The 144,179-nt window shown below is 44.1% G+C and overlaps 1 long non-coding RNA gene and 1 pseudogene across 1 annotated transcript; one reads left to right on the top strand and one right to left on the bottom strand.

The window, feature by feature from the left end:
* Positions 1 to 14,203: 14,203 nt before the first annotated feature.
* LOC123439811 lies at positions 14,204 to 15,046 on the bottom strand. Its single transcript, XR_006630173.1, has 2 exons — positions 14,841 to 15,046; positions 14,204 to 14,741 (listed from the first exon to the last, which is right to left on the bottom strand). It is a non-coding gene; the product is annotated as an uncharacterized LOC123439811 (long non-coding RNA).
* A 10,009-nt stretch (positions 15,047 to 25,055) lies between these two features.
* Positions 25,056 to 75,751, top strand: LOC123441632 (annotated as a pseudogene).
* Positions 75,752 to 144,179: the final 68,428 nt, after the last annotated feature.

The raw sequence follows: 144,179 nt of genomic DNA, 5'->3' as shown, positions 1-144,179 counted from the left end.
GCATGGTAAGAGAATAGGGAGTAGTGGGAAGTAACTTGTTAAGAATGACACTAGTGGAGACAGGGCCTATAGCCCCGGCCCGTAAGGGGCTTTAGTCCCGGTTCACCAACCGGGACTAAAGGGGCGGGACTAAAGGCCTAACCTTTTCGTCCCGGCCCTGTTACACGCCGGGACTAAAGGTGCTCCACGTGGGCGCCTCGTAGCGTCCCAAGGGCAGACCCTTTAGTCCCGGTTCGTTACACGGACCGAGACTAAAGATTTTCAGATTTTGCTGGTTTTTGGGTTTTTTTTGAATGAAATTATTTTTGGGTTTTAGGGTTTTAGGGTTTAGGTGTTCGGGAGATTAACGTGATGCCTCGTTTGGTGTACGGGAATTAGTTTTCATATAATTTAAATAGAAATAATTATGCATATATATATATATATATATATATATATATATATATATATATATATAAGATTAACTTATCTTACAAGCGATCATATATATACAATTATATGGAGATCTGAATTATCGGTACTAGAGCTCGTCTATTCGATTCCATGGACGAACATCAGTAATGGCCCTTAGCTATACTAAATCGTCCTTTGTCTTCTATAGCTTCCGTCCTCAGAAATCCCGCAAGCTCCTCTGCAACAGCAATCGCGCGTTGCTGTGGTAGGACCTTCGTCCTCATAGCCGTGTGCTATATAAGAAGAGGAGATGAATATGAATATCAATCATGATAACAAAGAATGACGGGTAAAAATAGAGGCGTGAATGTTCATTGCTTACGTCGAATCTGTGATCCTTGAACTCAGAGGTAAACGTGCGAATGGTTTCGCAAACATAGTATCCGCATAGATGCGTTCCCCGTGGCTGCTGGTCGCACTTTACAAGAATAGAATATATATAATCAAAATAATAATCTAGCATCATAAATGTACTGAAAATTAATAGAAGTATATCATACTACTACTTACCTGAGCCGCTCTAAAGGTCAGCTTCTCAGGAAAGTTACCGATAGTCACGCACTTGAACCGCTTCCAAACCCTGCCCGACAAGGATAATGATTTGCTAAGTTTTTCATTAATTGATATATCAGAAAATCATTGAAAGGGACCGATAGAGCGCAAGAATGATTAAAATTACCCTTGGAGCATGTCCTGCAGGCTTTGGAACTGTTCCAAGGGTCTCGATAATGGGTCAAAGGCATCAACTCTTCCCTTGTCAATTTGAATGTCCAACAGAATCCAATGGAAGCTGCACATGTATATATATATGTGTGTGTGTGTGTCAGTAACTTATCAATTACACTTATAAGTGAATGGACACAACAGAGTAAAGACCCTCACCTGAAGTTGTATGGAAATAGTATGTGGTCACAGAAATTTTGATCTGTTAGAAACCTTAGAAGGTTTTCCTCCGTCTCCTTGGGATAATTAGTTAGCGTCGCTATATGTATTTTATCTGGGTCAATAAACCTAATATTTAGGATGCTCTTACTTTTACAATCCAGAATCTTCATTCTACATAATAGAGTACAAGTTATATATAGACAATGAATTGAAATAACTAAACAAGTTATATGTAGACAACGAATTGAAAAACTTACAGACAATAGCAACTCATAAGCGATTTGTCGAGGGCGTCGCCATTGTACATCTGGAAGAGTTCATCAAAGTCGGTATGGATTTGTTCGGGGCGGCCGTAGTACTCCTGTGGGACACTCGGCACGATCATCGTTCTCCCATTCTTTGATTCACTTAAGTACCATTGATGCAAGTAACGCATATTGGTTAGGAGATCATCTTTGCTGACCAAAGGCTCACCCATGACAAACTGTGGCTTAGGGGCTACCACAGCCTTGGGTATCTTGTCGTCTTGGGAAGACAGAAATTCTTCAACCGAGACACCACATGCAGCCGCCAACTCCTTTGCTCTTTCTAAAGCTAGCCCCTGCACCGGAGGGGGAACATTCTCGGTTAACACCTTGAGGGGTGGGATCGACTGTTTGGCCTGTTGTCCAAGCTGAGGAATGTCTGATTTTTTCTTGCTTGTAGTTGAACTTGATTTGCTCCCACTTGCACTTGCACGTGATCTGCTCTTTTTCACTTCCTTCTGCAATGTGCGTGTATAGTCATCAGGCTTATGGTGTAAGTCATAAGGTCTGATAGGAAGATTAGCATGACGTACCTTTGGGAGGGGCGACCGTTTGCGCTTTGGGGTGCTCTGTGGCTTAGGAATCGTCGGCGGAGCGTTCTTGATGGCACGCTCCCGCTTAGTATCCGGAGCGGGCGGTGGCGGAGACGGACGACCCAAGTCCGGCGGCGGTGATCGAGATGGACTCGTGTTGTGCTGGCCGACGTCATGTGGAGGGCTTGCACGTGATCTGCTCTTTTTCACTTCCTTCTGCAATGTGCGTGTATAGTCATCAGGCTTATGGTGTAAGTCATACTGTGATGGAAGGGTCGTGAAGTATTTTGCAAATGCTATTTGCTTCTAGGTGTATTCCGGACGGGGCTCGGGTTCCTTCTTTTTCATCTGCGCATCATGATGTTCCTTTGCTATCCTGGCGTTTTCCTCGGGGATACGATCATAAGGTCCGATAGGAAGATTAGCATGACGTACCTTTGGGAGGGGCGACCGTTTGCGCTTTGGGGTGCTCTGTGGCTTAGGAATCGTCGGCGGAGCGTTCTTGGTGGCACGCTCCCGCTTTGTATCCGTGGCAGGCTCAGGCTTTGTATCCGGAGCGGGCGGCGGCGGAGCGTTCTTGGTGGCACGCTCCCGCTTTGTATCCGTGGCAGGCTCAGGCTTTGTATCCGGAGCGGGCGGCGGCAGAGCGTTCTTGGTGGCACGCTCCCGCTTTGTATCCGTGGCAGGCTCAGGCTTTCTATCTGGAGCGGGCGGCGGCGGAGCGTTCTTGGTGGCACGCTCCCGCTTTGTATCCGTGGCAGGCTCGGGCTTTGTATCCGGAGCGGGCGGCGGCGGAGACGGACGACCCAAGTCCGGCGGCGGTGATCGAGATGGACTCGTGTTGTGCTGGCCGACGTCATCTGGAGGGCTTGGAGGTAATGGAGGTGTAGGTGACCTGCGACGACTCGGAGGCGGTGTTGTCCTTGGGGCCGAGCCTGGAAGCTTGATGTAGTTCTTGTCCCATAGGATGACTCCACCCAGTACTTCTCCGAGTGTCCTCTCATCTTCGGGTCCAGCTATGTCGAGCTCCATATCATTAAACCCCGTCATGATTTCATCCACCCCGACTTTAGCAAAGCCAGCTGGAATCTCACGGCCATGCCAGCGTGCATCAGGGCCAGAAGGTAAAGCTTGTCCGACGGCCACCTTCATGGATATGTTCTTGAATTTCTGATGGAGTTCACATGATGTTGACTCCTTGATTCCATCCACGGGGTAGCCGGGACCGCCCTCTATCATTCTTCGTTCATCGTCGGGCGGGGCCTCAGATTCAGCCACGCTGCTTTTCCGTTTAGATGGGGCGCCGGTAATATCAAGTGCAGGATCTTCCTGGCGCGGTACTCCTCTAAGCTCATCAATCTGCTTATGTTGCTCATTAATCCTGGCAAGCAACTAGTTGAACTTTTCATTCTCCTCATCCTGCTGCCGCTTCTTTGCTCTCTCTCGGCTTCTGTAAGTGTCTTGGTCTATGGCAAACCCAAGCCACCACGGGTAAGATGGACCGAAGCCTCGCGTTCGTCCTCCATGTTCGTCATTGCCGAGGACCAGTGTGAGCAAATCTTTGTACCTTTCGGCGACATAGTCACTATCAGCTGCCCCTTTGCGCTTGTTCCACTCCCGAACGCTGATCGGGATGTGATCCCTAACGAGAACTCCGCATTGCTTCTTGAATGTGTCAGCAACATTCTTAGGAAGCTTGGGTTCGCCCGTAGGCATTATCACCTCAAAGGTGTAATGCGTCCGTGCATCCACCTTTCTAATCAGGCCTCGTTTCGTAGATTTGCTCGATGTGGAGGCCTAAGAGGGAGAAACATTCGTCAAATGAATTTATATGTATACAATATAGAGCTATCTCCAATATTTTTCACATATTACAAGTGATTGTCGAACTTCATATGTATACCTCGCCGGACTTTATTATTTCTTCACCGGCTTCTCCACCGGCTTCTCCATCAGTGGAGCTATCACCTTCTCCGTCATTGGACCTATCTCCTGCCCCATTGGCTTCATCTTCGTGTCGCTCAACCTCCATTCCATATCCGGAGTCGTTTAGATATGACGTCGGAGATTCAGCTGGTTCAACGTCGGGGCCGTCTTTGGTTATATCTTCGAGAAGTTCTTCCTCTTTGAGGTTCCTGATATGTGGATCCATAGTTCTGCAAAAACGGACATTTGATTAACTAATAAACTAACAAACTATATAAGAGGGGTTGGAAACTTCGAAGGCTCATTTTATATAGGAGGACCTTTAGTCCCGGGTCTTGGCTAGAACCTAAACTCTAAAATACCAGCCAGGCGGAGCCCAGTCCCGGACACTTAAGCATATACAATAGCAAAATTAAACTAGTTCTATTAAATTTCTTGCTAAAAATAAACTATTAACACTTAAGCATATACAATAGCAAAATTAAACTATTAACACTTAAGCATATACAATAGCAAAATAAAGCAATAATCTAAGAAACACTATTAACACTTAAGCATATACACTATACAATAGCAAAATTAAATGACAAAAAAATATATTTCTTCTTCTTGTAACCCTAAACTAATTTTTCCTCTTCTTCTATTTCTCCTCTTCTTCTACTTCTTCTTCTACTTCTACTTCTCCTCTTCTTCTACTACTTCTCCTCTCCTCTTCTTCTATTTTTCTTCTTTTCTTCTCCTTTTTCTTCTTTTCTTCTCCTTCCCTTTTTCTTCCTTTCTTCTCCTTTTTCTTCCTTTCTTCTCCTTTTTCTTCTTTTCTTCTCCTTTTTCTTCTTTTCTTCTCCTTTTTCTTCCTTTCTTCTCATTTTTCTTCTTTTCTTCTCCTTTTTCTTCCTTTCTTCTCCTTTTTCTTCTTTTCTTCTCCTTTTTCTTCTTTGCTTGTGCTGGCCGGAGTGTTGGGGAGGAGGGGGCATGGGGTTTACCGGCCGGACGTGTCGACGGCGCGCGGCGGCACGCGGCGAGGAGGACGGGGCGGCGCGCGGCGAGGAGGACGGTGGCGGCGAGCAGGACGACGGTGACGACGAGGAGGACGGCACGCAGCGGCAAGCAGGACGGTGGGCAGCCTGACGGCGTCATCGAGTTCATCGCTTGCCGCTCCGGGCAGGAGAACGAGAGGAAGAAGAAGAGAAATGGACGATTTGGGTTCGAAATTTTCTAACTCCCGCTTATACAGGTGGATCTTTAGTCCCGGTTCGGGGCTCGATCCGGGACTAAAGACCCCTTTAGTCCCGGGTGGAGCCACGACCCGGGACTTAAGGACCTTTTTCGGTAGACCAGAAGGCGGGAAGCAGGGGCCTTTAGTCCCGGGGCGTGGCTCGAACCGGGACTAAAGACACCCCTTTAGTCCCGGGGCGTGGCAAGAACCGGGACTAAAGGGGGTCTTTAGTCCCGGCTGGAGCCACGCCCCGGGACTAAAGGCCCTTTTTCGGCAGACCAGAAGGCGGGAAGCATGGGCCTTTGGTCCCGGGGCGTGGCAAGAACCGGGACTAAAGTGTTGTCTATATAAACCCTCGCCCCTGCCCACCATATCCCCTGTTTTTTGGTTGTTGAAGTGTGACCATGCCATGCTCTTGCCACTCTAGTTCATGCACATGACGTGTTCGATGAAATGCCCGAGCCACTCTACTTAAGCTTTCTCCTCTCCAAGCTCGACCTCCAAGCTCCATTTTCCTTAATATTTGTCTAGGTTTGGCCGTGCACCAACTGCGAGCACCACCGTGGTGAGCCTCTTGTTCTTATCTTCTTTTTAAAATCAAAAAAAATCTTACTTGTATGATTTAGATACATACTTGTATAAATTACTCACTTTCATTATTTTTTGTTATTATATAGTGCGATGGTTTTGGTATCCGCCTCTGTCGGCCCTCGTCCTGTCTATGATTCGGATGTGGTATATATTATCTTTTATAACTATTTGTTTTATTTAGTGTTTATGACAATTATGACGACCAATGTGACATATATTTTTTTAATCTAGGAGGTATGTGAACCGGAAATTCCAACCCACATAAAAATTCTTGTCGAGAAGTTAAATTTGGTTGAAAAATAAAGCAAATACTTGAAGAAAAAATTGAAAATAATTGAGGATAAGAATATGGAACTGGAGTTGCATGTCGCCGATGTCATCGATGATCGCAAGATGAAGATCGATGCGATGCGGTTGAAGATGGATGCAATGCGCTTGAAGATGGATGAAATGCGCTTGAAGATTAGGAATATTAGAAAATATGTCATTGATAAAGAGGCTTGGTATCATTATGCTGTTGGGTCAATTGTTACCTTAGTTGCGATTTTGATCGTGTTTGTTGTTGCATTTAAATGTTTTACATAGTTGTATGTTGTTTTATGAGAGAACTTTATGTATTTATTTTTTGCAATAATAACATTTGATCACTACTGTTCTTTGGCTTTAATGTGATGATGAACTTGTATTAATTTAGTCATATGTTCTCCAATGGTTTTTTGATATATTTAATTTCATAATAGAGATGAATCGCCAATGATAATATTTAATTTCATAATATGGTTTTTTAAACTCCATACTTTTTGTGTGTTCAACAATTTCTGACTTCATTTGGTATATTTCGTGCATTTACTTATTTTTTTTGAGCTAGTTGACCCTGAAATTGAAAAGCACTACAAATAAACTCTGAAAATGTTGAAAGTTGGCATGCTATCATCATTTCACCCACATAGCATGTGTCAAAAAGTTGAGAGGGCTACGACAAAAACTGGATGCACTTCGTGTACAAAACGGACAATCTCTCTCGAAGTATCAGGGTTTCGATCGAGAACTCATCTCTTACAAAGGGATTTCATTTTTTGAACTTATTTGAACTCCATACTTTTTGTGTGTTCAAAATGCACCATTCAAAGGCACATCACAAAATTTCAACAATTTCTGACTTCATTTGGTATATTTCGTGCATTTACTTATTTTTTTTTGAGCTAGTTGACCCTGAAATTGAAAAGCACTACAAATGAACTCTGAAAATGTTGAAAGTTGGCATGCTATCATAATTTCACCCACATAGCATGTGTTAAAAAGTTGAGAGGGCTACGACAAAAACTGGATGCACTTCGTGTACCAAACGGACAATCTCTCTCGAAGTATCAGGGTTTCGAACGAGAACTCATCTCTTACAAAGGGATTTCATTTTTTTGAACTTATTTGAACTCCATACTTTTTGTGTGTGCAAAATGCACCATTCAAAGGCACATCACAAAATTTCAACAATTTCTGACTTCATTTGGTATATTTCGTGCATTTACTTTTTTTTTGAGCTAGTTGACCTTGAAATTGAAAAGCACTACAAATGAACTCTGAAAATGTTGAAAGTTGGCATGCTATCATCATTTCACCCACATAGCATGTGTTAAAAAGTTGAGAGGGCTACGACAAAAACTGGATGCACTTCGTGTCCAAAACGGACAATGCCTTGCCATTGAAATGCTTGCCTTTTTTCTTCAGCACCAGTACGGATGACAGGCTTCCCTCGGGGTTCTGCCTTGCCATTGAAATGCTTGCCTTTTTTCTTCAAGGGATGCTTGGGTGAAAGAAAACGACGATTGTACGGATACACATTCTTCCTACAGTTGTCGAGATATATACTTTCTGTCTGATCCAAACAGTGTGTGCATGCATTGTATACCTTGTTTGACTGTCCTGAAATGTTACTAAGAGGAGGCCAATCATTGATGGTTACGAAAAGCAACGCTCGAAGGTCAAATTCCTCTTGTTTGTGCTCGTCCCACACACGTACACCTGGTTCGGCCCATAGCTGTAAAAGTTCATCAACTAATGGCCTTAGGTACACATCAATATCGTTGTCGGGTTGCTTTGGACCTTGTATAAGCACTGGCATCATAATGAACTTCCGCTTCATGCACAACCAAGGAGGAAGGTTGTAGATACATAGAGTAACGGGCCAGGTGCTGTGACTGCAACTCTGCTCCCCAAAAGGATTCATGCCATCTGTACTCAGACCTAACCATAAGTTCCTTGCGTCAGCTGCAAATCTCGGGAACTCTCTCTCGATTTTTCTCCACTGCCGACCATCAGCGATGTGCCTCAACTTATCGTCTTTCATACGATCTTCCATGTGCCATCACAACAACTTCGCATGATCTTTATTTCTGAACAGACATTTCAACCGTGGTATTATAGGAGCATACCACATCACCTTGGCAGGAACCCTCTTCCTGGGTGGCTCGCCCTCAATATCACCAGGGTCATCTTTTCTGATCTTATACCGCAATGCAGTGCATACCGGGCATTTATCCATATTCTCGTACTTCTCACCGCGGTAGAGGATGCAGTCATTAGGGTATGCATGTATCTTCTGCACGTCTAATCCTAGAGGGCATACAAGCTTCTTTGCTTCGTACGTGCTGGCGGGCAATTTGTTCTTTCCTGGAAGCATCTTCTTCATCAGTACCAGCAACTTTTTGAATGACGAGTCAGTCACACCGGTCTCTGCCTTCCACTTCAGCAATTCCAGTGTGCTACCCAGCTTCTTATGGCCATCTTCACAAGTTGGGTACAACAATTTGTTGTGGTCCTGTAACATCTGCTCGAACTGCAACCTCTCATTTTCTGTGTCGCAACCTCGCCGTGCATCAGAAATGACCCGGCCAAGATCATCAGCGGGCTCATCTGGTTCGTGTTCTTCATCTTGATCTTCTTCTTCATTGTCTTCCATTGCGGTATCAGCATACTCAGGGAACATAGATCGGTAGTTGTCATCATCGTTCTCTTCTTCTTCATCGTCGTCTTCCATCATAACCCCTCTTTCTCCGTGCTTGGTCCAAACATTATAGCCCGACATAAAACCGGACCAAAGCAGGTGGCTCTGAATGACTCTTGAGGAAGTGTAATCCTTCTCATTCCGACATTCAACACATGGACAAAACATATAGCCACCACCATGCTTGTTCGCATCGGCTGCATCTCGAAAAGAATGCACGCCTTCTCTGTAAGCGGTTGTGCGTCGATCACCGTACATCCATGGATGGCTCATCTGTGTTATACGACAGTATATCAAATACAATCACGATCCTAAAAATTAGTACCGCACGGTCTAAACGAGGAAATATAGTTGCTAACCTTTTAGAATAAGTAGAAATAAAGAGGAAGAGGTTTAAGCGTGGCTCAGGCATCTCATATCGTAGTTGTGTTCGGTGAACTGAAGCGGCATCACTCTAACACACATTTCAACAAACACCTCTAGTGCATCAAAAAAAGTGCAGAGCAAGCACCCACCCACAATCCTCCATCCAAGAAAAATGCAAGGAAGAGGGGAGAGGGGGGTTGTGCTATATATGGGCAGAGGACTTTAGTCCCGGTTTGAGACACAAACCGGGACTAAAGGTGGCGCACATGCGGGCTGCCAACCGCGTAGCCCTTTAGTCCCGGTTTGGGACACGAACCGGGACTAAAGGTTCCTTACGGGCCGGGACTAAAGCCTCGAGGGAGGCATTGGGAATTGGGGCGACGTGGTCGGGCCTTTAGTCCCGGCCCAGAGGCAGGCCAGGACTAAAGGGTCCAGGCCAAAGGCCCGTTTTCCACTAGTGTGATAAATAAGTCTTTTTAAAGGTTTCACTAAAAGACTATATTCGGATGCATATAGACATATATTAGAGTGTAGATTCACTTATTTTGTTCCGCGTATAGTCTTTTATTGAAATCTTTAAAAGGAATTATATTTAAGAACGAAGTGAGTACAACCGCATGCACTCTATTCCTCGTTGATGCATGCTCACCTAAACATAGTGTCGGAAATGCATAATCGAGCCATATACTTATTTATTTAGCGTTATAACATGAAATTTAGTTTCACAATACCTTCTTTTATTTGGAATCAACCAGTTATGCGGCCAACAATTTCATTTAGTTAGCACTAATTTAATTGTGTGCATTCATACTTCCCCTCCTTTATTGGACAATTCTTTATCTCTCTCTTACTTATTTGGACACATGCAGCCACAATTTGTGTCATTTGTGTCTTTATTGACTAACAACTTTGTCATGAGTAAACGTATGTGTCATATTTGCAATGAGTTGCAAATATGTGATTCTAAACTTCTAGTTCACATTCTTTGAGTACGTGGATATAAGGATTGAATGTCAATAACAGTTCTAATTTATTTCTCGACATTCTTTGTGGTACTAATCTCCCCCTAATGCAAGAAATGTCCTTATTGCTGATGCAATCAGCATGCGGACTATGAATAATTTTGATTGACAGATAAATTATTATTCCTCACATAGATCCCTAATTTTATGTGAGAGCCCATTGATGTATGCTCGAGTGGTGATATCGGTATGTAACCGGATTATCGCAGATAGGAAATACTTTCCACGTAATTACTACCAGGGGAAAATATTATGCTACGCAAATGGTATGATTTATATCATACTTACGGTGTGTAATGCCGTATTTATCTAGCAAAAGGCTGGCAAATTACAATTCTATAAGTTTGGTCATGTTATTAATTTCACTATCTTTGATAAGATATTTAATTAAACCATTCTCGGTATGCACATAAAATATTAGGTATAATACGACATTGCTTGTGAAATGAGTTCAACGAAGTTGTCCATTCGAATGGATTTATCCCTTGTTTAGGATAATTTGCTCTTACTTTGTAAATTTGAGCAATTAATTTAGTTATACCATTCATGGTTTTGTGTGACAAGTGATACGCTTGAAATCATTTTTAAAAATGTTTCTATAAGTACCATGAAATATTTATATAATACCACATAATGACTAAGTAATCCACATATATCTTTTGAATGTGTTCAAGGAAGAATGGTTGGCTCATTTCGAATTGTAAGGTTAAAGTGACGTAAACTAATTTCTGCTAAGGCACATGTGGTGCACATAAAATCTAATGATTCGGGAAATTTTGCAACTTGTTAAGTTGTGACCAATAGAATTGTCAATACTTTTCTAATCATCCCCAAACCAGGATGGCTAAGGCTATTAAGCCTAATATTTATTTATTAATACTTGGAAAATGATTGTGTAAACAACAATAATGAGTATGAATTGAAACATACATTTAAAATTATCAAATATTCTATGTGAGGGATATGATATTGGATATTTTACTACATGTAGTAGTACAAGTATAGACAAATAATATGCTGGGATAATTAGGAGATTACCCGAGATCTCTGATATTATTGAGTGCATCCTTCATGAAGATCCTGAGAACAATCATCTACCAGAATATTTTTGATTTTTATTTTGAAGTGCTCAAATCCGTCCCATTGAACTTATCAGCCTTTTTCAATAAATTATTGGTGTGGTTTGACCATATGTTTGAGGGTTTGGAAATCATAGGTACTATATTTCTATAACTATACATTTTACAAACTTGAGAGTTATCTTTGTGATCGTTTGGAAACGGTCTATTTCCTATTAAGAGGCAATTTTGACTTTGGTTGTCTTTTAGCCTCTACTTTACATTGAATTCCTCATGGTTCTAATTTTGTGACTCCTAAGTTGCACAAAATACTAAGTACTAGCAAGAATTTCAAAGAATGGAATTGCATCCGTTGGGTAAATCTGATGATTTTAAGAAATTCCAGTTTCCTTCATTATAAAAATGGTAGTACCATCATAAGAGGATCTAAAGTGTATTGAGGGATTTTCAACTGCATATGCATATGAAATTTTTTGATCATGCGATCTCAACTTGAAGTTGACTAAGTGACAAAATTGTGAGTTGCGATAGACTCGAGTTCTTGAAAAACGAATATGTGATCATTCGCGATGTACTCATGGCACCATATTTCTCTAAGGGAAATAATCAAGGTGAATAAATATTTATCCATCATGTACTTAGTTTGAGAACTAAGTGAAGTTGGTGACATGTAAAGTGCATATGAATGTTGCAACTCTAGAGTCACTTCCAAAAAACATAGACATTGCATGTTTGACATTGGTTCATGATTATGAAAGTATAACCACAATATGATGTGGATATTGCAATACTGTTTGAGACATTTGCTATAAATGATAATATCCATCTTGATGGACGGACGACACTACAATTACAAATAGTGACATAGGGTTCACTTCCATGTATTCTACCAATGTAATACAAGGTAATCACTGGAGTATGAAAATATTTGCATAATTCTCTATGACGTATTCAAACAAAATGAGGCTTGAATAATTGATAATGGTACATAATACCATTCAACATGCAATAATCATGCATGAATTTACTATGATAGTAAATCATTTTAGTGAACAACAACAATTGCTTCAGAGGAGAAAATTTAAGAATAGTTGATGCTTTTATAACCATATGTGTAGACCCCAATTTATATAGGATAACGCTTTGAAGATAATCACCAATATGGTGTAGATCTCGTAGTAATAGAAAACATAGTCTAACTGTTGTCACTAGATGTTCATACCTATTACCTTATGTTATGCTATATTTACGAAAATAACTTTGATGGTAGTCATATGTTAGGATGACATGATGTAGATCTCATAGTAGTATTGGATAATCTGCAAGATTTTGTAGAAGATACCAATATTACCTTATAATATCTTGAGGTAGTTACATATTAATATTTGAAAGAGCATTTGAAGGTAGTCATCTTGGTAGTGATAAGATGTAGACCTCACAGTAGTGATGCATAGTGTGCAAATGACGCAGTAGATGCCACCAATACCTTGTGGTTAACAAATAAATTTTGATTAGTCATATTGAATATGACACATTATAATTCTTATTTTGAATTTATAGCAATGTTTGCAAGAAAAATTAATTTCCATTGCAAAGTTATAGTTGTTGTCCTAAAAACGCATGGCATAAGGAATGTTTGTCGTAAAGACATATAATGTCTTAAATTCCGAAGGAATAAATGTACGCTAAACATACTTCGCAATAGTATTACTACGATTATACAATTATGTGGAAAGGTTAATTTACATAGTTATGCAAATATATGGAGACATGATGCCTTCAAATAACCTTTCTTTCACATATATGTTTCTAAAGCGAAGAGCTTAGAAAATATTAATAACTGCAGGGTTAAAGTGCTGAAAACAACAAAGCCGTTGGGAGGCCTGAGGGCTGAACCAAAAAAAAAATTAGGCACTTTTCAGCAGATAACAGAAAGTGGAAGGGTTAAAGGGAAAACAAGGAAGGGATAAGGTTCCTAACGCTTCTTGTTTTTGGATAGGAATCAATCGATTTGTTCGGCCGTTTCCCTTGTGGCTTTTGCGCAGAGGCCATCGCCACCGTGCCGGAGCGCCTAATTCACCGTCGTGCTTTGCACACGTGGCAAGCCTTCGTACCGTTTGTTGGCCGCCGCCGGGAGGGGCCATGCACGGAGGAGCTACGCCATGGTGGTGCTCCCCCGGAGGGAGGAGCAACACATCGGCTGCCGCTGCCGTTCCCAAGGTCCACGTGCCGGGGTCGTGCTCCATCGGAGGGAGGAGTGAGTCGACGGTCGTGCCGCCGTGTTGTGGCTCGACGGCTCGAGCGCCTAAGGGAGCCTTGCCTCCTGCAGGGAGGCGCTTGATATCGTTGTCTTAACATCATGGGCACCATCAAGCTGCATTGGCCGCTTCTTGTATTACAGGATGTTGTTACCTATAGCCGCCTCTGCGTGAAGACCATTAAGTTCTTGGTATCAATTTAATTTTCAATCCATCAATCATGGATGCCAATGCAATGGCCTTTTTCTGTCCGCTTTTTCTTCTCTGATGATGTCTTGGCCCATGAAAAGATGCGAGCATTTTCCCAATTCCCTGGCCATTAAAGATAAAAACAAGGTTCAATCCGCTGTGGTTACTAGATTGAAAAATCATGACTAGTTTCTAGTTTGGAGTATGATCAATCTTTTTGTTTCATCTCTCCGTTCTGATTCGATGATGATCTTTGAATAGATGGAGGTTGACGCCCCCTGTTCATCCTTGTTCTTCTCCTCTCCTGTCCGGCCAAATCGCTCAATCGAAGCGCAAAGTGCGTGATAACGTGTTAGAGTAAAATGAGATTGAACGAAAGTGAATGGACGATTAGTTTTGTTTCTATTCATTCTCAAATATATATACATCTGGGAGAGGTGGGAAGAAGAGGTGTCTGTTCGGAGTCATCTCTCCAGAACAGGTGCTTGTTGACAATAGAGGGAGAAGAGATATGACTGTTGGGGGTTGGACACACCATTTGCTAATTAATTTCTAATAGTTTACAGAGGAGACACCACACGGCGTGACACAACATTAGCCGCGGAGCATACTTGACCTGGAGCCACCGTGGCAGCCAGCCTGTCGTTCATCCATTAGGCCCATCTTGAATCCACATCAGGATCACCAACACCTTCACCTGATAGGCAGTTCATCACAAAAGTAATATCGACAATGACGGCTAGTTCAATCTAGCACCACCAACCCGAGCGTGGAAGGCTGTAGGCAACATCACCTGGACGTGTTGGAGCTTGGAAATCCAAAAGAAACAGCTTCGATCTTATGCCTCGCACATACGTGAGCACCACCGCGTTCGGCGCATGGCATTCGGTAATCAGATCAGCTGGGCGGTAAGTGTGCTGCAAAATTTAGACACGAGGCTATAACGCATACCTCAAAACACATTGAAACTGAAGAAGAAGGCCATGATCTATGGGGGCTGGGGAATTAATCAGGACCCAGAGGAGGTGTCTTCAACGACGAAGGGAAAGTGGCCCGTGAAGAGACCATGGGGAGGGAGGTGGGGGGCATCCCAGAAGAATGCTGACTGTAAATCATGAGGGGTAGTACCACGGGTGATAGTGACGTTGCCTTCAAATCTTCATGAGGGATACTTATACACGTCTTTTGTGTAAGCGAAGGGAATGAAAAAATACTTAAAAGGAGGGCCATCTAGGGGAAGATGAATAGGTTAATAAAGATTCATCGGTTGCAAAATAATTGAGGATATTAAAAGGAAAGACATTTAGTGGAGAAGGTATACACAAACAGTAGAAACCAATCGATTGTAAATAATGAAGGGGACGACAATTATATGTGGAAACGGAGATGGTTCATTGTTTACTATGGTAACTAAACTCCATGTTGTTTACGTGTTAAGGGAAGGCAAACGACTCCTCCATCATGCGGGGGCAGTGGCAAACAAAAGGATGACCGACACGTGGATTAATTACTTTTTGCTGAGTTGGCAGCTTTGTTGAGGTGGATAGATTTGCCGAGGTGAACATTTTATCTATATATAAGATACTAGCACGGGGTGGCGCGGCGACACGCCGCGCCCGTATGTACACTTTCGTTATTTATTTGATTTAAAAAGAAACAGTGGACCAGGTGAAGAAGTTGATGGAGGGTGAGATGGTTTTAACTTTTAAGCCCTTGTATTTTTTTGTTGTTGCATGCATTTTCTCGTCCGTGATGTGGAGTTCTGAGGTATTTGCGTACATAATATTTTTAGAAATGCAGAGAATACATATAAGAGTGCATGCATTGTTAATATTCTAGAGAAAGTGAAGAGATACGGAAGCACATACATAGGCTGAGGGTTATATACTACGGTGACAAATTATTCCCTCGAAAGTCTTGGCATGTTTTTTAGACATAATATGCACCAGCAACATGCGACATTGTCATTGTCTGTGTTCTCTGATGCTAGTTGGTAGGCGCAGCGATGTTTGTCTCTATTGCTTGAAAAGTAACTATTGGCTGAACTGAAAACCCAAGGATAAGCTAGCTTGAGTGACAGCTTCTTGATTCTGAGATGCTTTGGAATATTGGCTACTCTGGTATAACTAACTGAACATTTGTATATACATTTGTATATATAGATGGTGTGTTCATAGAGGCTCTGAACATTGTCAGTGGTTGTGGCATATATATATGTGTGCAGTGCCCTCACTGACTGAATGAGTTGAGAATGTACTCGATTACTTTCGGCACGCATAAACTACAGGGGCATGCATATTATATATGTTGATCTCAGCTGACTGGGTGACAGTGTCTCCAACCGATCCAAACAGGGGAGCTCATGGTTGAATTGTGAGTAGTGCAAACTGTATTTCAGCGTCCACTAACATGGTTATGCTTGAGTGTTAGGAAAATTAAGGCATTAACAAAGTATGGTCTTATGACATAGCAGAGTCATCTTATGACAACGGAGAATAAGGGCGATGCTGGCGCTTCATACCTCAAGGCGACTAAGGTATATGAAAGCAAGCTAGATTTGGCACATATCAACTGTTTTACGCTGAACTTCAGTAATCTGAATCAAAATATCAATGTTCTATTAATTATAAGTGGTATTGCACTGCATTGAATAAGTAAGACAATATAGTATTAAGAGGAGATATACAATCCTTTGATTTGGTACGAAAACAGCAGATAATAGTATAGTAATAATTATAATATTAAGCCGAAAGTTGTAGCAATGTGAGTGTAAAGTTTTTTTCACAACAATATCCGCTCACAATATAAGTCGAAACTAAGAGACAATTTGAACCACTGGAGAGACAATATAATTGCAAGTCCTGGACTATCAATTATAATAGTCCTGGTTAATGTCCTGATCCAATCAAATTCATTAGATAATTAATTGTTTGTCTCAAAAAACTCTAAACTGAAACAATTATCAGGTTGGGTATGATTTTTTATTGTACTCAGCAAGCTATGATGGTTTATAATTCACATAAACTTGAACATCCAAAGCAAGCATCATTGAGCAGATCAACATTACTGAGTTGATAATTCATAAGCTATAATAACAGCAACCGCTGATCCCATTTAGGAAGAAAGGTGAGGAAACAAAACAAATAAGGTATATCAAAACTACAATGAGGATTGTCGTTCCTGCATCCATGTTAGTTGTTATGCAAACTATGGTAATAGAAGTTGAAGGTAGAAGCAGAGAGAACCGCTTTCTGAAATGCAAGCTGACATAGTGTGGAATGGCACAATGAAAAATAACATTATCTACAGTACCATATACAATATTGTAAAAAATGTATAAAATATATGTCTTTCTGTGAAAAAAGACTAAAAGTATGTCACTCTATATGCATCAGCATCATGTTAAAATTAATTGCAGCATTTGAGCAAACAAACTGCACTATTCATGCCTATCAATGAAGTAACTTTAGATGCCTCTAATTTCATATTACTGTTACATCAATAAAAACTTCTGAATAGTAAACTATGTTGTTACACAAATAGGTCATTATTATGTCTTGGCGTTAAGCTATGTCAGAATAAAACATGTAGAAAAATTAGTTGGTTGCAAACAAAGCAAGTAAGAAGCTGGACTTGCCTATGAGGCTATGACTCGACCTCACGACAATGTGAATGTGTTCAGATGGAGATATGCTTGATGCTTTATTACCAACATCCATCGCAAGAGAACACAATGTACAATCCAAAGAAAATCCAAAAGGTTCAGTGGCACTGTACACCATTTTATCACGAAGTGTTTGAACGACTGAACCTCAGAGCCGCATAAACCGAAGAGTGTCTTCTTGATGACCTATAAATCGCAGCTGGCAGTAGTGGACCAAAAATTAGATTCTTTCGATCATATACAATTCATACAGGAGGTTTTGCACCCATAGCATGACCCCCACCCAGCTTATATCTTAATCATCAAACTGTAAGAGATAATAGAAGGAAAAATTACCAGTATAAGCATCCATAGCAAGTTAGCAACACGTTCCATCCAGCATATATTTATATATGTAATTGATAGATCAAAGCGGACTGGGATGTGTGTTACCTGAGTAGTACACATGCTCAGCAAGGTTGTCCCTACGTCTATTCTTCCTCATCGTCCTCCTCTCGGTCCCGGACTTGGTGGTGACGCTGATGTTGCTACAACGGCAATCGCGTATTGTCCTCGTCAACGACCTAGATGGATTCTCTCTTCTCCGCCTCCTTCCTTCGACTGGTTTCTGCCGTTGACACATATGGGCAAAGAGACCAGGAACGTTGACGGTAGGAAATCAGGAAAGAGAGAAGGGGGTCGTTGATTGGGATGATGTTTCCTTACCTTATCTGCAACAACAACAAAATCAAAGGGAAGAACAAAATCAGGAAGAGCAGTGCATCGGCCGGCGGCGCCGACGGCAGCCGCTTTTACATTTGGTGGATATTCCCCTCCCTTCTCCCACGCCCTCTCTCCCTCTTTCTCTCTCTCTCTTTCTCTCTCTCTATCCTGGTCGATCAGTCTCGGTGAGAAAAAGGAGGAGCGGAAGAGGCGAGAAGGTCCCATCTGAAAAGTGGCGAGAAAGATCTCAAGCGGTGTCCCAATGGAGAAACAACCACGTATCTACCAACGTGGATTCAAGCCAATCTAACTTACTATGTACACGTGTCGTATCATTATAGTAGTTCAAAAAAAGTCAAAAACAGGAAAATTCCTGGCTTAGTCAGTTTATACTCGGGACGCTGTTCATTGGATGCCATGTGTCAAATTCATAGAGCCCTTGAAAAAAATTCAAAAAAAGGAAGGGGCTCCTTGCTTAGCCGGTTTAATATAGTAGTATATAGGATGACATGGCAGATTGTTGATGTGGACATTGTGCATGGTAAGAGAATAGGGAGTAGTAGGAAGTAACTTCTTAAAAATGACAAATAAGTTTTTTTAGGTTTTACTAAAAAACTACGTATGAATGCATATAGACATACCTTAGAATGAAGATTCATTTATTATATTCCTTATATAATCTTTAATGAAATCTTTAAAAGAAATTATATTTAAGAACCAAGAAGTACAACCGCATGAATGCTTGCATCGCTCTATTCCTCGTTGATGCATGCCCACCTAAACACAGAAATGCATAACAAGCCATGTACTTATTTGTTTAGCGTTATATCATGAAATTTAGTTTCACAATACCTTCTTTTATTTAGAGTCAACCAGTTATGCGGCCAATAATTTTATTTAGTTAGAGCTAATTTAATTGTGTGCATGCATATTTCCCTTCCTTTATTGGATAATTCTCTATAGGACAGTACTATGCGTCGGCGCGCCGGCGCGAGCGCTAGCGCCGGTCGCAACGTGACTGCCAGATCTGCAGGGGGACTGTCTGATCTCTCAATGCAACATTTTTTTTCTCCATGCAACAAATTTTAACGCTATGCATCATTTTTCGTCAACGGTTGCAACAAAAAAATAATTATAACAAAAAAAATATTGACGTGATTGTAGCAAAAAAAGAAGAAGATGATGCGTCGTAGCAAAAGTCAAACGCCGGTTGTAGCAAAAATCTACGTGACGTGTATGCAACTTTTTTAACGAACGCTTACAGCAAAAAATGATGCCGGTTGTAGCAAAAAACAACACGGTTGTAGTAAAAGTCAAAACGCCGGTTGTAGCAAAAATTCAACGAACTCAAGTTGCAACCAAACGTATATGCAGCTTTTTTACTGGACAAATATAGTAAATAGAAAAGTTTGTAGCAAATATGAACGCTGGTTGTAACAAATTTACACGAAAAAAAATCTGCATACAAAACGTTTGTATAAAAAAACAAGGTTACAGCAAATTTAACGAAGAAATGTTGCATGCCCCTACCAGCGAGCGCGCGGCCAGCGCGCGATCGGCCAAACTATTCGGCAGGTGCGCCGTTTACCTTCTCCATATATGTCGTACTTATTTGGACACATGCAGCCACCGTGACAATTTGTGTGTTTTATTTTCCTAGGAAAATGGCGCATACCTAATTTCTGTCGGAATCTTTTTTCTAAAACAAGCACAAGCACAAGCTAACTCTAGTTGGTCTTGTCGTGGGATAACGGCACAACCTCACATTCTCTTTATTAATTGGAAAAAGTTTACCATCATCCGGTGGATAACATGACTGCATCCGTCACCTTCTTTATGCGACACGCGTTTAAATAAAGGCCGTGTCTTCGTCAAATACGTTACTGCAACTAGGGTTGTGTTTCTGAAACATATGCGATGTTGCAATGATTTACGATCGGTTTATGTTTTACAGCAAAATCTATGTTTCAGAAATTTTTCGCAACAAGACCCTAGTTGCAAAAAAAATGCAACAAAACCCGAGTTGCAAATATTTTTTGCAACAAGCCAACTGTTGCAAAAAAGTTTGCAACAAGACCTGTGGTGCAAAACTAATTCTGCAACTAGGTGTATGTTGCAATGGTGAAAGCAAGCTTGGTCGCTCGATGCGGTTAGATCCAATGGTTCGTGATCCGGCCGATCTTTTAAAAAGATCAGTCGATGGACGCATAGCATGCCCCTTATTAATTTTAAAAATGATTTGTTCATATTTCAAACAACTCACAAATATAAGAAAAATTGATGCGGTTTGTTTTAAAATAGTGAGGTGGGGCCATTTTATCTAGGGGACGCCACGATTTGGTGCCCGACCCAGATGCACCCGAAATCGTGGCGTCTGTTCATGAGCCGGTCTTTCTGTCCCTGCACAAAAGCGTTCAAAGGCTCGGCGATGAGACTGGCAGGGCAGGAGTTGGGGTACGCCCGTCGTCCGTATGCATCTCCAACAAGGCCGGCGCAGTGGACTCACAAAGTCAATCCAAAGAAACCTCGATGGACAAAAAGGTCTGAACTGAAATCCTCCCGTGGTTGGTGTGTAACTTGTTTAACACCGACTGAACGTTCGTCTCCATTGCACATGTTTTGTCAGTACAATGGGATTAGTTTGTAATAATCGCTAGAAAAAAGACCATATTTCTCCCCTAATAATAAAGCGCGCACCGTTTCTGGCGGCCGTCGTCGGTCATTTTGCAAAAAAGCCCTCGCAGTTTCAGATAATTAACCCACAGTCAAATTTTAGGTCAGAACGAACCATTTTTTATCATTTTGCAGAAAAGTCCTCACAATTTTAGATAATCAACCCGCGGTCCATCTTTTAGTCACAGCCGAACCGTTTTTTGCATTTTTCAAAAAAATCCCCCATGTTTTAGGTAATCAACCCGCCGTCCCTATTTAAGTCAGCCAAAACGTTTTTTTGTTTTAACAAAAAAAACCCTGACTTTTTAGTTAATCAATCCATATTTTATCTAAAACAAAATTATCCATATCTTTTAAACCGTAACTCCGATTTTAACATGTTATATATGAAATTTGATTGAAAAAATGTGTAGAATCTAAATAGGATGTTATTTTTAGCTGTTGGATACTTCTCAAATATATTTTTTGATGCAAACTTAATCTGTAGTGCATGGTCCTTTTTTTCCTCTCTTTCCGACGACCATACGAATTGTAATAAATATCCATTAAATTAAAACCAAATTAAGAGGAAAGAAAACATCGTTAACCACACATGCACACCTTTGGAAAATCTCGTGGGGAGAAACAACATATTTCTCATCTTATTCCGAGTGATTGTACATTTAAACACGTTTTCGTTGTGTGAGCACTGAGGCCATTGTCGACAACACAAATGTGATGCCATGTGAAAATATATTGTGTTCAAAACGTGTGTTATTTTCTCTTCCGTTGCAACGCACGGGTTTTTCTCTAGTAAATAGTAATCCGTGGCATTGCACCCAATATGTAGTTGTGCCTAGTTTAACAGTCAGAACCACATTCATCATATGGTTATTATTTTTGGGGTAGACCTAATAGATTGAATATTATTTTTGTATTAGAACTCAGTAATCCGAATAATGACCACTTGAAAAAGTATGGGATAGGGTTGGGCAGTGCGCCACCTAGACACATGTCCCTCGCCGGCCAATGGCCGCCCCGCTCTTACCGACAGCCGCCGGGCCTCCCTCCTCCCGGCCCCGATGTCGCACCGCTCCTGCTTCCCCCCGTTTCTCGTCAAGCCTCCCCGGGCCTCTCCTCGGCCCCTTTCCCCCTCTTCCAGTGGGTACGCCGTGCAGCCTCCGTCGACGACCCGGCGCTGCCCCTGCAGCGTCCGTCCGGGACGGAGTGTCTTGGGTTGCTGTTGTGGCTGGGGCGGGCCCTAGGGTTCCCTTGACCCAACCTCGGGAGGTTCGACCCATCGTCGGCCCAGCTCCCACTCCGACCGTTTTCCCCAGCAAGCCGTGGGCCGTGCTCCTGTGTCGCCGGCCCGGCGGGGCTCGGCTTGGCTACGTGTATGGTTTACCCTATAGCCGACCCCTAGCCGCATCCTGGATTCTCTCCTCCCCGCTCTCGACCCGACGCCGCCACCACTTCCCTTCGCGCCCAGTTCGGCTCCTGCTCTGTTCGGGGCTCCCTCCCTCCAGCCATCGCTCCCCCCACCATCCGCGTCTCCTCTGGTCGGCCCCATGCCACGGGACCGTGACGACGACCTGCTCCGCGTGAAGTGTCGACTAGAAGACCGGGATGGACGTTCCTCCTCTCCGCCCTCCCCGGACGAGGCCCGTCGCGAGGCTAACCTGCGGCTGCACTTGGAACAACCGACAATCTCGTCCCCGTCTGCCACCCCCCCCCCCCCCCGCGCAGCAACGACCGCCGTTCTCCCTCCCGGGGCGGTCGGCGCTTGCCCGGCCGCGGTCGCTCGCCGGCCTGGGATGGGTTTCGCTCCCCGGCTCGGGACTCTCGCGGGTCCCCCGCCCGCGATGACCGGTCGGCTCGCCGCTCGCCAGCCCCTGACCGGCGTCACGACCGGTACCTCACACCGGCCTATTAACGCCCGCCAGTCGGCGCCTCTCCGACGCAACGCTATGTGCCAACATGTTCCCAGCTGCAGTTCCCTCCTCCCAAGGGCCCTACCAATGGGCGTGGTCGTCAAGGGGCCAAGAAGAAGAAGCGCAAGGGCCTCCTTTGCAACCCTGCCTTTGCCGCCCCGTTGCTCGAGGGTTCGGTCGCGACCGTGGGAGATGCCCCCTGTTGCTTCAACTGCGGCCTCCCAGGACACTTCTAGGTGGCTTGTCCTAACTCGCCGACTTGCTACCTCTGGAAGGACGCCGGTCACCCTGCCATCCTTTGCCCTGATCGGTCGATGTCTGAGGAGCTGATGGCCTATGGCCATGGCATCAAGGGTTTGGCGTTCTTCCACATGGAGAACCCCGATGTGACACCGCCAGTGCCCTCCCTCTCGACCATCGTCACTGTGCTTGGCAATGGCGTGGCCTCCCCTGAGATGATTGAGGCGGAGCTCAACCATCTCTGTCGGTGCCAGTGGGACTGGCAAGTCACCGCGATTGCTGGCCACCAGTTCTCTTTGATCTTCTGCAACATCGCTAGTCACGGCTTGTGTCCCCGGAATGACAACATTAGTCTAGCCCTCAATAAGCTCGTGGTCGACATCTCTGAGCTGAAGCTTGACCTGAAGGCGGTTGCGGTCCTCAACACGGCCTGGATCCTGACCGCGGGCCTCCCCGACATCGCTCGCTCTGAACGGGTCATCCATAACGTAGCGCGATTCCTAGGCAAGGTGGTGGTGGTCGATGAGCTCTCCCTCCGCAAAGAGGAGGAGGTCCGTGTCAAGACGAAGTGCCTCGACTCCGACGAGCTCCGCGCCACTGTCTGTGTCTTCTTCAACGACCGCGGCTACGACCTCAAGATTCGTCCGGAGCCCCCCAACCACACTGGGCGCCCCTCGATCCTGTGACGATGGATTCGACGGTGCGAGCGATGATAGGGGTGGGGGGCGGTACGGCCACTCATGTCGTGGCTGTCATCACCGCTCGATGGCGAGAAGGACTTCTCCGACCACTCCCGCTAGCCATCTCAGGACCCTCCCCCTCCCGCCATCTTGGGGGATCCTCTGGAGGGGGCGTCACTCACATGTTGGTCCCCCTCACGACCGCCTGGCCCCGCTTCCCCGGGCGGCAGTGGGGCCTCGGGTTCCAGCATGCCGGTGGCTCCCATGGAGTCGCCCCGCTCCCTAGCCTCTCCATAGCTCTTTGATGTTCCCCCTGATGCCCTCTCCGGTTCCTCCCCTCCCACCCTGTCTTGGGCTCGCGGCTCGTGCATCCCTTGTCCACTCCTGTAATGGCAAGTGGGCAGGTGGTGATCGGGGAGATCGGTCCTGACGTTCCCGCCCTGTCTTGGGCACGGGGCTGGTGCGGCCCTTGTCCACTCCCGAGATAACGAGTGGGCCGGTGGTAACGGGGAGCTCGGACCGGACGTGGCGAACGCCCCCCTCCGCCAATCCGCCCCCCTCCTGATGGCCTCCTCACCGCCACCGCTCCTGGTCCCGGAGGTGCCCCCTGACCTGCAGCCTACGTCGCGTGGCCCTTGGCTGACCCTACCTTGGTCCTCACCACCCCCCTCAGCTGGTTGGGCCCGGGGCGGGGACTGTGGAGGTGTCCACTCTGGTGGCCGTCCATCTTGACCCACCAAGGACTGTTGTGTTCTCTAGGCGGGTGTGATCGGCATCGACTCCGGTGGCTTCCTCCAGGCGCAGCGACAGGATCGATGCTGCTCGCTCGGTCGGCCACCCGACCCCATCCATCTCCGAGCTTGCAGAGATGCGGGCTGCGGCCAGGAACTTTGAGCGAGGTGCACCAGTGCTTCCTGCTACTACTTCTTCATGCTCATTCTCCGCGCTTGAATCTGTCCCCTGGGCCGCCTCGCTAAGGTGGCGACCGATTCTGCGATCGTCTTCAGGGGGAAGTGGGGCCCCCCTTACAGCAGATTGAGGCCATTAGGGCCCGTTAGCTCCTCGATGGCAAACTGGCGGAGTCTCACGCCTGCCTTCGCTGTGCCCCTGCCGTGGTGTCCCCCTCCCGTCCCCTGTCGCTGGATCAGCCGGGGCTGAGATTCATGGCCGCACGTGTTCCCGCACTGCCGCACTACTTGCCCAAAGTTCCTCCCTTGTCCTGGGGTCAAGCAGCCCCTTCGTGGTTGCTTGATGCAGGCCCTTTTGTGGAACATGCGCGGTTTCGGCCAAGATGGCCGGCGTCGTCAACTTATCGAGTATATACGCGATGAACATATTAACATTGTTACCGTCCAGGAGACAATGCAGGCAGACTTCTCCGTGCAAGAGTTGGAGCAACTGATTGCACACCTCTTTGCTTGGCACGGGCTCCCTTCTAGTGGGACCTCTGGCCACTCCGGTGGCATCCTTCTAGGTGTGAAGGATGCCACCTTCGAGCTAGGTAGCATGGACCGGGGTGAGTCCTATGTTAGTATGGAGATTTATGAGCGTGCCATCAACTTCAAGTGAGAGCGTGCCACCACCGCTCCGCGGCCTTCCTTAAGGAGCTTCACAACAAGATCTCCTCTGCCACTCTCCCAATGGTGGTGGGCGGTGATTCCAACCTCATCCGCTGTGTTGAAGACAAGAGTAATCGTCGGGTGAACTTTCCATGCATGCAGGTCTTCAATGACTGCATCGCGGACCTCGGCCTGCGTGAGCTCGATCGAGTTGGCGCCAGATTCACCTAGACCAAACGCCAGGCAGACCCGACGATGTCTGTCTTGGACCGGGTCTTTGTGGATCCAAAATGGGAGCCCAAATGCCCCCTTGCCTCCCTCCAGGACATAACCCGCATTGGATCGAATCACGCTCCCCTTCTACTCTCCTCGTAGAACGTTAGCCCTCCTTCTCCACCAAGATTTAGGTTCGAGGCCTTTTGGCTTAATCAGGCCGGCTTTGCCGATGCGGTGCACACCCGCTAGGTGGCACCGCGTGCCTGCCCCCACCGCTCTGTCTCCGTCATCGACTCCTGGCAGCTCTATGCTAAGCTTGCTCACCAGTTTATGAATGGTTGGGGGGCCAACCTTGGTCGCAATCTCTGTGAGAGGAAAAGAAGGCTCCTCAAATCTATATAGGCCCTTGATCTTCGGCCCGACTCTTTGGGCCTGGATCCGATGAGTGGATCATTTGCTATGACCTTGAGGACCAGCTAGCGGTGATCTACTTCGATGAGGAGGCTTTCTGGCGCCAGCGTGGAACCCATCACTGGGTTCTGCGGGGCGATGCCAACACCGCCTACTTCGAGGCCATTGCGAACGGCCTCGTCATCGCAACTCCGCCCCCCTCATTTGGGATGGGGAGACCCATCTCCAGCGCCCCACTGAGATTCGTCCCCACGTAGATGGCTTTTTCAAAGCCTTATTCTCGTCGTCCCCTCGGGGAGGGCTGTCCCTGGCCCAGTCCTTCTGGGATATTCACCAGCGTGTCTTCGACTCGGAGAACGCGACACTAACGGCTTCGTTCTATGAGGACGAGGTCTGGGCGGCCATCAAGGGTATGAACCCCACTTCCGCTCCTGGACCGGATGGCCTCCCGGTGAAGTTCTTCTAGACCTTCTGGGATGTGATCAAGACAGAGGTGATGGCTCTGTCGATGAATTCTACGTGGGTTCCATTGATCTCTCTCGTCTCAACTTTCGGAACATTATCCTTATTCCCAAGGTGGCGGGGGCATCCGATATCTGCCAATTCAGGACGATCACGGTGATCAATGTGATATTCCCTATCTTGGCTAAGGGGTACGCCAATAGGGTGACCCAGTTGGCTGACCGTATTACCCATCCTAATCAATCGGCCTTCATCCAAGGTCGATTCATCTTGGATGGGGTCTTAGTCTTCCATGAGGTCCTGCACAAGGTGCGCACCAGGCGACATCGTGCGGTCTTCCTGAAGATCGACTTCCACAAGGCCTATGATACCGCCTCTTGGGCCTTCCTTTGGGAAGTGCTCCTCCGGAAGGCTTTGATGACCGGTGGGTGACCCGCGTGTTGCAGACGGTTTCGTCTGGCCAGACCGCGGTTAACATCAACGGGGAGGCTGGTGTTGGAAATATGCCCTAGAGGCAGTAATAAAATGGTTATTATCATATTTCCTTGTTCATGATAATCGTCTATTGTTCATGCTATAATTGTATTAACAGGAAACAGTAATACATGTGTGAATAAATAGATCACAATGTGTCCCTAGCAAGCATTTAGATTGGCTAGCTCGTTGATAAATAGATGATCATGGTTTCCTGATCATGGACATTGGATGTCATCGATAACAGGATCACATCATTGGGAGAATGATGTGATGGGCAAGACCCATTCCTAAGCATAGCACTAGATCATATTGTTCGTATGGTAAAGCTTTTCTAATGTCAAGTGTCTTTTCCATGGACCATGAGATTGTGCAACTCCCGGATACCGTAGTAGTGCTTTGGGTGTATCAAATGTCACAACCTAACTGGGTGACTATAAAGGTGCACTACGGGTATCTCCGAAAGTGTCTGTTGGGTTGGTACGAATCGAGATCCGTGTGACGGAGAGGTATCTCTGGGCCCACTCGGTAGAAAATCATCATAATAAGCTCAGTGTGACTAAGGTGTTACTCATGGCATGATGTGCTACGGAACGAGTTAATAGACTTATCGGTAACGAGATTGAACAAGGTATAGGTATACCGACGATCGAATCTCGGGCAAGTTCTATATCGACAGACAAAGGGAATTGTTGTGACAGCCCGATGCCGACGCCCCAGAAGATTCCCCTTCTATTCCGTTTTCGTTGTGTGGTTATTTTTATTTGTTGCATCATCATCGCATCATGCGCATCATCAGCGTTGCATCGGCAACCCGTTGCCGCCAGTTTTCAAAACTTGCATCCGTTGTGAGTTGCTGGTTCTCGTCGTTGTTCGTTCTGAGCCCGTTCACACACGCACGCGCTCGCGGCATCGTCGAAACCCTGTTTTAAAAGTGTGTTGAAAGCTTTCTGTGTTTGGGTTGAGATTTGACGTGTGGTGTTATTTTAATATAGGTAGGCCGCGTGCCAATTTTCATCGCAATCGGAGTTCGTCTGGTATTCGAACGGTCGACCGTAGCGGCACCGTATTCGGTCTATCGTCGGACGTGTTCCGGTGTTTTAAATCGCGTTGTCGCGCTGCCCGTTTTCTCTCTCATCTCCGTCTAGCCCCTCTGCACAGTGCACCGACCCTACGCGCAGCCCAGTCCGAAACCCCCCCGGACCCGAAAGTACGCTCGTGACCATGGGGTCCGGATCAACCCCGTTTTACCGCAAACCGTCATCGGTTTGTCCATTGGACTCCCTAACCCAGCTATTTCCGATCGTTCGATTTAAACGGAGGGTCGAGATGAACCTAAACCTAGCCCAATAGCTATATATTTGGGCCCTAGTCTAAATCAATCCAAAACCTAAAAACTAGGAGCCTGTCCCAACCGCCGCCGCCACCCCTTTGTCCCATCTCCCACATCGGGATCCCCCGATCCAATCAGTGCGCCACCCCCTGGTCGCCTCCATGCCCTGCCAAGCGAAGCCACTAGCCCCGCTGTTGACCCTCCAGTGCCTCGGATCGGGAGCTCGAGCCGCCCTTGCCCGGGTCCACGCCACCGCCGGATGAGTAGAAAAACTGCCCCACCATGGTGCTCGTGAGGAGCTCGCGCCACCGCTAGGGACGCCTCGTCCGGCCAGCACCTCGCCGGAGGTCGGAACCGGCGGCCCCGCACCGCTAGGAGCCACTCAAGGCCGAGCCTCTCCCGTCCCCATCTCCTTCCTCTCCTTCCCCATTTCTTCTTCTGCTCTCGCTCTCTCTCATGCTCCCCCTTTCTCTGTTTCTCTGTACAACAGGTGCAGGAGCCCCATGGCTGCCGTCTCGTCACCGTTGGACCCCAAGCCGCCGGAAGCCTCTCCAGCCCCGGGAACGGGACCCCCTCGCCCAGATCCACGCCCCCTCGAGCTCACCGTGTCCCTCCTCTGCGTCCTCTCGCTGTGGCCGCCGGCATCTGTTTCCCCGATGTGAGCAGCTTCCGTCTGAAACTCTGTTTATTCCCAGATCCGTTCGGATATGGCAGGTTAATTGCAGTAGCCTCTAAATTTCACCATGAGCAAGGCTGTAGCCGAGTTGGCTAGCGCAGCCAATTTCGAAGCAAGTGGACTGGGGTTCGAATCCCACGCGTCCCTATTTTATGTTGTTGTTTTCCTTTTTGATCTGCACTTCACCGCGAGCACAGCCAGCCTAGTTGTTTTGTTTTTCGTCAGGTTCATTGGAGTTGCAGGTTCAGTTAACTAGCTATGCTATTTTTACAAGAATAGTCAGCTATCCTAGTGGTAGGCACAACACACATATATCCAGGAGGTCTTGGGTTCGAAACCCCACGGCTACACATTCTTTTTTATGCAATTTCTCCTTCGAGGATGAGCTGACGCGAAGTTTCATTTAGGTAGAAGCCCACTTATTTCACGTGTAAGTAGCCAGACCAGCTGGTTAGCGGCAGGCCTTTATATCCATGAGGTCATGGGATCAAATCCCATCTGCCCATATTATTTTCCATTTTTTTAGTTGTACTTTGTTTTAGAACGTCCGTATCTGTTAAACCGTGCCTCGGATTAAAATGATTTCAACATGTAAGTTGCTTAGAATTTTCTGTAGTTTCACAATAACCATCTGCCATGCATATTTAAAACTGTTAGGTGTGCTGTTTTGCTTCGGTTTGCATGTCGACGTAATATAAATGGTTTAGGTCGTAACTATTTAACCGTATCTCTGTTGGAGATGTGCCATATATGTAAATGGGCCAGTACGACGAGTAAAAACACGTGAACCACTTTGTTTTGCCGTTTAACAAACCTAAAATGTGATTAGGACAAATCTGGACAGAATTAAGATTTAACACATGGGGTCATTTCGGAGATGCTATATGTCGTTTCCGGTCTCATTTAAAATGCCTAGCTAGGTAGATTAATTTGTGCTTCACCCTCGTGCCATGTTTAACAACATTTAATATATCCTGTACCTGAACTGGAGTGAACTAAATAATTAGACATGGAGTTTCGTCGATATGCAACTCGTTGCATATCGAGCTTCACTTAAAGTGTAGTGTTTGGTTGTTGTGTTTGTCATGCCTTGCATTAGACCGTTCATCCATCATATGTGTTGTGCATCGTGTGGTGTATATCGTGTGCTGATGCTTGTTTCCGTTTCCCTCCGTCTCGATAGAGTTCCGCAAGCGTGTCGGAATGTGAGGACCCGTTCGTCCACGTTGGGTAATCTCAAAGTTGAGGTTTTCCACTAGGGAATCCGACGAGATCGCGAGCTTCGTGATTGAGGATTTCTATGCGGCTTGTGGTAATTTGTGATGGACTAGTTGGAGCACCCCTGCAGGGTTAAATCTTTCGGAAAGCCGTGCCCGTGGTTATGTGGCAACGTGGAAACTCTGTTTAACACTGGTTCTAGATAACTTGAAGTTAACTTAATTAAAATATGCCAACTGAGTGCGTAACCGTGACTGTCTCTTTCGTGAGTTCGTTCTCCGATCGAGGACACGATGGCGTTATGTCTAACGTAGGTAGGTGTTCAGGATCATTCATTTGATCATCAGTAGTCACGTCCGATATGCGTAGATCTTCCCCCCTTATTTCTTGTACTCGTAAGCTTAGTCACCAAATATATGCTTAGCCGCTGCTGCAACCTCACCACTTAACCATACCTCACCCATTAAGCTTTGCTAGTCTTGATACCTTTGGAAATGAGATTGCTGAGTCCCCTGTGGCTCACAGATTACTACAACACCAGTTGCAGGTACATGTAAAGGTTACTTGACGCGAGCGCGTTGATTTTTCATTTGGAGTTGCTTCTTCTTCTTCTTCTTCATCGATCTATGATGGGTTCCAGGCCGGCAGCCTGGGATAGCAAGGATGGACGTCGTTCTTATTTTTCTCGTTTGTTTTCGTTCGTAGTCGGACCCTGCTCTTACTCTTGATGATTATGTAATGTACTGATGTGACTCTGATGTAGCTTGTGGCGAGTGTAAGCCAATTCTATATATAACTCATCTTTTCAGTACATGTACTTGTAACGATATCCATTCTTGCGATACTATGAGATGCGCTTCTATCCCTGACGAGGCCTTCGTGGAAAATTGAGGATAGGGTCGCATCTTGGGCGTGACAAGTTGGTATCATAGCAGTACCGACCTAGGAGCCCCCTTGATTGATCGAACTTGGCCGAGTCGGGTCTAGTGAAAAACTACTTTGAGTCTAGTTATATATCGGAGAGTAGGATTCTTTTTTCTCCTGTTCTATGCTCTGCTGAGGAATCTTGACGTAATAATTTCATTCTACTCCTCTTCTCACTCAAATTTTTTTTAGGATCACGCGGATATTTTGAGATCTATATGATGCCGATGTGACGGAGTTTTGTCTTGGTGCCTCCTATCTGCTCTATGTCTCAGGGGAGTTGAGCTCCAGAGGATTCTTGAGCACATCGTTATCATTCATATTTCTTAGTATCTCAGAACGAAGGATGTTCGTAATTGCTTCAATACTAGTAGTGGAGAGATAACCCCGATGTCCCCAATACTGGTGCAGATTGTTCGGGAGTACTGCCATACTTTGTATCGTTGTGATCACGAGGGTCTGTTGTAGATGAAGGTCCGAGATTCTGGTCGTGTGTTGACGGATGTGATACAGGTGACGGGTTAGTATAGGAGTTGATTGTTATTACTCCTTGTATCCGTGTACCAGATTGCATGACCAGATATTTCGGGAATTCTTAGGTGGGAATTCAAGTAGTTTCTTATAGGACAATCTTCCAACAAATAAATGATGTTAGGTTGGGGTTCGACATCTAGTGGATTCGTTTGTTCACGGTCGACTTACAGCGGTACACGTTGTGTCTTAAAGAGTCCTTGTAGCTTGCTACGACTCGGGGACGCTTCGTATGTCGGGTGCACTGCCTTGCACTTGATGGCTACTGTAAAATCGAGCCTGTGCGATCCTGTCCACGAAAATATCAGACGAAATCTTTCTCATGAGTTTGTTCTGGCTTGTTTCATAAGCCTCACCCTTTGTTTTGTTGGAATATGGTAATTTGTGTTGCTTCGATGTCAAGTGGTGATTTCATATCTTTCCTAATCTGTGTTCTCATATTTTTATGTGAATGCAAATTCCTTGCTCAATCAGATTGTCTTATCAATTCCTTTCAACCGGAGTCATCGTATCAATTCCATTCAACTGGTGTGCTTCTCTTCAACTGAATTCAATCTTATCTAATTTTTTGCAAGATCATTCTCTCATTTTATTCCAGAGTTCATCTCATCTGTCCCAAGTTGTCTTTGTTTTTTTTCCCGCCCTCCCGCCCTTGTTCTCGGTGATTCAATTTTCATTCAAGAGTTTTCTTTCATGTGCTTCCGTTGTCTGTTCATTTCTCTCTTACCCGATGATTCATTGTGAAGATTCTCAGGAGCTTGATGTTCATCCTTATTCAGTCTTATTAGTTTTTCGGTGAATTCAATTTAGTCGTCCGTGTCATCTTATCCATTCATCCTTGTAATTTTCTTCCCATGTCGGAATTTTTTATGAGCCTATCTTGGTATTCATTTCTCTCTTTTCGATCCGGAGCGTTGAAGTTATCTCTGTAGTTCTCTTTCCACTCTTTTCAATTATTTCGAGGTTCTCAACCTCATCTAGTTTCTTATACCGGTGCATTCAATCTTTCTTTCAATCGTTTCAACGGTGGTTCTTTGAGCGGGCCCATAACCCACAGGTTCTTTCCCAGGATCTTTTCTGGCTCTTTTAATCTTTTCCCGGAGGTCATTAATTCTTTTCAACTATGATGTATGTATGATTTCCATCAGTCATATTCCTTCTCCAAGAGCTATTTGAATTAATTCTCATATTGGCTCAACATTTCATTCTTCTTTATTCCGGAGTGTCTCATTAATTCTTGGTGGTGTTCTTTTCTTCATTCTCTTCTTTCAAGACCGAAGGAGTGTTTCTCTCAATCTTGGTCCATTCTCTTGAAGATTCATCATTTCAGCTTCGTCTTATCATCTTGAATTTGTCTCCAATCATGAGATTCTATTTCTTGTTATCCGGTGCTTCTCTGAGTTGTTTTTATTTATCGATCCTCCGAAGGCCATCATTTTAGAAGATTCTTCGTTCTCAGCTTTCAGCTTTCATCCTCAATTCTTCTCCATTGTGTCTCTTCGTTCGTCTCTCGATTATCCGGTGCCTTGTTCAAGTTTTCTCTCTGGTGGATCATAATCTCTTCATTCTCATGTTTCTCCATTAATTCGTGGTGTTCCCATTCAATTGTGAATTCTTACCGGTGTTTCTTGCAACATTTCTTCTATTTTGTGCTTTATTTATCTCTCTGTCTCTTCAAGATCATTTCAAGAGGAATAAGTGCTACGCTAAATCCATTGCTTGTCATCCATTAAACTTGATGAAGGATTAGCATAACATAACTATTATTCTTGTTCTTCCTTCTTCCAAGAGATTTCAATTCTTCTTTCGGAGGACTCATGATATCAATTCCTTTTCTCAAGTGTTCTTATCTTTTTTTTCCGGAGTTCCAAGTTTTATCAACTATCTCTTTGTGAAGCTTCATCTAAACCCTGGCAAGGTCATAATCTTATTCTTTTCTACCTTCATATCTTTGCATCGTTCATTCGTATACGAAGGTCCTTCTTGATGGTTCATCAAGGTTTCAATCCATTCTCAAGTGTTCTTCAAGATTCTTGTTGGAGAACCTTAGGCATTCTTTCCCTTGCATTTCAGTGCATTTATTCTTCCTCCTTATCATTTGAGGTGGTATTATAGCATTCTTGTTAGTGTAGGAGCCTCGAAGAGTTTTCCTTTCAAGAATGAGATAATTAAATCCATCAATTCTATGATCGTGAGATATTTTCAACCCATGATTTCTTCATTGAGATATCTTGGTTTGGACTTCACCTAAAGCTGTTCCTATGGATTGTGCTATTATGGTGTTTGTCATTAATTCCAGTTCTCATGCACCCGCTTGGTGTAAGAAGTTTTGATTTCTTCTTGCTCCCAATCTATCCTTGTTTCTTTTAGTGGTTGTTTGTCACCTCATATTTGTTGAGATGATTTTCATAAGCCCACTACTATCTTGCTTTTCGTTGTTGGTTTTCCAACTACTACGTCAATTCTATGACCGGAGGCTCTTCAATTCTATTGTGATGATAGTTGTCATTCTTTTCTTCATTCTCTTTTTCTGCTTGAGCTAGTTCATATTCTCTTGTTCCGGAGGCATTGTGTTGGTGCTATTTTCGGTCTATTTTGTTGTTCTATCAAGATCTTGGTGTTCCCTTGTTCTGTTTAGTTGTTTGTTATGTATATTGTCTATTTCTTTCATCTTATCAAATTTTTTGTCCCATTTTCCTACCGAAGTGCTGCCGAAATTTTCCGTGAATTCTTGCTTCTTTCTCATATCATTCCTCATCTCTTTGCAACTTTCGAGGATCGTTGGTTTCACTCGTTTGTCAAAGAAGCGACTAAGTTTTTACCTCTTGTTCTTCCTCATCCTCTTCCCCTTTCATTCTTGGATCTCGGGGCGAGATCCTCTTGTAGTGTAGGAGAGTTGTGACAGCCCGATGCCGACGCCCCAGAAGATTCCCCTTCTATTCCGTTTTCGTTGTGTGGTTATTTTTATTTGTTGCATCATCATCGCATCATGCGCATCATCAGCATTGCATCGGCAACCCGTTGCCGCCAGTTTTCAAAACTTGCATCTGTTGTGAGTTGCTGGTTCTCGTCGTTGTTCGTTCTGAGCCTGTTGACACACGCACGCGCCCGCGGCATCGTCGAAACCCTGTTTTAAAAGTGTGTTGAAAGCTTTCTCTGTTTGGGTTGAGATTTGACGTGTGGTGTTATTTTAATATAGGTAGGCCGCGTGCCAATTTTCGTCGCAATCGGAGTTCGTCTGGTATTCGAACGGTCGTCCGTAGCGGCACCGTATTCGGTCTATCGTCGGACGTGTTCCGGTGTTTTAAATCGCGTTGTCGCGCTGCCCGTTTTCCCTCTCATCTCCGCCTAGCCCCTCTGCACAGTGCATCGACCCTACGCGCAGCCCAGTCCGAAACCCCCCGGACCCGAAAGTACGCTCGTGACCATGGGGTCCGGATCAACCCCGTTTTACCGCAAACTGTCATCGGTTTGTCCATTGGACTCCCTAACCCAGCTATTTCCGATCGTCCGATTTAAACGGAGGGTCGAGATGAACCTAAACCTAGCCCAATAGCTATATATTGGGGCCCTAGTCTAAATCAATCCAAAACCTAAAAACTAGGAGCCTGTCCCAACCGCCGCCGCCACCCCTTTGTCCCATCTCCCACATCGGGATCCCCCGATCCAATCAGTGCGCCACCCCCTGGTCGCCTCCTTGCCCTGCCAAGCGAAGCCACCAGCCCCGCTGTTGACCCTCCAGTGCCTTGGATCGGGAGCTCGAGCCGCCCTTGCCCGGGTCCGCGCCACCGCCGGATGAGCAGAAAAACTGCCCCACCATGGTGCTCGTGAGGAGCTCGCGCCACCGCTAGGGACGCCTTGTCCGGCCAGCACCTCGCCGGAGGTCGGAACCGGCGGCCCCACACCGCTAGGAGCCACTCAAGGCCGAGCCTCTCCCGTCCCCATCTCCTTCCTCTCCTTCCCCATTTCTTCTTCTGCTCTCCCTCTCTCTCATGCTCCCCCTTTCTCTGTTTCTCTGTACAACAGCTGCAGGAGCCCCATGGCTGCCGTCTCATCACCGTTGGACCCCGAGCCGCCGGAAGCTTCTCCAGCCCCAGGAACGGGACACCCTCGCCCAGATCCACGCCCCCTCGAGCTCACCGTGTCCCTCCTCTGCGTCCTCTCGCTGTGGCCGCCGGCATCTGTTTCCCCGATGTGAGCAGCTTCCGCCTGAAACTCTGTTTATTCCCAGATCCGTTCGGATATGGCAGGTTAATTGCAGTAGCCTCTAAATTTCACCACGAGCAAGGATGTAGCCGAGTTGGCTAGCGCAGCCAATTTCGAAGCAAGTGGACTGCGGTTCGAATCCCACGCGTCCCTATTTTATGTTGTTGTTTTCCTTTTTGATCTGCACTTCACCGCGAGCACAACCAGCCTAGTTGTTTTGTTTTTCGTCAGGTTCATTGGAGTTGCTGGTTCTGTTAACTAGCTATGCTATTTTTACAAGAATAGTCAGCCATCCTAGTGGTAGGCACAACACACATATATCCAGGAGGTCTTGGGTTCGAAACCCCATGGCTACACATTCTTTTTTATGCAATTTCTCCTTCGAGGATGAGCTGACGCACAGTTTCATTTAGGTAGAAGCCCAGTTATTTCGCGTTTAAGTAGCCAGCCCAGCTGGTTAGCGGCAGGCCTTTATATCCATGAGGTCATGGGATCAAATCCCATCTGCCCATATTATTTTCATTTTTTTAGTTGTACTATGTTTTAGAACGTCCGTATCTGTTAAACCGTGCCTCGGATTAAAATGATTTCAACATGTAAGTTGCTTAGAATTTTCTGTAGTTTCACAATAACCATCTACCATGCATATTTAAAACGGTTAGGTGTGCTGTTTTGCTTCGGTTTGCATGTCGACGTAATATAAACGGTTTAGGTCGTAACTATTTAACCGTATCTCTGTTGGAGATGTGCCATATATGTAAATGGGCCAGTACAACAAGTAGAAACACGTGAACCACTTTGTTTTGCCGTTTAACAAACCTAAAATGTGATTACGACAAATCTGGACAGAATTAAGATTTAACACATGGGGTCATTTCAGAGATGCTATATGTCGTTTCCGGTCTCATTTAAAATGCCTAGCTAGGTAGATTAATTTGTGCTTCACCCTCGTGCCATGTTTAACAACATTTAATATATCCTGTACCTGAACTGGAGTGAACTAAATAATTAGACATGGAGTTTCGTCGATATGCAACTCGTTGCATATCGAGCTTCACTTAAAGTGTAGTGTTTGGTTGTTGTGTTTGTCATGCCTTGCATTAGACCGTTCATCCATCATATGTGTTGTGCATCGTGTGGTGTATATCGTGTGTTGATGCTTGTTTCCGTTTCCCTCCGTCTCGATAGAGTTCCGCAAGCGTGTCGGAATGTGAGGACCCGTTCGTCCACGTTGGTTCGTCTGCTTCACCGAGTTGTTCTTCTTCCAAGCGGGATCTCAGGCAAAATGACCATTTCCCCAGATACCATTACTATCATTGCGATGCTAGCTTATCGCTTCTATCGTTTATGTCTCATTGCCTACCACATGTTTAATATCAGCCTCTCAACAATGCCATGATAACCTTCAACCAGTTCAACCTAGCAAACCACTGATTGGCTATGTTACCACTTGCTTAACCCTGTGTTAGCGTTGCTAGTTGCAGGTGCAGTTGCTTCCATGTGATAACATGGGTTCCTTCTTATATCACCATATTAATACTATTTAATTTAATGCACCTATATACTTGGTAAAAGGTGGAAGGCTCGACCTTTCTAGCCTGGTGTTTTGTTCCACCTTTGCCCCCTTAGTTTCCGGCTACCAGTGTTATATTCCATAATTGAGCGCTCCTAACACGATCGGGGTTGTTATGGGGACCCCCTTGATAATTCATTTTAGATTAAAGCTGGTCTGGCAAGGCCCAACATTGGTACTACATTTGCCTAATCACCTAATAAAGTTGCATAGGGACTTTCCGGACCCCGAGGATAATTTAATCAACCCCCGGGCCAGTTCTCCTCATGAGTGTTGGTCCAAAACAGAGCATTGTGCGGGGCCACCGCGAGGAAACTCGAGGTTTGGCACTTGTACGCATCGGTTATCCGTCGTGTCCTGAGAAGGAGATACGCGGCTCCTATCGGGATCGTCGATACGCCGGGCGGCCTTGCTGGATTAGTTTTACCTTTGACGGAATATCTTGTGCATCGGGATTCCAGTGATACTTTGGGTAATCTCAGAGTTGAGGTTTTCCACTAGGGAATCCGACGAGATCGCGAGCTTCGTGATTGAGGATTTCTATGCGGCTTGTGGTAATTTGTGATGGACTAGTTGGAGCACCCCTACAGGGTTAAATCTTTCGGAAAGCCGTGCCCGCGGTTATGTGGCAACGTGGAAACTCTATTTAACAATGGTTCTAGATAACTTGAAGTTAACTTAATTAAAATATGCCAGCTGTGTGCGTAACCGTGACTGTCTCTTTCGTGAGTTCATTCTCCGATCGAGGACACGGTGGGGTTATGTCTGACGTAGGTAGGTGTTCAGGATCATTCATTTGATCATCAGTAGTCACGTCCGCTATGCTTAGATCTTCCCCCCTTATTTCTTGTACTCGTAAGCTTAGCCACCAAATATATGCTTAGCCGCTGCTGCAACCTCACCACTTAACCATACCTCACCCATTAAGCTTTGCTAGTCTTGATACCTTTGGAAATGAGATTGCTGAGTCCCCTGTGGCTCACAGATTACTACAACACCAGTTGTAGGTACAGGTAAAGGTTACTTGACATGAGCGCGTTGATTGTTCATTTGGAGTTGCTTCTTCTTCTTCTTCTTCATCGATCTAGGATGGGTTCCAGGCCGGCAACCTGGGATAGCAAGGATGGACGTCGTTCTTATTTTTCTCGTTTGTTTTCGTCCGTAGTCGGACCCTGCTCGTACTCTTGATGATTATGTAATGTACTGATGTGACTCTGATGTAGCTTGTGGAAAGTGTAAGCCAATTCTATATATAACTCATCATTTCAGTACACGTACTTGTAACGATATCCATTCTTGCGACACGACGAGATGCGCTTCTATCCCTGACGAGGCCTTCATGCCAAATTGAGGATAGGGTCGCATCTTGGGCGTGACAATTGTATACGGGATTGATTGAATCCTTGACATCGTGGTTGATCCGATGAGATCATCGTGGAACATGTCGGAGCCACCATGGGTATCCAGATCTTGCTGATGGTTATTGGCTGGAGAGTGTCTCAGTCATGTGTGCATGATTCCCGAACCCGTAGGGTCTACACACGTAAGGTTCGATGACGCTAGGGTTATAGGGAATTGTTATACGAGGTTACCGAAGGTTGTTCGGAGTCCCGTATGAGATCCCAGAGGTCACGAGGAGTTCCGGAATGGTCCAGAGGTAAAGATTGATATATAGGATGGATGGGTTTGGACGCCGGAAATGTTTCGGGCACCACCGGCAAAGTGCAGGGACCACCGGAAGGGTTCCAGAGGCCCACCGGGAGGGGCCACAAGCCCCGGAAGGCTACATGGGCCATGTGCGGGAGGGAACCAGCCCCTAGGTGGGCTGGTGCGCCCCCACACTCAGCTCAGGTGCACCAGAGAGGGAGGTAGGGGAAACCCTAAGCGCTGGTGGGCCTAAGGCCCAACTAAGGGTGCGCCACCCCCGTCTCCTCCCTGGCCGCCGCCCCCCCTCTCCCATCTAGGGCTGCCGCCCCCCTCAAGGGGGAAACCCTAAAGGGGGCGCCACCCCTCCCTTCCCCCTATATATAGTGGGGGTTTTGGCCTTTGGAGATACGTTTTTCAATCTCTCTCTCGGCGCAACCCTGCTCTTCTTCTTCCTCCTCTCCCACGGTGCTTGGCGAAGCCCTGTCGGGAGACCTCGTCTCTCCATCGACACCATGTCGTCGTGCTGCCGGAGATCTTCCCCAACCTCTCCCTCCTCCTTGCTGGATCAAGGTGCGGGATACATCACCGGGCTGCACGTGTGTTGAACGCGGAGGTGCCGTGGTTCGACACTAGATCGGAATCACACCGCGATCTGAATCGCCGCGAGTACGACTCCATCAACCGCATTCTAGCAACGCTTCCGCTTAGCGATCTTCAAAGGTATGAAGATGAACTCACCCCTCTCTCGTTTCTGGTCTCTCCATAGGAAGATCTGAATATGGCGTAGGAAAATTTTGAATTTATGCTACGTTACCCAACAGTGGCATCCGAGCCAGGTTTTCTATGCGTAGATTCTATGCACGAGTAGAACACAAAAGGTTGTGGGTGCTGATTTGTCAATTGCTTGCCGCTACCAGTCTTATTCTTTTCCGGCGATATTGTGGGATGAAGCGGCCCAGACCGACCTTACACGTACGCTTACGTGAGACAGGTTCCACCGGCCAACATACACACCGTGCATAAAGGTGGCTAGCGGGTGTCTGTCTCTCCCACTCTAGTCGGATTGGATTTGATTAAAATGGTCCTTATGAAGGGTAAATAGCTTTGGCATATCATCATTGTGGCTGTCATGTAGGTAAGAAGGCGTTCTTGCTAGAAACCCAAATCAGCCACGTAAAACTTGCAACAACAATTAGAGGACATCTAACTTGTTTTTGCAGGGTTTGACATGTGATGTGATATGGCCAAAGTTGTGATGTTACATGTGTGATGTATGAGACGATCATGTTATTGTAATAGGATTCACGACTTGCATGTCGATGAGTATTACAACTGGCAGGAGCCATATCAGTTGTCTTAATTTGTTGTATGAGATGAAACGCCATGTGTTTACTACTTTTACCTCATTGATAATGGTTAGCTATAGTAGTAGTGGTAGTAGTAGTAGGCGTGATGACTTCACGGAGACACGATGATGGAGATCATGGTGTCACACCGATGACAATGATGATCATGCGATGCCTGAAGATGGAGATCGAAGGAGCAAAGATGATAATGGCCATATCATGTCACTATATGATTGCATGTGATGTTTATCATGTTTTTCATCTTATTGCTTAGAATGTCGGTAGCATAATAAGATGATCCCTCATAAAATTTTGAGAACATATTCCCCTAAGTGTGCACCATTGCGAAGGACCGTTGTCTCGAAGAACCACGTGATGATCGGGTGTGATAGATTCTAACGTTCGCATACAACGGGTGTAAGCCATATTTACACACGCAAAACACTTAGGTTGACTCAACGAGCTTTGCATGTAGAGACATGACCTCGAATACAAGAAACCCAAAGGTCAAACATGAGTAGTATGGTTGAATACGATCAGCATGAAGCTGCTTACCATGATGACTAGTCCGTCTCACGTGATGATAGGACATGGGTTAGTCAACATGGATCATGTATCACTTAGATGACTAGAGGGATGTTGATTTAAGTGGGAGTTCATACTTAATTTGATTAAATGAACTTAATTGAAATGAACTTATTCTAAAAGTTGTCTTTACAAATATTGTAGATCCAATGGCCAACGCACCTGTCAACCTCAATTTCAACGCATTCCTAGAGAAAAACAAGCTGAAAGATGATGGTAGCAACTATGCGGACTGGGTCCGCAACTTGAAGCTCATCCTCGAAGCAGCTAAAAAGGCTTATGTCCTTAATGCACCGCTAGGTGGCCCTCCTACTCCCGCAGTGGCCCAGGACATTCAGAACGTCTGGCAGACGCGGAGTGATGACTACTCTCTGGATAGGTGTGGCATGTTATACCGTTTGGAAATGGGGCTCCAAAGGCGTTTTGAGCAACACAGAGCATATGAGATGTTCCAGGAGCTGAAACTAGTTTTTCAAGCTCATGCCCGTGTCGAGAGATATAAAATCTCTGACAATTTCTTTAGCTATAAGATGGAGAAGAATAGTCCTGTTAGTTAGCATATACTCAGAATGTCTGGGTTACACGGTCGTCTGACTTCGCTTGGAGTAGAACTTTCGGATGACGCTGTAATTGACAGAATCCTCCAGTCTATCCCACCAAGCTACAAGGGTTTTTTGCTGAACTACAACATGCAAGGGATGTAAAATACCATTCCCGAGTTGTACTCGATGCTGAAATCTGCAGAAGTAGAAATAAAGAAAGAGCATCAAGTGTTGATGGTCAATAAGACCACCAGTTTTAAGAAGGGCAAGGGTAAGAAGAACTTCAAGAAAGACGGCAAAGCCGTTGCTGCGCCAGGTAAGCCAGATACCGGGAAGAAGAAAAAGAATGGACCCAAGCCTGAGACTGAGTGCTTCTATTGCAAGGGAAGAGGTCACTGGAAGCGGAACTGCCCCAAGTACTTAGCAGACAAGAAGGCCGACAACGTTAAAGGTATATATGATATACATGTTATTGATGTGTACCTTACCAACACTCGTAGTAGCTCCTGGGTATTTGATACCGGTGTTGTTGCTCACATTTGCAACTCAAAGCAGGAACTGCGGAATAAGCATAGACTGTCCAAGGACGAGGTGACGATGCGCGTCGGGAATGGCTCCAAGGTTGATGTGATCACCGTCGGCACGCTGCCTCTACATCTACCATTGGGATTAGTTTTAAACCTTAATAATTGTTATTTAGTACCAGCTTTGAGCATGAATATTGTATCAGGGTCTTGCTTAATGCGAGATGGCTACTCATTTAAGTCAGAGAATAATGGTAGTTCTATTTATATGAGTGATATGTTTTATGGTCATGTTCCGCTAGTGAATGGTTTATTCTTGATGAATCTCGATCGTGATGTTACACATACTCATAGTGTGAGTACCAAAAGATGTAAAGTTGATAATGATAGTCCCACATACTTATGGCACTGCCGCCTTGGTCATATCGGTGTTAAGCGCATGAAGAAGCTCCATACTGATGGACTATTAGGGTCTCTTGACTTTAAATCATTTGACACATGCGAACCGTGCCTCGCGAGGAAGATGACTAAGACTCCATTCTCAGGAATAATGGAGAGAGCGACCGACTTATTGGAAATAATACATACTGATGTGTGTGGTCCAATGAACATTCAAGCTCGCGGTGGCTACTGTTATGTTCTCACTCTTACCGATGATTTGAGTTGGTATGGGCATATCTACTTGATGAAGCACAAACATGAGACGTTTGAAAAGTTCAAGGAATTTCAGACTGAGATTGAGAATCAACGTGACAGAAAAATTAAGTGTCTATGATCTGATCTTGGAGGAGAATACTTGAATCACGAGTTTGGCACACACCTAAGGAAGTGTGGAATTGTTTCACAACTGACGCCGCCTGGCACACCGCAACGCAACGGAGTGTTTGAACGTTGTAATCGCACTTTATTAGATATGGTACGATCTATGATGTCTCTTACCGACTTACCATTATCATTTTGGGGATACGCATTAGAAACTGCAGCATTCACTTTAAATAGGGCACCGTCTAAATCCGTTGAGACGACACCGTATGAACTACGGTTTGGCAAGAAACCTAAGTTGTCGTTTCTTAAAGTTTTGGGCTGTGATGCTTATCTGAAGAAACTTCAACCAGAAAAGCTCGAACCCAGAGTGGAGAAATGCGTATTCATAGGATACTCTAAGGAAACTATTGGGTATACCTTCTGTCGTGGGTATAAGTCTGACAGTAGATATGTAGGGTACGAAAAGGATGGCAGAGCCTTAGCTACGGCGAGGTTGTATGAGTTCAGGCCCCTCTACGGTGGAGGTAAAAGCCCTACGTCTTAGTGCTCTTGGGAGCTTAGTGTCGAGTGGAATATAGGATTACAGTAAGTGCCAACCCCTGCACCAGTGGGGAAGGGCGGCTTATATAGAGTGCGCTGCCCTTCACAACGGCCCGATGGACAGGGGTGGAATAGTGGCGAATAAATGCCTACGTTACAGGTAACGTATGCCTTAAATGCTAATAATGGTGTATGAAAACGTATGACCGTTGCCCTCCTGGGAGGTTACAATGTACATAGTGGAATTCAGTCGGTACGTTAAATACGCTCCGAATGCTCGTCACCGACTGGATGATGGGGGAGTCCTTAGTTCAGTCGAAACTGTCTAAGTGCCTTGTCCTCTATGAAGGGTAGTCCTTGGGTAGGACCTATAGGGCAGGCCTATGACCCTACCCTGGGACTATAACCCCATCATTAGTCCCCGAATGGATCGGGGTTGGAACGATGAAGTGATGCCTGGAGTACGGATCCGACTGGTATGGGTGCGACTTTGGCGTTGTTTGCCTCGATCCATTTTATCCTCTCAACCAGTGATCCGAGTGAATATACCAGTGAAACGAACCGTCAGGGACCGAGTGCTTCCGCGGAATCTTTCGATGTGACCGGTCAAACTGACAGCGGCGGATTTTCTGGGATCCTCAAATTTCGGTTGCCGCACGCTCAGCGGGGATGACGACATCGCCATCGAGTAGTTTCTACCGCCTCGATTACCATGCCTTTATCTTCTCCACTAACATCGCAGCAGCCGTTCAGGGGGATAAGATTTCGGGGCCACCTGTTAGTGACTCAGTCGGAAGCTTATTTAAGCCCCTCCGGCGGGGATTTCTTGTTGCGCTGCTCTTGTTCCTCGCATTCACCTCGCTCCTCCCGTAGCTCCCTGCGCGCTCCAAGCCTCCTCCTTCCTCTCCTCCTCTGCGAATCTGTTGCCTTCACCATGACGAAGGGGCAGACCAGCAAACTCGAGTCGCAGAAGAAGAAGAAGAAGGGGGCGGCCCCTGCTCAGCGGCGACAGCGGGCATTGCCGGCGGGTTGGATCCAGGGGGATTTCCTCCCCTCCATGGTGACGGCGGACGACTTGCTGGAGCTGGTGGAGCACGGCATGATCGCCAACAAGTCGTGGAGGCTGCCGGCGGAGGGCGAGACGGAGCCTGCACCGCAGGAGGGGGAGCGCGTCCTGCTGCTCAGCCACGTGTTCAGGGGCTTCTCCTTGCCTCCCAACCCCTTCTTCAGAGGTATTATGAATCACTTCGGGGCGCAGCTCCATCATTTTCCTCCGAACGCGATAGCCCATCTTGCCGCATTCGTCACCCTTTGCGAGTGCTTTATTGGATGCCCCACACTGGGGGCTCTTTAAGTACATCTTCTCCGCTAGGTCCCAAACTATCAAAAAGCTTAGCCAGTCGGACGATAAAACCCATCTCCTCCAGCTCTACGGGGGCTTAGGCTTCCAGAAGAAAACGAAGAGTAGCTACCCCTCTCTTCAGTTGTCCGAGTCAGTTAGGAACTGGCAGTCGACCTGGGTCTATTGCCAGGACACCACTTGTCCGAATGCTGCAACTGGGTTGCCACCTTTTAGCCTAGGCCGTCCGGCCCCTCCCAGGCAGCTTGCGCTCTCCAAGGTGGAAAAGATCCAGATCCAACCTCTGGTCGACGCGCTGATAGCTGTCGTCCGCAAGGGAGTCACCGGCACGGATCTGCTGGAGACTTTTCTGGGTCGGCGCTTCCAACCGCTGCAAGCCCGACACCAAGCCATGTGGCACTATGCAGGGCCTGAGGATTCCACTCGGACCCATCCATAATGCGTGACCGGGGAGGTTGTGACAGCGTGGGTCCGCGGCATCACAGGCGCATGCGACAACCCCCGAGGAGCCCGGCGGGTGAAGCCCTTCCGCGCCGATAATCCTCCACCGAATGAGGTGATCACATCTTGTCGAGTGCTTTCAATCTTCTTAGATTTATCGCTTTTATTGTGCCGCCGCCTGACGTCTGGCGTTGTCGACTGTGTTTTGTATAGGAGTGGACCAACTGGTATTCCCCCGTCTCAAACGAGAATCGAGCTAAGGAAGAGGAGGGCAGCCAGGAGGGCAGCGTGGACAGCGCCGAGTACGTCTCCGACAGTGGGGAGACGGAGGAGGAGACTGAAGAGGAGGAGGGGGAGGTTGGGGAGCAGAGCTCGCCACCTCCACCATCAGAGCATCGAACTAAGCGCCGTCACGAACCTGCGGCTCCGCCGGCTCCTCCAGCGGCCCCGAGTACTCGGCGAGCCTCTACCGTGGCTCCGAGTGCTCGGAGCGTGAATAGGACTAGGGACGCTGCTGCTGAGCCCACGGACCAGCCGTCCAAGGTGGCCAAACCTAGCGGGCCCAAGCCTCGGAAAGCTTTGCCTCAAATGAGGATCACTGTTCCAGTCGCCTTAGCGTAAGTGTCTTGTTCTCCCATCTTCTTTCAGTATCTAGTTGAACTCATGCTTATCCATCGAGTGGATTTTACTCGACAGAGCTGCTACCTCCGCCACCTCTCTGCCGCACCAGGACGATGATCCCATGGATACGGATAATGCTGCCACATCCCAGCAAGGTACGTTGTCCCGACTCCGAGAGTTTGTATTATTGTTTCGCGAGTGCTGTCTTTAATCTTGCCCTTTTTCTGTAATTTCATGTTGTTCAGTCGGGCTTCCTTTGGAGGTGATTCATCTGGAGGGCGACGACCAAAGGGGGTCAGGGCCAGCTTTGGCGCCTGTCCTTGAGGTTGTCCCATCTGCTGCTGCTCCCACCACGAACGTGTCGCCGACCGAGACGATGCCACCGACTGAGACGGTGCCCCTCGCGGCGAAACCGACTAGAGCGGAGCTTGGGATGCCCAAGGAGTCTTCTATCGTGCCGGGTTCGTCGACCGTTCAATATGACGCTCGACACCTCCCGGAAGACCAGGTGGGGGCCGCCAAGGAGGCCATGGTGCAGGTGGAGTTGATGGTGGGTGACGCCAAGGGAGCGTATGACTCCATCGCGTCTTTGTACAAGAAAAGCTTGGAACTCCGGGACGATATCCGAGTAAGTGCGCTAGTAAGTGTTTACTTTCCTCTTGTTACCCACTGGGGGTTTCAGTGATAGACTCGGATACAGTAGGATGTTTTTGCAGTGAGTTCACTCCGAGTGAACCCAGTGGGTGTAGTCCTCGAGACTTCTGTCGAGTGCTTGCACCGAAAGTTGTCTTTATATGTATTTTCTGTGACCTGAACAGATGAAAGCTGATCTGCCCGAATGGTACGAGTGGGGGCACTCCGAGTGCACCCACATGGTGTAGTCCCCGAGAGTAGTGTTACTCAGGTCGGGTAATAGTAGTCTCATAGATTTGTTTGTTTGTCATGTAGCTCAATAGGGCCAACCTGTTCGAGCTTCATGCCAGTGGGGTCACTCTTAGTGAACCGACTAGGTGTAGTCCCCGAGACCGCTGTCGATTGCTTGCGTCAGCAGGGGTCTGAAGAACTTTGAGATTTGATTGTTTTCCTTGTTGAATGTGTCTGATCTTCCCTTTGCGCTTATTTGGCAGAAGACTTGCGAAATGGGATCCGCGTACAATGCTCTGAAGGCTAAGAAGATTCAGCTTGCTGCGAACTTTGAGGCGGCTGTGAATGACCTGGCTGGTGTGAAGGGGGCTCTTGCGGACCAAGAGAAGTATTTGGAGGAGTCCCGAGAGACCAACAAGGCATTGGTAGCCGAAATTGAAAAATTGAAGAGTCAAAGAACCGAACGGATGAGTCAGCTGAAGTTGATGAACAATCGGTGCATGGCGCAGGAGAAGTATGTCAGCGACTCCGCAAGGAAGATGGTTGCACTGCTCGGTGGTAAGCTTTTTGCCGAGTGCTTCTCGACTTTGGAGTTCATTCTGCGCTTACTTTCTGCTTGTCTTTTCTTTGCAGATTTTTGCCTGGACGCTGAGGCTGAAGCAGCCGACATTGAACGGTCGGTTGTTCCGAATGTTCCACTCGGCGACGAAGCCAACCGGGACTTGCTCGAGCGCATATTCACCTTGGCAGAGTGGGACCGTTCATTGGCCGCCTGAGAGAAGTCATCGGCCAGATCGACAAGGAGTTGTGGCCCGAAGACGATTCCGGGCGAGAAATAGAAGGGTTGATGACTCGACTGGAGGACATCCCGAGCAGAGTGGAGGCGTGGAAGAAGTCTGCCGCTCGTTGTGGTGCGGACGTGGCGCTATCTCTTGTCCGAGTGCACTGCAAGGAAGCTCGCGAAGAAAAGCTGAAGGCGTTGCAGGTCGCCAACACCAAGAAGCTTCGATTCGAAGATTTCATGGAGACCTTCCTCGACACAGCCACACGCATCGCATACGGGATCGACCTTGACACCTTCGTGGAGCGTGCCAGTCCCGGTGACCCTTGAAAAACTTTACCTCACGCCTGAAAAACTTTACCTCGGTATGCCGAGTGGTATTTGTATCAAACTTTGGCCACTGCTGTTGGCCGTCACATTCGTGGTTTGGTGTGGATAAGCTTGATCCATACCGAGCCGACTGATCGTAGATCCAACTTTGAATTCGAATCGAATATTTTGCTCTTCTTTCGCCAATTTTTTTGACACAATTTGGGCTCGTGGTTTTTGTTTGGCGTTTCTTGGTGAAGCCAATGGCAAACATGCGGAGCATGTAGTTGTCAGTTGTCTTCACATCCACATGAGCCTCAATGAGGGTCTGCCAAGTTTCCGAGTGCGCACTCGGAGCGAGCTTTTACTTAGGTGACTCTTCGTCGTGGGTAAGTCTCCGAGTGCGACTTTTAGTGCACACTCGGAGCGAGTTGTTACTCATGTAATTGTCAGATGTCTTCACATCCACATGAGCCTCAATGAGGGTCTGCTAAGGCTCCGAGTGGATCTCGAGGATACGCTCGAAGGAAGCTTTTTTATGTAGGCGAATCCGGATCGCAGCTAAGTCCCCGAGTGCGGCTTTTAGCGCGCACTCGGAACGAGTTTGTACTTAGGCGATTCTGGATCGCAGCTAAGTCCCCGAGTGCGGCTGTGGCGATTCTGGGTCGGAGCTAAGTCCCCGAGTGCGGCTATAAGCTTGCACTCGGAGCGAGTTGTTACTCATGTAGTTGTCAGTTGTCTTCACATCCACATGAGCCTCAATGAGGGTCTGCTAAGCCTCCGAGTGGATCTCGAGGATACACTCGAAGGAAGCTTTTTTACTTAGGCGATTCTGGATCGCAGCTAAGTCCCCGAGTGCGGCTTTTAGTGCGCACTCGGAGCGAGTTTGTACTTAGGTGATTCTGGATCGCAGCTAAGTCCCCAAGTGCGGCTGTAAGCTTGCACTCGGAGCGAGTTTGTACTTAGGCGATTCTGGGTCGCAGCTAAGTCCCCGAGTTCGGCTGTAAGCTCGCACTCGGAGCGAGAGTTTTTTTACTTAGGCGACTCTGGGTCGCAGCTAAGTCCCCAAATGCGAATTTTAGTGCACACTCGGAGAGAGAGTTTTTACTTAGGCGACTCTGGGTCGCAGCTAAGTCCCCGAGTGCGACTTATAGCACACACTCGGAGAGTGAGTTTTACTTAGGCGACTCTGGGTCGCAGCTAAGTCCCCGAGTGCGACTTTTAGCGCACACTCGGAGAGAGAGTTTTTACTTAGGCGACTCTGGGTCGCAGCTAAGTCCCCGAGTGCGACTTTTAGCGCACACTCGGAGAGAGAGTTTTACTTAGGTGACTCTGGGTCGCAGCTAAGTCCCCGAGTGCGACTTTTAGCGCACACTCGGAGAGAGAGTTTTTACTTAGGCGACTCTGGGTCGCAGCTAAGTCCCCGAGTGCCACTTTTAGCGCACACTCGGAGAGAGAGTTTTACTTAGGCGACTCTGGGTCGCAGCTAAGTCCCGGAGTGCGACTTTTAGCGCACACTCGGAGAGAGAGTTTTAGACCGGAGTCTGCAAACACGGAAGAATTTTGAACCTGCAAGAAATCAATCTGCTTTGTATTACTTCGATGATACTTGTTCTTTACATTGCCCCCGTCGGCAGTCACCTGTAGAAGCGCTTCAGGAGATCTCCGTTCCATGCTCACGGCTCGTCCGTTTCCCTGTCGAGGTTGTAGAGTCTATATGCTCCGTTGTTCAGCACCTTAGAGATGATGAAGGGTCCTTCCCAGGCGGGAGCCAACTTGTGAGGTCTCTGCTGATCCACTCGGAGCACGAGGCCGCCTGCTTGGAATGTGCGACTCCTGACGTGCCGCGCGTGAAAATGCCGCAGGTCTTGTTGATAAATTGGTGAGCTAGTCAGTGCCATCTCGCGCTCTTTTTCTAGAAGATCCACTCCGTCTTGCCTGGCTTGTTCTGCTTCAGCTTCAGAGAAGAGTTCGACTCGTGGAGAGTTGTGAAGCAAGTCACTCGGAAGGACCACCTCTGCTCCATAAACGAGGAAGAATGGGGATCGCCCTGTAGATCTATTCGGAGTTGTGCGGAGGCCCTACAGCACCGAAGGCAGTTCGGTGACCCATGCGCCGGCGGCATGTCCAACTTCTTGCAGGAGTCGAGGCTTCAACCCTTGAAGAATAAGACCATTCGCCCGCTCTTCTTGCCCGTTTGTTTGGGGGTGTGCCACAGATGCAAAATCCACTCGGAATCTTTGGCCTGCGCAAAATCCTTTGAACCTGTCCGAGTCAAAGTTTGTGCCGTTGTCGGTGATTATGCTGTGCGGAACCCCATATCTGGAGATGATGTCTCTGATGAATTTGATGGCCGTGAGGGCGTCAAGCTTCTTGATGGGCTTGGCTTCAATCCACTTGGTGAACTTGTCGACTGCTACTAGCAGATGAGAGAATCCCCCTTGGCCTATTCTGAATGGTCCGACTGTATCTAATCCCCACACGGCGAACGGCCAAACAAGAGGGATTGTCTTCAGCGCAGATGTTGGCTTGTGGGACTTGTTCGAATAGAACTGACATCCTTCGCATTGGTCGACCATATCTTTTGCCATTTCATTCGCCTGCAACCAGAAGAAACCAGCTCTGAATGCTTTGGTGACGATTTATCTTGAGGAGGCATGATGGCCGCAGGTTCCCGAGTGAATTTCTTCGAGGATTAACTGTCCCTCCTCAGGGGAGATGCACCACTGAAGGACGCCTGAAACACTTTCCTTGTACAACTGGCCATCAATGACGGTGAAGGACTTCGACCTGCGGACGATCTGCCTAGCTTGGACTTCGTCTTCTGGTAATTCGTGCCTCAGGATGTATGCAATGAACGACACAGTCCATTCGGGGATGAGAGCAAGAATCTCCATGATCAAATCAACCACGGCAGGGACCTCGACTTCAATCGAATCTGTTGAGCTTTTCGGTTGTACTGGTTCCTCTGTAAAAGGATCTTCTTTTACTGAGGGGAGGTGTAGGTGCTCGAGGCAGACATCACTCGGGACTGGTCTCCGAGTGGATCCAAGTTTTGCCAATTCATCAGCTGCTTGGTTTTTCAGTCGCGGAACATGGTGAAGTTCCAGACCTTCAAACTTCTTATCGAGCTTCCTTACCGCGTTGCAGTATGCAGTCATAGTGGGGTTCCTTACATCCCACTCCTTCATCACTTGATTAACCACCAAATCCGAATCGCCGTAGACCATCAGGCGACGGACGCCGAGTGTGATGGCCATATGCAATCCATAAAGGAGAGCTTCGTACTCTGCCTTGTTTTTGAAGAATCAAAATGTATCTGCAACACATACTTGAGTTTATCACCTTTTGGCGATATGATCACTACGCCAGCGCCGGAGCCAGTCAACATCTTGGACCCATCGAAGAACATGGTCCAATGAGCCGAGTAGATGTGAGTCGGTTGCTGTTGTTCTACCCATTCTGCTATGAAGTCAGCCAGAGCTTGAGACTTTATAGCCTTCTTGGCTTCGAACTTGATGTCGCAGTATAACATCTCCATTGCCCAGTTCGCCACTCGGCCTGATGCGTCCCAATTGTGGAGGATTTCCGACAACGGAGCATGAGAAATGACAGACACCGAGTGGTCTTGGAAATAATGAGCCACCTTCTTTGGAGTCATGTAGATCCCGTAAATAAGCTTTTGATAATGGGGATACCTCTGCTTGGAAGGAGTCAGGACTTCGGAGACATAATATACTGGCCGCTGAACCTTATACGCTTTGCCTTCTTCTTCGCGTTCGACTGTGAGAACAGTGCTGACGACTTGATTTGTAGCCGCGATGTACAGAAGAAGGGGTTCTTTACTGAGCGGGGCAGTAAGAACCGGCTGGGTGGAAAGCAAGGCTTTGAGGTTGTCGAATGCAATTTGGGCTTCGTCTGTCCACTCGAAAGTATCTGAATTCTTCATGAGTCGGTACAGAGGTAACGCCTTCTCGCCAAGTCGAGCGATAAACCTGCTCAAAGCCCATAGGCAACCTGTGAGCCTTTGAACATCATGTATTCTGACCGGTCGCTCCATCCGGACGATGGTCCCAATCTTTTCGGGGTTGACATCGATTCCTCGTTCGGAAACGAAGAAACCGAGTAACTTTCCGCTGGGAACGCCGAATGAACACTTGGCTGGGTTGAGCTTGGTATCGTACCTACGTAGGTTGGCGAATGTTTCTGCCAAGTCAGTCAGCAGGTCGGAACCTTTGCGTGACTTGACTATGATATCGTCCATATATGCCTCCACATTTCAACCGATCTGATCAAGGAGGCATTTTTGGATCATGCGCATAAAAGTTGCTCCTGCATTCTTCAAACCGAATGGCATAGTGATGTAGTAGAAACACCCGAATGGGGTGATGAAGGCTGTTTTTAATTCATCCGGACCATACACACGGATCTGATGATAACCCGAATAGGCATCAAGGAATGATAAACGCTCGCAGCCAGCAGTCGAATCAACAATTTGATCAATGCGGGGTGCGGGAAATGATCTTTCGGGCAGACCTTATTGAGATGCTTGAAGTCGATGCACATACGGAGAGACTTGTCCTTCTTGGGCACCATGACAACATTGGCGAGCCACTCGGAGTGGTGTACCTCGCGAATGAAGTTGGCTGCCAAAAGTTTAGCCACCTCCTCTCCGATTGGCTTCCTTTTGTGCGCGGCGGACCGACGCAGGCGTTCTTGGACGGGCCGAGCAGCAGGATCCACATGCAGTCGGTGCTCAGCCAACTCCCTGGGTACACTTAGCATGTCAGCGGGCTTCCATGCAAAAATGTCCCAGTTCTCACGGAGGAATTGGATGAGCTCGGCTTCCTATTTTGGATCAAGGGTGGTGGAGATGTTCGTCGGGGCAGCGGTGTCGTCTGTCGGGTGGATGCTGACTTTCTTCGTGTCTCCCGCCGACTGGAATGCGGACTCCGAAGCTGGCTTCTTCGAATGCATCAAGTCAGCGGGGTCGGCTGTCTTCTTGTACTCATCTAGCTCGAGGATAGCCATGTGCTGATCGGCAATCCTCGACCCTTGCTGCAGACACTCCTCGGCCCGCTGCCAATTGCCTGTGATCGTGATCACGCCTTTGGGACCCGGCATCTTCAGCTTCAAATACACGTAACATGGACGGGCCATGAAACGCGCATACGACGGACGACCCAGAATCGCATGGTATGCACTCTGGAAGTCCACCACCTCGAATGTCAGCTTTTCCTTGCGGAAGTTCTTGTCGGAGCCGAAAACGACGTCCAACGCGATCTGGCCGAGTGACTTGGCCTTTCGTCCTAGGACGACTCCATTGAACTGCATGCTGCTCTTGCTAAGTTTGGACATCGGAATGCCCATCCCCTTGAGAGTGTCAGCGTACATGATGTTCAAGCCGCTGCCGCCGTCCATGAGGACTTTGCGCAGTCAGACTCCTTCCACCACCGGGTCGACGACCAGAGCTTGCCTCCCTGGGGTGGGCACGTGTGCTGGATGGTCCGACTGATCAAAGGTGATCGCAGTCTGAGACCATTTGAGGAACGTGGGGTTGGTTGGGGTTGCCATGTTCACCTACCTGTTCACCAGCTTCAGTCGACTCTTGCTTTCCACGTGTGCAAAAATCATCAATGTTGGATGGACTTGGGGGAGAGGATCCTCCTTGTCCTCATCATCCTGCTCGTTATCCTTTTCACTCGGCTGCCCTTCGCCGAACCCTTGGATCAGGAGGCGACATTGCCTAGTGGTGTTCTTCGGGAATATGGCGTTGCCTTCTTCGTCCATCTTCGTGTGGATTGGACATGGCTGATCCAAGATGGAATTCCTGAACTGTTTCTTCTTGGGGGTGTACTGAGCTTTCCCCTTGCCCTTGAACTTGGCATTTGTAACGGCTGCTGCCTCTGCCTGCAGAGTGGATGGTGCTTTCTGCGTTTGCTTCCGATTGCTGTTCCCATCTCCGTCGGCGACTGCCTTATGCTTGCCGCTATGTATGCGGTCCTCTTCTTCGCCATTTGCATAGCGTGCGGCTATCTCCATCATCTTGCTCATGGAGATATCTCCTGTCCGACCGAACTTCAGGTACAGATCTCTGTACCGCACGCCTGCCTTGAAGGCGCAGACTGCTTGGTGCTCTGTGACGTTCTCCACCGTGTGGTAGAGGGTCGTCCAACGCTGGGTGAAATCGCGTAGGGGCTCATTCTGCTTCTGGACACAATGCTGGAGCTCCACGAGACTAGCAGGGCGTTTGCACGTGCCCTCGAAGGTCCTGATGCAGACTCGGGACAGATCTGCCCAGCTGAAGATGCTTGATGGGGCCAACTGGTTCAGCCACGCTCGTGCCGAGCCATCGAGCATCAGGGGGAGATGTTTCATGGCGACCTGGTCATCTCCGCCACCGATCTGGACCGCCACTCGGTAGTCGTCCAGCCATGTTTCTGGCTTGGATTCTCCTGTGAACATGCTGATCCCCGTCGCCAATCGGAAGTTGGGAGGGATGTCAGCAGAACGTATGGCCCGACTGAAGCACTCGGGGCCAGAGACGATGGTCCTGCTTCCACTCGGACGGTCTCTATCGTGACCATCACGGTGGGCTCGACTCCTGTCGACCTTCCTCTGGGCGATGTACCCTCTTGCGTCGGGCCTTGGATTATACGCGTCACCGACTAAACGCCGATCATCGTGATGTCGGGGTCCGTAAGGCCCACCCCGCGGAGGGGTGCGGGAACGGCGATGATCTTCGGGATTCATGGAACGGCTGCCCCTTTGCGTCGCTGATGAGAGTCGGGGCTGAAAACTGACCGATGCGTGTTCGTGTGAACAGAACTGTTGCGGATCCTGTTGTGCGACTGGGAGACCGCCGAATTCTGCTGCTGCGCCATGTGCAACAGGGCACGGATCTGCTCGATCCCTTTACCAGCCTCTGAATCAGTCGGTTGGAGGGAATCGGCTATCTTGGCAGCGGCAGCCAGGTTGAGGACGGGTGTGCGGAACACCTCAACGTTCCTCTGGCGAGTGCGTCGACTGGCAGAATGGTGGTGTTGACTGCGAGCGTCGGATGATTCGCCAACCTCGTGCTCGTTCCGACCAGTCCGGTGGGGACTTTCATGGGAATCGGCCATGAGAACCTCGGCTGTAGGCCCATGACCCAAGTACTCGGCAGGCAACTCAGTCGGAACTGAGTCCAAGCACTAGGACGACGGCGCGACCACAACCGACTCGAGGACCGCCACTTGAGAGGACGCGTTCTGTCGCGCCTGGGCGTGTCACACCCAACGCTGGGGCCGCGGACGGCGGGACCACTTGTTGCGGCGAGTAACGGGGGCAAAGATCGACAACGGGGCCGATTGCTGGAGAAGAAGGACGCCGTGGGCACCAGCGCGGAAATGTGTAGCCCCGCGACTGGGGAACGCCTCGACGTCGAGAGGTGCATCCCGAAGCCATGCCGAATCATCGACGATGAAGGAGAGTGCGCCAAAGAGGATCTCATGACCCATGCACAAATCTCCGCCGGAAGACATGATGAAAAGATGAAGTTGCAAACTCGCCGGAAGTCGCTTAGACGCCTGCCCCACGGTGGCGCCAACTGTCGTGGGTATAAGTCTGACAGTAGATGTGTAGGGTACGAAAAGGATGGGAAGAGCCTTAGCTACGGCGAGGTTGTATGTGTTCAGGCCCCTCTACGGTGGAGGTAAAAGCTCTACGTCTCAGTGCTCTTGGGAGCTTAGTGTCGAGCGGAATATAGGATTACAGTAAGTGCCAACCCCTGCATCAGTGGGGAAGGGCGGCTTATATAGAGTGCGCTGCCCTTCACAACGGCCCGGTGGACAGGGGTGGAATAGTGGTGAATAAATGCCTACGTTACAGGTAATGCATGCCTTAAATGCTAATAATGGTGTATGAAAACGTATGACCGTTGCCCTCCTGGGAGGTTATGATGTACAGATTGGAATTCAGTCGGTACGTTAAATACACTCCGAATGCTCGTCACCGACTGGATGATGGGGGAGTCCTTAGTTCAGTCGGAACTGTCTAAGGGCCTTGTCCTCTATGAAGGGTAGTCCTTGGGTAGGACCTATAGGGCAGGCCTATGACCCTACCCTGGGACTATAACCCCATCACCTTCTATCTTAGATCCGAAGGTAAAACCTTTGTTGCCATGAACGGATCCTTTCTAGAGAAAGAGTTTCTCTCGAAAGAATTAAGTGGGAGGAAAGTAGAACTTGATGAGGTAATTACACCCCCTCTAGAACCGGAGAGTAGCGCAGCGCGAGAAATTGTTCCCGTGGCGCCTACGCCAGCTGAAGAGGAAGTTAATCATGATGATCATGAAGCTTTGGATCAAGTTACTACCGAACCATGAAGGTCCACAAGGGTACGATCGGCACCAGAGTGGTACGGCAACCGTGTGATGGAAATCATGTTGTTAGACAACGGTGAACCTTCGAATGATGAAGAAGCAATGGCGGGCCCGGATTCCAACAAATGGCTTGAGGCTATGAAATCCGAGATAGGATCCATGTATGAGAACAAAGTATGGGCTTTGGTGGACTTGCCCGATGATCGGCAAGCCATAGAAAATAAATGGATCTTTAAGAAGAAGACTGATGCAAACGGTAATGTGACCATTTACAAAGATCGACTTGTCGCAAAGGGTTTTCGACACATTCAAGGAGTTGACTACGATGAGACTTTCTCTCCCGTAGTGAAGTTGAAGTCACTCCGAATCATGTTAGCAATTGCTGCTTTTCATGATTATGAAATTTGGAAAATGGACGTCAAAACAGCGTTCCTTAATGGGTATCTTAAGAACGAGTTGTATATGATGCAACCAGAAGGTTTTGTCAACCCTAAGAGTGCTAACAAGGTATGTAAGCTCCAGCGCTCCATCTATGGGCTGGTGCAAGCATCTCGGAGTTGGAACATTCACTTTAATGAGGTGATTAAAGCGTTTGGGTTCATACAGGTTTATGGAGAAGCATGTCTGTACAAGAAAGTGAGTGGGAGCTCTGTAGCTTTCCTCATACTATATGTGGATGACATATTATTGATGGGGAGTAATATAGAGTTGTTGGAGAGCATAAAGGCCTATTTGAACAAGAGCTTTTCAATGAAGACCTTGGAGAAGCTGCATACATACTAGGCATCAAGATCTATAGAGATAGATCGAGACGCCTCATAGGTCTTTTGCAAAGTACATACCTTGACAAGATATTGAAGATGTTCAATATGGAAAACTCAAAGAAGGGTTTCTTATCAGTTTTGCAAGGTATGAGATTGAGTAAGACTCAGTCACCGACCACGAAAGCAGATAGAGAGAAGATGAGTACTGTCCCCTACACTTCAGCCGTAGGCTCTCTAATGTATGCCATGCTGTGTACCAGACCTGATATAAACCTTGCCATAAGTTTGGTAGGGAGGTACCAAAGTGATCCCGGTATGGAACACTGGACAGCGGTCAAGAATATCCTTAAGTACCCAAAGAGGACTAAGGAGATGTTTCCCGTTTATGGAGGTGACGAAGAGCTCGTCGTAAAGGTTTACATCGGTACTAGCTTCAACACAGATTCGGATGACTCTAAGTCACAGACCGGATACATGTATGTTTTGAATGGCGGGGCAGTGAGCTGGTGCAGCAGTAAGCAAGAAGTCATGGCAGCATCTACATCTGAAGCGGAGTACATAGCTTCTTCAGAAGCGGCTCATGAAGGGATTTGGATGAAGGAGCTCATCACCGACCTTGGAGTGGTCCCAAGCGCGTCGGGTCCGATGACACTCTTCTGTGATAACACTGGGGCCATTTCCATAGCCAAGGAGCCCAGGTTTCACTCGAAGACCAAGCACATCAAACACCACTACAACTCATCCAGGACCATGTCCAGAGTGGAGTAATAGATATTTGTAAAGTGCACACGGATCTGAATATTGCAGACCGATTGACTAAACCTCTTCCTCGAGCAAAACATGATCAACACCACAATGCTTTGGGTGTTCGATACATCACAATGTAACTAGATTATTGACTCTAGTGCAAGTGGGAGACTGTTGGAAATATGCCCTAGAGACAATAATAAAATGGATATTAGCATATTTCCATGTTCATGATAATCGTCTATTGTTCATGCTATAATTGTATTAATAGGAAACAGTAATACATGTGTGAATAAATAGATCACAATGTGTATGTAGCAAGCCTCTAGATTGGGTAGCTCGTTGATCAATAGATGATCATGGTTTCTTGATAATGGACATTGGTTGTCATTGATAATGGGATCACATCATTGGGAGAATGATGTGATGGACAAGACCCATTCCTAAGCATAGCACTAGATCGTATTGTTCGTATGCTAAAGCTTTTCTAATGTCAAGTGTCTTTTCCTTCGACTATGAGATTGTGCAACTCCTGGATACCGTAGGAGTCCTTTGGGTGTATCAAACGTCACAACATAACTGGGTGACTATAAAGGTGCACTACGGGTATCTCCGAAAGTGTCTGTTGGGTTGGTACAAATCGAGATCGGGATTTGTCACTCCGTGTGACGGAGAGGTATCTCTGGGCCCACTCGGTAGAACATCATCATAATGAGCTCAGTGTGACTAAGGAGTTAGTCACGGGATGATGTGCTACGGATCGAGTAAAGAGACTTACCGGTAACGAGATTGAGCAAGGTATAGGTATACCGACGATCGAATCTCGGGCAAGTTCTATACTGACAGACAAAGGGAATTGTATACGGGATTGATTGAATCCTTGACATCGTGGTTCACCCAATGAGATCATCGTGGAACATGTGGGATCCACCATGGGTATCCAGATCCTACTGATGGTTATTGGCCGGAGAGTGTCTCGGTCACGTCTGCATGATTCCCGAACCCATAGGGTCTACACACTTAAGGTTCGATAACACTATGGTTATAGGGAATTGTTATACGAGGTTACCGAAGGTTTTTTGGAGTCCCGGATGAGATCCCGGACGTTGCGAGGAGCTCCGGAATGGTTCAGAGGTAAAGATTGATATATAGGATGGATTGGTTTGGACGCCGGAAATGTTTCGGGCACCACCGGCAAAGTGCCGGGACCACCTGAAGGGTTCCGGAGGCCCACCCGGAGGGGCCACAAGCCCCGGAAGGCTACATGGGACAAGAGCAGGAGGGAACCAGCCTCTAGGTGGGCTGGTGCGCCTCCGACACTCAGCCCAGGCGCACCAGAGTGGGAGGGAGGGGAAACCCCACGCGCTGGTGGGCCTAAGGCCTACCTAGGGGTGCGCCACCCCCTCTCCTCCCTCGCCGCCGCCCCTCTCCCATCTAGGGCTGACGCCCCCCCTAGAGGGGGAAACCCTAAAGGGGGCGCCACCCCTCCCTTCCCCCTATATATAGTGGGAGTTTTGGCCTTTGGAGATACGTTTTTCAATCTCTCTCTCGGCGCAGCCATGTGCTACGTCTCCAACGTATCTATAATTTTTGATAGTTCCATGCTATTATCTTGTCAAACTTTGGATGTTCTGTATGTCTTTTATATCTTTTCTGGTACTAACTTATTAACTCAGTGCCAAGTGCCAGTTCCTGTTTTTTCCGTGTTTTCACCCTTTTCAGAGGAGGATTTCAAACGGTGTCCAAACGGAATAAAACTTCCGAAAAGATTTTTCCCGGAAGAGAAGATACGCGTCATACTTGAGAACCAAGGCAGGGGCCAGCAGGGGACCCCACAAGCCCCCTATGCGCGCCCACGGGTTGCCCGCGCCTAGCAGGCTTGTGGGCCCCCTGTGGCACGTCTGCCCTACCTCTTCCGCCTATAAATTCAGAAAAATTCCAAAATTGCGCAAGAGAAAATACTTTTCCGCCGCCGCAAGCTTCTGTCTCTGCAAGATCCCATCTGGGGCACGTTCTGGTGCCCTGCCGGAGGGGGGATTGTAATACGGAGGGCTTCTTCATCAACACCATGACCTCTCCGATGATGCGTGAGTAGTTCACCATAGACCTTCGGGTCCATAGCTAGTAGCTAGATGGCTTCTTCTCTCTCTTGGATCTTCAATACAAAGTTCTCCATGATCTTCGTGGAGATCTATCCGATGTAATCTTCTTTTGCGGTGTGTTTGTCTAGATCCGATGAATTGTGGATTTATGATCAGATTATCTATGAATCTTATTTGAGTTTCTTCTGATCTCTTATATGCATGATTTCATATCCTAGTAATTCTCTTTGAGTTGTGGGTTTTGTTTGGCCAACTTGATCTATGATTCTTGCATTTGGAGAAGTGCTTGGTTTTCGGTTCATACCGTGCGGTGACCTCACCCAGTGACAGAAGGGGTAGAGAGGCACGCATCGTGTTGTTGCCATCAAGGGTAAAAAGACGGGGTTTTCATCATTGGTTTGAGTTTATCCCTCTACATCATGTCATCTTGCTTAAAGCGTTACTCCGTTTGTCATGAACTCAATACACTAGATGCATGCTGGATAGTGGTCGATGTGTGGAGTAATAGTAGTAGATGCAGGAAGTATCAGTCTACTTGTCTCGGACATGATGCCTATATGTATGATCATTGCCTTAGATATTGTCATGACTCTGCGCGGTTCTATCAATTGCTCGACAGTAATTTGTTCATCCACTGTAATATTTTCTATTTTGAGAGAAGCCTCTAGTGAACACTATGGCCCCCAGGTCTACTTCACACCATATTTTCAGCCTTACTCTTTTACTTTGTTGGACATCCCGCCTTCAGATCTCACTTTGCAATCAATCTTGAAGGGATTGACAACCCCTTTATAGTGTTGGGTGCAAGCTCTTTTGTGTTTGTGCAGGTACTCTGGACTTGACACGATTCTCCTACTGGATTGATACCTTGGTTCTCAAACTGAGGGAAATACTTACTACTCCTGTGCTGCATCACCCTTTCCTCTTCAAGGGAAAAACCAAGGCAAGCTCAAGAGGCAACAAAAGGATTTCTGGCGCCGTTGCTGGGGAGGAGGATCAAGTCAAGAATAGTCTTCCGTCAACGTGCCGATTTCTGGCCCCGTTGTCGGGGAGGATCAAGTCAAGAACTCGTCCAAGTAAGTGTCGCAAACTCATCTCTTGCATTTACTTTTTTGCCTCTCGTTTTCCTCTCCCCCACTTCTGAAAAACAAAAATTTACAAAAATATTTCCCTTTTTCTTCATTTTCCTTTTTTGTTCGCCCTTCTCTTTCGCTTGCTTTCTGTTCGCTTGTGTGCTATGTGCCTTCAATATGCTTGCATCTTCGCTATAAATCCTATTAGTGTCAATCATGCTAAAAATACGCAAAACCCTAAGCTTAGGGATGCTAGTTTTGCTATGTCCACTACTTGTTGCAATGATCATGATTGGGGTGATAATTTTTCTTATGATCTTGAAATTTTTTTTAAGCCTCATGATGAATTTGATATTTGCAATAATATTGAAATTGGGTTTGGAGAAGTCATGACTTTAGTTGATGATAATCCCACTATTTTTGAAGAGCGTCAACTTTGCATGCATGTGGATCATGAAAAGAATATCCTTTGTGATAGCTATATTGTTGAATTTGATTATGATCCCACATGTAATTGCTATGAGAGAGGAAAATATTGTGGTAGAAACTTTCATGTTACCAAATTACCTCTCGTTATGTTGAGATTGCTATTCTCTCTTTCTTCTTCCTTGCATATGGTAACTATTGGTTGTATTGACAATCTGTTTTCCAATAAAATTCCTATGCATAGGAAGTATGTTAGACTTATATGTGATTTTCACATGCTTTATGATGCTCTCATTGTGCTTCAATTCTTGTCTTTTATGTGAGCATCATTGAATTATCAATGCCTAGCTAAGGGCGTTAAACAATAGCGCTTGTTGGGAGGCAACCCAATGAATTTATCTTTTCCTTTCTGTTTTGTTGTGTCAACACAATCATAATTCTGTTATGATAGTGTCTTTTGTGTTTGAGCCAAGCAAAACCTTTATGACTAGTCTTGATGATGGTTGTTTGATCCTGCTGGAAAAAGACAGAAACTTTTCGCTCACGAGATTATTTTTCATTTTTTTTCAGAAAGAGCTTTGGAGTTGATTCTTTTTTATGCTGGTTGATATGCCTTTTTCCCACGCAGTCGTAATTGTTCAGAATTGTTGAGGTACCAGAAGTATACGAAGTGTACATATTTCTACAGACTGGTTTGTTTTTGATAGATTCTGTTTTTGTTGAGTTGGTTGCTTGTTTTGATGAAACTATGGATAGTATCGGGGGGGGGGGTACTAGCCATGGAAAATTTAGAATACATTAATATAACACCAATATAAATATAAATCAAGATTGCTACAGTACCTAAAGAGGTGGTAGTTTATTTTCTTGTGCTAATGATATCACGAGTTTCTGTTTAAGTTTTGTGTTGTGAAGTTTTCAATTTTTGGGTGATGTTCTCATGGACAAAGGGATAAAGAGTGGAAAGAGCTCAAGCTTGGGGATTCCCAAGGCATCCCAAGCCAAATTCAAGGACACCAAAAAGCCTAAGCTTGGGGATGCCCCGGGAAGGCATCCCCTCTTTCGTCTTCAATCCATCGGTAACATTACTTGGAGCTATATTTTTATTCACCACATGATATTTGTTTTGCTTGGAGCATCTTGTATCTTAGGAGTCTTTTCTTTTTGTTGTGTCACAATCATCCTTGCTGCACACCTTTTGAGAGAGACATGCACTCATTGTGAATTTGCTAGAATGCTCATTATGCTTCACTTGTATCTTTTGAGCTAGATAATTTTGCTCTATGTGCTTCTCTTAGATCTTTTAGAGCACGGCGGTCCGTGAATTGGTAGTTGTCTTGTTCTATGAAATTAGTCCCAAAGGTGACAGGTACCCAAAGAGGATACAAAAACTTCCATCTTCATGTGCGTTGAGTAGAAAGAGAAGTTTGATTCCTCTCAATTAGTTTTGAGATGTGGATTGGATAATATTAAGAGTTATGTTAGTAGGGTGTTGTGAATCTAGAAATACTTATGTTAAAGTTAGTGATTACCGTAACATGCACATATGGTGAACCGCTATGTTAGAAAGTCGGAGCATGATTGATCTATTGATTGTCATCCTTTGTGTTGCGGTCGGGATCGCGCGATGGTTTACACCTACCAATCCTTCCCCTATGAGTATGCGTTTAGCACTTTGTTTCGATTACTAATAAAAACTTTCGCAACAAGTATGTGAGTTCTTCATGACTACTGTGAGTCCATGGTATAGATGCACTTTCACCTTCCACCATTGCTAGCCTCTCTAGTACCATGCAATTTTCGCCGATGCACAAACCCACCATATGCTCTCCTCAAAACAGCCACCATACCTACCTACTATGGCATTTTCATAGCCATTCCAAGATATATTGCCATGAACTCCCATCGTTCCGTCTCATGACTTGTGTCGTCACTCTCATATTGCCATTGCATGATCGTAAGATAGCTAGCGAGATGTCTCAACATCATACGCCAAGCTAGATCGTTGCACATCCCGGTACACTACCGGATGCATTTCCTATAGAGTCATCATCGTTCTAAGCTTTGAGCTGTGAGTAAATAAAAGTGTGATGATCATCATTATTAGAGAATTGTCCCATGTGAGGAAATAAAAAAAGAGGCCAAAGTTGCCCACACAAAAAATTGAGAAAAAATAAGAAGAGAGGCCTAAGAGCCCAAACAAAAAAAAGAGAGAGAAGGGACAATGCTACTACATTTTTCCACACTTGTGCTTCATAATAGCACCATGTTCTTCATGATTGAGAGCTTCTTGCCTTTTCACCACCATATACTAGTGGGAATCTTTATTATATAACTTGGCTTGTATATTCCGAGGATGGGCTTCATCAAATTGCCCAGGTCTTCGTGATCAAGCAAGTTGGATGCACACCCACTAGTTCTCCTTTTGAGCTTTCACATACTTATAGCTCTAGTGCATCCTTTGTATGGCAATCCCTACTCATTCACATTGATATCTATTAATGGGCATCTCCATAACCCTTTAATACGCCGAGTCAATGTGACCATCTCTTCCTTTTTGTCTCACAACCACCACCACACTCTATTCCACCTATCGTGTTATATCCATGGCTCACGCTCATGTGTTGCGTGATAGTTGTAAAAGGTTTGAGAAAGTAAGAGTTCAAAAACAATTACTTGGGCAATACTGGGGTTGTGCATGATTTAAGTTAGTTGTGTGAGGATGATGGAGCATAGCCAGACTATATGATTTTGTAGGGATAACTTTCTTTGGCCTTGTTATTTCGAAAGTTCATGATTACCTTGCTAGTTTGCTTGAAGTATTATTGTTTTCACGTCAATAGCAAACTATTGTTCTGAATCTTACGGATCTGGACATTCAAGTCACATGAATGAAGTTACAAAGGACAACTATGCTAGGTAGCATTCCACATCAAAAATTTAGTCTTTATCATTTCCCTACTAGAGGACGAGAAGGAGTTAAGCTTGGGGATGCTTGATACGTCTCCAACGTATCTATAATTTTTGATAGTTCCATGCTATTATCTTGCCAAACTTTGGATGTTTTGTATGCCTTTTATATCTTTTCTCGGACTAACTTATTAACTCAGTGCCAAGTGCCAGTTCCTGTTTTTTCCGTGTTTTTGACCCTTTTCAGAGGAGGATTTTAAACGGTGTCCAAACGGAATAAAACTTCCGAAAAGATTTTTTCCGGAATAGAACATACGTGTTAGACTTGAGAACCAAGGCAGGGGCCAGCAGGGGACCCCACAAGCCCCCTAGGCGCTGCCAGGGCCCCCCGCTCCTAGCAGGCTTGTGGGCCCCCTGTGTCACGTCTGCCCTACCTCTTCCGCCTATAAATTCAGAAAAATTCCAAAACTGCGCGAGAGATCAACGAAAATACTTTTCCACCGCCGCAAGCTTCTGTATTCGCAAGATCCCATCTGGGCATGTTCTGGTGCCCTGCCGGAGGGGGATTCAGATACGGAGGGCTTCTTCATCAACACCATGACCTCTCCGTTGATGCGTAAGTAGTTCACCATAGACCTTCGGGTCCATAGCTAGTAGCTATATGGCTTCTTCTCTCTATTGGATCTTCAATACAAAGTTCTCCGTGATCTTCATGGAGATCTATCCCATGTAATCTTCTTTTGCGGTGTGTTTGTCGAGATCCGATGAATTGTGGATTTATGATCAGATTATCTATGAATCTTATTTGAGTTTCTTCTGATCTCTTATATGCATGATTTCATATCCTTGTAATTCTCTTCGAGTTGTGGGTTTTGTTTGACCAACTTGATCTATGATTCTTGCAATGGGAGTAGTGCTTGGTTTTGGGTTCATACCGTGCGGTGACCACACCCAGTGAAAGAAGGGGTAGCGAGGCATGCATTGTGTTGTTGCCATCAAGGGTAAAAAGATGGGGTTTTCATCATTGGTTTGAGTTTATCCCTCTACATCATGTCATCTTGCTTAAAGCGTTACTTTGTTTGTCATGAACTCAATACACTAGATGCATGCTGGATAGCGGTTGATGTGTGGAGTAATAGTAGTAGATGCAGAAAGTATCAGTCTACTTCTCTCGGATGTGATGCCTATATGTATGATCATCATATCGTCATGACTTTGCGCGGTTCTATCAATTGCTCGACATTAATTTGTTCACTGATATGTCTCCAATGTATCTATAATTTTTGATGGTTTCATGCTATTATCCTGTCAAACTTTGAATGTTTTGGATGCCTTTTATATATTTTCTGGGACTAACTTATTAACTCAGTGCCAAGTGCCAATTCCTGTTTTTCCATGTTTTTGACCCCTTTCAGAGGAGGATTTTGAACGGAGTCCAAACGGAATGTAACTGCCAAAAAGATTTTTTCTGGAACAGAAAAAGATCGGGGAGCCGGAGAATTAGGGCAGGGGGCCACCAGGGACCACACAAGCCCTCACGGCGAAGCCAGGGGGGCCGCGGCCCCCTGGCTTGTGGGCTCCCTGAGGCTCCGTTGCCCTAGGTTTTGCGACTATAAATTCCTTAAAAATTCATAAAAAATCAGGAGATCATCGAAAGTACTTTTCCGCCGCCACAAGCTTCTGTCTCCGCAAGATCCCATATGGGGCATGTTCTGGTGCCCTGTCGGAGGGGTGATTCGGATACGGAGGGCTTCTTCATCAACACCATGACCTCTCCGATGATGCGTGAGTAGTTCACCATAGACCTACAGGTCCATAGCTAGTAACTAGATGGCTTCTTCTCTCTCTTGGATCTTCAATACAAAGTTCTCCATGATCTTCATGGAGATCTATCCGATGTAATCTTCTTTTGCGGTGTGTTTGTCGAGATCCGATGAATTGTGGATTTATGATCAGATTATCTATGAATCTTATTTGAGTTTCTTCTGATCTCTCGTATGCATGATTTCATATCGTTGTAATTCTCTTTGAGTTGTGGGTTGTGTTTGGCCAACTAGATCTATGATTCTTGCAATGGGAGAAGTGCTTGGTTTTGGGTTCATCCTGTGCGGTGACCTCACCCAGTGACAGAAGGGGTAGCGAGGCACGCATCCTGTTGTTGCCATCAAGGGTACAAAGATGGGGTTTTCATCATTGGTTTGAGTTTATCCCTCTACAGCATGTCATCTTGCTTAAGGCGTTACTATGTTCGTCATGAACTCAATAAACTAGATGCATGCTGGATAGCGGTCGATGTGTGGAGTAATAGTAGTAGATGCAGAAAGTATCGGTCTACTTGTCTCGGACGTGATGCCTATATGTATGATCATTGCCTTAGATATCGTCATGACTTTGCGCGGTTCTATCAATTGCTCGACAGTAATTTGTTCACCCACCGTAATATTTGCTATATTGAGAGAAGCCTCTAGTGAACACTATGGCCCCCGGGTCTACTCCACACCATATTTTCAGCCTTACTCTTTTTACTTCGTTGCACTTTCCGCCTTCAGATCTCACTTTGCAGTCAATCTTGAAGGGATTGACAACCCCTTTAAAGCGCTGGGTGCAAGCTCTTTTGTGTTTGCGCAGGTACTCTGGACTTGACGAGATTCTCCTACTGGATTGATACCTTGGTTCTCAAACTGAGGGAAATACTTACTGCTCCTTTGCTGCATCACCCTTTCCTCTTCAAGGGAAAAACCAACGCAAGCAAGTCTTCGTCAACGTGTCAATTTCTAGCGCTGTTGTTTGAGAAGTAGCAGAAAGATTTTTGGCTCCGTTGCCGGGGAGGATCAAGTCAAGAACTCATCCAAGTAGGTATCGCAAACTCATCTCTTGCATTTACTTTGTTTGCCAGTTGCCTCTCGTTTTCCTCTTCCCCACTAAACCAATTTGTCTTTTTCATTTGCCTTTTTCCGTTTGCCTTTTCGTTCGCCCTTTTTCTCGCTTGCTCTTTGTTCGCTTGTGTGCTTGCTTGCTTGCTGAAGTCACCATGAATGAAAACACCAAACTTTGTGACTTCTCGAATACTAATAATAATGATTTTATTAGTACTCTGATTGCTCCCGCCACTAGTGCGGAGACATACGAAATCAATGCCGCTTTTCTGAATCTTGTTATGAAAGAGAAATTCTCCGGCCTTCCTAGTGAAGATGTCGCATCCCATCACAATACCTTCATTGAGCTTTGCGATATGCGAAAGAAGAAAGATGTGGATAATGATGTGATTAAATTGAAGCTTTTTCCTTTCTCGTTGCGAGATCGTGCAAAAACTTGGTTTTCTTCTTTGCCCAAAAATAGTATCGATTCTTGGGATAAGTGCAAAGATGCTTATATATCCAAGTAGTTTCCGCCGGCTAAGATTATCTCTCTCCGTAATGATATCATGAATTTCAAGCAACTTGATCATGAACATGTTGCACAATCTTGGGAGAGAATGAAATTGATGATTAGAAATTGTCCCGCTCATGGCTTGAGTCTTTGGATGATTATACAAATCTTTTACGCTGGCTTGAATTTCGCTTCTAGAAATATCTTGGACTCTAGATCAGGTGGAACGTTCTTGGAAATCACGTTAGGGGAAGCCACAAAGCTCCTAGACACCATCATGATGAACTACTCTCAGTGGCACACTGAAAGGTCACCTACTAGTAAGAAGGTACACGCTATAGAAGAAATTAACTCGTTGAGTGCTAAGATGGATGAGTTAATGAATTTGGTTGCTAGTAGAAGTTCTCCTTTAGATCCTATTGATATGCCCTTGTCTTCTTTGATTGATAGTAGCAACGCTAGCTTGGACGTTAATTTTGTTGGTAGGAATAACTTTGGCAACAACAATGCTTTTAGAGGAAACTATGTTCCTAGGCCTTTTCCTAGTAACTCCTCTAATAACTTTGGCAACTCCTACAACAATAATCATGAAAATTACAATAGATTACCCTATGATCTAGAGAGTAATATCAAAGAGTTCATCAACTCTCAAAAGATTTTCAATGCGTCCATAGAGGAAAAGCTACTCAAAATTGACGATTTGGCTAAGAGTGTTGATAGAATGTCTAGTGATGTTGATGCTTTGAAAGTTAGTTGTGCTCCTCCCAAGATCAATATGGATAAAACTTTGAAAGCTATGCGTGTTTCCATGATTGAGAGCAAAGAAAGAACCGCCCAAATTCGTGCTAGACCTGAATGGCTTAAAAAGGCGTGTTCTCGTGATAAGAATCACGAAGATCTTAAAGTGCTTGGTGTGACTCCCATTGAATCTTTGTTTTCTTGTGTCAAACCTAATGATTATGGGGCTGGATATGAATCCACTTTGGTTGAAAAGTGCCCCAATGATTCAGAGTCCATCTATCTTGATGCTAAAAGCATTGAAAGTGGAGTAGAAGATATTAAAACGTTGAGTAGTAATGAAATTACTACTATGGATTTCAAGGAATTCAATTATGATAGTTGCTCCTTGATTGAATGCATTTCCTTGATGCAATCCTTGTTAAACTCTCCACACGCTTATAGCCAAAACAAGGCCTTTACTGATCATATCGTCGAAGGTATGATAAAATCTGTTGAAGAGAAACTTGAATTGGAAGTCTCTATCCCTAGAAAGCTTCATGATGAGTGGGAACCTACCATCAAAACCAAAATCAAAGACTATGAATGCAATGCTTTGTGTGATTTGGGTGCTAGTGTTTCCGCGATTCCAAAGTCTTTATGTGATGTTCTGGGTTTTAATGAGATTGAAGAGTGTTCTCTTATTTTGCATCTTGCTGATTCTACTGTCAAGAAACCCATGGGAAGGATTAATGATGTTCTTATTATTGCAAATAGGAACTATGTACCCGTGGATTTCATTGTCCTTGACATTGATTGCAATCCTACATGCCCTATTATTCTTGGTAGACCTTTCCTAAGGACTATCGGTGCTATCATCGATATGAAGGAAGGGAATATTAGATTTCAATTTCCTTTAAGGAAGGGCATGGAACACTTTCCTCGAAAGAAAATAAGATTTCCTTATGAATCCATGATGAGGGCCACTTATGGTTTGAGCACCAAAGACGACGATACGTGATTCTATCGCTTTTATGCCTAGCTAAGGGCGTTAAACAATAGCGCTTGTTGGGAGGCAACCCAATGAATTTATCTTTTTTTTTCTGTTTTGTTGCGTCCACACCATCATAATTCTGTTGTGATTGTGCTTTTTGTGTTTGAGCCAAGCAAAACTTTTATGACTAGTTTTGGTGATGGTTTTTTGATCCTGCTGGAAAAAGACAGAAACTTTTCGCTCACGAGATGATTTTTAATTTTTATTCATAAAGAGCTTCTGAGTTTAATATTTTTGCTGCTGGTTGATATGCCTTTTTCCCACACAGTCGTAATTTTTCAGAATTTGTGAGGTACCAGAAGTATACGAAGTATACAAATTGCTACAGACTGGTCTGTTTTTGACAGATTCTGTTTTTGTTGAGTTGGTTGCTTGTTTTGATGAAACTATGGTTAGTATCGGGGGGTACTAGCCATGGAAAAGTGAGAATACAGTAGCCCAACACCAATATAGATAGAATTCAAGTTTGCTACAGTAACAAAAGAGGTGGTATTTTGTTTTCTTGTGCTAATGATATCACGAGTTTCTGTTTAAGTTTTGTGTTGTGAAGTTTTCAAGTTTTGGGTGATGTTCTCATGAACGATGAGATGAAGAGTGGAAAGAGCTCAAGCTTGGGGATGCCCAAGGCATCCCAAGCCAAATTCAAGGATACCAAAAAGCCTAAGCTTGGGGATGCCCCGGGAAGGCATCCCCTCTTTCATCTTCAATCCATCGGTAACATTACTTGGAGCTATATTTTTATTCACCACATGATATATGTTTTGCTTGGAGTGTCTTGTATCTTAGGAGTCTTTTATTTTTGTTGTGTCACAATCGTCCTTGCTGCACACCTTTTTGAGAGAGAGAGACATGCACTGATCGTGATTTTGCTAGAACGCTCATAGTGCTTCACTTATATCTTTTGAGCTAGATACTTTTGCTCTATGTGCTTCACTTCTATCTTTTAGAGCATGGCGGTGTGTGACTTGGTAGTTGGTTTATGCTATGAAAGTAGTCCCAAAGGTGATAGGTACCCAAAGAAGATACAAAAACCTCCATCTTCATGTGCATTGAGTAGAAAGAGAAGTCTTGATTCCTCTCAATTAGTTTTGAGACGTGGATTCAGTAATATTAAGAGCTATGTGAGTGGGGTGTTGTGAATCTAGAAATACTTGTGTTAAAGTTAGTGATTCCCATAGCATGCACGTATGGTGAACCGCTATGTTAGGAAGTCGGAGCATAATTGATCTATTGATTGTCATCCTTTGTGTTGAGGTCGGGATCGTGCGATGGTTAACACCTACCAACCCTTCCCCTAGGAGTATGCATTTAGCACTTTGTTTCGATTACTAATAATAAACTTTCGCAACAAGTATGTGAGTTCTTCATGACTAATGTGAGTCCATGGTATAGATGTACTTTCACCTTTCACCATTGCTAGCCTCTCTAGTGCTGCGTAATTCTCACCGGTACACAAATCAACCATATGCCTTCCTCAAAACAGCCACCATACCTACCTACTATGGCATTTTCATAGCCATTCCGAGATATATTGCCATGCAACTCCCACCGTTCCGTCTCATGACTTGTGCCGTCACTCTCATATTGCCATTGCAGGATAGTAAGATAGCTAGCGAGATGTTTCAACGTCATATGCCAAGCTAGATCGTTGCACATCCCGGTATACTGCCGGAGGCATTTCCTATAGAGTCATCATCATTTTGAGCTTTGAGCTGTGAGTAAATAAAAGTGTGATAATAATCATTATTAGAACATTGTCCCATGTGAGGAAATAAATAAAAAAAGAGAGGCCAAAGAGCCCAAAAAAAAGAGTAAAAAAAGAAGAGGCCTAAGAGCCCAAATGAAAAAAAAGGAAAAGAGAGAAAAAGAGAGAAGGGACAATGCTACTATCTTTTTCCACACTTGTGCTTCATAATAGCACCATGTTCTTCATGATTGAGAGCTTCTTGCTTTGTCACTACCATATGCTAGTGGGAATCTTTATTATATAACTTGGCTTGTATATTCCAATGATGGGCTTCCTCAAAATTGCCTTAGGTCTTCGTGAGCAAGCTAGTTGGATGCACACCCACTAGTTCTCCTTTTGAGCTTTCACATACTTATAGCTCTATTGCATCCCTTGTATGGCAATCCGTACTCATTCACATTGATATCTATTAATGGGCATCTCCATAGCCCTTTGATACGCCGAGTCAATGTGACCATCTCCTCCTTTTTTTGTCTCACAACCACCACCACACTCTATTCCACCTATAGTGCTATATCCATGGCTCACGCTCATGTATTGCATGATAGTTATAAAAAGTTTGAGAAAGTAAGAATGCGAAAACAATTACTTGGCCATTACGGGGGTTGTGCATGATTTACATTAGTTGTGTGGAGGATGATGGAGCATGTGCATGATAACTTTCCTTGGCCTTGTTATTTTGAAAGTTCATTATTACCTTGCTAGTTTGCTTGAAGTGTTATTATTTCATGTCAAAAGCAAACTATTGTTTCGAATCTTACGGATCTAAACATTCATGTCACGTGAAAGAAGTTGTAGAGGACAACTATGCTAGGTAGCATTGCACATCAAAAATTTAGTCTTTATCACTTCCCTACTCGAGGATGAGCAGGAGTTAAGCTTGGGGATGCTTGATACGTCTCCAACGTATCTATAATTTTTGATGGTTTCATGCTATTATCTTGTCAAACTTTGGATGTTTTGCATGCCTTTTATATATTTTCTGGGACTAACTTATTAACTCAGTGCCAAGTGCCAGTTCCTGTTTTTTCCATGTTTTTAACCCCTTTAACAGGAGGATTTTGAACGGAGTCCAAACGGAATGAAACTACCAAAAATATTTTTTCCGGAACAGAAAAAGATCGGGGAGCCAGAGAATCAAGGCAGGGGGCCACCAGGGACCCCACAAGCCCTCATGGCGCGGCCAGGGGGGCCCGCGGCCCCATGGCTTGTGGGCTCCCCGAGGCTCCGTTGGCCTAGGTTTTGCGCCTACATATTCCCTAAAAATCCATAAAAAATCAGGAGATCACCGGAAGTACTATTCCACCGCCGCAAGATTCTGTCTCCGCAAGATCCCATCTAGGGCACGTTCTGGTGCCCTGCGGAGGGGAGATTCGGATACAGAGGGCTTCTTCATCAACACCATGACCTCTCCGATGATGCGTGAGTAGTTCACCATAGACCTACGGGTCCATAGCTAGTAACTAGATGGCTTCTTCTCTCTCTTGGATCTTCAATACAAAGATCTCCATGATCTTCATGGAGATCTATCCGATGTGATCTTTTTTTGCGGTGTGTTTGTCGAGATCCGATGAATTGTGGATTTATGATCAGATTATCTATGAATCTTATTTGAGTTTCTTCTGATATCTCTTATGCATGATTTCATATCCTTGTAATTCTCTTCGAGTTGTGGGTTTTGTTTGGCCAACTAGATCTATGATTCTTGCAATGGGAGAAGTGCTTGGTTTTGGGTTCATACCATGTGGTGACCTCACCCAGTGACAGAAGGGGTAGCGAGGCACACATCGTGTTGTTGCCATCAAGGGTAAAAAGATGGGGTTTTCATCATTGGTTTGAGTTTATCCCTCTACATCATGTCATCTTGCTCAAGACATTACTCTGTTCGTCATGAACTCAATACACTAGATGCATGCTGGATAGCGGTCGATGTGTGGAGTAATAGTAGTAGATGCAGGAAGTATCGGTCTACTTGTCTCGGACGTGATGCCTATATGTATGATCATTGCCTTAGATATTGTCATGACTTTGTGCGGTTCTATCAATTGCTCGACAGTAATTTGTTCACCCACCGTGATATTTGCTATTTTGAGAGAAGCCTCTAGTGAACACTACGGCCCCCGGGTCTACTCCACACCATATTTTCAGCCTTACTCTTTTCACTTTGTTGCACTTTCCGCCTTCAGATCTCACTTTGCAATCAATCTTGAAGGGATTGACAACCCCTTTAAAGCATTGGGTGCAAGCTCTTTTGTGTTTGCGGAGGTACTCTGGACTTGATGAGATTCTCGTACTCGATTGATACCTTGGTTCTCAAACTGAGGGAAATACTTACTGCTCCTGTGTTGCATCACCCTTTCCTATTCAAGGGAAAAACCAACGCAAGCAAGTCTTCGTCAACGTGTCAATTTCTGGTGCTGTTGTTTGAGAAGTAGCATTCACCCACCGTAATATTTGCTATTTTGAGAGAAGCCTCTAGTGAACAGTATGGCCCTGTGTCTACTTCACACCATATTTTCAGCCTTACTCTTTTACTTCGTTGCACTTTTCGCCTTCAGATCTCACTTTGCAATCAACCTTGAAGGGATTGACAACGCCTTTATATCGATGGGTGCAAGCTCTTTTGTGTTTGTGCAGGTACTCTGCACTTGACGCGATTCTCCTACTGGATTGATACCTTGGTTCTCAAACTGAGGGAAATACTTACTGCTCATGTGCTGCATCTCCCTTTCCTCTTCAAGGGAAAAACTAACGCAAGCTCAAGAGGGAGCACCCTGCTCTTCTTCTTCCTCCTCTCCCATGGTGCTTGGCGAAGCCCTGCCGGGAGACCTCGTCTCTCCATCGACACCACGCCGTCGTGCTGCCGGATATCTTCCCCAACCTCTCCCTCCTCCTTGCTGGATCAAGCTGCAGGAGACGTCACCGGGCTGCACGTGTGTTGAACGCGGAGGTGCTATGGTTCGGCACTAGATAGGAATCACAGCGCGATCTGAATCACCACGAGTACGACTCCATCAACCGCGTTCTAGCAACGCTTCCGCTTAGCGATCTTCAAAGGTATGTAGGTGCACTCACCCCTCTCTCGTTGGTGGTCTCTCCATAGGAAGATCTGAATATGGCGTAGGAAAATTTTCAATTTATGCTACGTTACCCAACAGCTGGATCGTACTTCCGCATCCAGTGTGGGGTTAGGCAAGGAGATCCCTTCTCCCCCTTCTTGTTTAACATGGTGATGGACGCCCTTGCTACCATCCTCGATAAGGCCAAGGCGGCCGGCCATATTCATGGTGTTGTTACTCATCTCGTAGGAGTGGGAGGGGTTTCTCGCCTGCAATATGCTAATGACACCATTATCATGATGGAGGCATCGGAGGATGATATTATCAAACTAAAATTCCTCCTCCTTTGCTTTCAGCAGATGTCGGGGCTCAAGGTCAACTTTGACAAAAGCGAAGTTATGATCCTTGGCTACTCTCCCGATGAGGCCCTCCTCATCGCCGATCGCCTTAACTGCCAGCTTGGGTACTTCCCCTCCTCCTACCTGGGGGTACCCATTAGTGACTCACGCCTCTGTGTCGCTCACCTGTGGCCTATAATGTGTAAGCTCCAACACCGGATTGAACCGTGGAAAGGCCGGTGGTTGTCCAAGGCGTCTAGAATCATGCTCATCAACTCCTACTTGTCCAGCCTTCTTGTTTTCGTGAAGAACTTCTACATTCTCCATGAGACTTTGCATCACGAGATTGCCAAGTGCCAGTCTAGATTTTACTGGGCTAGCGAGGGCGATAAGAAGAAATACCACAAGGTCAGCTGGCCCGACATCTACAAGCCCCGCGACCAGGGTGGTCTAGGGATCATGTCGTTGAAGCGCATGAACATCGCCTTGCTGACTAAGTGGCTTTGGAGGATTGCCAATGGTGACGGTGGCCTCTAGCTCGACATCATTAAGAGCAAGTACCTTCGGGGCGAGCAGCTGGCACTTTGCCGACGCTCCGGAGGCTCGTAGTTTTGGCAGTCGGTCACCCAGTTGCTCCCTATCCTTCGCATTGGCTCTTCCATCTCGATTGCATCCGGGTCCGCTACACTGTTTTGTTTGTTCGCTGGGCCTGTGAATCATCGTTCACCTTTCGATTCCTGGTATTATTCTCCATCATGGTGGAGCCTAACACCTCGGTTCAGGTCGCCCTTCCGGATCTTGGGCGCCTCGAGCTCCGCCGCCCTTTCCGGCCGCCTGAGCTCGCGGCCTGGGATGAGTTGCTGGAGTGCATCGCCCTCCACTCGCCCGGCGTCGACACCACCGCGGACCACATGTCTTGGTGCATGGAGCCCTCGGACCCCTTCTCCGCTCGGTCTCTATACCGAGCCATCGCCCCGTCGTGTGACCCAGAGGCCCTCACCGATCTGTGGGGCATTAGGTTGCCACTAAAAATTAGAATCTTCATGTGGCAATGGATCCGGGTCCGGGTTCCTTCTAGGGTGGAGGTGCTCAAACGCAATGGCCCTGGAGACGGGATCTGCACTCTGTGCAATGTGTTGGAGGACTCCAATCACATCTTCTTTACTTGTGTCACTACTCAATTCCTCTCGAGTTGCTTTCGCGAAACCGTCGGCAATCAATGGTGCAATACCAATGTCCTTGACATATTCGTGGACATTCAGTCCGTCCCCTTGTCGGCCCACCACATTAGGTGACTGACCATCGGGGTGCTCATGTGGACTCTCTGGACTATTCGCAACAAGCTTGTCATCCAATGTATGCCTCTTCGACGTGTCACTGACGCAGTTTTTAAAATATGTGGTTTCCTGCAGCTCTGGCGGCCTCTTAGCCACTCCTCCGACCGAGACGCTATTAACAACATCATCGCCAACCTTCGTCTGATAGCTCTCTGCATGACGCCCCCGCTTCCACCGCCACCTCAAGAGCCAGATTAGCCCGACGTGGCTTTTGCATCCTTCCGATGTTGGGTTTGGGTGTGGGTGTGTGTGTTTCTTTGGGCTTGTTGAGTTCTGCCATCAACGGAACCCTTTGCTGGTGTCTTGTGATACTTACGTGCATGCGAGCGTGTGTGTTAAATTTATGTTGAATGTTGTGATCTGACAGTTTACTTTATTTATAAAGTGAGACGAAAGCGTTTTTGGATAAAGCAGCATAACAGTGTAACATCCGGCAGATGTCGTGCTGCCTTTCACCATAGTTGCACATTCAAGAACATTTGAAGCTAGCGTTGCTTGCAATGGCGCCAACGCATGCTGAAACTGCCAGGTGTGGCATGAGATCCTAATGTGGTGGCTCTAGAAGCGGATTGGAGATTCAGGTGAGAAAGTTTCCTGTTCCCACGCCGGTCTAGCATTTTTCAGCCATGGAGGTCTTACTAAAACTATTGCCGTTCACAGTCATCTTCCTCCTTGTATAAAGAGTCGACATTGAGCGATTGGAGTACGGCGCAACTGCCGGTGCAACAGCGGTGGAGGGGACAAGGTAAAGTGGCATGACACTGTCGCTGGTTGTGTGTTCCGATACATACTTTTTCACTAAACAGATGACTTCAATGCATTTGAGGGAGAGATTATCCAAGGAGATTGCTGTGGGATTATCGTGTTCAATCAAGAGTTTGGCGAGGAGATGGTACAAGATTACAGAGAAGAAGGACAGAGCGACCACGATACAACAGCTGGTGTACATGCCGAGCAGGACAACAGCGACTCTGATGTGGACCATGATCATCCTAAGCGATGCCGTACGCACGCGTAGTTTGAGATGGAAGGATGAATTCGTAACAACGTATCTTCTAATCTCTCCTTCAAAATTCTTGAGGTGTCCGTGTGTTAGAATTTTAGATGTCATTTGTGTTTTAGAAATGTAGCTGAATGTTTGTGCCAAGTGTTTTTATTTGCAAAGTATAAGCGTGTGGTCTTTAGTTAAAGACTTAAGTATGGTCATGTGGAAAATGATTTGTCATAGTGGATTGTCATTAATTAGTAAATCTAACTCCAAACAGTTGCCATTAATTAGGTTTAAAACAACTGGGCCTCTAGTTAAGTTGACTGGTGTTTGGTTCGAACTTAGGAAATAGTGATGCTTGAATAACTACCCAAAAGCATGATCATGTATGGGAGCAATGAGGTGAAGGGATTGGATAAGGGCATCTTCAATGGTTGTAAGATAGTTGTTGTTAGATTTTGACGCATAGGATTTTTGATGATGTGTAATGCAATAAATGAAAGAAAAGAACAATGTTGTATATAAATTAACCAACACCCTTACACAAGCTCCAATGTAGAATGAGAGAACACCTTATTTGTTATGTCACATCCTATTAAGCAAACTAGATACAGTCTATTGGAGTAGTTGTATGTCAAGGTACTGATTGATGACATGACATATTTTACCAACAAGCTAACTAACAAATTGTTGAAGATGCCCTACACAGAGTAAAAGAGAGGTGTGTAATTCTGGCCGTGCTTCACAATGAGTAGTAAAGAAAAAGACATGTCATTGGGCGAGGGTGGGTGATGCATTTAATATAGGCTCACGCACTATTCTCTCGATTGGAGAAATAGGCCACACCGGAAGAACGGCAGATGCATCAAAATGAATCGCCGGAGACACGCTCGAACCTCTGACGTCGATGCGGCGACCACGGTCGGCCCTTCGTAGCGATGCCCTCCGGCACGCGCACGGCGTCCTCCTCGTTGCAGCCCCGCTCTGGGACAAGAGACAGCGGCACGCCGGCGACGCATCGTCGCTCCCTCCGGCCCGTGCGTGGTGCTCAACGTCCTCCCGACGCGGCATCAGATCGGGTGCGGCGCCCTCCAACCTATGAGACGCTTCGGCATCAGCGGCAGCGGGAGGCACGCAGACAACCAACGGCGCTACATCGGCAGGAACTGGGCGATGTCATATCGATGAGGCGCAAGGCAGGACGACGGTGACTCCCACCGCCACCTGTCCGGAGCGCGCGTGACGGCTCCCGACCCAGCACGGCTTCACCCTCCCTTTGCGGTCATGGCGCTGCTACCGATCGGCGGCTACAAGATGCAGCACCGAATGGGCAAATACAATTCGGGAAATAAATCAAGAATTTGCTCCTCATCATCATCTCGTAATCAATCAATTTTGTATGTACATCTATGCACTAACGTGAATGGCTTTGTATCGGAAAAAAGGAACCGTGCATTGTCCATGGAGGCCATGGCGAGACCTTCACACCGGGCCTGATTGTGCATCCCTACACAACCCGTGGCATCGTGATCCTGCCGCATCCAGTAGGGGGCGGCGAAGCCCTCCGACTCGTTCGCATCCGAAACCACGGCCCTTGGCAGGTCCTCTGCGGCGACGCACTCCGGCGAGCACATAAGGCTGGGCGGCGGCTCCCCATCTCCCAGCGCCCGGCGTGGCAGCAGTATGCGGAACACCTCAACGGCATTGTCCACAATAATTCCTGCCGCCGGCTGCGGCTACAATGTTTGGCTTTGTCCATAAAGCGAGCAACGCTGTAGATGTTTTTCAATTGCTACCGCATACGCATACACAAGAGAGAAAGAAATTGGGGATCTTATCTTCTTTGGAATTTATTCAATTCAACCCTGTACTTTAAGATAATCATATCTTGCCCCTGCAGTTTCAGATCCATTAAGGGTTAATTGTGATTTACTAAACCGTATGTTTTAGTACCCAAGATTTCTAAAACTGCCATTCAATCTCTAACACTTGCGGTTGCAGTTTTAAGTCTTCAGACTTAGTTTGCTCAGTTTAGTCTATGTACTTGTTGTAAAGCGTACAAAAGAAGAAAAAAAGACATGTTCAATCTGTCTACCTCATGCAATCAATATAATATGTTACCGTGGACAACAACTAAATTCTTGCAATAGAAATTCAATTTTGTTACAAGTATGGATGTAAATTCAAACCAGAATTAAGAAGTGTCATACTTAATATGACTACCTCAAATCACATTTGTGGATCACAAGGTATTGATGGCATCTACTGCATAATCTACAGATTATCCATCATTACTATAAGGTCTACATCTTGTCATTTTTGATAAGATGACTACTTTTAATGTGATTTTCCAATTCATAATGTAATTACCCAAAATTTTATTTGTGAAATCGCAAGGTACTGGTGGCATCTATCGCGCCATTTGCAGATTATCCACCACTATTGTGAGGTCTACATCTTGTCATTCGGACAAGATGACTACCTTCAAAGTGCTTTTCCAAATATTAATATGTGACTACCTCAGGATATCATAAGGTAATATTGGTATCTACTACAAAATCTTGCAGATTATCCAATACTACTGTGAGGTCTACATCATGTCATCCTCACATATTATTACCTTCAAAGTGATTTTCTTAAATATAGCATAACATAAGGTAATAGAATTATAAACATCTACTGACAATAGTCAGACTATGTTTTCTATTATTGCGAGATCTACACCATATTGGTGATTATCTTCAAAGTGTTATCCTATATAAATTGAGGTCTACACATATGGTTATAAGGCATCAGCCGTACTAGAATTTGCTCCTCCGAAACATTTATTGTTGTTGTTCACTTAAATATTTTACTCTCATAGTAAATATTGTTCTTGCACATTTTGCTTGAATATGTCATAGGAAACTATGAAAACATTTGCATATACGTGTGATTACCTTCTACTACATTTGTAAAATGCATGGCAATGGAGCCTACGTCACTATTTCTAATTATAGTGTCATCCATCCATCAAGATGGATACCATAATTTATAGTGAGTGTCTCAAACACTATTGCAAGATCCACATCACATTGTGGTCCTTATTTTCATAGTGACTAAGCAATATTAAAATTGCAAAGTCTATGTTTTGGCTGGGACTCTAAAGTCACACTTTTCTCACAAATGAAGCCCAAAACATTAGCAACGATTTCATCGCATGCACTATATTGAAGCTTTACACCCCATGTTCACCAAGCATCGCCTTGGCGGACTGTGCTCAACAATATCATTTCATCCATATATTTTATTTTACTCCAAGAAGTAAATTAAATAATGCATGACCATTTCATGTAACACATGGCTATTCTATTGATGCACATATGGATTTTATATGTCACCAACTTCACTTGATTCTCAAACTAAGTATATGATGGATACATGTGTATTGACCTTGAATATTTCCCTATGAGAAACATGCTGCCATGAGCACATCGCGAATAATCACCCATTCATTTCTCAAGACCTCCAGTCTATCGCAACTCACATTTTTGTCAGTGAATCAACTTTAAATTGAGATCTCATGATCAAATATTTTCATCCCGAGATCGAGTTGAAAAGCCCTCAATACACTTTAAATCTTCTTATGATAGTCCTACCATTTTCATGCTAAAGAAACATGGAATTTCATAAAATCATCAGATTCACCCAACGGATGCTATTCCATTATTTGAAATTCTTGCTAGTATTGCAAATACTAAGCAAGTCATTGGTCACAAAATAGGACCATGATGAATCCAAAGTAAAGTGGAGGCTAAAAGACAACCAAAGATAGAATTAACTCTTTACAGGGAATATGTCATTTTCAAACGATTACAAAGACAAACCTCAAGTTTGTCAAATGTGTGGTTATATAAATATCGTACCTATGATTATCAAACCCTCAAACATATGGTCAAACCACATCAAGAATTTATTCAAAAGGCTAATAAGTTCATTGGAATATTTAAAAAATTGCAAACATACAACCAGAAAATATTCTGGTAAATGATGTTCTCAAATCTTCATCAGAAGGAGAACCAAAAATATAATGCAATAAAAGAATGATCAATTCTTTTGTGCCTATGATATGTTTGCGTAACTATTTTTTCAATAATATGGGAGACTTCATGCAATATCCTCATTATTCCCAAAATATTGTTGGCCTATACTTGTACTACTACATGTAGTGTGATGTACAATATCCTATTGCTTGGACATTATATTTGATAAATTTTGCATGTATGAATCAATTCATACTCAGTTTGTTGCGTACACAATAATTTTCTAAATCTTACAAAATATTTGGTTTTAAGCCTTACAATCTAGGTTTGGGGTTGATTAGAAAATTATTGGCAATTCTATTGGTCACAAAACTTTTTAAGTTATAATATTTCCCAAATCAACAGATTTTATGTGCACCACATGTGCCATAGGGCAAATAAGTTTTAAGGTTCTCTCACCTTAAAAATTCAAGATGCGCCACTTATTCTTCCTTGAAGACATTTAGAAGATATGTGGATTACTCAACCATTATGTGGTATTATATAGATACTTCATGGTACTCATGGAAACGTTTATAAAATGATTTACATTGTGTCTCTTGTCATACAAACCATGAATGATATAACTAAATTAATTGCTCAAATTCTCAAAGTAAGAACAAGTTATCCTAAACAAGGGATAAATCCATTCGAATGGACAACTTCGTTGAACTCATTTCACAAGCAATGTCTGATTATACATAATACATTATATAATACACATAATGGTTTAGTTCAATATCTTATCAAAGATAATGAAATTAATAATATGACCAAACTTATATAATCGTAATTTACTAGCTTCATGCTAGAAAAATACGGCATTACACACCGTAAGCATGATATAAATCATACCAACTGCATAGCATACTACTTTCCCCTTGTAGTAACTACATACCAATATCACCACTCCAGCATACATCAATGGGCTCTATAAAAAATTAGGGATCTATGTGAGGAATAAAAAATTTATCCGTCAATCAAAAATTATTCATAGCCCGTATGCTGATTGCATCAACAATAAGGACATTTCTGGCATTAGGGGTAGATAAGTATCACAAATAATGCCAAGAAATAAATTAGAAATGTTATTCACATTCAGTCCTTATATCCACGTACTCAAATAATCTAAACTAGAAGTTTAGAATCACATATTTGCAACTCATTGCAAATCTGCCACATACGTTTATTGATAAGAAAGGTGTCACCCAATTTTATATTGCTGCAGTAAAGTGTTAGAAAGAGTGGAGGTACCTGATAAACCACTCTTCTCCCCAAATGAGAGCAATAGGGGAAGAAATCTGACCACACGAGATATAATCTCGCATATGCTTCCGCGAAAATAGAGGAAATCAAATCCTTAACCAGTAAATGTAATTCAACATCAAGTTGAAAGACACCTCACTGGATGCTCATCATCCAAAGCTCGGCATAGATGTGCACAAATGTTTTGGTGCCGGGACATCGAAACACCTTGACTCCATTGTTGTAGGAAATCACAAGGAGTTAAAAGGAATAAATACATTTCCAGAAATTTCACCGATTCATCCAGAATCATATAACATAAGTCTACATTTGTCGACATATATTTCATCTGAAGATTGCTAAAACCTTTTGGGCCCTGAACCAAAATCCATGGTAGAGTGCCTCTTGTACTCATATTGGTCCACATAAAAGGAAGCAAGTAATTAAGAATAACACCCGCTCATCGGAGAGTGGTATTTACCACAGTAAGACCAACTCCGCATAAGTATCTTTCTTATAGAATACTAAAACTTCTCATTCATAGACTAAGTAAATGAGGTGGTGAGAAAGCGAGGCTTGTAGCAAAAGGGTTCACGCAGAGACCCGACATCTATTACGATGTAACATACCTTCTTAGTATGAGTGGAACTATGTTTCGATAATAAATACCATTGGCAGTACAAATAATATTATCCATGTAGTTAATGGATGCAGTGACTACATACTCATATGAGTCACTCATTTCGGAAATCTATATTAAAGTCCCTAAAGGGCTTCATTTCTGAATCCAAAAACAAATCGCAACATGTATTGTGTAAAACTTCATAAGTCACTCTATGACTAGAAATAGTCGTGAATCGTATGGTACTATCGAATAGACAAGTTCCTTCTTAAGAGGATTACACAAAGGATGATGATTGTTTATGTGTTAATAAAGGAATACCAAAATTTTATTTCCTTACATCACCTCAGCGTATATGATGATTTCATCATCAAATGTCTCTACAAGACCTAAAGATACATAAAATCATCTCAAGACGGAAAATTTGGATTCAACCAAATTTAGCTTAAGTTTACAACTTGAGCATTCTCTCAAGAATACGTATCAGTCTACATATATCCAAAACATATACGATAAGTTTAGTGTGGATATATCATAACAACAAAATACATGTATGGTCATACTACCTTTGATAAGGTACAAATCCATTCATACCTAGGGGTGATAATGAAGTGATACTAGGACCTGAAGTTCTATATTTCACTAATGTCAAAGCACTCGTATACTTGCAAACTACGTTAGGCTTGACACTATATTTGCTATCTTTATTCAGAGTGCAACTCCCAACAAAAGGTATATTGTTGATATAAGTACTATCTTCTTACATCTGAAGATTACGGTAAATCTTGGATATTTTCATCAGGAAATAGAAGATATGACCATGATATGATGTAATGATATTGGTTTTTTATTTGATCCCAATGACACCATATCAATGACTGAATTTGTTGGATTAGCCTTCACATGGAAGTCATATAAATAGATTTTAATGGTTATTTCCAATTATCATTCTAACATAATTGCTTTATCGAAAGGCATTGCAAAATATGCATAACTTAGTAGAATGGTTAACTACACTCAAAATCATGTGGTTGAGATTCATGAGAATCACATAACTTGATTTATCAAGATACTTCCACTTGTGTTACTCAATACCTATAGGTTATATGAAGAGCAATATCATAAATCAGATTGCTCGGAAATTACTTATCCTCACGGATTATACAAAAGTGAGGAAATAATTTGCAAACAAAATATTATTATAATCTAACAGATTATATGCAATATCATGTTCATGTCAATGGAATTGGTATGAGACATCCTCCATATTTGCAAAGTTCAGGGGGAGTAATCTCCCAAACTATAACCCGTTAGCAATCATGACATTGCATATATTGTACTCTTTCTCCCTAGATGAGTTTTTCCCATAATGGTTTCTCATATAAGGTTTTTAATGAGACAATATAAACACAAGTATCCATATATGCCATATCATTTTCTCCTTATATTTTTCCACTGGGTTTTAAAGGAGTTTTCAATGGCATATCAGATCGCACTCTTTTCCTTTATGAGTTTTCTCTCAAAGTTTCTCATCATGGTTTTTAGCGAGGCAATATCTTCTCAAGTATCATATGTCATACTTTCTATTTTCCCTATATGGGTTTTTAAAGGAAGTACTTAAGACATATTAATTGTTCTCTAAACTCCCAATGAGTTTTCTCCCTTTTCAAAGGTTTTTCTCATATGAGTTATCAAGAGACAATAATCATTATATGTTGCATTATTTTCTCCTTATTATTTTTCCCACTGGGTTTAAAGGAGTTTTAGCAACATATCTGCACAATTCTCCTCATATTTTTCCCACAGGGTTTTTGGAGGAGACTTTCAAGAATATTCAAAGAATTTATGAAGATGATGTATATACTCAAGAAGAGGCGTTGTAAAAGGGGGAGTGTTAAGAATAGATTAGTTGATTATTAATTAAGCTGATTAGGATTAAGTTAATTCTTAGATAGGTTACTTAGTCCTCAAGCAATCATGCACTTCCTTGACTCTCAAGGAAACTATGTAATAACTTGGCCCTTAAGTAACTTCATGTTACTTGACAACCAAGCAACATATGTACTTCCGCCCGGGTATAAATACCCCATTAATGTTCATTCTACCATTCTCCTTTTGTGCTTTTACTCTTAACACGTTATCAGCATTTTTGCTCCCTGTTGAGAAAAAGCCAAACGAGAAGAGGAGCATATCTGCCGCTGCGGCGCTGTCGATTCGATTAGTCTCTCTTCCATGGCAAGAATCAATGGAGATGCCTCTCTAAAAAGAGGAAAACTGAATTAGGAGATTCTTCAATTTTTTTTGTCATCTTGCAATCAATCAAAGATCTAATAATTGTTTTGTTTGTCTAAATCGCTTCATTCGGCGTATGTTCATGGTGAGATGGATTGATCACTACTCAAACACAAAGAGAGAGAAATTTCTCAATCAAGAAGAAAAGAAGAATCAACATCAAGAACAAGACTAGAGATGAGCAACAAACTTAAAGCAAACTTGTTCTTCGTAACTACCATCGGTAGAACATCTAGAGAAAAAGAATGGAAGAAGCCCCAAAGAGAGTACCTCGGCGTTTGGCGACGACGACGTCCTCCACCTCTCGGATGCTGCATCTGACATGGCACTCCTCCCTCGACGCGCAAACCTCCCTCAAACGCGGCCCGCAGGACGCTGACACAAGCAACGCTCATGGCGTCGCCACGGCCTTCGGCCCCAACGCGAAGGTGCGTCCAACAGCCGAGAGGCACGGTCGCACTCTGCAGCGACGCCCTCCGGCGAGGGAATTTGTCGGCGGCTCTCCATCTCCGGCGCGGCGCGAAGTGCGACACAACTGGTCCGGTTGGCTCCGCTTGACTGCACGATGTGGTGAATCCACCAACAACCCAGATCGCGGCGTTTTCCGGCGCGCTCCCAGTCAAGGTCCCAGCCTAAGACGAGAAGGCTGCAGCGTAGCCCAATATTACGTCGCATTTTTCTCATGGCGGCTGACCAAATCCGGCCATCAGCGGCGGTTGCAGGAATAATTCTCGATTTGGAGCCGCACACAAGAGAAAGAAAATTGGGATCTTATCTTCTTTGGAATTTATTCACTTCAGCCCCCGTACTTAACTATTATGACACATTTTACTGCTGCAGTTTCAGATCCAGAGCAATTAGGATTCATTACTAAACCAAAGGATTTACTACCCTAGAGTACTTAAACCGTGGTTCAATCAACACTTTCAGTTTTAACTTTTAAGTCACCAGACTCAGTTTGTTCTCCAGTTTAGTCTATGTACTTGTTGCAATGTGTCTAAGAAGAAGAAATCAATTCAACATGTGTTCATTCTATGTGCCTCATGCAATCCCTATAACATGTTACTGTGTACAACAACTTTATTTTGCAATTGAAATATATATTTTCTTGCAAATGTTGATGTAAACTCACATGAAATTATAGTGTGGGATTACCTTAAAATATATTTGTGAATCACAAGGTATTTGATGGCATCTACTGCATATTTCGCAGATTATCCATCACTACTGTGAGATCTACGTTTTGTCATTGTGACAAGATGACTATCTTTAAACGTGCCCTTCCAAATATTATTTTGTATATAGCCTAAACTTTTATTTGTGAATCACAAGGTATTGGTGACATCTACTGCATAATTTGCAGATTATTCATTAGTACTGTGAGGTCTACATCTTGTCGGTTTTACAGGATGGTTACCTTCAAATTGCTCTTCCAAATATTAATATTAGATGTGATTACCTCAAGATATCAGAAGGTAATATTAGCATCTACTGCAAAATATTGCAGATTATCCATTATTATTGCAAGGTCAATATCATGTCATTTTGGCAGATGACTACCTTCATAGTGATTTTGTTAAAAATAGATAACATAAGGTAATAGAATTATGAACATCTACTGACAATCGTCAGACTATGTTTTCTATTACTGCGAGATCTACACCATATTGGTGATTATCTTCAAAGTGTTATCTTATATAAATTGAGGTCTACACATATGGTTATATGACATCAGCCGTACTAGAATTTGCTCCTCCGAAGCATTTACTGTTGTTGTTCTTTAAAATGTTTACTATCATAGTAAATATTGTTCTTGCACACTTTGCGTGAATATGTCATGGGAAACTACGAACATATTCGCATATAAGTGTGATTACCTTCTATTACATTGGTTATATAATGGCAATTGAGCCTACATCACTATTTCTAATTGTAGTATCGTCCATCCATCAAGATGGATCCCATAATGTATGGCAATGATTGAGTGTCACAATGTTTTCACAAGGACCACATCACATCGTGGTTATACTTTCATAGTGGCTAACCAATGTTAAGCACATCAAGTCTATATGTTTTGGCAGCGAATCTAAAATCACACACTTCCTCAAGAATGAAGTCCAAAACATTAGCAATAATTTCATCGCATCTGTTATATTGAAGGATAAACCTAGGTTCACCAAGGATCACCTTGGCCATGGTTGTTCTCAAAAAAATCATTTTATCAATATATATTTCTTACTCATAGTAGTAAATTAAAATGAATGCAATAGCATTTTCATGTAACACATGCTGACATTTCCAAATGCTTTAAATTCATGTTAGCTGGGAGTATTTATCGTAAGATGATTCATGACATCAGTCATTATATCCACATGCGGCATTTGTGGCCACTATAACTCCACCTTTGAAATATGTGTCATGGCTATTCTATTAATAGCTAAGTATGTTCATATGTATTTCGTGTGTCACCAACTTCACTTAGTTCTCAAACTAAGTACATAATGGACGAATATTTATTCACCTTGAATATTTCCCTTAAGAGAAACATGCCGTCATGAACACCTTTGGAATGATCACCCATTCGTTTCTCAAGACCTCAAGTCTATCGCAGCTCACATTTTTGTCATGATCAAATATTTTCATCCGAAGATCCAGTTGAAAAGCCCTCAATACACTTTACATCTTCTTATGATAGTCCTACCATTTTCATGATGAAGAAACATGGAATTTCATAAAATCATCAGATTCACCCAACGGGTGCTATTCCATTATTTGAAATTCTTGCTAGTATTGTGAATACTAATCAAGTCATTGTTCACAAAATAGAACCATGATGTATTGAAAGTAAAGTGGAGGCTAAAATACAACCAAATATGGAATTATTTCTTAATAGGGAATATATCGTTTTCAAACGATCAATGAAAACTCTCAAGTTTGTCAAATGTGTGGTTTTTTAAGCATCGTACATATGATTACCAACCCCCCAAACATATGGTGAAACCACACCACAAATTTATTAAAAAGGCAAAGAAGTCATTGGGATAAATTTGAAAAACTGCAAACTTATAACTGGGAACTATTCTGGTAAATGATTGTTCTCAAATCTTCGTGAGAAGGAGAACCAAAAATCTAGTGCAAGAAAAGGTTGGTCAATTTCTTTGCACCCAAGATATATTTGCATATATAAAAAAATCACTAATATTGGAGACCTCATGTAATCTCCTCATTATTCCCAAAATATCATTAGCCTATACTTGTATTATTACATGTAGAATGATGTCCAATATCCTATTTTTCGGGCATGATATTTGATAAATTTTGAACATATGAATCAATTCATACTCAATATTGTTGCGTACACAATGATTTTATAAGTATTAATAAATTAAATATTAAGCTTAATAGCCTTAGCCATCCTTGTTTGGGGATGATTAGAAAATTATTGACAATTCTATTGGTCACAACTTAACAAGTTGCAAAATTTCTCAAATCATCATATTTTATGTGCACCACATGTGCCATAGGGGAAATTAATTTAAGGAACTCTCACCTTACAACTCTAAATGAGCCAACTCATTCTTCCTTGAACACATCCAGAAGATATGTGGATTACTCAACCATTATGTGGTATTATATAGATACTTCATGGTACTCATGGAAACATTTATAAAATGATTTCCAGTGTGTCTCTTGTCACACAAAACCATGAATGATATAACTAAACTGGTTGCTCAAATTCTCAAAGTAAGAGCAAGTTATCCTAAACAAGGGATAAATCCATTCGAATGGACAACTTCGTTGAACTTGTTTTAGAAGCAATGTCTGATTATACATAATACTTTATGTGCATACCCAGAATGGTTTAGTTCAATATCTTATCAAAGATAATGAAATTAATAATATGACCAAACTTATAGAATCGTAATTTACTAGCCTCATGCTAAACAAATTCGACATTACACACCGTAAGTATGATATAAATCATATCAACTGCATAGCATACTACATCCCCCTTGTAGTAATTACGTGGAAATCAACAAAGTATTTCCTATCTGCGATAATTCGGTTACATACCGATATTGTCGGGACCCCGATCCTGAGTCATAAGAACCTAGCCTGTAACACATCACATCACTTTGCGGCCTCACGCACGGTAAACTCCACGGCTGCCACCTTACCTTGGCCGGGACCGTTTGCTTCTTTTGGCTCACGTATATGAATATGTTGCTAGCGTTCAAACGACAAAGAACCCGGGTCGACATGACTAGTTATAAACCCCAGCGGTACAACCGTACAGGGACAGACATACATAACCCAGCAAGGCAGGTGTCGGTCATCAGCGTGTGTAGACGAGTCGTAGCAAGCTACAAGGACTCCATTACATCGCGTGACATTTCCCCGAGGGGACAGACACAGCAGCAAAGAAGGATACATGCCGGTCAATCAATGTTTTCCGAGCAGTAGCAAGCTACCAAGGCTCGATGGAAGCACAAAGAGGCATTTCCCTGTAAATAGTACTACTAAAGGCAACAACTAGGTGTCGAATCCCACACATATAATGCATCTCAAACATACACACATTATGCACGATATGTGTAGATACAACATGGCATCACAACATAACTCTATGACTCAAGCATTTATTAAAGACTCTTAAGAGTCAACATGGTATGATATTACAAACAGGGGTCTCGTGACCCAACACTCAAGTCATACAAGCAACAAGCGGAAGCAATTCATGTCTGAGTACAGACGTCTACTAAAAGTGGTTGGAAGAGCCTGAAAAGCTATTACGACCCTACCAAAGGAGCCAAACCTCTGTCTGGGATTCCCAAGCTATTACGATCAACATCGAACACGTCGTGTAGAAACCTTTAATGAGACTAAATCTTCTCTGCAAAACATAAATAAGAAACCGTGAGTACAAAGGTACTCAGCAAGTCTTACATCAGAACTATCTACATATGCATCATGTTTCAATGAAAGGATTGTGGGGTTTGATTGCAGCAAGCCAGCTTTGACTCTTGGCTAACCTGTACTACGACTACGAGTTCTTTCTTTGAAGTGGGATAGCGCACACGAGTCCACATATTCACCAATTCAATACCCTACTATGGATCCACTCTCGTCTCCCTACGAGAAGGCCTTCCATAGCACTCACACTTATCTTGCATGTTTTTAGAGTATCGATTTAAGTTGTCTATGTACCACGTGATGTTTCCAAGTAGTCCATAACCGAGGACGCGGCTATTCGAACAGATTGAATCACCCTGCAGGGGTATACTTCTTCACACACGCTCCCACCACTTATCACCATATGCACGTCATGCATCTCGGCAACCTTCAAGCGGAAGCGCTGGCGTGGGTGTCGGCCACGACCGTTAACCACACAAGACCCTAGTCCAGGTTTATCGCCTATTTGAGACTGAACCCGCAAGGAAGTCCGGCCGAGGTTTCCTCTACGGCCCCAAACGATGCGCGCAGGGTTCCCAAGCCCACCATTCGGGTGCCACTTGGTACACCGTGCCACTGTGTATCTACCGTAGTGAAGCCTACCCCGTCGGGCAGAGCTAAACACGGTCGCCAACCCTTTTCCTACAAACACCAGAAACTAATTGCAACTCATGGACAGAGATCTAGGCAATTAATAAGCCAAGCGGGGTCATATTTCAGGGCCCAATGCATGGTAGTATCTTGTCTTGGATAACATACACAGAACTCAGTTCTTAAGGACGGTCCCAATGAGACAACCCGCCATGTACTCCTACATGGCCTCTCATCGCTACCTTTACCAAATCAGATTCACACCTTTACACTCACACTGTAGAACATGATCACAACCATTCTGATTCATCCTCCAGATGGATCAGACCCGACATGACTCTAAGCATAGCAGGCATTGTAAACAAGCATGGATGAGTAAGCACAACAAGGCTCAAGCAGTTGCTACTCATGCTGAGTGGTTTCAACTATTTACTGTGGCAAAATCAGGTCATGCAGAGGAATGGGTTCAACTACCGATAACATGCACAGTTGAATCGTGTTTGTCCTAATGCAGTAAAAGAGAGCAGGAGCGAGAGAGTGGGATTATTTCAATATGCTCAAGGGGGGTTTGCTTGCCTGAAACGTCTGAATATAGCAATGGGTCTTCATCAATGTCAACGATCACATCGTCGGAGATATCGTTTAGCGAGGGGGAACAACACCGACAAACAAGAAAGAACAACAATTACTTCACGGAAATGCAACACTATGATGCATGCTCAACACATGAAATGAAAGGTGGCAGGGTTAATGTGGCTATCATTTCTTAAGGTGAAGCTGGTTTGAATTAGGATTCAAACATCACTTCAAGCCGGTTATTGTTCCGGTACCCTTTTAATTGATTCGACCTAAAGCTCATAACAAATTGTTTCCACATGTACGGAGTTAGTATTTTGAGGTACTGATTTGCATTGAACAATGTTTGAGCATAGTAATTGAAGTGGAAATCAAATAAGTATCAATTTCCAACTCCAAACTATTTATTAAATTTACCCTATTCATCATTTTGCCTATTTGGTGTTGTTAACTTTTTCAAACATGCATGAAAATGCTATAATCAGATTCCTTGGATTTTTCTCATACTTTTTCATATATAAATTATTTTCATCCGAGTTATATTTTAATTTCTATGATTTTTACAAGTTTTAGGCATTTTCTGGAATTAATTTATAAAAAGAAAAAAAATTACTGCGTCACTGTGATGTCATCACTGCGTCAGCAGTCAACAGCGCCTGGGCCAGGTCAAACCTGACCAGTGGGGTCCACTGGTCAGTGACCCAGAGCTTAATCCCGCGTTGACCCGCACTAATGGGAGTTTGACCCACGCGTGGGGCCCTATGTCAGCGTCTCTGGGAAGGGGGTTAGTGGTGGCTAATGCCTGGCCACGTCAGGGCTACCGGGGCCTGGCCGGCGGCGACCACGGGCGCGGCGGAGGCTCGCCGGAGATGCTCCAAAACGGCCTATGGGGCTCGGTTAGAAGCGCTGAAGGCACTGGGGTGAAGCCCAGGCTCGACCGCATCGCACAGGGGGCCCGAAGGGGGGGCTAGGTCACCGGAGTAGCCCCGGCGACGAGCCACGGCGGCTACCGAAACTCGGCCACGGCGAGGCTAGCGCTAGAAGGCACGGGAGGAAGAGATTGGGACGGCTACGGCTTCAGGAGAGCTCAGTGTGCACGCCGGGGTGCTCGGCAGTGGCTCTCGGGGTTGCTAACCACGATGACACCATGGCCGGTGGCAGGGACTTCGGCTCCGGCAGCTAGCATGGTGGGAGGAAGGGGAGATCGACAAGGGGAGGAGGAAAGCGTCCGGCGGCTCACAGGGAATCGACTGGAGCAGACGACGAGCTCGGGGACACCTTGGTTGGCGCGAATCGACGAGGAAGGTCCGGCGGCCGGAGGTGAAGGGGACGACGGCGATGGCGATGCTCCGTGGCTTGGGTGCTCGGGGAGGTTGACGGCGAGGAGCTTCTCGACGAGGCGGAGCTAATGAGCCGGTCAGGAAGGTGAGGGGAAGCCTGAGGCTACGGCTGCGACTAACGGCGGCGGCGGCCTCGCTGGAATCCATGGGGGAGGGAGAAGCAGAGGGATAGGGAGAGACTGGAGAGGAGGATGAGCTCGAGGGGGGGGGGTCTGGGGCTTCCACGGCGATGAGATAAGGACGGGGCGAGCAGGAGGCGGCCAGGGGACGTGGCGGTGCCCGGCGATGCGTCGGGCACGCAACTGCTTCTCCTCCTGGCAGGAGGAGGAAGACAGCGGTGCCCCTGGTGGGCTGGGCCGCAGGTGAGCGCAAGATAAGTTTCTCTCTCTCTCTTTTCCTTTTTCTATTTTTATTTCTTTCTGGTAATTAGGATTAGGTTTTAAAGTAAAATGTTTAGATATTTTATAAAACCCTAAATTAGTGTTATGTGACAGTGATAAAAATAAGCAATGCCACATAATAGTTTCAACATTTTGTAAAACTAGGAAGTATTGGAAATCAATTAATTAATTGATTTCAGTGGCTTTTGTGTTTAAAATAAAATGCCAAAAGTATTTTGAAAATATATATCACCCCTGATATTTTCTTTCCAACATTTATCAAAAATGATGGACTTTTATGGAGGCCATTTTGGGTTCATTGATTTGTCACCACTTTGAATTGTTTTGCATATAGAGTTGCTAGGGTTTTTCTCTTGTTTTTCCATTTCACTTCTAATGCAATAATGAAGATATGAGCACAACCTTGCTACTCATCAAAGGGGTAACTAGGGATGTGACAGATATCACCACTCCAACATACATCAATGGGCTCTCACATAAATTTAGGGAACTATGTGAGGGATAACAATTTATCCGTCAATCAAAACTATTCACAGCCCGTATGCTGATTGCATCAGCAATAAGGACATTTCCAGCATTAGGGGCGAGATTAGTACCACAAAGAATGCTTAGAAATAAATTAGACATGTTATTTACATTCAGTACTTATATCCACGTACTCAAAGAATCTGAACAAGGAGTTTAGAATCATATATTTGCAACTTATTGCAAATCTGCCACATACATTTACTGATGACAAAGGTGTCACTCAAATTTATATTCATGTAGTAAAGTGTCAGAAAGAGTGGAGGTACCTGATAAACCGCTCTTCTCCCCAAATGAGAGCAATAGGGGGAGAAATCTGACCACACGAGATATAATCTCGCATATGCTTCCGCGGAAACAGAGGAAATCAAATCCTTAACCAGTAAATGTAATTCAACATCAAGTTGAAAGACACCTCACTGGATGCTCATCATCCAAAGCCCGGCATAGATGTGCACAAATGTTTTTTGGTGCCGGGACATCGAAACACCTTGACTCCATTGTTGTAGGAAATCACAAGGAGTTAAAAGGAATAAATACATTTCCAGAAATTTCACCGATTCATCCAGAATCATATAACATAAGTCTACATTTGTCGACATATATTTCTTCTGAAGATTACTAAAACCTTTTGGGCCCTGAACCAAAATCCATGGTAGAGTGCCTCTTGTACTCATATTGGTCCACATAAAAGGAAGCAAGTAATTAAGAATAACACTCGCCAATCAAAGAGTGGTATTTACCACAATAATACCTACTCCTCATAAGTATCTTTCCTATAGAATACTAAAACTTCTCATTCATAGACAAAGTAAATGAGGTGGTGAGAAAGCGAGGCTTGTAGCAAAAGGGTTCACGCAGAGACCCGACATCTATTACGATGTAACATACCTTCTTGGTATGAGTGGAACTATGTTTCGATAATAAATACCATTGGCAGTACAAATAATATTATCCATGTAGTTAATGGATGCAGTGACTACATACTCATATGAGTCACTCATTTCGGAAATCTATATTAAAGTCCCTAAAGGGCTTCATTTCTGAATCCAAAAACAAATCGCAACATGTATTGTGTAAAACTTCATAAGTCACTCTATGACTAGAAATAGTCGTGAATCATATGGTACTACCGAATAGACAAGTTCCTTCTTAAGAGGATTACACAAAGGATGATGATTGTTTATGTGTTAATAAAGGAATACCAAAATTTTATTTCCTTACATCACCTCAACGTATATGATGATTTCATCATCAAATGTCTCTACAAGACCTAAAGATACATAAAATCATCTCAAGACGGAAAATTTGGATTCAACCAAATTTAGCTTAAGTTTACAACTTGAGCATTCTCTCAAGAATACGTATCAGTCTACATATATCCAAAACATATACGAGAAGTTTAGTGTGGATATATCATAACAACAAAATACATGTATGGTCATACTACCTTTGATAAGGTACAAATCCATTCATACCTAGGGGTGATAATGAAGTGATACTAGGACCTGAAGTTCTATATTTCACTAATGTCAAAGCACTCGTATACTTGCAAACTACGTCAGGCCTGACACTATATTTGCTATCTTTATTCAGAGTGCAACTCCCAACAAAAGGTATATTGTTGATATAAGTACTATCTTCTTACATCTGAAGATTACGGTAAATCTTGGATATTTTCATCAGGAAATAGAAGATATGACCATGATATGATGTAATGATATTGGTTTTTTATTTGATCCCAATGACGCCATATCAATGACTGAATTTGTTGGAATAGCCTTCACATGGAAGTCATATAAATAGATTTTAATGGTTATTTCCAATTATCATTCTAACATAATTGCTTTATCTAAAGGCATTGCAAAATATGCATAACTCAGTAGAATGGTTAACTACACTCAAAATCATGTGGTTGAGATTCATGAGAATCACATAACTTGATTTATCAAGATACTTCCACTTGTGTTACTCAATACCTATAGGTTATATGAAGAGCAATATCATAAATCAGATTTCTCGGAAATTACTTATCCTCACGGATTATAGAAAAGTGAGGAAATAATTTGCAAACAAAATATTATTATAATCTAACAGATTATACGCAATATCATGTTCATGTCAATGGAATTGGTATGAGACATCCTCCATATTTGCAAAGTTCAGGGGGAGTAATCTCCCAAACTATAACCCCTTAGCAATCATCACATTGCATATATTGTACTCTTTTTTCCCTAGATGAGTTTTTCCCATAATGGTTTCTCATATAAGGTTTTTAATGAGACAATATAAACACAAGTATCCATATATGCCATATCATTTTCTCCTTATTTTTTTCCACTGGGTTTTAAAGGAGTTTTCAATGGCATATCAGATCGCACTCTTTTCCTTTATGAGTTTTCTCTCAAAGTTTCTCATCATGGTTTTTAACGAGGCGATATCTTCTCAAATATCATATGTCATACTTTCTATTTTCCCTATATGGGTTTTTAAAGGAAGTACTTAAGACATATTAATTGTTCTCTAAACTCCCAATGAGTTTTCTCCCTTTTCAAAGGTTTTTCTCATATGAGTTATCAAGAGACAATAATCATTATATGTTGCATAATTTTCTCCTTATTTTTCCCACTGGGTTTAAAGGAGTTTTAGCAACATATCTACACTATTCTCCTCATATTTTTCCCACAGGGTTTTTGGAGGAGACTGTAAAGACTATACAAGAATTTCTCAAGATGAAGATGTTGAGCATTCTCAAGGCGGACATATATTAGGAGGATTCTATCAAGATGGTGCACATTCACCTAGTCAAGCATAGATTAGGGGGAGTGTTAAGAATTAATTTAATTCTAGTAATCAATGCTTAAGGAGGTTGTGGAGTTTAGCAACCGTCACTTACCGCCTATGTAATTACCGCCTCTGTACTAGGGTATAAATACCCTCATCTTCAGTTAGTGAGATAACTCTTCCATCATTTGCTTTCCTTTCGAAACAGTCTGTGAGTCCGTGGAGCGAACGGCTCAGCCGGGCTTCGAAAAAGTTACTGACCCTGCAACAACTATGTGATCTCACTCGCAAAAAAAACTATCTGATTCGTGAGAGATATGCGACGGACCGTTGCATTCATTGCGCTGCAAAGCTATCGTCAATACCAGAAAATAATGGAAGCTCTTATTCCGTGCGTTCGGCCCCATGGAAGCCAACCGACGTGTGCTGGAATGCCAAGTGTGCGGCCCATGTGGCCAGCGTTCCACTCGCCCCGCCTGATTGATCGCTCACTCGCGCGACAGCTGTTTTGTACGGTCACGGTTGACCAATTGACTGGTCAACCGTTGACTTTAATAATAATAAGAAAAAAATCATTAAATAAAAAAGTTCACCGATTTTAGAAAAGAGATCAGCGAACTAGAAAAGAGTTTACCGATTTTGGAAAAAAGTTCATCGAATTTTAAAAAGTTCATCGAATTTAAAAAAATCGATTTTGAAAAAATGTTCATCAAATATGAAAAAAAGTTCATAGATTTCGAATACAATTCAGCGAATTTCTGAAAAGTTCATTAAACTGAAAAACACTTCATGAATTTTAGAAAAATAATCCATGCATTTAAGAAAATAAAGAAAAAACAAAAAATCAAATAAAACATCGAATAACAATCAGGAAAAAAAAGAGAAAAATAGAATTAAATCGCCGAAAGGAAAAACTTAGTCACATATATCGTGATGGCCTAGTGGGTACTGCGCTTTCAGCGAAGCATTAGGTCTTGTGTTCGGTCCCTAAGCTTAGCATCTGTTTTTAAGCTTTAACATGAAAATCAAAGCCAACTAGGCCGGCCCATGCGAGGAGCGGGGGGTGCGCTATGCACGCGCCCGTTGGCAAAAATGGTGTGTAACGGGCGCCTATAATGCTAAATAGGAAATGGGAAAAATATGGTCAAGAAATATAGCATGGAGCACAGATCTCCACACGAGTTTGCGGTATGGATTTCGGAAGCATTTGAGGCCGGGCTCAGAAACGAATATTCGGGTCTTGAGTAGGGATGGCACCCGTAGGGTATGGGTATGGGTGGAGCCACCTCATACCCTTACCCATCCCCCTGAGCTTACCCATTATCCTTACCCACACCCGTCAATCGGTACATTTTTCCCATAGCCATTTCCCGACAGGGTAGACGGGTACCCACCGGTAAAATTATCCATGGTTGCAAATCAACAATTTAAACAACTTATAGTCATAAACAAATATATATATTCATAGTTTACAAAAATAGATTATAGCAATAACATATACTTATAAACAACATCATATAGTCATAAATAACCACACATAGTCATACATTTTCATTTCACAAACTCTTGACATTGTATAGATTGTAGAGATAATATTCAGTTTACAAAAATTTTATATAAGTACATGGGCATGTGGGTATGGGTTATATGATCCCATACCCGTACCCACTCCTCCCGTTGGGTTTCAGATTTTTCTAATTATTTACTCATGGATAAATTTTTGTCCCATAACCTTAACCTAATAGGGTTTTTACCCGCAGGGTACGTGGATAATGGATACCCATTGACATCCCTAGTCTTGAGTTCGATTCTACACAAGCAACCTATTTTTGACTGATTCTAGAAAGCCCCATTCACATTACTCCGAGCCTAAAAGAGATTTTTTTGCACAACAGGCCCATTAGAATGTCGGTGTAGCCCATTATGGGTGGACGTCACTTATTAGTGGAAAGCAGGTTAATTATTAGAAACGGGGATTTTTTAGGTATAGACTTCAAGAAAATCTAACATTCACTCCTACCTCCTTTTATATTTTCCTGTTTTTCCAATGCTATCAAACACTCTTTGCTAATTTTATAGGGTCTAACTAGCATGCCACTCCAATCATATATTTGTCATTTTCCTGCGTTTTTAGAACCCTGCAAATAAAAGAGGCCCTTATAAGAGCATATACTTTTAAGACACGCATGTTCATACACACACATATATACTCACCATTATGATCACATGTGCACACACACCATACCCCATGACCTCCAAGACACTGAACCAACACATCATCTTGAGAATGACATAATCACCATATATGCCTCCGTAGTTGACAGGAACGTCTCCTCCATCGAATGAACATCATTGAAAAGACTAACATAAATTCAGAAAAATACAAGCATCAATGTCATTACTAGGACTTGACCATTGGTGGATTGATTCCATCACAAATAACCTAACCATTTGAGTTAGGCTTCGTTCGTTGTTATAAGAGCATCTCGACAATAAATTTACTGGGTGTCACATATGGCCAGCAATAACAGATGCCCTATACAAGTTTCTCTATACTTATTTCTATTCCACTATTTCCCTATGTATTTGTGCAAAGACTATGAATACATAATTTTCACATTATATAAAATCAAATTATTATCATACAACTTTCAACAACTAAAATTCAATTCAATTATATATTTCCCGTGTTTAGTTTTCAAAGATAAATTCCAAATCAAACATACAACAAGCAATTTAAACAAAGGATAGAACATCACTCATGACCTTTTATACTTACACTCGCACCCCCTCTCGGCTAGAATTTGTTGCTTTATCATGGATATTCAGGCCACTTGGTATGCATCAATCCCATCAATGCACTAAGCATGATATTTGGCTCCTGCTCTATCATCTTTGTGTTCACTTTATCTCTAAGGACTCTCTCCATCTATTAGCAAATGACCACCTTGCCCTCCTCGATAGCCTTCACCTTCATCCTCCTTGCTTACTTATCTTACTTCTTGCATGCCTCCAACTCCTTTTTTGTTGCTATTATATCTTTGAGCATTGTCTTGAATTCTGCTCCATCTTCTCTGTTCTTTTACTTGTCTTTCGCACTTGTTATTCCCAACGAGCTCTTCTTGATATTCTTGGGTGCAACCATATTGGACACTTCTTGTACATCGTCATCATTAGCATCCTCTTTGGCCTTCTTATTTGTCAAACTTTCGTTGTTACTACCTTTGCACTTCTTATTGTTTTAGAGCAATGCCCAACATTGAGACATGATAAATGAGCTTCCCTTTGGTTCCCTGTGTTTGTACGTCTGTTGGGTATAGTCAAGTTGTAATGTAAAAAGTATCACATGCAAAATTAGGTGTAATCACTACATCAACAAAAAATAGGCCCATAAAGCATAGTACAATTATACACCCATGAACATATTTTTCATTTCACTAGGCTCGACACAATCAACTTGGGTGACACAACCTGTCCATTGGATGCAACCCTCTTGAATTGAAATCCACCAGTGATTGAGTGATCTGAGCATGCTGTCAGCTAAAACTGACACACTTCGATGGTTGTAACGCCCAAGATGCGATCCTATCCTTATTTTGGCGCGAGGGCCTCGACAGGGATGGAAACGCATCTCGTTGTTTCACAAGAATGGATATTGTTATAAGTACATGTACTGAAAAGATGAGTATAAGGAGTTGGCTTACACTCGCCACAAGCTACGTCCAGATCACATCAATACAACAATATACAATCATCATGTAGCAGAGCAAGGTCCGACTATGGACGAAAAACAAACGATAAAAGAACGTTGTCCATCCTTGCTATCCCAGGCTGCCGGCCTGGAACCCATCCTAGATAAAAGAAGAAGAAGAAGAATATTCCAAATAGAAAAATCATTGCGCTCATGTCAAAGGATCGCCTTACCTGTACCTGCAACTATTGTTGTAGTAATATGTGAGCCACAGGGACTCAACAATCTCATTTCCAAAGGTATCAAGACTAGCAAAGCTTAATGGGTGAGGTATGGTTAGGTGGTGAGGCTGCAGCAAGCGACTAAGCATTTATTTGGGGTGGCTAACTCACGAGTACAAGAATAAAAGAGGGGGATGATCAACGCATAGCGGACGTGAACTACTGATGATCAAAAGAATGATCTGAACACCTACTTAGGTCAGACATAACCCCACCGTGTCCTCTTCCGGATACAAAACTCACGAGAAGAGATAGTCACGGGTACGCAAACAGTTGGCATATTTTACGTAAGTTTACTTCAAGTTATCTAGAACCGGATGTTAAACAAAGTTTCCAAGTTTTCCACAGAACTGCATGCATGGCTTTTCGAAAGATTTAACCCTACAGGGGTGCTCCAACTAGTCCATCACAAACTACCACACGCTGCGCCGGAATAACCTCGATCAAGGAAAACCCGTGATCTCCTCGGGTTCCTATTGGAAAACCTCAACCTCGAGATAGCTCAATTATCCTCGGTATCCCTCGCACAAGACGTTCGAGAAGAGTAAAACAAGTCCAGCAAGGCCATCTGGTGAGCCATATCCGCATCTAGAGCCATGCGCTCTCTATCTACGGGCGTCATTCGTCTATGCAAAGTGGACGATAGCCTGTAAACACCTCGAGTTACCCCGAGGTGGCACTACCGACTGCTAGGTGGGTGGGCCAACACTCAAGACGAGCACTGGCCCGGGGGGTTGATTAATTATCCACAAGGTGATCAAACCCTATGCATATTTTAGTTGTTATTAAGCAAATAATACTAATGTTGGGCCTTGTGAGACGAGCTTCATCCCAAAACAAAAATCTAAGGGGTCCCCATAACAACCCCAAGCATGTTAGGAGTGCTCAATTAAGGAACATAACACCGATAGCCAAAACTAAGGCGACAAAGGTGGAACAAAACACCACGCTAGAAGGCCCAGCCTTCCAACTTTACGGTAACATAGCAATTATACGGTGATATAACAAGGAACCCATGTTGGCACAAGGAATCAACCGCACCTGCAACTAGCAACGCTATAAGAAGGCTGAGCAAGCGGTAACATAGCCAAACAGTGGTTTGGTGGGTTGTGGAAAGGTTAGAGGTTTTCATGGCAATGTTGGGAGGCGCGTTAAACAGGTGGTAGGCAGCGAGGCATACCGAAAGAAACGAGACACCTAGCATGGAAATGATATTAATGGTATCTAGGGAAATGGTCATCTTGCTTGTGATCCCGCGTGGAAGAAGAATGAATCCGTGAAGCAGCCGAACCGACGTAGTCGAACAGATCCTCGGATTACAACACGCTTGCAGAACTCAATCGAGAAGAAGCAAACCAGAAAAAAGAATCACCACGCAATATTCACCACGACACATGCATGATATGATGCATGATCGGTTTCAATTATGCAAGGCATGGCATGGCAATTCACAATAATCAAACACTACACATTAAGTGAAGCTCAATATGCAACGAGTTGCATATTGATGGAACTCCACAAACGAATTGTTTAGTTCACCCCCGTTTAGGTACACGACATATTAAATTTTGTTAATATGGCAAGAGGTGAAGCACACATAATCTACCTATCTATGCATTTTAAATGAGGCTGGAAACGACATATATCATCTCCGAACTGTCCCCATGTGTTAACTTCGAAATCTATCCATATCTGTCCTAAACAAAATTCATATTTGTGAAACAAAAAATAAAGTGAAGCATGTGAAACTACACGTCATTATAGTCAGTTTACATATATAGCTCATCTCCAACGGAGCTATGGTTAACTAGCTACGAATTAAACCAACTTAGCATGGCATCACACAAAACGAGGCAAACAACAAGGTTAACAGTTTTAAATATGCATGAGAATTGGAAAATACTAATCTACACGAAATTCTACACGTTCTACATATCTAACTTATTCCGATCCGACGCACGGTTTAAAAGATACGTGCATTTTAAAATCATGCATTTTTTCTAAAATTCTGGGATAATAGACAAATTCGCCCGACTAAAAAAACGACTATGGGCCGAATCTGCTTGGCGTGTCATAACTATAATGTGCACATGGTGACATATAATCAAGGGGGGCATCTCACCAAGCGGGCATTGGCCTAGGCTAGCGAGTGGGCGCTGCAGGCCGAATGTTGGCGATGTTCACTACTGGAATCTGCTGGTTTGCCGACAGCCACACCTGACGGCATCGACCTGTTTAACCGACGACAAAGGCTTTGCCATCAGGGTGCTGTCGGCAAAGAAGCCAGCCACGATTTTGTCGGCAATCACTTTCTTTGCCGTCAGCTACGAGTAGACCGACGACAAAGCCTTTGCCGTGAGCTTTCTGGCACGTGCTGACGGCACATAGCAATGACGGCAACCGCGCAAGCCGAGCCCCGTTAGAGGGTTAACGACAGGCTTGGCCGTCAGCTGGACGCGGGCGGACAGCAAAGTGTACTTTTGGTGGGCCATACGTGTTAGGGATGCTAGCAACACTGACATGTGGGTCACCTCTTTGCCCACAGTCAGAGCACAGCTGAAGTCAAAGCTGAAAACCTGGAAAAATTTGGTGTTCTCATAGTTGCGAGGTTACATAGGCTGTCGCCACGTGTCCTCCATTGCCGTCAGCCCACCAACGGCATAGGCTTTGCCGTTAGTAAGCTATAGGCAAAGACCCTCTCTGTTTTTTTAATATTTGTTTTCTATTAATGCCCATGCATTTGCAAAACATAGATACACACAACAATATATATATATATTTGCCCAGGCCCTAAACAACACCACAAGTGCATCACAAAGTGCAAACAACACCAATATATGTAACTAAAGTGCAAACAAGATCACAAAATATTACAAAGCATCACAAGCGCATCCGAAAATACAACTGCATTACAAAGTTCATCTAAGACTACATGAGTACAGTCCCTGGAGCATCCATCCATATGCCATGCTGCTTTATCAAAATCTGCATAATGAGAAGAAGAAGAAGAATCTAGCGATAAGAAATTAGAAGAATACAATAAGAAAGAAGTTATCTAAATTAAGCTAAGCAATTAGAAGAAGAAGTAGAAGAAGAAGAAGAAGAAGAAGATGGAGAAAAAGAAAGAAGAGAAAAAGGAAGAATAAGAAGATTTGTTCTTCTTATTCTATCTTTTTTCTCCACTTTCTTCTTCTCTTATTTCTTCATCTCTTCTTTGTTCTTCTCTTCTGGTTTCTTTTTAAACTTACTAAACTAATTATGTCATTTTTGAGCTCTAATATCAACTAATTATGCTATTTTTTGTGTTATCAACTAATTATGTCATTTTTGAGGTAAGTAAGCTAATTATGTAATTTTTTAGGTAAGTAAGCTAAGTATCAACTAGAATTTACTAAGCTAACTAAAGCATGGCTAATATCAATTAGAATTTACTAAGCTAACTAAAGCATGGCATAATCTAAGTTGAGCTAAACAATAAGAAGAATAAGAAGGAGAGGAATAACTTACCGAATGCCAAGTCACGGAGGAGAAGCACCATCTCGGTTCGTCGCTGGGTTGCTAGGGCTCTCACCAGGAGAAGTAACGGGATCATGGGATTCAACTCTGGAATGATGCTGCATCAAGGCAAGACTTAAAATATGTGGTTAGCACGGCGACAAACAATGGTATAAGACCGTGCAAGGTTGGTCACTGAAAGGGAACTCACCGTTCCCACCGGAGAAGGCATCGGCGGAGGGGGCGGCAAACCTTGCTTCTCACACATAGCCTGCAAATTAGTTTTCGAGGAGTCAAAGAAATAGCCTTGTTGCTTCTCATACGTAGCCTTGCTTCTCACACAACTGACTTACCGCAACGAAGTCGTGCATGGCCTTCGCATGGGCATTATTGCGTGCCCTCTCCTCCTCAAGCAACCTCCGCGTATTTCGGTCCCTCTCCTCCAACAAGAGCCTGGTGGCCTCCCTCTCCTTCTCAAGTGCGGCCTGCAACCACTCCTAAAAAGGAATTTTCATCATCCATCCACGGATAAATGAACGAAAGAAATAATGAAGAAAACTAACCTCGATGGCAAGATCAACTGGCCTCGCGCGTTGTCGTATTAAAGGAGCGGAGCTCGTTTGCCTCGCCTTGATCTGAGATAGAGTCTCAGTGATAGGGACGAAGTCATCACACATGGCCAGCGCGCCATGACTCTTACCGCCACCAAAGATCATCAATGCCTTCGGATCGATAGGATTCTGGCTCGGGTCAAAGTAAGGCCCGCGCAACTATTTGACCACCTCAGAATAAGACGTCATCTTGCTGTAGGCGGACAGACTTATGTACGTCGACGGCCCGTCCCCCTCAGAATATGCCTTCGCCGTCTTGTACGAGCCCTTATGGGCCATGCTAAACGCGGCGTATCCCTGAGGCCCGGGCTGGTTATTGTGTTTGGCCTACAAGAAATGACAAAGAATTAGTACAACAAAAATCATGAAGGAATGAATCTTCTATTATATACTTAAAACGATAGAAAAGTAACGATTGAGATTTACTGCTCTAAAATTATGACAATTAAACGGCTGAAATTCATAAAATAAACAATATCCAACGGCAAGCAACACGTACATCATATGGACTCTATGGAAGCAAGTACAAATCCAATGTAACGTGACAATGATAAATGGAAGCCACCACGTCTGTGTCATATCCACTAGTGGAAAACGGGCCTTTGTTCGGGGCCCTTTAGTCTCGGCCTGCCTCTGGGCCGGGACTAAAGGCCCGGCCACGTCGCCCCAATTCTCAATGCCTCCCTCGAGGCTTTAGTCCCGGCCCGTAAGGAGCCTTTAGTCCCGGTTCATGTCCCAAACCGGGACTAAAGGGCTACGCGGTGGGCAGTGGTGGTGGCAACCGTTCGTATCCCCCTTTAGTCCCGGTTGGTGTCTCAACCCAGGACTAAAGGCCTAACATGTGGCCTGCCGTAGTGGTGTCAACCGTTGGTATACCTCTTTAGTCCCGGTTGGTGGCTCAACCCGGGACTAAAGGCCCAAACGGTTTGCATCCCGCGTCGTTTCGGGCGATGAAAAGCACGAACCGAAGCAGAGCCGCCATTTCTCTGTTTCTTCTTCTCTCTCGCTCTCGCTTTGTTCTTCTCCTCTCTTCTTCCCTTCTCTTCTTCCACCATGCCAACTCGCTTTGGAGAGGTGCTCGCACATGGCACAACCAAGCTCGATGTCGTGTACACGAACGAGAGCAGGGAGATGTCGTATTTTCTTGAATAGTTGAAGGAACGATGGCTTGATGCCGCAATGGATCATGAGAAGTTCTTGGGACTTGATCTGGAGTACACGGCCGATCAACGCGGTGTTGCTGTCATCCAACTATGCTTCGCACACCATGTCTTGATCTTCCAATGTGCGAGGTAAGTTTTGAGGCTTTCTTTGATCCAAGGTAATGACATTGTAAGTTTATTTGTTTCAATCATAGTTGGTTCCCTTCGAATAGTTGTAGTGAAACAATTTTGATTAGTTGAAGGGGAACACAATCTGATTGGAATAGTGTTCCATAATCCGAAAAATCGTATTAGAATCAACTAGTGTTTAATATGTTCCATTGGAATCATAGTTGGTTCGCTTCAAATAGTTGTAGTGAAACAATTTTGATTAGTTGAAGGGAACACAATCTGATTGGAATAGTGTTCCACAATCTGAAAAATCTGATTGGTTCAATAAGTTCCATTGAAATCATAGTTGTAGTGATACAATTTTATGCGGTGTTCTTTGATCCAAGTTATGAAAACTGCATATAGCTAGTGATCTCTCTAGGTTCCATTGGATAGCAATATGATATGTCATAGTCATGAAAATTGCATATAGCTAGTGATCTCTCTAGGTTCCATTGGATAGCTATAGTGATCTCTCTAGGTTCCATTGCATATGTTCTATTTGAATCCTAAAGATAATTTTCTCTTTAGTTGTAGTGAAACATGTTTCCTTATTGCAGCAGTATGTAACATTTGTTCCATTTTAATTTGTTTCTGTTGCAGTAGTGACAAGCATTGTCCAGAACTCATGGACTTCCTTCGCAGCGGCATCACTTTTGCTACAGTTGACATAACGTACGACAAGCTGAAGATGAGGTACAACTTCGGTATTGAGATACCAACTGGTTGCCTCATTGATCTCCAAACGGTATTCAGGCTTCGACATGTCAGGACTTCGATGGCTCATATGGCAGTTGCCTTGATCGACGAGGAATGTGGTGATATGAAGACCAATTTCCCAAAGTCTCAGCACAAACTTTGGGAGAAGGCCCCACTTGATCGTATCAACATTGAGTATGCAGCAAAAGATGCATACGTTTCATACGAGTTGTACCGCAAGATTCGAGTCGTCAACTATGGCCAGCGTCACCTCGAATAAGGTGGACATTCTGATTCGAGTCGTCAACTATGGCCAGCGTCACCTCGAATATATATATCTATCATAGCTATTATTATGTACTGTTTGGACTAGTATCATGTACTGCTTGGACCAATTTATATGTGTCTAGTTTCTGTTTGTGCCATTATAGTTTCCAAATTTGAATGGTTTAGCCCTTTCTAACTTCATTTGCTACTTTTGAATGGTTTAGCCCTTTATAACTTCATGCTATCATGCATTTCGACCACATATATATACAAAAAGTCTTCAGTTCAAATAAGTTCAAAAAATGAAATCCCTTTTGTAACAGATCTGTTTTTGATTAAAACAGTCATTTAAAAATGAAAGACCATTAGTCCCACGTGGCGTGCAGCGGAACCACGTGGCGTGCAGCGGAACCACGTGGCGTGCCGCGGAACCACTTTTGTTGTGGGGGTCGCTTTTCCTTCTTCTCCTTGTGCTAGATATTTGTTATGCATTAGGGAAAGAAGGAATAGCGACCATCATCGACTGTCAAAAAAGCAGGAGAGGGAGTGTCCACCATATATGAGAGAAGAAGAATGCCGACTGTTGTTGTGGGGGGTTTCTTCTCCTTCTTCTCTTTGTGCTAGATATTTGTTATGCACTAGGGGAAGAAGGAGTAGCGACCATCATCGATGGTCGAAAAATTAGGTGAGGGAGTGTCCACCATACATGAGAGAACAAGAATGTCGACTATTGCTGTAGGGTGTCGTTTCTCCTTCTTCTCCTTGTGCTAGATATTGGTTATGCACTAGGGGAAGCAGGAGTAGCGACCATTATTGACGGTTGAAAAATATGGTGAGCTAGTATCCACCATATATGAGAGAAGAAGAATGTCCACCATATACCATAGGTGAGCTAGTGTCCACCATATATGAAAATAAGTTAATGCACGAAGAATACCAAATGAAGTCAGAAATTGTTGAAATTTTGTGATGTGCCTTTGAATGGTGCATTTTGAACAGACAAAAAGTATGGAGTTCAAATAAGTTTAAAAAAATGAAATCCCTTTGTAAGAGATGAGTTCTCGTTCGAAACGCTGATACTTCGAGAGAGATTGTCCGTTTTGTACACGAAGTGCATCCAGTTTTTGTCATAGCCCTCTCAACTTTTTTACACATTCTATGTGGGTGAAATGATGATAGCATGCCAAATTTCAACATTTTTAGAGTTCATTTGTAGTGCTTTTCAATTTCAGGGTCAACTACCTCAAAAAAAAAGTTAATGCACGAAGAATACCAAATGAAGTCAGAAATTGTTGAAATTTTGTGGTGTGCCTTTGAATGGTGCATTTTGAACACACAAAAAGTATGGAGTTCAAATAAGTTCAACAAAATGAAATCCCTTTGTAAGAGATGAGTTCTCGTTCGAAACGCTGGTACTTCGAGAGAGATTGTCCGTTTTGTACACGAAGTGCATCCAGTTTTTGTCGTAGCCCTCTCAACTTTTTTACACATGCTATGTGGGTGAAATGATGATAGCATGCCAAATTTCAACATTTTTAGAGTTCATTTGTAGTGCTTTTCAATTTCAGGGTCAACTACCTCAAAAAAAAAGTTAATGCACGAAGAATACCAAATGAAGTCAGAAATTGATGAAATTTTGTGGTGTGCCTTTGAATGGTGCATTTTGAACACACAAAAAGTATGGAGTTCAAATAAGTTCAACAAAATGAAATCCCTTTGTAAGAGATGAGTTCTCGTTCGAAACGCTGGTACTTCGAGAGAGATTGTCCGTTTTGTACACGAAGTGCATCCAGTTTTTGTCTTAGCCCTCTCAACTTTTTAACACATGCTATGTGGGTGAAATGATGATAGCATGCCAAATTTCAACATTTTCAGAGTTCATTTGTAGTGCTTTTCAATTTCAGGGTCAACTACCTCAAAAAAAACATTAGTTAATGCACGAAGAATACCAAATGAAGTCAGAAATTGTTGAAATTTTGTGATGTGCCTTTGAATGGTGCATTTTGAACAGACAAAAAGTATGGAGTTCAAATAAGTTCAAAAAAATGAAATCCCTTTGTAAGAGATGAGTTCTCGTTCGACACGCTGATACTTCGAGAGAGATTGTCCGTTTTGTACACGAAGTGCATCCAGTTTTTGTCGTAGCCCTCTCAACTTTTTAACACATGCTATGTGGGTGAAATGACGATAGCATGCCAAATTTCAACATTTTTAGAGTTCATTTGTAGTGCTTTTCAATTTCAGGGTCAACTACCTCAAAAAAAAAAAGTTAATGCACGAAGAATACCAAATGAAGTCAGAAATTGTTGAAATTTTGTGGTGTGCCTTTGAATGGTGCATTTTGAACACACAAAAAGTATGGAGTTCAAATAAGTTCAACAAAATGAAATCCCTTTGTAAGAGATGAGTTCTCGTTCGAAATGCTGATACTTCGAGAGAGATTGTCCGTTTTGTACACGAAGTGCATCCATTTTTTGTCGTAGCCCTCTCAACTTTTTAACACATGCTATGTGGGTGAAATGCTGATAGCATGCCAAATTTCAACATTTTCAGAGTTCATTTGTAGTGCTTTTCAATTTCAGGGTCAACTACCTCAAAAAAAACATTAGTTAATGCACGAAGAATACCAAATGAAGTCAGAAATTGTTGAAATTTTGTGATGTGCCTTTGAATGGTGCATTTTGAACAGACAAAAAGTATGGAGTTCAAATAAGTTCAAAAAAATGAAATCCCTTTGTAAGAGATGAGTTCTCGTTCGAAACGCTGATACTTCGAGAGAGATTGTCCGTTTTGTACACGAAGTGCATCCAGTTTTTGTCGTAGCCCTCTCAACTTTTTAACACATGCTATGTGGGTGAAATGATGATAGCATGCCAAATTTCAACATTTTCAGAGTTCATTTGTAGTGCTTTTCAATTTAAGGGTCAACTACCTCAAAAAAAAAGTAAATGCACGAAGAATACCAAATGAAGTCAGAAATTGTTGAAATTTTGTGATGTGCCTTTGAATGGTGCATTTTGAACACACACAAAGTATGGAGTTCAAATAAGTTCAAAAAATGAAATCCCTTTTAAGAGATGAGTTCTCGTTCGAAACGCTGATACTTCGAGAGAGATTGTCCGTTTTGTACACGAAGTGCATCCAGTTTTTGTCGTAGCCCTCTCAACTTTTTAACACATGCTATGTGGGTGAAATGATGATAGCATGCCAAATTTCAACATTTTCAGAGTTCATTTGTAGTGCTTTTCAATTTCAGGGTCAACTACCTCAAAAAAAATTAAGTTAATGCACGAAGAATACCAAATGAAGTGATAAATTGTTGAAATTTTGTGATGTGCCTTTGAATGGTGCATTTTGAACACACAAAAAGTATGGAGTTCAAATAAGTTCAAAAAAATGAAATCCCTTTGTAAGAGATGAGTTCTCGTTCGAAACGCTCATACTTCGAGGGAGATTGTCCGTTTTGTACACGAAGTGCATCCAGTTTTTGTCGTAGCCCTCTCAACTTTTTAACACATGCTATGTGGGTGAAATGATGATAGCATGCCAAATTTCAACATTTTCAGAGTTCATTTGTAGTGCTTTTCAATTTCAGGGTCAACTACCTCAAAAAAAATTAAGTTAATGCACGAAGAATACCAAATGAAGTGATAAATTGTTGAAATTTTGTGAAGTGCCTTTGAATGGTGCATTTTGAACACACAAAAAGTATGGAGTTAAAATAAGTTCAAAAAATGAAATCCCTTTGTAAGACACGAGTTCTCGTTCGAAACGCTGATACTTCGAGAGAGATTGTCCGTTTTGTACACGAAGTGCATCCAGTTTTTGTCGTAGCCCTCTCAACTTTTTAACACATGCTATGTGGGTGAAATGATGATATCATGCCAAATTTCAACATTTTCAGAGTTTAGTTGTAGTGCTTTTCAATTTCAGGGTCAACTAGCTCAAAAAAAATAAGTAAATGCATGAAGAATACCAAATGAAGTCAGAAATTGTTGAAATTTTGTGATGAGCCTTTGATTGGTGCATTTTGAACACACAAAAGGTATGGAGTTCAAATAAGTTCCACAAAATGAAATCCCTTTGTAGGAGATGAGTTCTCGTTCGAAACGCTGATACTTCGAGAGAGATTGTCCGTTTTGTACACGAAGTGCATCCAGTTTTTGTCGTAGCCCTCTCAACTTTTTAACACATGCTATGTGGGTGAAATGATGATAGCATTCCAAATTTCAACATTTTCAGAGTTCAGTTGTAGTGCTTTTCAATTTCAGGGTCAACTACCTCAAAAAAAATTAAGTTAATGCACGAAGAATATCAAATGAAGTCATAAATTGTTGAAATTTTGTGATGTGCCTTTGAATGGTGCATTCTGAACATACACAAAGTATGGAGTTCAAATAAGTTCAAAAAAATGAAATCCCTTTTAAGAGATGAGTTCTCGTTCGAAACGCTGATACTTCGAGAGAGATTGTCCGTTTTGTACACGAAGTGCATCCAGTTTTTGTCATAGCCCTCTCAACTTTTTTACACATGCTATGTGGGTGAAATGATGATAGCATGCCAAATTTCAACATTTTTAGAGTTCATTTGTAGTGCTTTTCAATTTCAGGGTCAACTACCTCAAAAAAAAAGTTAATGCACGAAGAATACCAAATGAAGTCAGAAATTGTTGAAATTTTGTGGTGTGCCTTTGAATGGTGCATTTTGAACACACAAAAACTATGGAGTTCAAATAAGTTCAACAAAATGAAATCCCTTTGTAAGAGATGAGTTCTCGTTCGAAACGCTGGTACTTCGAGAGAGATTGTCCGTTTTGTACACGAAGTGCATCCAGTTTTTGTCGTAGCCCTCTCAACTTTTTTACACATGCTATGTGGGTGAAATGATGATAGCATGCCAAATCTCAACATTTTTAGAGTTCATTTGTAGTGCTTTTCAATTTCAGGGTCAACTACCTCAAAAAAAAAGTTAATGCACGAAGAATACCAAATGAAGTCAGAAATTGATGAAATTTTGTGGTGTGCCTTTGAATGGTGCATTTTGAACACACAAAAAGTATGGAGTTCAAATAAGTTCAACAAAATGAAATCCCTTTGTAAGAGATGAGTTCTCGTTCGAAACGCTGGTACTTCGAGAGAGATTGTCCGTTTTGTACCCGAAGTGCATCCAGTTTTTGTCGTAGCCCTCTCAACTTTTTAACACATGCTATGTGGGTGAAATGATGATAGCATGCCAAATTTCAACATTTTCAGAGTTCATTTGTAGTGCTTTTCAATTTCAGGGTCAACTACCTCAAAAAAAACATTAGTTAATGCACGAAGAATACCAAATGAAGTCAGAAATTGTTGAAATTTTGTGATGTGCCTTTGAATGGTGCATTTTGAACAGACAAAAAGTATGGAGTTCAAATAAGTTCAAAAAAATGAAATCCCTTTGTAAGAGATGAGTTCTCGTTCGAAACGCTGATACTTCGAGAGAGATTGTCCGTTTTGTACACGAAGTGCATCCAGTTTTTGTCGTAGCCCTCTCAACTTTTTAACACATGCTATGTGGGTGAAATGACGATAGCATGCCAAATTTCAACATTTTTAGAGTTCATTTGTAGTGCTTTTCAATTTCAGGGTCAACTACCTCAAAAAAAAAAGTTAATGCACGAAGAATACAAAATGAAGTCAGAAATTGTTGAAATTTTGTGGTGTGCCTTTGAATGGTGCATTTTGAACACACAAAAAGTATGGAGTTCAAATAAGTTCAACAAAATGAAATCCCTTTGTAAGAGATGAGTTCTCGTTCGAAACGCTGATACTTCGAGAGAGATTGTCCGTTTTGTACACGAAGTGCATCCAGTTTTTGTCGTAGCCCTCTCAACTTTTTAACACATGCTATGTGGGTGAAATGATGATAGCATGCCAAATTTCAACATTTTTAGAGTTCATTTGTAGTGCTTTTCAATTTCAGGGTCAACTACCTCAAAAAAAAAAAGTTAATGCACGAAGAATACCAAATGAAGTCAGAAATTGTTGAAATTTTGTGGTGTGCCTTTGAATGGTGCATTTTGAACACACAAAAAGTATGGAGTTCAAATAAGTTCAAAAAAATGAAATCCCTTTGTAAGAGATGAGTTCTCGTTCGAAACGCTGATACTTCGAGAGAGATTGTCCGTTTTGTACACGAAGTGCATCCAGTTTTTGTCGTAGCCCTCTCAACTTTTTAACACATGCTATGTGGGTGAAATGATGATAGCATGCCAAATTTCAACATTTTCAGAGTTCATTTGTAGTGCTTTTCAATTTAAGGGTCAACTACCTCAAAAAACAAGTAAATGCACGAAGAATACCAAATGAAGTCAGAAATTGTTGAAATTTTGTGATGTGCCTTTGAATGGTGCATTTTGAACACACACAAAGTATGGAGTTCAAATAAGTTCAAAAAATGAAATCCCTTTTAAGAGATGAGTTCTCGTTCGAAACGCTGATACTTCGAGAGAGATTGTCCGTTTTGTACACGAAGTGCATCCAGTTTTTGTCGTAGCCCTCTCAACTTTTTAACACATGCTATGTGGGTGAAATGATGATAGCATGCCAAATTTCAACATTTTCAGAGTTCATTTGTAGTGCTTTTCAATTTCAGGGTCAACTACCTCAAAAAAAAATTAAGTTAATGCACGAAGAATACCAAATGAAGTGATAAATTGTTGAAATTTTGTGATGTGCCTTTGAATGGTGCATTTTGAACACACAAAAAGTATGGAGTTCAAATAAGTTCAAAAAAATGAAATCCCTTTGTAAGAGATGAGTTCTCGTTCGAAACGCTCATACTTCGAGGGAGATTGTCCGTTTTGTACACGAAGTGCATCCAGTTTTTGTCGTAGCCCTCTCAACTTTTTAACACATGCTATGTGGGTGAAATGATGATAGCATGCCAAATTTCAACATTTTCAGAGTTCATTTGTAGTGCTTTTCAATTTCAGGGTCAACTAGCTCAAAAAAAATAAGTTAATGCACGAAGAATACCAAATGAAGTCAGAAATTGTTGAAATTTTGTGAAGTGCCTTTGAATGGTGCATTTTGAACACACAAAAAGTATGGAGTTAAAATAAGTTCAAAAAAATGAAATCCCTTTGTAAGACACGAGTTCTCGTTCGAAACGCTGATACTTCGAGAGAGATTGTCCGTTTTGTACACGAAGTGCATCCAGTTTTTGTCGTAGCCCTCTCAACTTTTTAACACATGCTATGTGGGTGAAATGATGATATCATGCCAAATTTCAACATTTTCAGAGTTTAGTTGTAGTGCTTTTCAATTTCAGGGTCAACTAGCTCAAAAAAAATAAGTAAATGCATGAAGAATACCAAATGAAGTCAGAAATTGTTGAAATTTTGTGATGAGCCTTTGATTGGTGCATTTTGAACATACCAAAGGTATGGAGTTCAAATAAGTTCCACAAAATGAAATCCCTTTGTAGGAGATGAGTTCTCGTTCGAAACGCTGATACTTCGAGAGAGATTGTCCGTTTTGTACACGAAGTGCATCCAGTTTTTGTCGTAGCCCTCTCAACTTTTTAACACATGCTATGTGGGTGAAATGATGATAGCATTCCAAATTTCAACATTTTCAGAGTTCAGTTGTAGTGCTTTTCAATTTCAGGGTCAACTACCTCAAAAAAAATTAAGTTAATGCACGAAGAATACCAAATGAAGTCATAAATTGTTGAAATTTTGTGATGTGCCTTTGAATGGTGCATTCTGAACATACACAAAGTATGGAGTTCAAATAAGTTCAAAAAAATGAAATCCCTTTTAAGAGATGAGTTCTCGTTCGAAACGCTGATACTTTGAGAGAGATTGTCCGTTTTGTACACGAAGTGCATCCAGTTTTTGTCGTAGCCCTGTCAACTTTTTAACACATGCTATGTGGGTGAAATGATGATAGCATTCCAAATTTCAACATTTTCAGAGTTCATTTGTAGTGCTTTTCAATTTCAGGATCAACTAGCTCAAAAATAATAATTAAATGCATGAAGAATACCAAATGAAGTCAGAAATTGTTGAAATTTTGTGATGTGCCTTTGAATGGTGCATTTTGAACACACAAAAAGTATGGAGTTCAAATAAGTTCAAAAAAATGAAATCCCTTTGTAAGAGATGAGTTCTCGTTCGGAACGCTGATACTTCGAGAGAGATTGTCCGTTTTGTACACGAAGTGCATCCAGTTTTTGTCGTAGCCCTCTCAACTTTTTAACACATGCTATGTGGGTGAAATGATGATAGCATGCCAAATTTCAACATTTTCAGAGTTCATTTGTAGTGCTTTTCAGTTTCAGGGTCAACCACCTCAAAAAAAAATAAGTTAATGCACGAAAAAAACATTAATTATGAAAATAGAAAATAGTTTTGCATTATTTATTCAATTTCAAACACTTTTCAGTATCATAGTTTTGTCAAATTCTCAAATATGCAAAAAGAATTATTAATCAACATAGTTTTTGATTGAAAATAACAAAATAGATAATAGTTTGGATAGTCAAAATTATTAATTATGAAAATAGAAAATAGTTTTGCATTATTTATTCAATTTCAAACACTTTTCATTATCATACTTTTGTCAAATTCTCAAATATGCAAAAAGAATTTTTAATAAACATTGTTTTTAATTGAAAATAACAAAATAGATAATAGATTGGATAGTCAAATTTTTTTATTATGAAAATAGAAAAAATTGAAACTATATGAGAATTTATAGAGAAAATTCATCCTAAATTCAAAGTGAATTCACTTTGAATTCAGGTTGAATTTTCTCCATAATTTCGAATATAGTTTCAATTTTGAGTCAGTTTAGGCCCGTAAGCCTGTTTTAGAGAGGAGCTCGATGGAGAAGCTGCGACGGGGCTTATAAACAAGTGTTAGTCCCCCTCGCTGGGCGAGGTGGGACTAAATTTATCATGCAGCCGAGGAGGGGTGTAGTCCCGAGTGGAGCCACGCCCCGGGACTAAAGACCCCCTTTAGTCACGGTTGGAGCGCCGCGCCGGGACTAAAGGCCCCTGCTTCCCGCCTTCTGGTCTGCCGAAAAAGGGCCTTTAGTCCCGGGTCGTGGCTCCACCCGGGACTAAAGGGGGTCTTTATTCCCGGATCGAGCCCCGAACCGGGACTAAAGATCCACCGATATAAGCGGGAGTTAGAAAATTTCCAACCCAAATCACATTTCCTTCTCTCCTTCTTCCTCGTTCTCCTGCCCGGCGCGGCACAGCAACGATCTCGACGACGCCGTGAGGCTTCCCGCCGTCCTGCTCGCCGCCGCCTGCCGTCCTCCTCGTCGTCGCCGTCGTCCTCCTCGCCGCCGCCGTCCTCCTCGCCGCGCGCCGCCGTCCTCCTCGCCGCGCGCCGTCGACTCCTCCGGTCGGTAAGCCCCCCGCCCCCTCCTCCCCAACACTCCGGCCAGTAGAAGAAAAGAAGAAAAAGGAGAAGAAAAGAAGAAAAAGGAGAAGAAAATAAGAAAAAGGAGAAGAAAGGAAGAAAAAGGAGAAGAAAGGAAGAAAAATTGAAGAAAAAAAGAAAAAAAATTGTCATTTAATTCCTATTGTTATTAGGTTTGTGCTAGATTATTAGGGTTAGTAATATTTAGAATTAGGAAAAAGGAAAATAAGAAGAGGAGGAGAAGAAAAGAAGAAAATGGAGAATAAGCAGAGGTGGAGAGGATAAGAAGAGGAAAAATAGAAGAAGAGGAGAAGTAGAAGAAGAGAAAAAATTAGAAGAGAAGGAGAGGAGAAGTAGAAGAAGAGAAGAGGAGAAGTAGTAGAAGAAGAGGAGAAGTAGAAGTAGAAGAAGAAGTAGAAGAAGAGGAGAAATAGAAGAAGAGGAAAAATTAGTTTAGGGTTACAAGAAGAAGAAATATTGTATAGTGTATATGCTTAAGTGTTAATAGTGTTTCTTAGATTATTGCTTAATTTTGCTATTGTATATGCTTAAGTGTTAATAGTTCAATTTTGCTATTGTATATGCTTAAGTGTTAATATTTTATTTTTAGCAAGAAAATTAATAGAACTAGTTTATTTTTTTAGTTCATTTTACGATGCCTATCCCGCATCCTCGTCGTCGACTCGGCGGAGGACACCTGCTTGATCAGAGGGGCCCTGTCCGGAACTGGGCTCCGCCCGGCTGGTATTGGGAGGTGCTACCTTCCGGGGGGCGTAGATTGGTGAGGAGCCAGCCCGTCGTTGACCCGATCCTTGTTTGGTGGCGGTCGCGTGGGCCAGTGAGGGTGCCGAGGCTTCCGGACACCGCGGAGGTGGTACGTCACCGTGTCAGCGAGGAGGATGAGCACGTCCGTCGCTACATGGTTGCGTTGGAGGGCAGGTTCGAGCATACCTGGCAGGTTCTTCGGGGATCTCACTGGAGCTATGATCCTGTGATGGTTCCTTCTCTTTGGGTGTCCACCGCCCGCGCCGATACCCGCCGGGAGCTACGGTTCTAGATGTATAAGCGATGCTATATGTATGATAGTATTCGAGGAGTATTAGTGATAATATTCGACGATGTACGGACAAAAGAGATGATGTATTTGCTTATAATTGAATGCATGCTAATTTGAATACTACTTTATTTTACGATTTGGTTCTGCTTATTGAATGCTCAAATTGGAAAAGTACTCCTACTTTGAATACTATGCAGAAATCTAGGAGTCCCGAGTGGAGCCACGACCAGGGACTAAAGTTGTTTTGGAACGGAGTTCCTGATAGAATAATTCTTTTTTGGTACAAAGGTTAAGAGAATCCGTTTCTTGCAGAACTATGGATCCACATATCAGGAACCTCGAAGAGGAAGAACTTCTCGAAGATATAATCAAAGACGGCCCCGACGTTGAACCAGCTGAATCTCCTGATGGGGTAGGAGATAGGTCCAATGACGGAGAAGGTGATAGCTCCACTGATGGAGAAGCCGGTGAAGAAATAATAAAGTCCGGCGAGGTATACATATGAAGTTCGACAATCACTTGTAATGTGTGAAAAATATTGGAGATAGCTCTATCTTGTATACATATACATTCATTTGACGAATGTTTCTCCCTCTTAGGCCTCCACATCAAGCAAAGCTACAAAACGAGGCCCGACTAGAAAGTTGGATGCACGGACGCATTACACCTTTGAGGTGATATTGCCTACGGGCGAACCCAAGCTTCCTAAGAATGCTGCTGACACATTCAAGAAGCAATGCGGAGTTCTCGTTAGGGATCACGTCCCGATCAGAGTTCGGGAGTGGAACAAGCGCAAAGGGGCAGCCGATAGTGACTATGTCGCCGAAAGGTACAAAGATAATCTTTGGAATGATCTCATGTCACATTTCAACCTGCCAGAATGTGAGAATGAAAACGCCGCAGACAAACTGAGGGCCAAAGTCAAGCAGTGGACTCTTGAGAAATATCACCACGAGCTGGGGCCAGGGGGCTATGAGACTGCCATCCCAAAGTGGGATAAGAAAGAGCAAGATCTACTAGATAAAGGCATCGTACCTGAACCACTCCGTGATGAGTGGGAATTGAGAGCAAGAAATTGGTTCCTTGCGCATGGTGGGTCGTACGACGAAAAAACAGGGGACCTCATCTGCAGTGACAGTCTTAGGATACCTAGGGAGAATTGGAAAAGGATAGTGCAAGAAATTAAGGAGGTAAAAATAAAGTTCACTGCAGATAGAGAGAAAGATTTGCTCACACTGGTCCTCGGCAATGACGAACATGGAGGACGAACGCGAGGCTTCGGCCCTTCTTACCCATGGTGGCTTGGGTTTGCCAGAGACCAAGACACTTACAGAAGCCGAGAGAGAGCAAAGAAGTGGCAGCAGGATGAGGAGAATGACAAGTTCAACCAGTTGCTTGCCAGGATTAACGAGCAACAGAAGCAGATTGATGAGCTTAGAGGAGTAGCGCGCCAGGAAGATCCTGCACTTGATATTACCGGCGCCCCATCTAAGAAGAAAAGCAGCGTGGCTGAATCTGAGGCCCCGCCCGACGATCCACGAAGAATGATAGAGGGCGGTCCCGGCTACCCCATGGATGGAATCAAGGAGTCAACATCATGTGAACTCCATCAGAAATTCAAGAACATATCCATGAAGTTGGCCGTCGGACAAGCTTTACCTTCTGGCCCTGATGCACGCTGGCATGGCCGTGAGATTCCAGTTGGCTTTGCCAAAGTTGGGGTGGATGAAATCATGGCGGGGTTTCATGATATGGAGCTCGACATAGCTGGACCAGAAGATGAGAGGACACTCGGAGAAGTACTGGGTGGAGTCATCCTATGGGACAAGAAATACATCAAGCTTCCAGGCTCGGCCCCAAGGACAACACCGCCTCCGAATCATCACAGGTCACCTACACCTCCATTACCTCCAAGCCCTCCACATGACATCGGCCAGCACAACACGAGTCCATCTCGATCACCGCCGCCGGACTTGGGTCGTCCGTCTCCGCCGCCGCCCGCACAGGAAACTAAGCGGAAGCGTGCCACCAAGAACGCTCCGTCGACGGTTTCTAAGCGACGGAGCCCCCCAAAGCGCAAACGGTCGCCCCTCCCAAAGGTACCTCATGCTAATCTTCCTATCAGACCATATAATCGTACCCCCGAGGAAAACGCCAGGATAGCAAAGGAACATCATGATGCGCAGATGAAAAAGAAGGAACCCGAGCCCCGCCCGGAATACACCGAGAATCAAATAGCATGGGAAAAATACTTCACGACCCTTCCGTCACAGTATGACTTACACCATAAGCCTGATGACTATACACGCACATTGCAGAAGGAATTGAAAAAGAGCAGATCACGTGCAAGTGCAAGTGGGAGAAAATCAAGTTCAACTACAAGCAAGAAAAAATCAGACGTTCCTCAGCTTGGACAACAGGCCAAACAGTCGATCCCACCCCTCAAGGTGTTAGCCGAGAATGTTCCCCCTCCGGTGCAGGGGCAAGCTTTTGAAATAGCAAAGAAGTGGGCGGTTGAATGGGGTGTCTCGGTTGAAGATGTTCTGGCTTCCCAAGACGACAGGTTACCCAAGGCTGTGGTAGCCCCTAAGCCACAATTTGTCATGGGAGAGCCTTTGGTCAACAAAGATGATCTCCCAACAAATATGTGTTACTTGCATACATGGTACTTAAGTGAATCAAACAATGGGAGAACGATGATCGTGCTGAGTGTCCCACGGGAGTACTACGGCCGCCCCGAAGAAATCCATATCAACTTTGATGAACTCTTCCATATGTACAATGGCGACGCCCTCGACAAATCGCTTATGAGTTGCTATTGTCTGTAAGTTTTTCAATTCGTTGTCTACCTATAACTTGTTTAGTTATTTCAATTCATTGTCTATATATAACTTGTACTCTATTATGCAGAATGAAGATTCTGGATTGTAAAAGTAAGAACATCCTAAATATTGGGTTTATTAACCCAGATAAAATACATATAGCGACGCTAACTGATAAACCCAGGGAGACGGAGGAAAACCTTCTAAGGTTTCTAACAGATCCAAATTTCTGTGACCACATACTGTTTCCATACAACTTCAGGTGAGGGTCTTTACTCTGTTGTGTCCATTCACTTATAAGTGTAATTGATAAGTTACTGACACACACATATATATATACATGTGCAGCTTCCATTGGATTCTGTTGGACATTCAAATTGATAAGGGAAGAGTTGATGCCTTCGACCCATTATCGAGACCCTTGGAACAGTTCCAAAGCCTGCAGGACATGCTCCGAGGGTAATTTCAATCATTCTTGCGCTCTTTCGGTCTCTTTCGATGATTTTCTGATATATCAATTAATGAAAAACTTAGCAAATCATTATCCTTGTCGGGCATGGTTTGGAAGCGGTTCAAGTGCGTGACTCCCGGTAACTTTCCTGAGAAGCTGACCTTTAGAGCGGCTCAGGTAAGTAGTAGTATGATATACTTCTATTTTCAATACATTTATGATGCTAGATTATTATTTTGATTATATATATTCTATTCTCGTAAAGTGCGACCAGCAGCCACGGAGAACACATCTATGCGGATACTATGTTTGCGAGACCATTCGCACGTTTACCTCTGAGCACAAGGATCACAGATTTGACGTAAGCAATGAACATTCGCACCTCTATTTTTACCCGTCATTCTTTGTTATCATGATTGATATTCATATTCATCTCCTCTTCTTATATAGTACACGGCCATGAGGACGAAGGTCCTACTAGAGCAACGCGCGATTGCTGTTGCAGAGGAGCTTGCGACCTTTCTGAGGACGGAAGCTATAGATGACAAAGGACAATTTAGTGTAGCTAGGGGCCATTAGTGATGTTCGTCCATGTAATCGAATAGACGGGCTCTAGTCCCGATAATTCAGATCTCCATATAATTATATATATATGCTCGCTTGTAAGATAAGTTAATCTTATATATATATGCATAATTATTTCTATTTAAATTATATGAAAACTAATTCCCGAACACCAAACGAGGCATCACGTTAATCTCCCGAACACCCAAACCCTAAAACCCTAAAACCCAAAAATAATTTCATTAAAAAAAAACCCAAAAATAAGCAAAATCTGAAACTCTTTAGTCCCGGTCCGTGTAACGAGCCGGGACTAAAGGGCCTGCCCCTGGGGCGCTACGAGGCGCCCACGTGGAGCACCTTTAGTCCCGGCTTATAACAGGGCCGGGACTAAAGGTTAGGCCTTTAGTCCCGCCCCTTTAGTCCTGGTTGGTGAACCGGGACTAAAGCCCCTCACGGGCCGGGGCTACAGGCACCGTCCCCACTAGTGTATCTTCCCATGATTTCTCACCATGTTAAAAAACCGATTGCTTTGCTAAGTACACATCTATGGGAAAACATTGTATAGGGAGCCGAGCCTGCGCACGTACATATTATTTCCCCTCAAAAAACGTACAAAGTATTTTAGTTAGAAAAAGCAAAATACGAAATATCAATCAAGAACAAAAGCCATGTAGACAGCCCATTGACACATCCATGACGTGTCCAACAGCCAACCGAGTCTATCCGGAATAAGAACACGTACACGAACAATGAGACAACACGCTAGCTGAGTTAAACTTTTTTTTCCTAAAATATCTGAGTCAAATTTGAAAATATAAAAACTAGAGTAGTTCACATGCACATTAAAAAGGAAACTTAGAAGAAGGTTTTTTTCTATCAGCTTAGAAGAATGTTTTTCAAAGAGAGAAACATGCACACTTTTAATCTGCCTAAAAGAAAAATATACTACAAGAATATGTATGTGCACCAGCAATATCTGCCGCAATATCTTTTGTATATCCAACTCAGGTACAAACATGTCACCACAGTTAATCACGGTTGATCTACATTTTGAGTTGTTCAACATACTACTAGATATATCTCCCTACAAGAAAAATGAATACTACAAATATATGTACATGCAAAAGCGATATCTGCCCCATATGTATATATCCAACTCAGGTACAAACATTTCATCACAGGTCATCACGGTTGATTGAGATTCTGAGGTGTTCAAAATACTAATAGACATAATACTACTTGATATATATTTCTAAAATATGAATGGCGATGCAGATAGCAGAAGAGGAGATGAAGTTTACTGATTTGGTGGAAAGAAGACACGCAATGAAAAACAACCCGACTATATAGAAAATCACTGAAATCTAGCCGCGCAAATGCGCGGGGTCGCCCTGCTAGTTATTGATGAAACAAAACAAAGCACACATACCCATTTTTTGGCGTATTGCTTGATGTTGGCATTGCCTTGGTGGTGTGGCACGCCAACCAATTGGGCACGATAGTCCTTGGCCATAGTGTGGGTGCTCAACCAAGCCTCTGTGCACCACCTGTCCACTCTCGTCTCCCAACAATCCATCTTATCGGCCAACCATCTCGGGGGCACCTATGAATGTAAGTTAATGAAGAATGAAACTAAGTATTATAACTAAATATACCTAACTAGCCCTAACAAAACTAATAAAGAATTCATCTTTGGAATGTACATACCTCCATGTACTCGGTCTTATCAAGGTAAATATTTCGACATTCAGCCTTTGTCTTCGGCTCCCCTTGCTCGGCGTACCAATCTCGAACAACCTGAACACGCAGCTCGTGCCTCGTGTTATTCAATAAACTCTTGCACTCTTTCACGAGGTTCTTCTTGGCCGCCTCCTCCGTCCCCTCCTCGATCCTAAAGTAACTCTACAATTATGCCATATAGATACACAGATGAATACTGAAATGATTTGGAAGGAAATAACAATATATAACATTGTATACTTTTTATTGGGTAAAATAATAGTTACCCAAAAATCAGCCAACACCTTGCCGGCCAAGCTCACACAAACAACACCATTCACAAGTGTGTTTTCCGGGAGCAGAGCGGCTTGGTAGTGCTCCCACTTGAGTCGTGGCTCGGGAACCATACCCTCACCGGGCAACTGCACCATCCCGGGGAAGTTCTCCCTAAGTAAAGCACCAAGGAGGCAGTTTGGATTTCGGGTATTCTCCGGGTAATTCCACCCCCTACATAATGATAAAGCAAATACATTAGCTACTTGGTGAAATATAATGATATAAGGTAAACAATATATCTCAACTTACTTCTCGCCATCTGCCTCAATGAATGCCATGTGCTGCAATGCCAATCGGTGTGGAACTCGTGTCATACCATGTTGGTAGACCAACTTGCTGGCAAACGGGCTCCGCCTCTCTCCCGCAGCCTCCGCCTCAGCCCCCTCAGCCTCCGCCTCAGCCTCCGCCTCAGCCCCCTGCATCGGTGTCTTCTCCTGGACGGGAGGATCTCGCACCGGTGACACCCTCGTTTGCAAGGGTGAAGTGGCTGAGACAGAACTAGCCGAGGGTGGTGGCGACTGGCTCCTATCAAGCAGCCTCCCTCTCCCATGACCACGTCCTCTGCCTCTCTTCTTTCCTCCGCCTCTTCAACGGGGCTCCTCGGCAAAGCTCTGCAACAAAGTTCTCTGTAGCTGCCCAGGTGTTATCCTCAACTTATCCCCGCCTGCCATGTCTCGCCACCTCGAACGATAAATAGTTAAATAATTAGTACAAATTCAAGGACAATAATTAAACGAACAATAATAAATACATGAATAATTAAACTAATAATTGAATAATTAAACAACAATGTTTGGATGCATACAAAGTACTAATAGTCGGGATCATCTTTCTCTTCTCCATTGTCAATTGAAGCAAAATCATCATCAGTATCACACGTGTCGTCATGACTGATATCGTCATCGGGTTCAGGGACATCATGTGGAAGGGTTTATTTGTAACCGATCAAGCAGTGATAGCTCATCCGCATTGGTAACCTCTTCTACTTCCACTTCTTCCTCATCATCACGTGATTCTTGTTCCTCCGTATTCAGGGTGGATGTAGAGCAGTTTCGGGTACGACGTCTCACACCACGTGATTCTTGGAAGAATTCTCCATCATATGTTATTGGGTCAATTTGAGGTTCATAATCGTCTTCATTTGGGGGAGGTGGTCTAAGATGTGGCGGCACATCGAACACGACATACCAACCTTCCAGGTTCTTAATACTTTGACGACAGTATGGCAGATAGAAAACTTGGGTGGCCTCTGGAGCCACAATATAGAAATTGGTACCGCTTAACTGCCTGTCTTGTCGAATTTCGACTAGCCCAAGATGTTCATGAGTCCATCTTGTCTTAGTAGGATCGAACCAATGACATTTGAACACAACAACGTTCGGAGGATTTTCACCATAATAATGAAGTTCGTAGACTTCTTCAAGTCTTCCATAATACTCGGCACCTCCCTCGCCTATAGCAAAGTCACCGGAATTGGTTGTTTTTCGACCGGGCATTGGAAGCTCTTTGCTAGCAGTGCGAAAGCGATACCCGTTGATGTCGTACTTCTGAAATGTATGGACCTTAAAGTCAAAACCATTAGCTATTTGTCTAAATTCATCGTCGACTTGCCCATCTGAATTAGCCTAGAAGTTAAGGAAAGACAGAATTTGGTGTGTTACTCATAAGTAATAGCAACAAAGGAAATCACCTATTATATATAAGGGAGGTACCGTTTTTTGAACCAAGAGATGAAACCGGGATAGCCGCCTCCTGTATTTTCAAGGAGTTCATACTCGAGAATGGATTCTTTTTCGATTGCAACACCATTCGAGAATTGTTCGACGTATCAATTAATAATAGTTGTTAGACACAAAACATGTTAAAAGTTGCGAAACAATGTACAAAGCACTTACTCAATGTATGGCCGAACTTATGTTAAGTTGTTCAATATATACACCGTTAGTGTGCGCCACTCCTCGACGCACAACAACTTAGGTTTTCCCACACCAGAAGGTGTTTGCTTCCCTTTGAAGAGGCTGAGATTGGATTCATGTCGTTTTGGGTCACCCACATTGTACCGAGGCTTTGGATTATGCAAGCTGTGCATAGTGGCATCATAGTGTGCTGTTACGAAGTTTGCCGCCTCCTCGGTAATGAACGCCTCGGCCATCAATGCTTCAATTCAATGTTTATTTTTACATTTTCCTCGAAGTGTCTTCTGCATTCTTTCAGTTGTGTAGCACCAACGATTTTGCACAGGGCCACCCAATCTTGCCTCGGTTGGGAGATGCAAAATCATGTGTTGCATCAGACTAAATAAGCCCGAAGGAAAAATCTTCTCTAACTTGCACAACAACTCAGGCGCCAACTCTTCCATGTCATCTATCACGACACGCGACAACTCTTTAGCACAAATAACACGGAAGAAATAGCTCAACTCAGCCAATACTAGCCATTCAGCCTCAGGGATATAGCTGCGCGACATCACCGACATTATCCGCTCAAGCCATATGTGCCAATCATGACTCTTGAGCCCAAAAATTTTCATGGTTTCAATGCTCGCTCCCCTCGCTAGATTCGCAGCATACCCATCGGGGAACAACAACTTTTTTGCACCCACAAGAGGATTTACCTTATTGCTCCCTTCTCAAGATTGTACCAGGCAGGTGGTTTGGACCATTTTTTTCTTCCTTTTGGTTCTCACATGTTTAGTGATGGCCTATCGCACAGAGTCTCCTGGTCAACTCTAGCCTTTGTATTATCTTTTCCCTTATCAGTGCCGAAAAATGTGCCAAGAAGGGCCTCGACGATATTCTTTTCAGTGTGCATCATGGCAATGTTGTGTGGAAGTAAGAGGTCTTTGAAGTAGGGGAGATCCCAGATGCATGGCTTGTGGGTCCACGCGTGTTCCTCATTATAACCCAAGAAATACCCTGGATGGTTTGGATCAGGCTCCATAGATTTTAACTGTTCATTAATTTGTGCCCCCGTCAACGCAGGTGGTGCCGAGTGTTTAACAACTTTACCTTTCATGAAATTCTTCTTGTCTTTTCTGAATGGATGGTCCATAGGCAAGAACTGTCTATGCAAATCAAAGAAGGAATACTTCCCACCCGTAGACAACCAATGAAACTTAAGAGCTGCCTTGCATTGTGGGCATGGGAACCTTCCATGCACACACCAGACAACGAAAAGCGCAATTGCCGACAGATCATGCAATGAGTATTGGTACCAAACATACATTTGAAAGTTCTCTTTCTTAGCTGCATCGTATGTGTTGACCCCATTTACCCAAGCTTCTTTCAAGTCATCCATCAACGGTTGCATGTACACACTCATATTCTTCCCCGGGTAGTTTGGCCCTGGAACTATCAACGTCAGAAATATGTGCTTTCTTTGCATAATGGATGAAGGTGGAAGATTGAGGGGAATGACAAATACAGGCCAGCAACTATATTGGGTAGCCGTCATACCAAAAGGATTGAACCCATCGAGGCTGATGGCGACTCGACAATTCCTTGGTTCTTTAGCTTTTTCCTTATGTATACTATCGAATGCCTTCCATGCATCACCATCTGAAGGGTGTACCAACATCGGAACTCCGTGTTCATCTAATTCTTTCCTAATTCCATGTTTGTGCCATGTCATCTGTTTTGTTGTTTCTTCGAGCATGTAAAGTCGTTGAAGTCTTGGTAGGATCGGAAGATACCATAGGACACTCACGGGGATTTTGCTCTGCTTCTTCTCACCTTCACCGTTTTCTACCTCAACATATATGGAGGACTTGCAAAATGGACAATATGTTTCGTCCGCATACTCTTTTCTAAATAAGGCACATCCTTTCTCACAAGCATGTACCTGCTCATACGGCATCTTGAGTGCACTAAGGATTTTGTCTGACTCATATAGGTTTGAAGGCATAATATGACCTTCGGGTAGAAAGTGCCCAAATAGGGTCATCACTGAGTCAAACTGGTCTCTTCCAATGTTGAATTGGGCTTTCAGAGCCATTACTTATGCGATGGCATCTAGCTGAGACATCTTAGTGTTCTCGTGAAGAGGACTTTTTGAAGACTCCAACATGACATAGAAGGCCTTCACGGATTCCTCCATCTCTTCGTCCTTGTTCTGAGCATCATCAAAGTCATTCACCATGTCTTCAATCCCTGTACCATAATAGTCGGTGCACCGACGCAACACCTCGTCTCTGTTACGTTGGGCCGACTCACCATGAAATGTCCACAAGGTATAGCCGGGAGTAAAACCACACATCTGCAGGTGTTTACCCGTTACATCCTTTGTCTATCGCGAATAATTCTTGCACTTAGTGCAGGGGCACCATGTTTTTGGCTGGCCTTTAGAAAATTCCGTTTGCATGAATTCATAGGTTTTGCTCAACCATTCATCGGTCATCTCTCTCTGACTATGGTGACCGCTGTACATCCATTCACGATCAGTCATTCTGGCAAGCTAGCTATATAATATCCACATATAAACAATATAAATTATCATTTCATCAAGTATGTTAAATTAATTATGGCCATATTTTAATCATGGTTAATACATTGCGATGCACGACATGCACACCTACCAGCTACTAGGTAACGATGGGTCCTAATCCCGCCCGAGTATGTGTAGATTGGGTCATTTTCCCATGCTCTGCTCCCGATCCAACGCAAAATTTTGGTAGCACCTCCCCGCTGTTCTCTTGATACCAGTCTCAGCAACTAACCGAGAGGATGTGTACCCGGAGAACAACAAGGAGGCGCTGTCGAAACTATGCATGGGATCCGGAGCAAAGCATGGGAAACGACCCAATCTACACATACCCGGGCTGTCCATGGATAACGTTGGACAATTCGAACGAATCAGCGTTATAAATATGCAAATGCATGCATATTTATAACAGGAACCCTTTCGAACGGGAGACGCATATTGGTTAAGCAACAACTTTGCATTTTAATACTAAAAATACCTAGCTAGATAGTGTCGTCAGCACAAAGGCCGGAACAGAGCAAAATAAAGGGGGTGGAGGAGGAGTTAACAAATGTGCTCACTTTCGAATGCAGGGGAGGTCGTCGAAAACCAAACCCTCGTGGAGAAGCTACTGCACATTTAAATGCACTCAATCAACACAAATACGCACTCGCGGTAATTAAGCTAACTAATACTAACATCTATTATTAATAATTTATTATTCAAGTTTTGTTACTCTTCTCTTCTTCTATTTCTTTTCTTCTTATTATTTTCTTTTCTACATTTTTCTCTCTTGCTCCCCTTCTTCTTCCTATTTTTCCTTTTCTTCTTCTTCTTCTTCTTCTCTTAATCTTCTTCTCCTCCTTCCTTTTCCTTTTCTTCTTCTTCTCTTCATCTCCTTCTCTTCATCTCCTTCTCCTCCTTCTTCTATTATTGTTAATATTTTCATCTCCTTATCTTTTGTTTACTTCTATACTGACTAAGTATTAAAAATCTACCACTAGAAATTCCTTCTAAATACTAACAACTAAGTAATTGCTAACTAAATTTAACTAAAAATCTACCACTATAAATCTAGCACTACTAATTGCAAACTAAATTTAACTACTAATTTCTAACTAAATCTATTATCTACTACTAACAGATATAACTAATATAGAAAAAATAAACTTAAAAAAAGAAAAAAAAGGGGGAGGAGGAGCTTACCGGCGAGTCGGGGCGGGGCTGGTGCGGGGCGGCGGCGGGTGGTCGTGGTGGGCCTGGTGCGGGGCTCGCGTGGGGCGGCGCGGGACGGAGGCGGGGCTGGCGGGGGGCGGGGGCGGGGCTTGCGCGGGGCGAAGGCGGCGCGGGGCTGGGCTGGGGCGGGGCGGCGCCGGCGAGTCGGGGCGGGGCTGGCGCGGGGCGACGACGGCGGCGGGTTGGGAGAGCATGCATATGTGATCGAGAGGTGAGAGAGGCGGCGGGTCGGGAGAGGGTCGTGTGTCCTGGGGGGATAAGACACCATTAGGCTTTGCCCTCAGCTGGCTGTCGGCAAAGACAGCCGTTAGTCTTAGCCCTCAGCTGGCTGTCGGCATAGACGACTCCCGTTAAGCACTGGTCGAACGTGGGACCGGGTAGCTCCCTATGCCATTAGCCGGCATATGCCGTCAGTCTTTTGCTCCTTTGCCATCAGATGGCTGACGGCTTAGATAAATCGGACGTCATAGATTTTCTATGCCGTCAGCCGCGTCTATGACGTCCGCATTTTTTGTGGTTGAGGGAAAAGTCTCTATGCCATCAGCCCCGTGAAATTGCTGACGACAAAGCCAAAAGCTGTCGGCAATTATGTTTCTCTAGTAGTGGTTATCCCGTTATATGACCCGCCCTATGATGTCGGGTTAGGATAGTGGCGGCTCTATATCCACGATCAAGATATGACATTATCTGAGAAGCGCAAGACGTAAGACATACGCCATGAAGGGCCGCTTGGCCCAAGAATCGAAGAAGGGGACTTCCGGCCCACATGGGAAAAGAGTCGACTCGAGATTCCTTGCGTGAGAGACAAGGCGAGTTAGAGATGAACCGACTCATGAACTATAATGAGGGTTGGACTCTTGTAAACCTAGAGCGTCGACCTGTATATAAAGGCGAGTGTCTAGGGTTGATGAGTTTAGGTTAACATCAATCGGGAGCGAGGCTAGGCTAATCCGCACCCTTGTAATCGATCTCCACAACAATATACACACAACAGGACGTAGGCTTTTGCCTCAATCTGAGGGACAGAACCTGGGTAAACTCGTCTCCCGTTTTCCGATCAACCCTTTTGAGTCGCCACATAGTTGCGATGGATTCACCACTAAGTCCTTTCACGAGGACATCTGCCGTGGCAAAACTACAATAGTTGGCGCCCACCGTGGGGTCTGCGCACGTTGGAGTTGAGTTCTCGAAGGGAGCCCTTCCAGGGTTCGGGAGCTATCTAGTCGGCCTCTTGACTAAGAGTCGCCGCAAAAAGTACAACATCGTCAATTCAAGCTGGGGTCCCGAGGCCGGTTCAATCAAATCGGGTTACCGGGTCCCCTTTGGCAAGATCCATGTCTTCATCGGCAAGATCGGAACGCCAGTTCCCGACCCGGACATCTACACCGACATCGTCGAGCCGGCTCGGCTTTCCCAACGCGCCACGCATCATATCAGATGGTGTGACGTCTTTGTCGGCTTCACGCAAGGGGCCAGCCTCCCGGATGAGCCGGAAGCTGGTGGTGATACCCCCATCAACTCTGATGGCGGGTCATCGATTGGAGATACCGATTCAATCGAAGGCTTGACGGTTTTCCAGAGGTGGCGATCTCCGAAGGACCACAAGAACCCCCCGCCAAGTCGCCATCTATATGGCAGGAGCCACGGTGGCTCAGGACCAGCCGAACATGGCAAACGCCCATGGGGCGAGCGGGTCAGGCAAGACCCCGGCTCTGGCCATGTCAGATCTGATGGCTGAGATGTCAAAACTCATGGCGGTACTCGTGACGGCTTACAACCAGGCAGAAGTTAACGCCGAATTGGCTAAACTTCATGAAGAGATGGCCTAGATATAGAGCCAGATCGATGCGGACAAGACCCGGATGACGGATCAACAATCTCAGATCGACGAAGAGGCGGAGCGTTTGAAATTGGAGGCATGGTGACTCGAACGCCGACGAGTCGCGTCGGACGCTGTTTATGAGAGGAAGCGCCAGAGTCGCATCCCAGCCAACCTTAATCCTACCCGCCTCTTCAGCAACCTGCAAACGCCCGGCACAGATCGTAACTCGCCAGGGCAGGGCAATCCACACGGACATATCGGCCAATGCAACCCCCGTTGAACCTGCAGGCGGCTCACTACTTCGAGAAACCTCAGGGTCACGTCTCCAACCCGGTGGATAATGTACTAGCTGCGACCCTCCACTTGGAGTATCTTCCTATTTGTGGGAATACCTCCCTAGAGGTGGAGGCGCGAAACACCATAGAGATGGTAAAAATTGCGGTAGTCCAAAAGGCGCAATTCTCGTACAGTCGTGATCGTGTGCACTCCACGCCACAGGCAAGCCACATGAAGAGTCGCCCAGATGACCCTCCGGCGGTTTCCAGCGACGCTCGTCGACACCAACTCCAGATCAATCCACGAGAGCCGCCAATGTCCAATGCTCAAGGGCTTGTCAACGCCTCCCGAGCCACCCGTCAGGCCGAGACAGAGGTAGCGATGGCCCTGGCGGGTCAAGGAGTTCCGTCTTATGCCTAGCCAGCTCCGGGATATGGTGGACAAGGAAGGAATGTAGGGGTCCCTTGCCTATCCTTTGCTCTGCGTAATGAGCGCATGCCCAAAGACTTTAAATGCCCCCGTAAGGTGCCCAACTATACTCCCGATCTCGAGCCAGGGGCATGGGTTGAGAGTTATGAACTAGCTATGGATAAGCTCGATGCCAGCGATGTAGTCTACGCCAAGTACTTCACCATGATGTTGGAAGGGACGGCTCGCACGTGGTTGAAAAACTTACCACCCAACTCCATCAACACTTGGGCAGAACTCAAGGAGTGCTTTGTCAAGAACTTTCGAGGAACCTGCAAGCGCCCGATGACCATCATGGATCTCCAACAATGTGTTAAGCGGGCTGATGAATTTGCTCACCATTGGACCCGGCAGGTCGTGGAAATCATCCACTCCTCGGATGACAATACGACGGCTTAGGCCGTGTTGATCTTGGAGAAGAATTGTCATTTCCAGCCCCTGGTTTTGAAGCTTGGTCGCCTCAAGCGGAAGGTACAAGATATGGGCGAGTTAATGGACTCCCTCACCAGGTATGCTGAGTCGGACGATACGAAGGACGCTGACTCTGATGACGAGAAGGTCAGTGAGGCTAAAAGAGGAGATGGAGTTAAGGGACACTTCCAAAATTCTAGGCGCAATAATAACCAGGGAGGGCAAGGAAAAAGAAGGCAGCAGGATGGCGTGTCAGACTTTGTTGCTAACACCAATGCCGGACCACGAAATCAATGACAGAACATGAATCAGGGCGGCTTTCAAGACTGGGGATTTACCAGGAGGAAGTCGTGTAATTATGAGGAGATGCTCAAGGGACCTTGCCCTAAGCATAGCACCCCAGGTGCCCCGTCTACTCACTCTTGAGAAAACTGTTTTGTCATGCAGGAGTTTCGCCTTCAGGCATGTCGGGGTCACCAAAGAGGCAGTGAGGGCGCCCAGCAGAGTCAGTTTGGCCCGGGCGGGTCACGTGGCTCTTCTTTCGGTGATTTTCCTAACCTGGGGGCTCAGGGGCGAGGCGACTCGCATCATAATGGTAGACAATCATTAGGCCAAGGTGGTCAACAATATAATGATCGGGGCGAGTTCTAGTAGCCGAACAACCAGGGTGGATTTCAGAGTAACCCTAAGCAGTTGAATGGTGGACAATACAATGTTTTCACCACGGGGACTTGCAAAGAGATAAGAAGGTAAAGCAGAGGGCCATCAGTACGGTTGAGCCGGCGGTTTCCAGATATTTAAATTGTTGTGAACAACCTGTAACATGGAGCAGAGCTGATCACCCACCCCAAATTGATAACCCTAGCGACTTGGCGTAAGTGGTGGCGCCTCTGGTTGGTGGATACACACTCTCTAAGGTCCTCATGGATGGGGGTAGAAGTATCAACATCTTATACTATGACACCTTCCGGTGGATGAACTTCGATGAGAAAGACTTAATGCCCTCAACCACGGTTTTTCACGGAATTGTTCCAGGCAAGTCGGTGTACCCTGCTGGGCAGATTAAGTTGAATGTGGCCTTCGGTGATGAGTCCAATTACAAGAGCGAATCATTCACGTTTGTGGTAGTCAAAACCAAAAGCCCTTATCATGATTTCTTGGGGGGGGGGGGCTTATGCTCGCTTCGTAGCCCGGCCTTGCTATGTGTACCTCAAGCTTAAAATGCCGGGTATCAAGGGCACCATCACAGTCGATGGAAACCAAAAGATAGCCCATGAGTGCGAAGAAGGATACCTTGCATATGCTGAGTCGGCATGCGCTGCTGAAGAGTTGAAGTTCCATAAAGCCAATGTGGATCAAGCTGACATGAGCCCGTTGAAGAAATCGATGGTTGATTCTGAGCCACCCCTTAAGTTGAGCCGACAGATGATACCAAGCAGGTTGATTTCGTTCCTGGCCACTGCTACTGCGACAACATACCTTCCCTGGTACGGCGGCAGGAATCCTGCTGCTACGGCTACACCTTTAGGGAATTCCTAGGCAAATATGCACAGGATCTCCCCGCGGCCTTGGAGCCTTGCGTTGGTGTTCCCTTGAAGAGGAAAGGGTGATGTAGCACAGCGGCGGTAAGTATTTCCCTCGGTTTTGAGAAAAAGGTATCGAACCAATGGAAGATCTCGTCAAGTCTCAAGTACCTGCACAAACACAAAGAGCTTGCACCCAACGCTATGAAGGGGTTGTCAATCCCTTATAGATTGTTTGCAAAGTGACAACTAAAAGCAACAAAGTAAACAAGCAAAGTAAAAGTGAAAGTGGAAACGATAGTTGTGAATAGACCTGGGGGCTGTAGTGTTCACTAGTGGCTTCTCTCATGAAAGCAAGTAGACGATGGGTGAACGAATTACTGTCGAGCAATTGATAGAACCGCGCAAAGTCGTGACGTTACCTAAGGCAATGATTATATCTATAGGCATCACGTCCAAAACAAGTAGACCGATACTTTGTGCATCTACTACTATTACTCCACACGTCGACCGCTATCCAGCATGCATCTAGTGTATTAAGTCCAAAAGAATAGAGTAACGCCTTAAGCAAGCTGACATGATGTAGATGGACAATCTCATATCTACGATAAAAGCCCATCTTGTTACCCTTGATGGCAACAACACGATGCGTGCCTTGCTGCCCCTTGTGTCACTGGGAAAGGTCACCACACGGTATGAACCCAAAACCAAGCACTTCTCCCATTGCAAGAATCGTAAATCTAGTTGGCCAAACAAAACCCAAGACTCGGAGAGACTTACAAGGATATCAAATAATGCATATAAGAAATCAGCAAAGACTCAAATATAATTCATAGATAATCTGAACACAAATCCACAATTCATTGGATCTCAACAAACACACCGCCAAAGAGGATTGCATCGGATAGATCTCCATGAAAATCATGGAGAACTTTGTATTGAAGATCCAAGAGAGAGAAGAAGCCATCTAGCTACTAACTGCGGACCCGTAGGTCTAAAGTGGACTACTCACGAGTCATTGGAGAGGCGATGATGTTGATGTAGAAGCCCTCCAACTCCAAAGTCCCCTCCGGCAGGGCACCGGGAAGGGTTTCGAGATGAGATCTCGCGAAAACGGAAGCTTGCGGCAGCGGAAAAGTGTTTTCATGGATGCCCTGGTTTTTTCTTGATTTTTAGGGAATTTATAGGCCAAAGACCTAGGGCAGGGGAGCACCAGTGGGGCCACAAGTTTTGTTGCCGCGGCCTCCCCCTGGCCACGACAATAGGGCTTGTGGGCCCCCTATGGGCCCACTGCCTTGGCCCTCAAGCCTCCCGATTTTCTTCCGTTCTGGAAAAATTTATTTCGGGGATTTTATTCCGTTTGGACTCCGTTCGAAAATCAGATGTGAAAAGAGTCAAAAACATAGAAAAAACAGGAACTGGCACTTGGCACTGAATTAATAAGTTAGTCCCAAAAAAGATATAAAAGGTAAACAAAACATCCAAAATTGACAAGATAACAGCGTGAAACCATCAAAAATTGTAGATACCTTTGAGACGTATCAACCACTCTTCCAAGCAGTTCACTATTGGGACCGGCTTGGATCCCAAATAGGACAGCGTGTTCATCAAAGTCATCCGGGAAAATCGGGACATCTTTGCATGGAGACGTTCTGACATGCCAGGTGTACCAAGAGAATGCGCTGAGCACCATCTCAATGTAGATCCCAAGATGAAGCCGGTTCATCATTATCTTTGTCGTTCTAATGAGGAGAGGCACAAGACGATTGGAGAGGAAGTCGCCCGGCTTTTGGCCGCCTGGTTCATCATCAAAGTTTTTCACCCCGAGTGGTGGCTAACCCGGTCTTGGTTCTCAAGAAGAACGACACTTTTCGCATGTGCGTTGACTATACGGACCTTAACAAAGCTTGTCCCAAGGATCCCTTTTCCCTTCCCCGTATCGATCAAATCATTGACTCTACGGTGCGTTGTGAGCGGCTATGCTTTATGGATGCGTACTCTAGGTACCATCAGATTAAGATGGCCAAGGAGGATCAAGAGAAGACGACCTTTATCACCACCTTTGGTGCTTTTTGCTATGTCTCGAGGCCATTTGGGCTCAAGCGCGCGTGGGCGACTTATCAGAGTTGCATCCAGAATTGTCTACACAGTCAGATTGGACGCAACGTCCATGCTTATGTGGATGACATCATGGTGAAATCAAGGAAGAAGGAAACGCTTCTAGGTAACCTCAAGGAGACGTTTGACAACCTTCGGGTCTATCAGATGAAGCTTAACCCGGACAAGATCAAGCTTAGACCCGATGAAGTGCATGTTTGGGGTTCCTGTAGGAAAGTTGCTAGGTTTTTTCGTGTCCAAGCGTGGCATACAAGCTAACCCGGACAAGATCAAGGCGATAACCTCACTTGGAGAGTCGGCTAACATTAATCAGGTCCAACGTATGGCGGGCCGCATCGCGGCACTGACTCGTTTCATAAGTCGCCTTGGTGAGAAGGCTATCCCACTTTATCAGTTGCTCAAGAAAATAGACCACTTCGTCTGGACCGATGCGGCCAATGAGGCTTTCGAGGCTCTCAAGAAGCAACTCGCTGAGCCGCCCGTGTTGGCAGCCCTGACTGATAAAGAACCAATGCTCTTGTATATTACCGCTAATTCTAAGGCGGTAAGTGTGGCGGTGGTTGTTGAACGCAACGAAGAAGGCAAAGAATATACTGTCCAGCGTCCGGTGTATTTAATCAGTGAGGTATTAACCTTGTGCAAACAGCTGTATCCACATTGCCAAAAATTGGTCTTTGGGATCTTTATGGCTAGCCGGAAATTGAAGCCTACTTCTTAGAGCACCCAATCACTGTGGTCAGTTATGCGCCCACCGGAGATATTATACAAAACCGAGAAGCAACTGGGCGGATTGCTAAATGGGCAATAGAGCTTGGTCCTCATTATGTGAAGTATACGCCTCTCCCTGCCATCAAATCTCAGGCGTTAGTAGATTTCATCAACGATTGGACCGAGTTGCAGATACCAGAGGAAAAGCCTGATAATACTTATTGGATTATTCATTTTGATGGCTCTAAACAATTGGAAGGCTCAGGAGCTGGAGTGGTGTTATGATCCCCCGGAGGAGACGAGTTTTGTTATGTTCTGCGGCTCATGTTTCCTTGCAAAAACAATGCAGCTGAGTATGAGGCTTTGCTTCATGTACTCAGGATAGCTAAGGAGATGAACCTGAGTCGGGTCAGATGTTGGGGCGACTCAGATTTAGTGGCCCAGCAAATATCAGGAACTTGGGACTCTAAGGATCCATAGATGGCGGCTTATAAGAGTGCGGTAACTGAGGTGGCGAGTTATTTCCATGGCTATCAGGTTGACTGATACGTCTCCGACGTCTCCAACCAATCTATAATTTTTTATGGTTTCATGCTATTATCTTGTCAAACTTTGGATGTTTTGCATGCCTTTTATATATTTTTTGGGACTACTTATTAACTCAGTGCCAAGTGCCAGTTCCTGTTTTTCCACGTTTTTGACCCCTTTCAGAGGAGATTTTCAAACGGAGTCCAAACGGAATAAAATCCCCGAAAAGATTTTTTCCGTAACAGAAGAAGATCACGAGACTTGAGACCCAAGGCAGTGGGGCCCCAGGGGCCCCACAAGCCCCCACCCCGCGGCCAGGGGGGAGGCCGTGACCCTCAGGCTTGTGGGCCCCCTGGACACCCTTTGCCCTAGGTTTTGCGCCTATATATCCCCAAAAATTCCACAAAAAATCAGGAGATCATCCAAAGTACTTTTCCGCCGCCGCAAGCTTCTGTCTCCGCAAGATCCCATCTAGGGCACGTTCTGGTGCCCGGCCGGAGGGGGGATTCGTATATGAAGAGCTTCTTCATCAACCAGATGACCTCTCCGATGATGTGTGAGTAGTTCACCATAGACCTACGGGTCCATAGCTAGTAACTAGATAGCTTCTTCTCTCTCTTGGATCTTCAATACAAAGTTCTCCATGATCTTCATGGAGATCTATCCGATGTAATCTTCTTTTGCGGTGTGTTTGTCGAGATCCGATGAATTGTGGATTTATGATCATATTATCTATGAATCTTATTTGAGTTTCTTCTGATCTCTCTTATGCATGATTTCATATCCTTGTAATTCTCTTCGAGTTGTGGTATTTTTGGCCAACTAGATCTATGATTCTTTGGGTAGCGAGGCATACATCGTGCCATCAAGGGTAAAAAGATGGGGTATTCATCATTGGTTTGAGATTATCCCTCTACATCATGTCATTTTGCTTAAAGAGTTACTCTGTTCGTCATGAACTCAATACACTAGATGCATGCTGGATAGCGGTCGATGTGTGGAGTAATAGTAGTAGATGCAGAAAGTATCGGTCTACTTGTCTCGGATGTGATTCCTATATGTATGATCATTGCCTTAGATATCGTCATGACTTTGTGCGGTTCTATCAATTGCTCGACAGTAATTTGTTCACCCACCGTGATATTTGCTATTTTGAGAGAAGCCTCTAGTGAACACTATGGCCCCCGGGTCTACTCCACACCATATTTTCAGCCTTACACTTTTTACTTCGTTGCACTTTCCGCCTTTAGATCTCACTTTGCAAACAATCTTGAAGGGATTGACATCCCCTTTGAAGCGTTGGGTGCAAGCTTGTTTGTGTTTGCGCAGTTACTCTAGACTTGACGAGACCCTCGTATTGGATCGATGCCTTGGTTCTCAAACTGAGGGAAATACTTACTGCTCCTGTGCTGCATCACCCTTTCCTCTTCAAGGGAAAAACGGACGCAAATAAGAGAAGTAGCAAGAAGAATTCCTGGCGTTGCGGGGGAAGGACTTTTGTTGCCGTAGCAGAAGAATTTCTGGCGCCATTGCCGTGGAGGAAGATCAAGTCCAGAACTCATCCAAGTAGGTGTCGCAAACTCATCTCTTGCATTTACTTTTTTTGCTAGTTGCCTCTCGTTTTCCTCTCCCCCACTTCACCAATTTTCCTTTTTCGTTTGCCTTTGTCGTTTGCCTTTTCGTTCGCCTTTTTCTCGCTTGCTCTTATTTCGCTTGTGTGCTTGCTTGCTTGCCGAAGTCACCATGAATGAAAACACCAAACTTTGTGACTTCTCGAATACTAATAATAATGATTTATTAGTACTCCGATTGCTCCCGCCACTAGTGCGGAGTCATACAAAATCAATGCCGCTTTGCTGAATCTTGTTTTGAAAGAGCAATTTTCCGGCCTTCCTAGTGAAGATGCCGCATCCCATCTCAATACCTTCATTGAGCTTTGCGATATGCAAAAGAAGAAAGATGTAGATAATGACGTGATTAAATTGAAGTTTTTTCCTTTATCATTGGGAGATCGCGCAAAAACTTGGTTTTCTTCTTTGCCCAAAAGTAGTATCGATTCTTGGGATAAGTGCAAAGATGCTTATATATCCAAGTATTTTCCGCCGGCTAAGATCATCTCTCTCCGTAATGATATCATGAATTTCAAGCAACTTGATCATGAACATGTTGCACAATCTTGGGAGAGAATGAAATTAATGATTAGAAATTGTCCCGCTCATGGCTTGAGTCTTTGGATGATTATTCAAACCTTTTACGCTGGCTTGAATTACGCTTCTAGATATATCTTGGACTCCGCCTCAGGTGGAACGTTCATGGAAATCACGTTAGGGGAAGCCACAAAGCTCTTAGACAACATCATGACGAACTACTCTCAGTGGCACACTGAAAGGTCACCTACTAGTAAGAAGGTACACGCTATAGAAGAAATTAAATCGTTGAGTGCTAAGATGGACGAGTTAATGAATTTGGTTGCTAGTAGAAGTGCTCCTTTGGATCCTAATGATATGCCATTGTCTTCTTTGATTGAGAGTAGCAACGCTAGCTTGGACATTAATTTTGTTGGTAGGAATAACTTTGGCAACAACAATGCTTTTAGAGGAAACTATGTTCCTAGACCTTTTCCTAGTAACTCCTCTAATTATTTTGACAACTCCTACATCAATACTCATGGAAATTACAATAGATTACCCTCTGATCTAGAGAGTAATATCAAAGAGTTCATCAACTCTCAAAAGATTTTCAATGCGTCCATAGAGGAAAAGCTACTCAAAATTGACGATTTGGCTAAGAGCGTTGATAGAATGTCTAGTGATGTTGATGCTTTGAAAGTTAGATGTGCTCCTCCCAAAATCAACATGGATGAAACTTTGAAAGCTATGCGTGTTTCCATGATTGAGAGCCAAGAAAGAACCGCCCAAATTCGTGCTAGACATGATTGGCTTAAAAAGGCGTGTTCTCGTGATGAGAATCACGAAGATCTTAAAGTGCGTGGTGTGACTCCCATTGAATCTTTGTTTTCTTGTGTCAAACCTAATACTTATGGGCCTGCATATGAATCCACTTTGGTTGAAAAGTGCTGCAATGATTCAGAGTCCATCTATCTTGATGATAAAAGCATTGAAAGTGGAGTAGAAGATGTTAAAACTTTGAGTAGTAATGAAATTGTTACCATGGATTTCCAGGAATTCAATTATGATAGTTGCTCCTTGATTGAATGCATTTCTTTGATACAATCCATGTTAAACTCTCCAGATGCTTATAGCGAAAATAAGGCCTTTACCGATCATATCGTCGAAGCTATGATAAAATCTCTTGAAGAGAAACTTGAATTGGAAGTCTCTATCCCTAGAAAGCTTCATGATGAGTGGGAACCTACCATCAAAATCAAAATCAAAAACTATGAATGCAATGCTTTGTGTGAATATGGGTGCTAGTGTTTCTCCGATTCCAAAGTCTTTATGTGATGTTCTGGGTTTTAATGAGATTGAAGAGTTATCTCTTAATTTGCATCTTGCTGATTCTACTGTCAAGAAACCCATGGGAAGGATCAATGATGTTCTTATTGTTGCAAATAGGAGCTATGTACCCGTGGATTTCATTGTGCTTGACATTGATTGCAATCCTACATGCCCTATTATTCTTGGTAGACCTTTCCTAAGGACTATCGGTGCTATCATAGATATGAAGGAAGGGAATATTAGATTCCGATTTCCTTTAAGGAAGGGCATGGAACACTTTCCTAGAAAGAAAATAAGATTTCCTTGTGAATCCATGATGAGGGACACTTATGGTTTGAGCACCAAAGACGACGATACGTGATTCTATCGCTTTTATGCCTAGCTAAGGGCATTAAACAATAGAGCTTGTTGGGAGGCAACCCAATGAATTTATCTTTTTATTTTTGTTTTATTGCGTCCACACCATCATAATTCTGTTGTGATTGTGTTTTTTGTGTTTCTTTTTGTGTTTGAGCCAAGCAAAACCTTTATGCCTAGTCTTGGTAATGGTTGTTTGATCCTGCTGGAAAAAGACAGAAACGTTTCGCTCACGACATGATTTTTAATTTTTATTCAGAAAGAGATTTTGAGTTGATTCTTTTTGCTGCTGGTTGATATGCCTTTTTCCTAGGAAGTAGTAATTGTTCAGATTTTTCGAGGTACCAGAAGTATATGAAGTATACAGATTACTACAGACTGGTCTGTTTTTGACAGATCTTTTTTTGTTGAGTTGGTTGCTTGTTTTGATGAAACTATGGTTAGTATCGGGGGGGGGGGGGTACTAGCCATGGAAAAGTGAGAATACAGTAGACCAACACCAATATAGATATAATTCAAGTTTGCTACAGTACGAAAAGAAGTGGTAGTTTGTTTTCTTGTGCTAATGTTATCACGAGTTTCTGTTTAAGTTTTGTGTTGTGAAGTTTTTAAGTTATGGGTGATGTTCTCATGGACGATGAGATAAGGAGTGGAAAGAGCTCAAGCTTGGCGATGCGCAGGGCATCCCAAGCCAAATTCAAGGACACAAAAAAGCCTAAGCTTGGGGATGTACCGGGAAGGCATCCCCTCTTTCGTCTTCAATCCATCGGTAACATTACTTGGAGCTATATTTTTATTCACCACATGATATGTGTTTTGCTTGGAGCGTCTTGTATCTTAGGAGTCTTTTCTTTTTGTTGTGTCACAATCATCCTTGCTACACAACTTTTTGAGAGAGAGAGAGAGACATGCACTCAGCGTGATTTTGCTAGAATGCTCATAGTGCTTAACTTATATCGTTTGAGCTAGACACTTTTGCTCTATGTGCTTCACTTATATCTTTTAGAGCACGGCGGTACGTGATTTTGTAGTTAGCTTATGCTATGAAAGTAGTCCCAAATGTGATAGGTACCCAAAGAGGATGCAAAAACCTCCATATTCATGTGCATTGAGTAGAGAGAGAAGTCTTGATTCCTCTCAATTAGTTTTGAGACGTGGATTTGGTAATATTAAGAGCTATGTTAGTAGGGTGTTGCGAATCTAGAAATACTTGTGTTGAAGTTAGTGATTCCCGTAGCATGCACGTATGGTGAACCGCTATGTTAGGAAGTCGGAGCATAATTGATCTATTGATTGTCATCCTTTGTGTTGAGGTCGGCATCACGCGATGGTTAACACCTACCAACCCTTCCCCTCGGAGTATGCGTTTAGCACTTTGTTTCGATTACTAATATAAACTTTCGCAACAAGTATGTGAGTTCTTCATGACTAATGTGAGTCCATGGTATAGATGCACTTTCACCTTCCACCATTGCTATCCTCTCTAGTGCCACGCAATTCTCGCCGGTACACAAACCCACCATATGCCTTCCTCAAAACAACTACCATACCTACCTACTATGGCATTTTCATAGCCATTCCAAGATATATTGCCATGCAACTCCCACCGTTCCGTCTCATGACTTGTGCCGTCACTCTCATATTGCCATTGCATGATCGTAAGATAGCTAGCCAGATGTTTCCAACGTCATATGGCATGCTAGATCATTGCACATCCCGGTACACCGCTGGAGGCATTTCCTATAGAGTCGTCATCATTGTGAGCTTTGAGCTGTGAGTAAATAAAAGTGTGATGATCATCATTATTAGAGCATTGTCCCATGTGAGGAAATTAAGAAAAAAGAGGCCAAAGAGCCCAAAAATAATAATAATAAGAGAAAAAAAGAGGCCTAAGAGCCCAAATGAAAAAAAAGAAAAGAGAGAAAAAGAGAGAAGAGGGACAATGCTACTATCTTTTTCCACACTTGTGCTTCATAATAGCACCATGTTCTTCATGATTGAGAGCTTCTTGCTTTGTCACTACCATATGCTAGTGGGAATCTTCATTATATAACTTGGCTTGTATATTCCAATGATGGGTTTCCTCAAAATTGCCCTAGGTCTTCGTGAGCAAGCAACTTGGATGCACACCCAATAGTTTTCCTTTTGAGCTTTCACATACTTATAGCTATAGTGCATCTCTTGTATGGCAATCCCTACTCATTCACATTGATATCTATTAATGGGCATCGCCATAGCCCTTTGATACGCCGAGTCAATGTGACCATCTCCTCCTTTTTGTCTCACAACCACCACCACACTCTATTCCACCTATAGTGCTATATCCATGGCTCACGCTCATGTATTGCGTGATAGTTATAAAAAGTTTGAGAAAGTAAGAGTGCGAAAACAATTACTTGGCCAATACCGGGGTTGTGCATGATTTACATTCGTTGTGTGAGGATGATGGAGCATAGCCAGGCTATATGATTATGTAGGGATAACTTTCCTTAGCCTTATTATTTTCAAAGTTCATGATTACCTTGCTAGTTTGCATGAAGTATTATTGTTTTGATGTCAATAGAAAACTATTGTTTTGAATCTTACGGATCTGAACATTCATGTCACGTGAAAGAAGTTGCAAAGGAGAACTATGCTAGGTAGCATTCCACATCAAAAATTCATTCTTTATCACTTCCCTACTCGAGGACGAGCAGGACATAAGCTTGGGGATGCTTGATACATCTCCAACGTATCTATAATTTCGATGGTTTCATGCGATTATCTTGTCAAACCTTGGATGTTTTGCATGCCTTTTATATATTTTTTGGGACTAACTTATTAACTCAGTGTTCAGTGCCAATTCTTGTTTTTTCCATGTTTTTGACCCCTTTCAGAGGAGATTTTGAAACAGAGTCCAAATGGAATAAAATCCCCGAAAAGATTTTTTCCGTAATGGAAGAAGATCAGGAGACTTGAGAGCCAAGGTAGGGGGGCCCCAGGGGCCCCACAAGCCTCAACCCCGTGGCTAGGGGGGAGGCCGCAGCCCTCAGGCTTGTGGGCCCCTTGGACACCCTTTGCCCTAGGTTTTGCGCCTATATATCCCCAAAAATTCCACAAAAAATTAGGAGATCATCAAAGTACTTTTCCGCCGCCGCAAGCTTCTGTCTCCGCAAGATCCCATAGGGGGGATTCGGATACTGAGAGCTTCTTCATCAACACATGACCTCTCCGATGATGCGTGAGTAGTTCACCATAGACCTACGGGTCCATAGCTAGTAACTAGATGGCTTCTTCTCTCTCTTGGATCTTCAATACAAAGTTCTCCATGATCTTCATGGAGATCTATCCAATGTAATCTTATTTTGCGGTGTGTTTGTCGAGATCCGATGAATATTGATTTATGGTCAGATTATCTATGAATCTTATTTGAGTTTCTTCTGATCTCTCTTATAAATGATTTCATATCCTTGTAATTCTCTTCGAGTTGTGGGTTTTGTTTGGCCAACTAGATCTATGATTCTTGCAATGGGAGAAGTGCTTGGTTTTGGGTTCATACCGTGCGGTGACCTCACCTAGTGACAGAAGGGGTAGCGAGGCACGCATCGTATTGTTGCCATCAAGGGTAAAAAGATAGGGTTTTCATCATTGGTTTGAGATTATCCCTCTACATCATGTCATCTTGCTTAAAGTGTTACTCTGTTCGTCATGAACTCAATACACTAGATGAATGCTGGATAGCGATCGATGTGTGGAGTAATAGTAGTAGATGCAGAAAGTATCGGTCTACTTGTCTCGGACGTGATGCCTATATGTATGATAATTGCCTTAGATATCGTCATGACTTTGCGCGGTTCTGTCAATTGCTCGACAATAATTTGTTCACCCACCGTGATATTTGCTATTTTGAGAGAAGCCTCTAGTGAACACTATGGCCCCGGGGGTCTACTCCACACCATATTTTCAGCCTTAGACTTTTTACTTCGCTGCACTTTCCGCCTTGAGATCTCACTTTGCAAACAATCTTGAAGGGATTGACAACCCCTTTGAAGCGGTGGGTGCAAGCTTATTTGTGTTTGCGTAGGTACTCTGGACTTTACGAGACCCTCCTACTGGCTCGATACCTTGGTTCTCA

The sequence above is a fragment of the Hordeum vulgare genome, chromosome 3H (assembly GCF_904849725.1).
Source record: "Hordeum vulgare subsp. vulgare chromosome 3H, MorexV3_pseudomolecules_assembly, whole genome shotgun sequence".
Classification (NCBI taxonomy): Eukaryota; Viridiplantae; Streptophyta; class Magnoliopsida; order Poales; family Poaceae; genus Hordeum; species Hordeum vulgare.
Note: the sequence above shows the minus strand (reverse complement) of the source record. Positions and strands in the feature narration are given on the sequence as shown.